Genomic DNA, 135,906 nt, shown 5'->3' with positions numbered 1-135,906 from the left:
AATTCTTTCCCATGAATGTCTTCTTCAAACGCGGCAAAGGGAACAAGAAACCTCAGATGGGTTCCTGCCTTCCCTCAGCCCCACTGCACATGCAGAAAGCAACTTATGTCAAGAGCACCTCTTGGCGGTGTGAGGACATCAAAGCAGCAACAGATCTTTATGTGCTCCGTTAGAGGTTCTGGGCCTATTTCCTGCAGTTTCCTTCTCTTTCCTGCAGCATGTATAAAGGAGAGGTTTTAATGTAGCAGGTGTCAGTTGTTCTCAGAGTGATTACAACGTGTGTTATTTGAAGATAATATTCCATTTTTATTAATTTAAATATGATGTAAAGAAACGCCCTAAAAGCCTTTATGTAGATCCCTCTCGTCCCTCTACAGAGGCACTGGTGGAAGAGGGAAGTTTATAGATTCACAGCACAGACCTCTGACTTGGACGAGAACTGACTATCCATAATCCACAGCAGTAGCAGGCAATTATCTTCCAAAAGTGATTTGCCCAGAGTAGGCTGAGATATACCTCCTTGTCAGGACTTCCACAGCACACACTGGCATTCAGCCTATCAGTGGTCCTTGTTTGACCCTGCCACCAGGTCCTACTGTGCCAGTGGCCAGTTTTCCATCCAGTCTCTCAGTCTGAATCCCATCCCCAGCCCCAGTTATCTTCACTTGACTGCTGCTCTGTCCCAGGTAAGACTCAATATATTCTCCAGCTCTCCCCAGCTCATTTCCCCTCAGTCCTCTCTGTTCTTCCCACCCTGCTTCTCCCCAGGCACATAAGGGTTCTTGGAAACCTTCAGAGAAAAGATCTGGTGAAAAGGGAAATGTTCCTTTGGAGAAGCTGATTTCAAACGTAGTTTCAACAATGCCCAGAAAGGGGTTAGTTTCCCGCTTGCCTATCCCAGGCTGCCTGCCCAACCTAGAGCTCCCCGAATCCCTAGGGACTCCACCAGCTCCAGCTCCCTGGGCCCCCACTTGTCACCTAGATGTCTTCCAAAGAGTCTTCCTCACTGTGTCCAGTTGTCCAGGGAACTGTAATGGTTTTTCTCCATCCACCAGTAGCATTCTCCAGGGCCAGATACACCTGCCTTCTGACTGAGTCCCTACCTCCTGGCCTACTATGTTCTGTGCTTGCCTGCCCTTTCCATCTCCTGCTGCTGCTTTCCCTGTAACAGCCTTTGTCATTCTCCCTTCTGACCCTCTCTGACCTGTATTCCTATGGTTTGTTCCTGCTCTCTCTTGCAGAAGAGTCAATGGGCTTCCTTCCTCCCCCTTCTCTCCCACCCACAGAGGGAACACCTAGTACAGCTGGTCGCTTTGTGCTTCTGAAACAGCCACAAGAATTGGAAACGTTCCACAGCGGAAGGTTTCTGGGTTGCGGCCAGCACTGATTGATGGATGGGAGAGCTCTCCTCCTGAGCAGGTCAGCTGCAAAAACCTCCCATGACTGCAGCAGCACAAAGGTCACCAACCCTTGGAGAAACAATTTCCCCTGGAGCTCCTTCCTTCAGGAACATCCCAGCTGAAAAACCACTGTTCTTGGTCTAACTGGCCTTCTGACAAAGCCTGGAAATTCTAATGAATTCTGTGTCACCACATCCCTTCTTCTATAAAACACATCTCCTGCCCATCCACTCTTCAGTTCAGAAAGGAGCACACAGATCTGCACACATATGCACTTTTCCAGGCTTAGTGTTGCACAAGAGGAGAAGAAAGGAAGAGGAGGCAGATCTTCATTTCGAGAAGGAAAAGTAGAGCATCCTGGGATCTTTCTGCTCCTTGTATCTTCTTTCTTACAGTGATTGCTTCCTTCTTATCCTTGCTGCTCAGCTCTAAAATTCTTTTCCGAGGACAATGAGGACAGGCTGAGAGAGTTGGGGTTGTTTAGCCTGGAGAAGAGAAGGATTGGAGGAGACCTTATTGGTGCCATTCATCACATAAAGGGAGCTTATAAGAAAAATGAGGACAGACTTTTTAGTAGGGCCTGTAGCAATAGGACAAGGGGTTATGGTTTTAAAGTAAGAGGTTAGACTCAGAATAGATATAAGGAAGAAATTTTTCACAATGAAGGTGGTGAAACACTGGAACAGGTTGTCCAGAGAGGTGGTAGATGCCCCATCCCTGGGAACATTCAAGGTCAGGTTGGACGGGGCTCTGAGCAACCTGGTCTAGTTGCAGATGTCCCTGTTTATTGCAGGGGGGTTGGACTAGATGACCTTTAAAGGTCCTTTGCAACTCAAACCATTCTGTGATTCTATGACAAGATGGAAGAGGTCTGGCAGCAGCCCCCACTGGCTGCTTTTGCAGAGAAGTAAGGGAGAAGGTGGATAGGGAGAAGCTGGTTTGCAGGGGTTCCTCTCATCCACCAGTCTTGGCTCTCATAGTACTGTCAGGGGAGCCAAAACAATTAATTGCATCCCTTGATGCATTTGCTCCACTTCACGGTGAACACACAGCTTCACACAATACTTCTTTGTACTAGTAATCTGGGAAGGTGGGGAAGTGAGGCAGGACCTTATCACCACAGGAAAGGAGGGATAGAGCAGCCATGGGGTGGCTGCTGCTTCCTAGAGGCTGCTTATCTTCCTTGTTCAGCCTTCACAGAAAACATTGTTCCTTGAGACGTTTCACCACTGACACCGAGGGGCATGGGGAAGACCTGAAATATCTTCATTGCCCCACATCACCCCACTACTCCCACTTCATATTCCCTTCCTCACCTACACCTCCTCCAAAGTCTGGGTGATAAAGGTGGGAGTAGGACATGCACCTCTCCACTTTTTCACCCTGCTTCTAACCCTTGTTCAGCTCCCCTGTAAAAGCCGTTTGGTGCCCCCAGCCATTTGCTGGGATGGTGTGGGAAGGGATTGGGTGAGACACGCAGGGAGAAAAAAAAAATTACAGCAGTCATCATCCCAACCATGAAGTCATGCATGCCCCGCCTTCAGCTAACGGCCTTGGCCGCAGAGCTGCTGCTGAGATGCGAGGGGAGGAGGGACCTGAGGGTGATCGTAGAGTAAAGTTCCCTCTTCCACTTCCTCCCTCCCTGCAACCTGCCGCTCTCTGCAGCACAAGGGCTGATACCCAAATTTGCCCGTCTCTCCCTGCTGTTTGCCTTGGCCTGACTTTCCTTTGCCCCGGGCGCTGTCCCCCGCCACGGGTCCGGAGACATGCAAGCCATCAAGTGTGTCGTGGTGGGAGATGGGTAGGTACCCCGCTGGTTTGCTGTGGATGCGGAGAGGGAGGGGTGGTGACAAGGGGCAAGAAAGAAGGTGACTGCTTGTTGGAACTTCCCCGGCTTTGCTTCTGACCTCCTGTATACTGCATTCCCTCTCTCACTTGCTCTTCCCACCCCAAGGCAAGGGACCTTCCTCTGGGGAGGGTGTGGAAGAGGGCAGTTTGAAGGCCATCTGCAAAAGGGGCATGGATAGTGGAGCAGGTCTGTCCCACGCACAGGAGGTGGTGGTGTGGCTGCCAGATTCAACCTGTAGGCAGGGTTCAGATTTAAAACCGGAGAGGTACAAACACTCTCCTGCAGGTGAATGGCTCCTTGAAAGCCATCTGCTCACTGGGACTGACTGGGAGAGGGCATGGCACTAAGGTCCCGATGAGATGTCTGCCAGTATCTCTGTGTTCAGCTTTTCTCAGCACGTTATCTCCGTATCGGGGTGTGGGGGAGACTGTTTGGCAAGGGGTTTCCGTGGGCACAGAGAGGAGGAATTCTTTCCACTGAGATAGGCACAAGTATATGCCACTTTGGGAGTGGGAGGCAACACAACCTTGCTTTTATAGCATGATGGCGTCACTGCTCATGTCCCCTGATCCCTGGAAATGGCCGGATCTAAGCCATCAGTAAGTGAACCGGTCAGTACTGCTGGGGGTGGGAGGGATGGGGTGGACAGGGCCTCTTCTTGCCCTGTGGGATGAGTAGTTGCAGGAGAGGGAGGGAAAGAGAGTCCACGTTTGGCACAGAGTAGGTTAATTCTTTTCCCAGCTAGGAGCTGGCCAGACTCTTATCTGGGGCAGCTATCAGGTAGCAGATGAAGAGACATTTGCAGCAGCCCTGCTCCCCACAGTCACTTCCTCCTTCAAAACTTGCCCGGGGAAGAAGACATCTGCAAACATAACAGTACATGTTAGACATATTCTCAGGGGCTGGGGCAAGGGGATATGGAGAAGGGACAAGGAAGGACAGAGCCCCAAATAAACACCACTACCTCTAAGAAAAGTCCTCTGAAGGCAGCAAGCTAGAGCTGGATGGACAACACCACCGAGCATTTATCTGTTGCCCTGTTAACCCCCCAGTTTCCCCCTCACACACTGCACCAACTCTGTAGCCATCCCTCAAGGCAGCATTCCTTTCATATCGTGGCTAACCCCACAACACGTCCTGCCCTCAACCCCTCCGACCGCAACTCCTCTTAAATGTCTTCTGTGATGACATTTTGCTTCTCGGTACACTGCACGTCCCCTCTCACCATCTTGCAACACAGCAGTCCAGTAATCTCCCCATTGCTCTAAGCTCTTAGTTCACCACCCTTCACCTCCCTCCCAGCCATACCAGCCATGTCACCCTCCCTTGGCACCACCTTACCAACCGCAGGACCTTCTGCCGTCACTCAGATAAGTCCCTCATGTTGCCCCATAGTAGTTCTGACCCCGCAGCCCCTTCCATCACACGTCACCAACCTGTTACCACTCCCTCAGTTCAGTCCGAGGAACCTGCAGATGCCACTAACCTTACCTCTTCTCTCAATAGCTTTGTTGTAACCTTCACCCCTTCACTGACTGTTTGTGCTTCTCTCTGTTCAACCACATTAAATCAAAACAGTCCCTCCTTCAACGACTGACGCACCCACAGTCCCATAGATCTCCTAAGCCATTACCTCTAGAGCTTCAAGAAGCCTCCTTGGCCCTCCCTCACTATCTCTATAAGAGGGAAGCAAGGGAGCTGGAAAAAGAGAAGGGACTGAGAGAGGAGGATCTAAGAAAGGGAGGGGGCAGAAGGAAGAAAGAAGTGTCGGAGCACACAGAAGAGCTCAATTTCCTCCTCAGCTGCCCCACAGTGCAGTGACTGAGGCAGGTGCCTCGTGATCAGGGTGAAGGTGCCAGCCGTGCCTGTCAAGGGCACACAAAAAGGCAGGGCTGCATCTCTGCAACAGGGGACTTTGCAGGTACAGCTGAGACGGTTGGAGCTTCCCCGGCAGTCGCACTCCCGCATTTTCTCCCAGGAAAGACATCTCCCTCATCCTGTGGCTGTGCTTGTAAGCTGAGGAGACAGGTTGCTCTCACCACCTCCATTTCATATGTGCTGTAAGTGAAACATGGCCAGGCTTTCCCAGGCCACACAGACCTGAGAAATAGCAGCCCAGCAGGAGAAGGATTCTCCTTCCCACACCTGTCCTAGCTGCTTTATCTTCTTCCAGTTTCTCTCCACATCTTTTCCTCACCACAGGCTTCACCTTGCCCGCAGCGCCTTCTCCTCCCCTTGATAGACTTACTGCCTCCTTTCCCACCACCTTCACACCACTGCTCTCGCCCAGTTTGGACTGTGCTCCTATCCCGGCTTATTTGCGCTCCACCCTGCTGCAACATGGGTGTGGGGGAGGCTGAGGAGAGAGGAAGCACCGTCTTCTCGCTCAGAAACACCCCCAGCAGCCTCCATCAGCCGCAGGCACCTTGCTGGGTGCTTACAGCTCTCTCTGCGGGTGATGCTGCAGCTTACCGCAGACAGGCAAGACTGGAAGGTGTTGTGGCTAAGTCAAGAAGAGGTGCCATCAAGCCCCTGGCCACAGCACCCGTAGAAGCAGGCAGGAGTGCTTGTGTCCAGGGTCTGTAACTGGCTGGGCAGCTTTGTCGTGGCGCTCCTGCACCAAAGCAATGCACCTGCCCGGGCTGTGAGCACACAGCACTGTGCACACCCTGGAAACGGGGCTCTCACCTCCATCTCAGAGTGGATGCGTTTTAGCTGAGTGATCTCTGTACCAGACGGTAAAAACAGGCCTTTGTGCTCAAAGACAACAAACAGTTCTGGGTGACATCCTGTCTTTCTTCCTGCCGGTTGTCTAACTTATGGTTATGCGCTCTCCGGGCCTGTGAATGTGTTTCTGCTTCCAGGGGTCTCCTGACAGGGCTAGCTTAGGGGTGTGGAAGGATTGATCCGTCCCCATCTCACCCTTGCAAGACTGCCTGCACTACCGTGACTTCCTGCTGTTTTTCTTTCTCTTCCAGAGCTGTGGGGAAAACCTGCCTCCTTATCAGCTACACCACCAATGCCTTCCCGGGAGAATACATCCCCACTGTGTGAGTAATGCATAAACATGTCCTGGGGTGGGTGGGAGGCATGAAAAGCAGGATGCAAAGAGGTGCAGAAACCCCTTGTTGTGCACTCTGAAGGCAGGGTTGCAATCTCTGTGCCAGCAGAGGAAAGGCTGCCAAACCAGTGAAGGTGCCTCTACACTTCAGATCTGTTAACATTCACCAGAAACACGAGTGACCTTATAAAACCCCGATATAAATTAGATATTTGGGAGACACAAACCAACTCAAGGGTCTATCTGCCAGCTACATTTACAAGTAGCAGATGGGGTCTTTCTAGGCAAAACAACCAGGCACCAGGCTATAAGATTTTAGCCAGACCCAAGAGAAAGCAGTTGGATAGGCAGGGGTACCCGCTTCCTTCTTGCAAACTGTTGGACTAAGGAGCAAGATTAGGGTTGCTTTAGTTTGGGCAGTCAGATGCATTTGTCTCCCCACAGTGCATGGGGATATGTCTGGGGATGCACGCCGCACATACTGATACCACACCACTGGGATGTGAAGTACGATTACATGATCCTTGAGGTAGGAAAAGGAGTGAGACACAGTGTGTCAGACTGACAGCTCAGGTTCAGATTCCTTGGGAAGGAAAGGTGCAGGAAAACCTCAGAGCCTCACATTTTTCTCCAGAATAATTTCCAACAGACATTGCAAAAAAACAGCCAGCAAGAACCCATCTTTTCTCAGACGCTGGTTTGTGGAAGGGCACGATCCCTTCCTAGCATGTATCCATGAAGTGGCTATGCATTTTGTGTGTCACACACCGTTTCTCCTCCTGTCTCAGGCTTGTGTCTGGGGACATGAAAGGAAGGCCATTTTCTGCTCCTGGACTGTATGCCTTGCCTTACAACGGTGGCATACGCCGTGAGCACATTCACAAAGTCTTTGTGTTGTTTCCTTCCTATCTCTGTTTTCCCTTACCTTAGCCTGAAAAAAAAAAAAAAAAAAAAAAAAAAGAAGTACCAAAAGGAACAAGAAATAAAATTTTCAAGGATGAAGGGGAGAATATCTCTATTGATTTAATATCCATTCTTTCCCCAGCATTTCTACCAAGCATGCAATCCTGATAGCTGTTCTCAAGTATTTCATGCTGGGTTGCCAAAGAGTAAGGGGACACACCTTGGCATATTGGCCTCAGTTCCAGCAGGGGTGTTGAGGACTGCAGGGCTCTGGGGGACCTACAGAGACATGGGTTCTTCTTCTTCACTTTTAAGAAGAAATCTGGGCTTTAGACCACAAAAGAAAGACAGGGGCTTGGCTAGAGCAGATACAATTGTGGGAAGAATGATGGGGAAAGAAGTGAGAAACTGAAGGGTTTATGGATCTGCAGGCGAGGTGGCAAAGGTGGAGCTGCAGCCAAGGCACCTGTCCAGGACATCTGGGTGGTGGGAAGGAGGTTGATGCTGAGTGGGAGGTCTGTAAGGTAGAGGTTCACAGGAAGCCAGCATCAGCCAGGTGAGCTGAGAAGAGGAATCACTACCCTTTGCTCCTGGGTGCACCTAGTGAATCCCACACTACTGGAAGGGCTCCCTCTTCTCCTGTTTGAGCCATGGCCTATGTCTCTGAATTTCAGGTTCGATAACTATTCTGCCAACGTGATGGTTGACAGCAAGCCTGTAAATCTGGGGCTATGGGATACTGCTGGACAAGAGGATTATGACAGGCTGAGGCCGCTCTCTTACCCGCAGACGGTGGGTCACACTCCATGCCCCTTCTCCCTTGTTCCTCCCTCAGATATGCCTCCATCCTCCACTGCAAAAACCAACGTTTGCCATTAAATGGTGACAGGACTGTTTCCGTCTCTCTCTGCCCTTTTCTGATAATACTTCTGTTGATATACAAATGCCTTGAAACCCTAAAGGTAAAATACATCTAAGTGTATTTTTGAGCCTTTATTTAAACTTCATTACTGGTATAACTTAGCAAGAAAACTGAGATCTTCAAAGATACTTATGAGCCTAACTGAAGATATTTATGAGACCGGCTGACACTGATTTCAGTGTGGGTCAGATGCCTTACACAGCCCTGGTAAAAAAACCCTCCTTTGCAAAGTTAAAGTGGCTCAGGGAATTTAGGAGCCAAGGCAGAATCTTCTCACATTTCTGTGAATCCCACTGTTCTGGCTTCTGCCTTTTAAAAGAGATCCCATGTGTGGATACATGTATTTGATCTGCTGATGCCTCAACTAAGCCCAAGCCTCTAGCAGAACAAATGGATGCCTCAGATACTGTGTTTACCAGTTTTTCAGCACGCTGAGAGAGTGATTTCAGGGTTTAAAGATCACCTTCCCTGGAGGATGTTGTTCTAAGCAGTATCTTGGCAAGCTCAGAAAGACCCTGTTGCCTCAGGCATCGCTCTGAAGGTTGCCATTGCAACCCAAAGGACTAGGAATTGAGGGCACTGTTTGTTTCAGCTAGACTGAGCCACCTAGAAGTCGGACACCTGGCACAAACTGTTTGCTTAGGCTCCTCCTGCAGTCAGCACAAGCAGGCATATTTCTCAACAACGTGCTTGCACCCACCCTGGGACACATCCCAAGGATAGGTGGGGGAACTGTTCTCCAAGGTTTTTGCCTCTGATGGTTGTGGAAGTATGGAAATGTATAGGGTGGGCCTGACACCCTTGTTTTAGCTAGGTGAAGTGGGATGAAATAAATATAAATAACCCTGAAGAACTGGTTTAGATTTTTTTTGTTTTGTTTTGTTTTTAACGGAAATCTAAATTCCGCCCTGCCCAGGAGAAGTGCTTACGTGGATAAGCAAAACTCTGCCTCATTTGGGTCCTGTGTGTGCACTTTTTGGGCTGAGCCTGGCTCTGTCTCAACAGCAGGCAAAATTATTCTGGCCTGGAAGCTCTCTGGTGTTCTGTGAGAAATGAGCAGGATGCTGTCAGGCTGTTTCCCATGAGGATGAGTGTGCCTACCACAAAAACCCCATCCTCATAGTTAAATGTTTGGCTCTTCTGATAATGGTGGCTATGGTTACGATGAGTCAGAGGAGGAAATATCCTTCTCTCCTCTAGAGGCAATTAGCAGCAGTCAGGACTGTGTTATGTTGTGAGAGACAGCTTTCCCTAGCATGACCCTCTGCTGCAGAAGGAGGATCCTTCCCACCCAGCTCTTCTCTTCCCTCCCTGCCTCCTGTCGTGCAATCCCATGTTCTCATCCTAACCCTTCACCATGGTTGTATGCCTACAGGATGTCTTCCTCATCTGCTTCTCTCTTGTCAGCCCAGCATCTTATGAAAACGTCCGTGCTAAGGTGAGACAGAGCACCCTGGTGCATCAGGGGTTGAGGAGGGTAAGATTGGTGGTGGTCCTGCAAAGAGTGACTGTGGGTGGAGACTGCTAATAGGACATCTAGCTTCAGGGAGGTAATACCTTTTCTGTGTCAGTCAAAAGGAAGTAAATATCAATCTCCTTCAGATGTCTTTTCTGGGTCGTCTCGGAGAAGGCAGCCAGCCCTATTAAGGAGCTAGAATTCATCTTGCTGGGCTATTGAGCTGTGAGACCACATGCTTATATTCTGATGGCATCTTTCAGCCAAGACTGTCCCAGCACAGACACACAGGATGAGTCCATAGGGTGTGAGAAGCAGGTACACACAGCCTTTGGATGGGAAGTGAGGGAAGAAGGGAGAGACTGATGGAGAGGAGAACAACATAGTATTTCCGTCCTACCACTTTCAGGGTTTTGCCTGAGGACCCAGTAACAAGGGCTGCTTGGGCCAGGCTATAGTGCCCAATGCTGGATGGAAGGGCTATGGGGAAGGACAAGGTGTTAGCTATCCTACTGACATTTTTTCAGGGTTGCCTCTTTGTTTCTCTTGTGCCTGTCCATATGTGTGACTTCTCACATCTTTGTCATTTTTCTCCCTTGCTAGTGGTACCCTGAGGTGCGACACCACTGCCCTAGCACTCCCATCATCCTTGTGGGCACAAAGCTGGATCTTCGTGATGACAAGGACACCCTTGAGAAGCTGAAGGAGAAGAAGCTATCCCCCATTACATATCCTCAGGGCCTTGCTCTGGCCAAGGAAATCGGTATGTGCTTGGGGCAAAATCTTGGACCTACTGAAAGGAGAGAGACAGAAGATGCCCAACCCTTCAACCTAATGAGGCTTTCATAGAGGTATCTCACAGTGCTATCTCTGAGGGACACAGGGAGACACATCGAGGACCATGGGACAAAATGCACTTCAGGAGACTCAGGAAGGAGATCTGCTCCTTGAGGAAGCCTCAACCCCTCAACCCTCTGTTTTCTGCCTCTCTAGACACCACCACCCCCACACACAAATAGACACTTGAAAATTCCCCTCCCCTTTTACTCTGCTATTTCTATCTGGGCCAATATTCTTCTGTGAAAGCTGCAGCTGCTGTGTGGGCAGAGGCCTCTACTCCACATCCGGAAAGAGGCGGAAGAGTGAGTTTTCTAACATCTCTCAGGAAGAGTTGCAACTGCAGCTTCCTGCCCCTGCCTCTGACTACCAGGGCTTATACATGCAACCCTGGGTATGCGTGTCTCACCCCACCATTCATGTCAGGGGCATCAGCTCTCTCCCATATTTCAGGACATGCACAAATGCCTGTTCCAGATAACCTCTCTTCTCGGATGCAGCACACAGAGGCAGGAGAGAGGTGGGAAACACAGCTTGAGGGAGAAGTTTTCAGGTGGAAGTTTGGAGAGGGTGCCACACCAAGATAACACAGCCAGCCTCACGCAATGGCTCTGCTCTGGCTACAAGGGTGGAGAATAGCCAAACTCTGGTCTTGTACAGCTGGCAAGCTTTGCTCTGAAGTCAAGACTGCCTGAGTGAGTGAGGGAGGTGTGTCCTGACGATGCTTAATAGCTTTGATCACCTGAGCTGTGTTTATTCAACTCACATAAGAGCCAGGTGCCTCGATTTCCAGAAGAAAGTCTCTAAGAATTTGAGGGTACAGAGTCCCAAAAGAGAGGTGCCATGTGATTTGAGATGCCACCAGAGATGGTTGAGGCCAGGCAGTCTGAATGACACTGGAGACTTGAGACCTTGTCTCAAGGCAAGACTCGTGGTGTTTAGGCGGTGTTTATGTGCCTCAGGACACTGTATAATGGGGACCGAGGGAGGAGGGTGTAGTGGCTGTGAAATGATGTGAGCCAGAAACACATTGGTGACACAGGCACGTGCGTTTCTTTCTGCTTGATGGGATCTGTGGTATTCCTCCTGTGTGTTTCTCTTCTGAGCACCCTTGGCAGCAGACTCCTGGGTACCCCCACTGCCTCCCCCCCAGTTCCCTTCCTCCCCATTACAGCAACTGCTTTCCTCCTGACAGACTCTGTGAAATACCTCGAATGCTCGGCTTTGACGCAGCGTGGCCTCAAGACGGTGTTTGATGAAGCCATCCGAGCAGTCCTCTGTCCTCAGCCCACCCGGACAAAGAAACGTGTATGCAGCCTCCTCTAAGCGAGTAAGTCTGAAAGGGATCCCTGGGAGTGGCACCAGTGGCATTTTCCTGCTCCTCAGCTCAGATGGTCAGGGCCACTGAGTTCTTATGACCTACTGTGCCTGGTGGGATGGGTCACCCTCAAAAAGAGAGAGGGAGACAGCAGTCCTGCTTGGGAAAAGGACAGGACATTGTAGGATGGAGCACACAGACCCCTGAGCCACTTCCCCCTCCTTGCTGCTTGCCCCTGGGCAGGTTTGCCCCTCTCTCCTTGTGCTGGGTGGCCCAGGATTTTCCACCTCTGTCCTCACAAAGAACTGTCTGTCACCTTCTGCCACAGAGGGAACTGCATCCAGGCTGCCTAAGGGTGACCTGCTGTGAGAGGTGTGAACATGCAGCCTTTGCCTATAGAACAAAACAACACAAAAAAAAAGGCTGTTCCCTATTCATGGCAGTTGCCCAATGGCCCTTCCTCTTACCAGGCCCTGCTGACCTTAAGGCAGGGTTTGTGTTGCTCTTCATTGGCAGGCAGCAGCTTCTCCCCTAGGGACTCCTTTACTCCTCATACTGTCCCTACCTGCCCTTCCCCTTCAGCCCAAGGCAGCAGAGGGAGGAGAGAGGCTTCAGGACAAGAGCCAAAGCTGGCCAGAGCCTGAGGAGAGAGAAGATAAAGATCTTTCTAGCTGGGACCTGGCCCCATCGTTCTACCACCGCCACCAGGGCAGAGGGAGGGAGAGCCAAAAAATAGCCAAGCTGGTTTCACAAGGTCTATCATGTTTTTGGCTACAGATCCCAGCCCCGTCCCGACGCCAGGCTCTGCCCAGCATGCAGGAGAGTGCGATGGCTCCAGCATCCCGGAGCTCAGTACCTTGTGGGGGTCACTGCGCTTTTGACTTCTGCTGGCTTGAAAGACTGTTGTGGGTCTGCAGCACTGGTTTGTCCATTTGCACAACTTCCCCACACTCACCCCACCCCAGCTGCCCCTTCCCTTCCTCACCGACCCCCGAGGTCACAACGTAGTGAATAAGACCCAATAAACAGACCGTATGTTCTTGCCACGTCCGTGATGTGTTGCACCTCGGGCGGAACGCAGCCCTGAAGAAGTGAGCGATGGGATGGCTGGGGTGGAGGCACCTGCAGTGAACACCCAGGCAGCACCGCGCTGAGTTTGGTGCTAGGGAGCCCCAGTCACTGTAAAATGAAGAGATGAGGCCTGCTTCATGCGCCGAGTTGCTAAGTTCTCAGCTGAGCCCCCTTCATTCCTCAGTAAAGTGCAGATACCGTGTGCCTGCCAAAGGCAGCAGGGTCGTTTCACCTCAGCTTTTGCCCTGCTTCTTCTCAGCCTCCATGCATTCAAAGGAAAAGTTGTCTCCCTTCCAAGACACACAGAGGATGAGATGCAGGCTTTGGGAGGGGACACCCGGGCCTCAACTCCTCTCTGTGGGGACTGCCACTGCAGGTTGCTGGGGCCACCCTTTCACTAAAACATATCTGCATTAACGCTCCCAAGCTCACGTCACAGGCGGTCGTATCGTTACTGGCACTCACTCATGCTGCCAGGCACAGGCAGAGTGAGAACACGAAGGAGGAGGGCAGGGGAAAAAAAAAAAAAAAAAAAAAAAAGAGCAAGGAATGAGTCACCAGTCCAGACAAATTGCCTCCAAGTCACTAAAATTAAGCTGAAGAGAGTGGTCCCAGCGGTACTATGGATCTGGCAGCTGTGAGCACCTGCCTTGCTGATGCATTGCAGGGACTTGAGAGCAAGAAGTGCTACAGGATGGCTGCTACTGCCACAGCTTGCGGGAGGGAGGAGGGCTCAGGGTGCAATGATTGGTGCTGCAAAATCCTGCAGTCCTAGGAGGGCAGAGACAAACTGTGGAGTTGAGCCAGCCTGCCGCTCCCCGATGCAGCACCTCTTCTGAGTGGCGGAGGCTGCTTCCTGCACACGGGTAGTGTCAGCAACAGCCCAGCCACAGTGAAGCCCCTGAGGTACCCTGCAGCCAGGGAAATTTTTGCAAATTCAGTTCCTGGTCAGATCTGAGGAAGGCAGTTAGTTCAGTGATGTGACACGTGAGCCACTGAAAATGTCCAGAGCAACCCTGGAGGACATCCTGTGGCAGCGAGTTCCACAAATGTCTGTATTGCACGTGGGCTGCTGGACGAATTGCCCAAGCCCCATCCAAAGGTAACGTAAATTGTGTCAACAGAAGTCGAGAAGAGCAGAAATTAAGTCTCTGGTGTGGGTATATACCTGTGGAAGGGCAGGAAACACAAAGCCCCTGAGACTGGGATCTAGCCTCTCTTAAACATCTTAAACATTACTCAAACCAATGAATTCTGAGTGGGTTATTACTTCCTCTCCAGCCTTGGCTCTTACCTTCTCAGTCTGCCCCATCCCTTATCACGTACAGCAATGCAGAGAGGAGAGCTTTACCACGTGCATGAAACAAAATTTATCTATCTGCCTTCCTGTGGAGGTGCACAGGCTGAGCTCTCCTTCCAACACAGTTCGAGTACTTTGCACAACCCTGCTGGGGCTGAGGCAGAGAACGGGGCAGGACTCCGAGCATTGAGGAAGCGAGCTGGAGACCTGGAAGTTGTGATCTTATGACTCCGCTTATGCTAACAAGCCCTGCAAGGAGTAGCTGTCCTGGGTAGAGCTCTGCTGTTGCATGGCTCTGTTTTCTCTAAGCCTGGCGGCTCCCTGCATGGTGCTGCAGATACCTGCTCTGCCATGACAAAGATAACCACTGGGTGCTGCCCATGCCATTCCTTCACCGGTGAGGCCTCATCTCTCTTGTGCATCTCCAAGATCTAGACTAAGGCACCCTGGCAGCTTTAAAGCCCTGTACTGCCTTCACCTGTTCACCCTTGAGCAGCACTGGCTGGACATAAAATTGCTCAAGCAGGTTTGGAAGGCCAGGTTTTAGACCCCGGCTATGTTCTGCTTTCAGAAATACTCCTTACTTCTGTAAGGCTGGAACTGGCCCTAGGAGCTCAAATTCTCATGCCAGCAGTGCCAAATGTCGACAGATGGGTGACTGCACAGCACGAGGAGTCACTGATGCTGTCTGCACGGTAGGCAAGGGGCTGAGGACTACAGGGAAGCACTTTGTGCAGGGAATGGGATGGGAAAATCCTAATTTCCTTCCTGGGAGAACTGCTTACACAGAGGAGTTTAATTTCTTGCCCTGCCCCTTTTCTTCCAGGTTCACTCCTTGCAGCAGAGATGAAATCTGGTAGGACAGTTTGGGGCTGTTGAACTGGAGCTTTTGCCCAAAGAAGGTGCAAAAGATGTGACACTGTGCATGGAGGCAGGGGAGGGAGAAAGATGAGACAGCCCCCCCCCCCCCCCGTTTGCCCAATCTGCCCTCAGCTCCATCCATTTGGAGGTGCCTGTAGGGCAGAACAGAAGGAAGAAGGGTTTGTGTGCTCAGCATCCACCCCGGTTTCTCAGCATCTTTCCAGCCAGAGGGCTTTGCCATGTCCCTGCAGCTCTGACCAGCACCGGTCCTGCCCGCAAGATCCTCGGAACACAGAATCCCCCCTCCCGTGCGCCCGTGGGCATCCACAGGGCACTTCGCTCTGCCACAACTCCCCCCCCCCCCCCCCCCCAGCCCAGGGGAGCCGAGCCGAGTCCCCCCGCTCCTGCCACGCCGCTCTCCCACCACGGAGCTGCTCCCTGCGTCCCTCCCTTCTCTCTCTCCCTATCCCTTCCACAGTCCACAGCTTCTTTCATCGCACCCCCCATACCTCCACCCTCCCCTCCCCTGCGCTCTCCCTCTCCCCTTGCCCCTCTCCCGCGCCTCCCTCTCCCCCCTTTTATCCTCCGTCCCGGTCTCTCCCCCCTCTCCCCTCCGTTCTCCTGCCCTCTCGTCCATCCCCTCCTTCTCCTGCCGGTGTTTCCGTGCGTGGCGCCCATTGGCTGCCGGTATCCGTGTCCCGGTAGCCGCCACTCCACTCCACGCCGTCTGCCCGAGCCCGGCAGACGAGCCCCCCCCACTCCCGCAGATGGAGAGGGCAGCGGGGGGGGGGGGGGGGGTGGGAAGAAAGACCCGCCGACGTGAGGGCGAGGGACGGCGCATCCCCGGGCGGCCACCAGCGGGCACGGGAGTGGGCCCCAGTCCCACACCGGTCACGGAGGGGGCGATGGGCAGGTCCAGGAGGAAGGACTTGCGTCTCCGGTAGTGCGTGGTGGGACTCGCTCCCTCCTGGGACCGCTTTGCTCAATTGCTTTTTAAGAAAGGGGAAGGGGGGAAAACATGACACGGCTTCTCCCGGTGAAGCAGAGGAAAATGTACCTCCCGACGACACGTAAGTACCAGGCGGCTCTGACCGCTCTTCCCAGATGTCTCCCGCGGGCATGAGTCCACGCAGAAGTTAACTCTGCTGCCACAGAGAAGGAAACCCGCGACACCCACCCCACCCACCCCCCCCTCCCCATCGCCCCGATCCCCCGACTCTGGCAGCTCAGCCTGGTCCCTACCAGAGAGCTCAGCCCCGAGGGGAGGCAGAGGGAGCCCTGAGCTGGCGTAGGGCCACGGGGAAACAAGGTGGACGGGAGGGGAGGGTGGCAAGAGGGGCTGCAGGTTATTGGACTCTGTGGTCCCTCCCAGCTTCTATTCCTGTTTTGTAACCAGGTCTAGGCTCAGCTTTTAGCATCCACCTCCTCCTCTCATTCAATGCAGAAATATGTTTTTTCTTTTTTTTTAATTATCTTTTTTTTTTTTTTTTTAATATGTATATATAGCACCAATTTACCATCTCTTCCTACCTCTCTGCCTTCCTCCTGCTCTCCAGATAAATGTATGGACCAGCTATGTTCTGGCAGCACCTGTTAGGGGATCCCAAGCCTCTTGCAACAGGTGCTATCCACATCCAGGGACAGACCCCAAGCAGATGCCATCACACTGTCAGTCTGAGGCCAAGGTTCCTCATCAATTCCTACCTATGTGGGTGCTGCCAAAATGGCCAGCAGAGTGGATCCAACCCAGATGAGGCACTGGTGTCCAGTGGTTGTTCTGCCAAGCCAGCCAGAATGGGTGATACAGCGTTTGAGCTGGTAGATGGTACGTGACAAAGTTAGAATGGCACAGACAGACCATGCCTGCTGAAAGACAAAGTTTCTCCACTGCAGCTGTCTGAGCAGGAAAATGAGTTTATAGTGAATCAGTGCTTTGTGTTGCATGCCTTAGTATTGTTGATAGGGCTCTTAGAGCCCTGGAGCTGAGTTTACTGTATTGCTAAACCACAGCCTGAGCAATCAGCTTTGAAGTCTGGACCCCAGACACTTCCCCAACTGCTCTCCAGCCCTAGCACAAGTGTTCCCATCCATATTTGATATTTGTAGGGCTCTGTCTCCAAATGCTTTTTTTTTTTTTTTTTTTTTTTTTGGAAATTCCTGTGCATGCAGGAGGAACATTCAGGAGGGATTCCTAACTACGCCCCCCACCTTTTAGAGGATCATCTTTTTATGAGCATACTGTTCTGGTTTCTGCCACACTTTGCAAGTATCTTTGTCCCCAGACCAGCCACTTCCATCCCCTTTCCTCCAGCAAGTGACTTGCATCCCTGGAACAGCAGTGGAAAAAAATATCAAAGGAAAGATCATCGAGCTGAGAAATACAGTTTCAAGTCACTTCCTACTCTGCCCACTCGTTGCAGCCACTCATGATGTGTGGGACAACCCAGTGCCACAGGAGCCCAGGAGACTGGCTTCCAGCAGGACAGTGTGTCACAGCCCAAGGCACCTGCAAATAAAGAAAGTCTAAACAATTCCAGTCCTTTAAATCTCATTTAAGTATAGCAGGAAACATTTATGCAATAGCCTGTAGAAACAGCCTTGAGACATAGTTGCCCAATTGTGTTTTTATGGGTCCTATCAGATGAGGTTTATTCAGCATAAGATTGGACACAACTGTAGAGTCTGTTGGGTTTGCCTATCTAATATCCAAGAAATCCATCTAAAGCTCAGGTCTCCCCTAAGGTTTCCAGAAGTTGGAATGACATCTACAAAAAAGAATAAAAGCTGTAATATGAAGACATTTGTGAAGGAAGTTGTAATGCTACAAAGAATCCCATCTGGGAGAAAAGTCTCTGGAGTGCTTCTGGCCAGCTGAAAGTAGTTAATATTGGGAGTCCTTTCCTTTGAGATCCCCAGTTTTTGTTTCAGGAAGAAAGGAGCTTCAGAGCCCCAAGAGATTTGTCAGGATTGGTAAAGGTGAGCCTCAGGGTCCCTCTTCTCTTCCACCAAGTCATCCTCCCTTCCAAGGAGCTAGTTCATCAAGAGGATGACCCTGCCAGTCCACACCTCTAGAAAATTTTGCCAGAGCTAGAGTGATCCCGAAAGCATCCCAGATTCCCTCTTCATAAGGTTTTCCAGGGTGTCTCTTATCTGGAGTATATGCTGGACAATGTATCTCACATATCTGGAGCCCCGAAAAAAGACAAAAGGCACGTCCTTCCCTTATCTGTGTCTTCTCTCCCTGCAGCTTCCCACCCAGTGTCAGCACAGAGCTGTGGGTGAATAGAGAGCTTGTTTGTTCAAGGCTCTCTCTGAGTGATCTGAGTGCTGTTTCCATGCCAAACCCTGATGTGACGGGCAATTGGGCACCTCAGATGAGGAAGGCTGGGACACTGCTTTGGTGTTGGCAGAGTCTCTTCAATTAGCAGTGTGCTGCAGGGTACGGGAGGAGAGAGAGAGTGAAAACAAGAGAGAAAGAGTCAAGAGGGATGTGGACTGATCCCTCTTGATGTACCCAAAATAATCTGGCTCTTCCTTTACTCTCAAACTGGCTTAACACAAAACCCAGCTACCCTCTAGCTCAGGTGCTGAGCTCAGCCCCTCAGCTTGGGTTGAGAGTGGAGGTGCTTTTGTTTCTGCTGGTGAGGTTAACAACCCCACAATAGCCTGGCCAGCCCCCAAAAAAAAAGCTTCAGCAAGTGGGAGATACTCAGTGAATGGGGGAACCAGTGTTGGAATGGTACTCTGTCACTGGATGCTCTTCCCCTCTTTTGACCGTAAGGCACCTGCCACTCATGAGAATCAGGCTCCTGGTGACTATGCTCACTACTGGAGCCATTAGCAGAAAATGAGAAATTTCCCTGTCTGTATCCTAGTCTGTGGTTCTTTCCCCAGATGATCTTTCCCTACATGAGAGGATCCACTGGACCGAACTGAGTCATGTCTCTGTTCCTCCATGCCCACTGTGCCTCCCAGGACTAGATAGAATCGATATTGTCCTACATCTTCCAGCAGCTGCCAACATCCACAAACTCACCTCGACTTCCCATGCCTGTCCATACCTACACACAGTTAATGTGGTGATTTTATCTGTGGCTTGTTCATCTGTCATGTCCCCAGTATCAATGGCTTTTTTCTCCTCCTCTCACCTCCAGATTGCTAACTGATCCTGCAAGGACACTGCCCCCCACCCTCTTCCCTGCCTCTGCTATGGACACTTCTGCTTTCAGCCTCCCCACGCCGGCAGTGTCGGAGGAGGGGAATGCCTCTGGCAGCTGGGCAGGCTTCACCACCCCCAACGGCTCCACCACCGCCAGCCCTGGTGTGGTTGTCAGCGGTGTCCTCATCCCCCTGGTCTACCTCATTGTCTGCGTGGTGGGGCTGGCTGGGAATTCTCTGGTCATTTACGTGGTCCTGCGGCACTCTGTGAGCGAGTCGGTGACCAATGTCTACATCTTGAACCTGGCCCTAGCTGATGAGCTCTTTATGCTGGGACTGCCATTCCTGGCTGCACAAAATGCCCTGTCCTACTGGCCATTTGGGTCTTTCATGTGCCGCCTGGTGATGGCCGTGGATGCCATCAACCAGTTCACCAGCATCTTCTGCCTGACGGTGATGAGCGTTGATCGCTACCTGGCCGTGGTCCACCCGGGGAAGTCCTCCAAATGGCGGACAGCACGGGTGGCCAAGGCTGTGAGCGCAACTGTGTGGGTGCTGTCTTCCGTGGTGGTACTGCCCGTGGTCGTCTTCTCTGACGTCCCTTTAGGGATGAGCACATGCCACATCCAGTGGCCAGAGCCTGCCTCGGTGTGGAGAGCTGGCTTCATCGTCTACACTGCCACCCTGGGCTTCTTTGGGCCACTGCTGGTGATTTGTCTCTGCTATCTTCTTATCGTTGTGAAGGTTCGTTCCTCTGGCAGGCGGGTGAGGGCTCTGTCCTCCAAGCACAAGCTTTCAGAGCGCAGAGTGACTCGCATGGTGGTGGCTGTTGTGGCTGTCTTCGTCCTTTGCTGGCTCCCCTTCTATGTCCTCAACATAATCAATGTCGTCTGCCCTCTGCCGGAGGAGCCATCCCTCTTTGGTGTCTACTTCCTCGTGGTGGTGCTTCCATACGCCAACAGCTGTGCCAATCCTATCATCTATGGCTTCCTCTCCTACCGCTTCAAGCAGGGCTTCCGGAGGGCCATCCTCAGGCCGTCCCGCCGAGTCCAGAGCCAGGAGGTGCCAGAATGCCCCCCAGACAAAACTGATGATGAAGGGGAAGAGGGTGAGATCAGCAAGATCACCCAGAATGGTAATGACAGGCAGGAGCATCCCCTAAGCGGTGGGGAAGGAGAAAGCAATGAGCAAAAACCGCTCCCTGAGGAGCCTGTGGGATGCGAAAAGAGCAACAAGTTGCATGTCAGTTATTTATGATGAAAAAGATGGTGCAGGGGAAAGAGACACTGAGACATGGGATCCCCTTCACCCTCTGTGTTTTTCCACCTCAGAGGCAATGGGTGATGTTGATACGAGGGAATGTTAAGGTCCAAGACTCTGACTGAAGATGAAGAGGGCTCCATGAACTTGTGGAAAAAAGCAAGGCATTGTTCTTGGCTTTGGAAGGGACACCTGGGGTTTGTGTGGTACCAGGTAAAGGAATGACTGCATCTGGAGAATGCTGAAGAGATGATGGGCACTGACAGTATGGAGAGAGCAAGGTCAGCTCTAGATTGCGTGACCTGTCCTTAGATGACCCAGCTATGAAGGGCATCAGCCGCCATCTGACTGTGGCACCTCAAGGAAGTCCTTAAATGGCATATACAAGTGGGCATCCCAATGCCTTGATTATCTTTCTTATAAATGTGAGAAGCAGTTCACCCTAAAAAAAAAAAACAGGAAGGAAAAATGTCCGCGATGAAGACATACCAGCCAGTTGCATGAATGGCTGACCTTTCTCTAGCTCTCCAACAAGTCTTGGGGACAACTTTCCTACCCATGCTGGTTGTGGTTGGAGAGCACTCTGACTGCTTAAAGCGTCCTCTTTCTTTCCAGGGCTCTCATGGACTCTGGGCAGGCTGATGAGACTTACCTGGGAGAGCAAATGGGACGTTTCTTTCCTGCACCTCTCATTCTTCAGGGTTTCCCTGGTGCCTCTGCACCCTGGTAGAAGGTGTAACAAGAGTAGAGAAGAAGAAAACAAGGCATGGGTTGGAGGAAGGATTTCTTACAAGCTGAAATGCCCTTTCCCTTTTCCTCTCCCTAAGCTGTATTGTAAATAAACACAAAGCCTTTGGACTTAAAAGGCCAACTGGGCAGAACCATTCTGTGTGTTTAGGGGTGGGGGGGTGCTATAGATTTGGGTCTCCTGAGAGCACACAATGTCTTTGAGATGAGTTGATCCCTGTATGGAGTAATGTTTGGCTGGTACGGGAGATCGAGGCGTGTATCAGTACAGGATGGGGGTAGGGAGCAGAGGGAGGTTGGGGGATCTCCAGCGTGTGAGAGCTATGGTTGCAGGAGTCTGGGCAATGCTAGGAACTGATTTGTCATGTGGGAAATGGTAGAGTATTTGGCTCAGGATGAAGAAGGAATGATGTGTCTGCATGTGTGCAAAGGTGGTTACGTGTGAAAGTTTGATCACCGGTCTGTACATGTATGAGAATGGCTGAACAGGATCAGAGATTGAGGAGTCAGGGTAGGTGGGAGATGTGCGTGGGTTGGGCACTGATGCTAATCTGTCTGTGGCTGTGGGGTGTGTATGAGTGTGTACAAAAGTACATAAAGGGGTATGCATGTGTATAAGTGTATACAAACACAGACAAGGAAGTATGTTTATGTCATTGTGGGATGTTTAAGTATAGATACGGTTGTGTAGGCATGCAAGTATGGAAATGTGTGCACATGTGAACGACTGGGTAAGAGTGTGAGAGCATGTGTGTTGCTTCTGTGCATCGGTTGTTGGAGGGAAGTTGTGGGTGGGCCTGTCTGAGTGTGCAGGCTAGAGGAGCAGCAACGTACGCGGGTGGGTGGGATGAAGGTCTTTCTCCCCTCTTTGGCTTCATTCCTGCAGTCTCTGTTAAATGTCTGTCTCCACACCTTGAACTTCTCCATGAATGCTGTTGCTAAGCTACAGCCACCAAGAAGACTCTCATACTAGAACCCTTGGTTATATCTGGGCACTTTTCTCCACAAATAATATTAAGAAATGTGAAGGAGAGACCCACCAGGAGGACGCATGCCTCCCAGAGGTCGGGAGATGTTGGAGAATGCAGCCCATGGAGGGTCAGTGCCAAGAGCTGGCTGGGTGATGGAAAGATGTCTCACAGGTCACTTGGGAGAAGGCATGAGATGTAAAGGGATGGCATGAGGTCAGATGTGCTGAGAAAGAAGACAAAAACCCTGGACTGGGAAGCAGAACAAGCTGCAGCAGCAGAGGATGATAGGAACAGAACCACTTTATGAGGAAGCAAGAGACAAGGTCACCCAAAGGCAATGTGAGAAGAAGCGAAGGCCTGGCAGGCATAAGGGGAACTGCAGTGCAGGGCACACAAGTTCAGGAAAGGACAGTCACAGGGCGTCAGGTGAGGAGATATTTCCTAGCCAGGCCAGAGAGCAGAGGAAGGGTGGGAAGGGACTACAAACACGACCAAGTAAAAGACATTCAGCTGTGCTCTCAGCCACCTTCCTGACAGAGAAAGATTGTCCCTGTAAATCCTTCATCCCTGCGTCTATTTGAGCCTGGGATGCTCGTGTCAAGCTGTCCATGCCTGTGGGCTCAGCCTCGGGAGCTGAGCTACCAGCGACACCACACACCTATTGCTTAGCTCCTCTTACAAAGCGCGCTTGCTCCCCTGAGCGTGGGCAGCCAGACACCCCGGAGTGCAGGCTCAACTCACAGGGAAAAGAAAATGCTTGGTAGCCAGTTTCTGTCCTCTGCTACTACTTCATATCTCCTCCTCCTCCCATCCATGCATCAGCTGCTCACACTGTGGGCCTCAGCGAGAAAAGCAGCCAAACTATTCATGCGTATGGGATACACAGTCTGTTGGACTAAAAAAGCCTCTTTTTTTTTTTTTTTTTTTTTTCCCACTTGGGGAGCTCCCACAGCATCCACTGGATGAAGCACAATCAAGAAATCCTAGCACGACGAAGATGAAGCGCCAAAGCTCCTGCCTCCATATGGAGCAACAAACAGTAGGAAGATTAAAAGCTCTGGCGACCAGGTGGTCAGGTAGATGGACAACACAGCACTTTAAATGGGGGTCTGTGTTGCTCCTTTTGCAGTGAGGAACAGGGCAAGGTGAGTGCTGGACACCACCAACTCAGCAATCACTGTAGGACAGAGGAGAAATGATCTCCTTCGCCACTGACTTAAGCTGAGACTTCATTTCTCACTCCTTTGCAGCTCCATCTGCTGCAAGTCACCACTCAAGAAACTCCACTAACTGGTTGGCTTCTTAAAATACCCACATCTCTGAAGAGCCCAAGTGCTGCAATGCCGGCACCAAGCAAGTGTGCCAAGGAGACATCATTTTGATACATGCAGTCTGAGCCCACTAGAGAGGCAGCTCTGCAGGGGAACCTGCTGGGGAAAACAACGTGTGTTCCAGGGAGGCCTGCAAAGCACCGGGGATCTTTAGTTTAAACAGGAGTTTAAAGGAAGAGGGTCACAAGCATCATGTTTTTCTGTCTTGTGTTTTCTTTTTCCCCCCTATGCTGCATCCAGTGTCATTTCACTGACAAAATGGGGAAAAAAAAAAAAAAAAAAAAAAAGGAGATGAACTGAAAATAAGTCTGGGGGAGGGAAAAGAAAAGGTGTTTTTGTCCAAAATTTGTAAGAAAATGAATGGTACAAAATTCTGCAAACTATCACCATTGATTAAAAGGCTGTTTTTCATAAGAACATGTTTGGAATGATAGATGGTACCTCGCTGTCTCCTGACCCCTGCCTCTCTCTTCTCAGCTCTGTCTCCCTCCTGGTGAATCCACAGCTTTTTCTGTGGTAATAACATTAATCCAACTGCCCTTATTATCCCTCTCCCTCTCCTAACGATGGTGCGGTTGACTCCGGGCAACCCAGAGGCCATGGGGACCATGTGCAGTGGCTAAGTGAAATTCTGGCCATGTTCAGGGGGATTTGTTCCAGTCAGATGTGGAAATGGATTTTTCTATTCTGGGTGCAGAGGCACGGAGATAAGGGCTCCATCAAGCCCTGTGCTGCACAAAAGGTTTTATTCTCATCACGTAGAGATCGGAGCTGCAAGACTAGAAAGGGCCGCAGTGATTTCAGCAGCATTGTGCAGTGCCTCTCCCCAGTAAACGTTTGATCATAGACGGGGTGTCAGGGACGCGGAGAGCCCGTTCTGCCAGCTGCTCACAGAGTTCATGTGCACACATCAGAGTGCACAAGAGCGGATACGGAGAGGAACATGTACGTGATGCGTATACACGCATACAAATGAGTTTTGATGTGATTGCATGCGTGGGGGGGGGGCACGTATGACTGTGTGAATGTGTATAAATACATATGCATATTCATGTTCTGTGGGTGCTTCGATTCAAGAATATCTACGTGTGCACGAGACCATATGTAGCCACCCACGCCAGTGCACACATACCCAGATACACACATACCTCTCGGCCCAAACATGAACACAAGAACGCAGTACACATCCACCTTCATATGCACAGCCTGGGCACGAGCTAAAACCGGGAGGTGACAACTGCGTGTTGCAAATGACCCTCCCCACACACCGACCCACCACCCGTGCACACCCAAGCACGTTTCTGCCAGCCCAACAGCGGCCTGGGGCGGCTTCGGACCCACTCAGCGTGACCCTTTTGCTCTGCAGTGGATCTTCAGGAGAGAAACTGGAAGGGCAGCGGATGGCAAGTGGGGAGGGGTTCCAATGTGGAGAGGCAAGGGTGCGTTTCCAGGCTGTTACTAACACAAGCCCACACTTAATGTCATTTGAAGCTGTTGTTAGGGAGCTGCTGTATTTGTCATCAGCAGGGAAACGCAGCAGCTCAGCTCAGGCAGCAGCAAAACTATCCAGGTCACGTTCTGCTTCAGGTATTGTACAGGGTGGGGGAACAAGGGGGTGTGGGGAGGGGGCAAGAAGCAGTTAATCAGTTGTTGAAGTAGGATAGCCAGTAGATAAAAGAGTCAGGGAGATCCAAGAAAGGGAAACACCCTCCTAAAGATGTTCCTGGCTCTCCTGGGGGTTTAACATTGAAATGCTTTATCTGCTCAAACAAGTGGAAAATATGCAAATATTTGCCCGTGAAAACTTGGTGTTCTTTGCCTTCCCAAGCATAAAATATGCAAACGCCACGCACGAGGCAGCCGGCTCACTCAGATCTCACACCTCCCACGTCACGCACAAACACACACCCCCCCCGATACCCCCGCACGTCAATGCAGCCACCCAAAGACACGTGCCTGGGCTGCCGCTCGTCCTTCTGGACGTGACAAACAGGGCCGCGTGGGGTGGAAACGTGTCCGCCTCGGCTGCGTCCACCGACCGCGCCCCACCACCGTTCCCTTCGGTGGTCTTCAACCGGAGCGGCCGTCGAGCTGCGGGCGGGAGTTTTGCAAGAGGGGGCGAAGAGGCGTGACCCTCCCCCAGTCCCCACTCCCCCCCCATCCACCCACCCACCCACCCACGGCCCCCGGTGCCACCCGTGGGCAGGACAGGCTGCCTGCCCGCCGCTCGCAGGCGGCCGGGCCCCGCCGGGGCGGGCGGGAGGCGGCGCGGGGCGCTGCGCGGCGCGGCCGGCAGGGGGCGGGAGGCAACCGCCGGGCGGGCGGGAACCGGGCGGGGGGGAGCTGGGGGGGGGGGGTGGAACCGGGCGGGGGGGAGCTGGGGGGGGCGGGAACCGGGCAGGGGGGAGCTGGGGGGGGACGGGAACCGGGCAGGGGGGAGCCGGGGAGGGGGGGTGGAACCGGGCGGGGGGGAGCCGGGGAGGGGGGTGGAACCGGGCGGGGGGGAGCTGGGGGGGGGCGGGAACCGGGCAGGGGGGAGCTGGGGGGGGAACCGGGCAGGGGGGAGCTGGGGGGGGACGGGAACCGGGCAGGGGGGAGCCGGGTACAGGGCAGGGAACCGGGCAGGGGGGAGCCGGGTACAGGGCAGGGAACCGGGAGGGGGGGAGCTGTGGTGGGGCGGGAACCGGGCGGGGGGGAGCCGGGCGGGGGGGGGGGTGGGAACCGGGTAGGGAACCGGGCGGGGGGGGGGGGGGGGAGGGAGCCGGGAACAGGGCAGGGAGGAGCTGGGGGGGGGGGGGGCGGGAGGGGGCGGGAACCGTGCAAGGGGGTGCTGGGGGCGGGGTGGGAACCGGGTAGGGGGGAGCCGGGAACCGGGCGGGGGGGGGGAGGGAGCCGGGAACCGGGCAGGGAGGAGCTGGGGGGGGGGGGGGGGCGGGAACCGTGCAAGGGGGTGCTGGGGGGGCGCGGGAGCTGGGGGGGGCGGGAACCGGGCAGGGAGGAGCTGGGGGCGGGTGGGAACCGGGCGGGGGGAGCCGGGAACCGGGCGGGGAGGAGCTGGAACCAGACAGGGGAAAGCCAGAAACCGGGCAGGGGGGTGCTGGGGGGTGTCGGGGACCGGGCAGGGGGGAGCCAGGAACCGGGCAAGGGGGTGCTGGGGGGTGTCGGGGACCGGGTGGGGGGAAGCTGGGCGCGGGGCGGCCGGGCCGTGCCCGCTTGTCCCACCGCAGCTCTTTTCTCACCTGGAAACGTCCCCAGTTTGGGGCAGGGCTGTGCCCGGTTTGGGGCAGGGCTGTGCCCGGTTTGGGGCAGGGCTGTCCCCGGTTTGGGGCAGGGCTGTCCCCGGTTTGGGGCAGGGCTGTGCCCGGTTTGGGGCAGGGCTGTCCCCGGTTTGGGGCAGGGCTGTGCCCGGTTTGGGGCAGGGCTGTGCCCGGTTTGGGGCAGGGCTGTGCCCGGCGGGGACGCTGCAGGAACGGCTGGTCCCTGCACACCCCGCGGCGCGCTGGCTGCAGGGACAAGGGGTGTCGTCGGGGCTTATTGTCGGGCCCCCTCTCTGATCCCACTCTCTTCTTGGAAGGTGCCACGTACGCGGGATGCGAGTTGTGGGCGTGGAGACCCATGCAGAGCCCTCTGTTAGACCCACGGAGGCTTTGTAGCGACTGCAGGGCATCACACAGTTTCAGCAGAGATGTGTTGCTGTGAAAAGCACCGAGTTTTGCTGCACGGGCATCGGACCGTGCCTGTGTCCCATGCCTTGAAGAGGGGGTGATGAACATGCTCGTGCTGGATCAAACGGCCAGAGAACATGGCAGGACTCTTGCCCTCCTCACTCTTTAGGACCAGTTACAGGACAGTGCAGCCAAGCGATGGTGGAATCTCCCCGTTTCAAACCCGGCTGGCGATCAGGGTGGTTCCCATGGTGGGAAGTACCTGTCACAGATCCAAGAGTTTCTGCGAGCTCTTAAATAGCAGCTTGCCCCCTCTTGCCACAAAGTGCTTGTTTCTTTGGTGAGAAAGCTCATGGGTACCTCTGAAGAAAATCTTCCCGCCTCAAGCACTGTCCACCTTTCTCAGCACTCCTTGTGAGAGTTGAGGTGCCCCCCAGTAGTAATCTGCTGTTGGTAACTACTCAGGGCAGGGCTGGGAGTGTGTGTAGGAGAGGACATCAGGGGTCTACACAGGAGTGGATGGGAGGAGGAGGCATGCAGATGCAGAGAAGCTGAAAGCAGCAGGCTCGGCTAAAGGTTATTTTTAAGAACTGGCTCAAACAGGCTGCGATGTCACCTGGTATCTCCCACCCAGCCAAGCTGCTGGGACCTAGACGCTCACAAGGCAGCGAAGCCTTGCTGGTTGCAGCAGGGTTAGCGCTTGTAGTCGCCTGCCAGAGCTTGAGGTGGATACTGGCACGGTGTCTTAGTGGTCTCAAGGTGGGGGTAAGGGATGGGGCACTTGAGCTGGAAAAGCTGCCTGTGGGGAGAGGGGCGGTCTGGGTGATGCGCCCTTAGCTGCAAGGCATCTCCAACTGACGCAGCTTGTCAGTCCGTCTCTGATGTGCCATTCAGCTGTGTCTGGCAGACGAGTGGTGTCTCAGGCCAGCTGTGGGGGCAGTGGGAAGTGGGAGACGAGCTCATGCTTTCATGCTCAGTGCCGGAGACCGCCAGGTGTAGCAACAGCTTTGCTCTAGCGATGAGTGCAGGTGAACTGCTCTTCCAGCTGCTCCTCAGCCACGTGGCGTTTCAGCAATGCACAGCAAAAAAAAATGTAGCGTCTTTGCCAGGCCTTGATCTCTGTGTGAGACAGTCCAGGCTGCCGAGCAGCCCGCAGCAGAAATCCCTGCTGGCAGAAGTGCCTTCAAACTCGGCAGCAGGCTGTGTAAAGCCAGGGAACGTGTCGTTCCTGGTTGGTCCAGGCCCCTCATGGGCAGAAGTTACGAAAGAAATGTGGCCACGCAGCTGACATCCAACAGGCCTGCCCATCCTCAGAGATGTACAAAATATCCTAAGCCAGTAATTTCATACCGTTTTGGTGCTCTTGGGTAACAAGAGCTGGCTGTTACACAAGACTCATGCACAGCCATGGAGTCCAGAGGCTGGAAAAGATTCGTCTTATCATAGAATAGTTTGGGTTGGAAAGGACTTTTAAAGGTCATCTGGTCCTCCCAACCCCCTCTGCAGCCCGGGCAGAGATGATCAATGATCCCAATACGGCAGAGGGCCAGCTGCTGTTACAGGGTAACCCAAGGGCACCCCAAAGTACTGAAGCATAAATGCACCCTGCCACCTTTCCACATCTCAGGTGTCCCCCTCCCCATTTTCAGGAGCCACAGAAGGGCAAGGCAAAGGTACTCGGCAGCGATCGGGCCGTGATGGAGAGGAGGTGAGCACAGAGCAGTGCTGCCCATTGCTTCCCGGCTCTTGAAACACACGAGCTCTCATTCCAAGGGTAGCAGCGGCAGTAGCCAAAAGCCTGAACTTTGCTTCCAGAAGGAATCAGCTGTTGAGCTGAGCAAATTGTGATGTTGCGCGGGGTGGGTGGAAGGAAGGAGGGAGGAAGGGAGAGCCAAGCCTGACACGGGCCAGCGCAGGGGGGGAAGGCACTCACAAAGGCCTCGGAGGCAGGATGAAAAAGGCTGTAATTACATAAGAGCACTTGGCGAGCATCTGGCTGGAGTCAGCTGGGCCCCGCCAGCCTTCTCTCCCCGTGCTGCTAACCAGGAGCAGCTGAGGATACGGACAGCCCAACGCCGGACCCCTCCGGAGGGGAGTGGAGGTAAGAGATCCTCCGCTTCCCCTCCGGGCTTACGATGCTCTTGGAGAATGGGGGCAGAGGGGTGGGGGAAAGGGGAAAGGGAAAGCAGCCGTGGTGGAGGAGAAGCAGCCCGGAGGGGGAAGAGAATGGGCTGTTCCTCCGCTTCTTGGTGCAGATGATACCTTTGCTCCGTAGGTTTTGGTGAGGGAGGAGCTGTGAGGGGTGAGCGTGTGGGTGTTTGTGGGTGGGTGTGAGTATGTGTGTGTGTGTGTGTGTAACAGGGCAGGCGATCCACATGTGCAGCAGGGGAGCTGAGCTGTACACAGGGGCTGGAAAGGGGAGAAAGCACGAAAGTAATTTCCTTCCTTCTGTACCTATGGTAAAGAGGGTTAATAGGATGGAGGCAGTCACTGGGGAGAGCCAGGATTTATCCCCCTAGTTTGCCCATGCTGGGGGATTGCAAGAGAAGGGAGGAAATGTAGAAGGAGGAGGAAGCAGCTGCTTTTGAGCAGGGATTGTTGCAGTCCAATCTGGCCAGAGCTTCCCTGGGCTGCCTCCAAGGCAAAGTGTGTGATGAGGCAGGGGGAAGATTGTTGAGCACACAAGGTGCCTTCAGGCTTGGGTTACACTTAAAAGTGTGGCTGGACAGGGTTATTGGACAGCATTCTTAAAACTTGTAGCTTTGAGCACTTGGCCATACAAGCCAAAACCTCCTGCAAATGTGGCTGCCCTGGCAAAATGTTCCTGGTACAGCCGGTTCCCTTCAGGGAGCAGGGTGATATTACCCTGGCAAAAGTGTCTTTACTGGCAAAAACTGCTGCACAGCTGGGCAATGCCACCAGTGCAAGTCTTTGCTGTCTCCCTGTGGTTCCCTTTTCAGCTCAGATGAGACATTAAATACAAAGTCCTGCTCACTGCCCACTGAGACCTGTTCTTGCAGTCAGATGAGACAAAGGCAAAGGCCCCAGCTGATGACATCCTCCATGAAGAACGTTTGCTTGGTTGGGAGCAACTTGGGAGTGCAGATGGAAATGTGGGATGGAAATGAGAACAGTGGCCTCCCTGCTACTGGTTTCCCTTGGAAAGGTAGAGGAGGCCAGATATAAGGCTGAGAGCTGCAAAAGAGGGTAATGGCATGTTTGGAAATAAGCCAGGCAGGAAAGCCTGAGGGAGTGAGGCACTGCAATATTTTTGATGGGACAGAGAGGAACTTTGCCTTCAGTGGCAGTCTCTAAGTTTTCATGCACCCTGGAACTGGCTTTCAATAGTACTGTCAGCTGCCGAAATGCCCACCAGCAGCAGGCAGGAGTTGACAACACAACTGATAACAAAAACCCACTTCTGTCAGCTGGTAAGATTCCGTTAGCAATAAGTGTTGCCCTAAACTTTCCCCCTCTCATTTTCCAAAAGGGGAAACGGAGGCACGGGTAGACATCAGAGACGTGCAGTGGGTCTCATTGCATGTCAGTGCTGGAGCCTTGGCTAGAGGAACTCACGAACACAGCAGCAAATTTCTTGGTTCTCTTCCCACCCCGGCTGGGAGGCATGTTCGTCACTCTATGTTCATTGAGCTTCAGGCTGACAGGCAGCCTGAGAATATCTCCAGGCCTCACAGTCCCCCTTCATCCCTTCCCCCCAGCTTGCAGCACATATTTTCCCAGAGTTTTCCGCTTGCTTCTCCAGTGGTGCTGGGGCTCTGCCAAACGCCAGCCACTCTCTGGAAAGCGGGGCCTCCCATTCCCGAACCATGCAAATGGGAGAAGAAAAAGAGGAAAAAAAAAAAAAAAGCCAAGCACACGTAGACATGCACAAAACCCTTTCACTCTCAGAAATCCTGGAACCTTTTCCAGCTTCTTTTGGAAATTGTAGGAATGCTGACTTGGCACTTCTGGTCCCTGCAGAAGAGAGCTATTGCCTGTCCTTCCTTCTGCCTCCCAAAGATACATATGTGCACCCCCCACGGTATAAATTCCCAAATCCAGTTTTCCTGCAGAATAGGATACCCCAAATCCTCTTCCCAACAAATTCTGCAATGTAAGAAAAGTCTCCCGTCCATCCTCCCCCCTGCACTCTTTCCCCCCAAAATGCCCTTCTTTCCCAGGTTCTGATGCAGCCGCGGTGTTCACCCCAACAGCACAAGCATGTCAGCTTGGCGCCAGGCTGGGGGCAAAGATCACGGCCAGGGTTTGCTCCACATCCTCAGCTTTGCTGGCAGGCAGCTCCCCGCTTCAGGCCAGGCACACCCCGCCCGTGCGAACTGCTCAGCCCAGGACCTAACTGGGGGACGTGACCGGGAGATGACACGCGCTGGAGTGCAAGGCTTGGGGCTCTGCCCAGGGAGAGGGGATGACCAGAGAGGGAAAAAAACTGATGCCTCTCCCAGTTGGCAGATGAGCCTGCTAGAAATACCATGCCTGGGGCGAGAGGCCACAGTGACGTTCAGAAGAAACAATGCAGGAGAGAATGAAAGATGAAGTTTGGGGACTGCGAGTGGGACAGGCACAGCTGGGGAGAGAGCGTGGCCAGCCAAGGGAAGGGCTAATTCATGGGACGAGGGATCAAGGCAAAGGAGTGAGGGCAGAGTCCTGCACCATCCCACCTGAAGGAAAGTCTGTCTCTTGTACCGATGCACCTCACCTCGTCCATCCTGAGATGCTCAGGGTGGGACACTGTCCTGTTGCCTGCCCACCCTTTGCACAGGCTGTCATCTGCGCTGCCTGCAGTTTGCTGACCACAGGGCTAGGCTGTTTGGATGCAAAAAGGCAGAAAATAACCCAAACAAAAACCATATGTAAGGAACAGTCACTACCTAGGAAAGAGTTAAAAGGCGCCGAGGGTTTTTTCGATGGAGAGCGCCCAAAGCCAGGGAGGGAAAGGGAGGGAGAGGAGAGGGGAGGGAGCAGGTCCAAGCCCAGCTTGAGCACCCAGCCAGCGCTGAGCAGTGCCTGTGCCAAGAGCCAGCTTTCTTAAAGTCATGGGCCCCGGGGGCCGGCTTTTCAGGCGGAGGGGAGCCCGGGAGCAGGGGCTGGGAAGCTCAGAGGGGAGCCCTCAGCCTCCGGGGTGAGCTGCCATGCTGCACTGGGGTGCAGGCAGAGGGAAAGGGGGGGGCAGAGGCTGGGAAAGGGGCTTTCTCAGCTTGTTTGCGTGTCTGTCTTTCGTAAGCATATTTCTCTCCGAGCTTTGCTTCCTTCGCCCTCTGCAGCGGAGCAGCTCCCCTCTGGCTTGTCTGCAAAGGCCTGGCACTGCCCGCTGCCCTCGGAGGAGCCAGTCATCCCTTTGGGAAGGTGCTGGGGTCTGGCTGAGAACACAGCTGAGCGTCGGTGGGAGGGGGCTGAAGCACAGAGAGGGATGGGATTTGGTGGGGGGAAGGAGGGGACTGAATTTAAGTTCCCAGCCCACAGGAGCACAGGGGACCTCTCTGCAGAGGGATGTGGGTCAGACTCCAGCTGGGACAGGGGGGCTGTTAGGTTAGACTCCCGTAAAGAGTTGATACCTAGTGACTGGAAGACTGGAGAAGGTTTTTACAGCCCTTCCCACAGTTTCAGCAGCCTACCAGAGTGTGCTTTTGCTAAAGGGGCTGTGTGGTTTGCCATGTATCTTTCCTTTATCCCAGTCTGGGGACTGAATCTAGTGGCTCTAGTGGTTTGCCTAGTGAGGGTCAAGCCTTCTTCCAGGGTTAGCACCTAGGTGCCGTTGTTCTGGGCAGAAGGGTATGGGGCATCCTCTTAGGCCATGTGATTGCTACTCAGATTGCAGCCTTGAACCTCCAGGGACTTCAGGCATGTAAACTACTTCCACAGGACAATACCATTTCACCCTGCCCCTGGCTCCAGCCACAGAAGTTTTGTGGTGATCTGTGCTCCATGCCACATGTCCTCTCCTTCTTATACCTCACTCCAGTGCTTCCTTATATCTTCCCAGGTCGCCATGGACATAATTTACCTGTGCACACCCCTGGCCTTCCTTCTTCTCCCTTTTGTTGTGCTTGGGGCACCCACTGATGAACCCAACCTCACAGAACCAGCCCCTGGTCCTTGCAAGCGCTGTTGTGACCCACTGGACTCTCCCACAGATGCCCCATCGCTCCCCCCCAGACACCACCACTTGCCCTACCCAATGCCGGAGGTCCGTCCCTATATCAACATCACTATACTGAAGGGTAAGTGCCCATCTTGGCCCCAGGACGCCAAGGCCTGCTCAGGGACTGGTGGGACTGTGGTGGAGGTGACAGCTGGGTCGCTGGCATGCTGGTTATGCTAACAGACTGCCAGATACCATCCCGAAGCGCGTGCGCTCACGCATACTGTGCCCAGGGTTTAGATGTTTTGCGCTGTGATCAAGAGCAGCCGGTGGGGAGGGAAATGAGGGCATATCCATGCTGTGACCTCTGTGTCTCAGGTTGCTGCCTGCTACCAGCTCTTTCTCCCTGCTGGCACAGGAGTGACTGGCAGCCTCTTGCCAAGCTAGAAGGACACCTTCCTTGCCTCAGACTTCCAGAGTCCTGTAGTGCCTGAGGGAAGGCGCAGTCTCTATCCAGCTGCAAAATAAGCATGTTAGAAGGGTAAGCATCAGCACCCGGGAAAGCTGTGGAGAAACCTTTTCCAGCTCCACGGGTCACATGCATTTTGGAGCTGGTGGAGGGCAAGGGGAGGCAGCGGCTATTTGCAAGCACCTCCAGGCTAACTGGCAGTGGCCCCCAGCTTGTTCCAGCCTGATGTGGCTGGCTTGGCTAATGGGAGAAGGCTCCCTATTTTAGATCATCTCCTCCCTTCGGGGCTCCCCATTTAGCCTTTGATGCGGACAAAAGCCTGTTCCCAGTTGGATTCTGCTCCACTTGCTTATTGTTGCTTTGTGGTTCCTCTGGGCTAGCTGGGCAGATGTTCTGCCTTCCCTGCCCAGCCTGGGAATAGCTGCAATCCATCAAAGCTCTGAATTGTGTCTGGGCAGATAGAGGCCTGGAATAGAGTGGGGTGTTGCAGGGAGACCTGCAATACTATGCACGGGGTGGAGAGGAGGGAAAGAACAAGGCACTAACTTGGGATGCTGTCGCTTGTGCTGAAGGCTGCTCCAACCCCCATCTCTCTTCTCTATACACAAAGTATGTTCTGGTGCTGCTTTCTCTCTGTATTGATGCCTACCCAAGTGTGTGACAGGCAACGCACAAACCCCGGGCTAGAACTGCAGCGTTAACTGTAAAGGATGCCCAAAGGATTTTGGTATTGTCAGGGTAGCAGCCCTCTAACTTCCACTGCACTGTCTGCCAAGTCAGGCTTGGATCTTTTCCTTCTGACCCACCTCACTGCCCCTCTCTAGTCATATTCTCCTACAGGCATTAGCACTTTTCCCTCTTTTCCAGCCTACAGCAAGAACGGGGTGCACACTATGTGGATAATTGGGTTATAGGTGTATCGGAGGGCAGGGGCTGTGGTGGAGGTAAAGGAGTGTGGAGGAAGAAGAAGAGGTCAAGAGCCCCAGTGGTACTTTGCACTGCTGGGCTCCCTCTCAGGCTGAAGTCTCCCAGGGACAGGTCCTGCTGCCTCCAGCAAGGCCATATCATGTGGTGAACGAGGATTTTGTAGGAGAAGAGACCCTAGTCCCACTCAGAGTTCTGCTAGTTCCTTTCCCGTGAAGCACAACGATACTGTGACCCTCAGAAGCATCCCTTCTTCTGGCATTACCCCATCCTTGAGCAATCCTCTGCCTCCTCATTATGCTTTCTCACTGCCGCTTCCACCTCTCCCTCTGGTATCACACAGGGATTGTGTCCTCTGCTTCCTCTTGTAGGAGAGAAGGGAGACCGGGGAGAGCCTGGGATGCCAGGGAAATGGGGCAAAGAAGGACCACGAGGCGAGCGAGGTGCCCAGGGCCAGAAAGGCAGTAAAGGACAGATGGGCACAGCGGGAGACCCCTGCAAGCATCAGTACGCTGCGTTCTCCGTTGGTCGCAAGAAAGCGCTGCACAGCAGCGAGGGCTTCCAGGTCTTGATCTTCGACACCGTCTTCGTCAACCTCTACAGCCACTTTGACATGTTCAACGGCAAATTCTACTGCTATGTAGGTGGACTTTACTATTTCAGCCTCAACGTCCATACCTGGAACTTCAAGGAGACCTACATGCACATCATGCACAATGAGGAAGAGGCAGTCATCTTGTATGCCCAACCCAGTGACCGCAGCATCATGCAGAGCCAGAGCCTTATGCTGGAGCTTCAGGAAAATGATGAGATCTGGGTGAGGCTCTACAAACGGGAGCGGGAGAATGCCATTTATAGTGATGATGTTGACGTGTACATTACCTTCAGTGGGTACCTGGTCAAGCCCAGCCTTGACTAACTGCCTCTCCTCCTCCTTGGGGGCCTCTTTGGCCTTTTCCTTCTTCCTCTCTCTCTCTCTCTTTACTGCCCGCAACCACTGCAAATCACTTGGAAATGGGCCTGTCAAGTCTCAGGCACTGAGTGTGAAACTTGCCGCACTGGCTCCCACCTCACGCTCTCTTGTAGCCAGGCCTGTATCTGTCCACATATAACGTGACACTACCATCTTTTGCCCCCTCACCTCATGACTCCAACTTAGGTTATTGGCTTCTTCTAAATATGCCAGTGAGCTGTATCTGGCATTTAGGGTCCTAGAACAGCAGGAAAGTTTTAATCCCGCTCCTGGGGATGTGTCCCTCTTGGGGCTTCATGTTCAAAAGACTCCTGTAGAAGGGGCTAGAAAGTCCCCACTGCCCAGGCGCATTCTGGCTCCTCTCTGTCCCAGCTAGACATGCCAGTTTTGCAGCCTGCAGCGTGGCCTTAATGTCACCTCTCATGCCTGTAGTCTGGAGAGCGGACTGGTGTCCAATGGCCTCCTGTAACACAAAGAAGATGTAGGAGCAGTGAGAGATGATACTGTCTTTCCAGAAAGGGGACTGTTGGCTTTCTGAGGTATGTAATTAGCTTCCCTTAGACACCCTTCTGGGTGGCAGGGTCCAGGCTGGTTGTAAAATCTAGGCCTGGTGGGATTATCCTCCGCTGTGCTAGCTCTAGCTCTTCAAAGAGATGGAGGGCCAGACAGTCAGCCAGACCCTTCAGGGACATCTGCCATTGAATCTGTAGAGCCCACCACTCTATTCCCACTAGGGATCATAAATACCAAATGAGGGAGACAGACAACCCTATGAAACCTCCCTCTCAAACCTCCTCTTTGGTGCTACTCAGTCTTGGTTCTTCAGCTGTGGAAAGCTCGTCCAGACAGCAAACCAAAATCTGCTCTCTTCTTTGGCAGAGGTGCACCCATGCCCTTCCATTGGTATCAGCAGTCATTCCTAACACTTGCTGATGTTAGGAGAGTCAGGCCCTGGCTGCTGCATGCCATTACGTTGTCCTCCTAAAGGTAGTTCTCCCACATTGATACCGAGGGACCTGAGTTGGAGGCTGTAAGGGAAACGGCACTTAAATCAGTCCCAAACCCGGGCAGCAGGTTGGCACCTCTTTGCTTTAATGATGGAAAAAAGATAGAGGTGAAACTACAGCACCTCACCCCAGGGTTACAAGCTTCCCTGCCACATGTTCTGTGCCCTTTTCTGGCAATCTCATCAGAGCAACTGAGAAAAGCATATGGCTAAACCAAACCCTCGCCCTTCTTGTCAGGTTGGAGATGTCGCAGTGGGAGAGGAATGCCAACAGTAGAGTTTTCTAGTACCATTTGTACTGGTCTCACACTGCTCTCGCTCGCATCGCTCTGGGATTGCTACGGCCCTGGGGGAGCAGATGAGATTGACTCGGCACTTTGGGAAACCTACTTCTGCATGTTGTGATGTTCCCGTAAACAGCAGTGTCAAGAGTTTTCTCTTTTTTGAGTCTCAGGACAAGACAAGCAGGAGGATATGTATTTCTCCTCTGCCCATCATTGATAATGAAGTCTTCTGACTTACCTAGCTTCTGCGGTCTGATGCTTAGCCGTGGTGTCTGCCTGTAGCACGTGGGACTACCAGAGGTCTCCCATAGGAGATACGCATCATTATACAGGACTAGATCTGGTACACTCAGCCCAGGATGGCAAAGGCACAGGGACCCAGGCTAATTATTAAAAATTAACTTGAGAGAAATGCAGGACATTTTCTCTCTTGCCCTGTTTACTTACCCTCCCTGCTTTGCTATGGAAGCGGTACAGACTGGAATGAGTTTCAGGCACTTTCTCCCCACCACTGTCACTGAGGCAATGGGTATAAGAAAAAAGGTTTCGCTGAAGCAAAGCTGTGTTTTTCCCAGGAAAACGTGATAATGGTAGCATGGGAACTAAAGGATACTGTGAGTTTCTTCCCCTCCCTTAGTAGGTCAAGCGTGTGGCATTGCTCAGAGACAGATTTTCAGGCAGCAGAGAGGAAGCAGCATGCTGGAGGTGATGCTCAGGACCGAATCCCTTTCTCCCTTCCTCAACAGGCTGCAAACCCAGGTAATGTCTGTTTGCAGTGTATAGTGCCCCTGTGTCCCCCTGAAGAGAAGCAAGCCTCTCCAACACTGAATATCTTCAGAAACAAGCTTCCTTCTTCCTCCTTTTCTATTTGGTGTTTGAATGCCAGTGATGGGTCTCATGTGCTACCCATGAGCAGCCAGGTGGTACCTGATGCATGTGAGAGAGGAGGGTAGGGGGACCAAAGGGTGTGTTTAACAGGCTTCTTGGTGCTAAACAAGATTGCAATCCCTTGGTGCTAAATCAGATTTCAGGAGTATTGGGTGCTTTCTGGAAGATGTAGTAGGCTGAGTTGTAATGTACTGTGGAATTAATGGTGCTTTATGTTACAAAACCAAACTCCAAGAACTTTTGTATATGTAATTTTTTTTTCAGTGGTATTAAACTTTTTTCCCTGGTTGTTTTGCACTTAGATCTGCTTTTCCCTCCCAACCTATTCCTTCTAGCTCTGGTTATCACTGAATAGTGTGATGGAAAAGACACTGATTTGAAAGAGACAGGTACAAAGCCTAACTCAGCTCTGAAACTTTCCTGGGCAACCCTTAGCAATCTTCTGTTTACTTTGAGGAGAACCGTTACCTTAAAGATATTCACTGCTTGAACACTTCTAATTATGACAACCATCTCCTTTTTGCTGGGAAAGCTTTAAGCAAATTCAAGAAAGGATTCTCTAGAAATTACCAAAAATCAGGGCAATACAATGGGTTGTAAGATTAGGCTTCAAGTTCTCTTAAGGGGAATCAAACCCTTTATCTTGTGAAATTTTTAGCACAGCTTTCTATCAAGTACTTAGTAAACATGTGTGTTTTATATTTTCCCTGTGGCGTTTCTCTTTTCTTTGCCAAGAGGTGAAAGCCAGGAAGTACAGATGTAAGAGAGACATTAAACTGTTGACTAGACACTTGTGCTTGTTAACGAAAGGATGAGTGGCAGCCCAGAGTTAAGCTCAACACACATTTTTAGAAGACCTGTGTGTGATGAGAAAGGCTCGAGGTTCAGGTCAGAGATGAAAAGACAAGTGGCCATTGTCCATGAAGTTGGAAAAACCAGGGAGACATGAGTGGAGACTTGGAGGCTGGAGTGGAAGATCTAGGAGAAGTAGAGTCCTAAACACAGGGAGATGCCTTTTGGAGGTCTCAGTACAAGTCAAAGAGGTAAGGGGGGTTTTGTTTAACCTCTTTGGAGTTTAGACTGAGAGAACTCCTGGTGAAATGGAGGAATGGACAAGAAAACAAGAGGAGATACCCATACAGGACCTTCTGTTTCGAGTTTAATTCATCTTTACATAACTTCTCCTGTGGTTTGACGTGTACCAGACACTTCGTTTGGCAAGGGGTGGAAAACATAATTATACGCATCCTTACAGGCCTCTTTGGTCCTGTGTCAGGCCCAGAGCCAGGGATATATATATATCCTAGTAAATACAATACTCTCTCAGGTCAGAGCCCAGTCTTCTTCGTGTTTTTTATTTACTTCTGAGGAAGCAGATAGAAATGTGTCATCAGGAAATGCATGCATTGCACTTATGCATGTTCCTGGCCCCTTGAGATGAGATGCTGGTAGATTGGAGATGACTTTGTCACACTTACAAAAGGTGAGGAGTGAGGGAGGAGGGAGGAGCGGAAATGTGTGGCTAGACCTTCTAGAAAAGTTTTCTATGATTCAATCCTTCAGCCTGTCCACTTGGAGAGGTAACTGCCACCTGGAGAGTCTCTTCAGCCAAATCCCTTGGGGCCAAGATGCATGGTGGCAGACAGGGTCTGTAACCAGTGCCACCCATCACACCACGGATGCTGAGCTGGGGAGTTGCTGTAGGTGAGGCTCAGCTCAGACAAGGTGGAACCTGCAATGCTGTTGAAGGAACGAGGGCTAGCCTGGGTCAGACCGGCCCCGCTGCCCTGCCCGTGGGTGCAGCCATGCCCTGAAGGCTACGAGACCTCCATTCACTTTGTTCACCCCAGGGAGGGGTCCTTTTCCATGCAGTGGGGTTGCCCTGTGATATGTGAGCCTGGGGTTGGTGGCAGCCAGTACCCCTCTCCTGGGGAAAGCAAGAAGCGTGCCCTGGGATGGGCAGCTACAGCGCTACCCCTGGGGCCGTGCCTCTCTTTTCTGTTGAAAGACAGGTCCCAAGCACTGCTGCAAAGGGCTCTGTGGCCACGTCTCAAGCTTGTTCAAGGTATCTGCCAAGGGATTGGCCCTTTAAACTGGCTTCCTGCGGGTTTGTGGTCTTGCAGGTATGAAAGTAGAAGGGGGAGTGGGAGAGAGGAGGTGAAGGGCAGATTATGGTGCTGTCTCTGGGGAAGAAAGCACATGTCAGGGCCAGCTCAGGAGAAGCTGAAGGCCCTGCAATAGCTGCTTGCCCTGTGATAGCTGTGGGAAAGGGGAAGAGAGATTCAGGGCAAGAAAAGGAATATAAAAGGAGGCCCTTGAGCCTACTGAGGGGACTCAGATGGACACAGGTGGACGTGGCTGCACCCAAAGCACCAGGGAGAGCAGGGGCACAGCATTGCAGGACCTGACTCTTCATCTCCCCTGACCCTTTGTGACAGGTGGGACAGACATGGGTAAGGCCTCTGGCAGCCCCTCAAGTCTCACCCCAGCTGCCAGCCACGGTGCAGGGCTTGCCCCACATCAGGGGTTTGTTCACCATTCAGGGGGATGCTGCACTGTACCACAGCAGGTTTCCCCTCTGCTCCAGCCTCCTGTCCCACCTCTCCTCCCAAACCGCCCAGACAACCTGCTTCACGCACGCCTCAGCCTTGTTTATCTCCCAGACTCCAGGGAGGGAGAGGAGGTGATGCAACACCCCCGGCCAGCATCACCCAGCACTGCAAGCAGAGCCCCGGCTTCCCTCCATCCAACACATCACATCCAGATGTCAGCAATGGGATGAACCTGCCCCAGACCTCCTTTTTCCCACTTTCCCTTTCCCACTGCTGCCTGGGAGCTGCCGCTGGGCCCAAAGGGCTGGATGTGGACCCTGCCCATGGCTGCATGGGTGATGGGGCACAGCTGCATTGCCAAGGGTGATCATGCCATCATCTCACATGGGTGGCATGGCCTTTCTCTGACCACAGTGGGAGAATGGGCATTTTCTGAGCCATGCTGGGCTTCAGATGCCAGCTCGGTGCGCGCTCTGCTATGACACCCACACACATATACACACGCATGTACCAGCCCCATATGGACATCTCTCACCTTCCTGCCAACGGAAACTGTTGCCCTTTGCAAACCTGGCTCTCTCTGAAGATGCTATCAGGAGGTGGGTAGAGGAGGGCTGAGGCTCCAGGCCTCTTCGGTACAAGCACAGCTCCCTCACCTCATGACATGCCACCCCTTTCTCTCACAAGCCCTCTGTGATCTCTCTCCCTGCAGTTATATCACAGTCAGCACCAGGGCAGAAAGTTTAAATCAAAGCCTTCTCGCAATTTCTCAACCCACAGACCACCCTGTCTCTTGAGTTGGTGTCACTTAACTCACAGATGACCGGGGAATTATTGCAAAATCGTACACCTTTCCCAGTCCCTCTTTGCAATGGCTAAAATGGGAGGGAGCAGGATGGAGAGCTCCAAGCTAAGGAGTAGGGGGCCCCCCATCCACCTGAGAAGGCTGGGAATCCAGCCCTGGGTGAGTGGGAGACAGGGGGGTTGGATTGTTTCTTGATTCACTCGAGCCTACTTGCATCCATGCCTTTGAGAAATGAGGCTGAGGTGCCTTGACTTCCAGGGAGTCCAGACAATGCAAACTGCAGTGGACCTCTGAGGTAGCAGATGTGTCTGAGCCTCACTGGTTGCTACTGAGGACTGTTGCAATGCTTCCAAGTAGCTAGGGGAAGAAAATGCCCAGGGAGAAAAAAAGGAGGACAACAAGCCTCCTGTCTAACTGCCCCCCATCCTGCAGGCATCATTTTCACTGTTCTGGTCCCCTGCTCTGAAGTCCTGACTATCCTCCAGGTGTTTGACACGACAATGTCCTAGAGCAAGACTTGGGCAAAGCATCTTCCATGGGGTGCCTGGGGCTCACTGCATTCTCCTGTTTGCCCCACACATGCTTTTCAGGGCTCATGGCATCCTCCCATTTTCCCCTACAGACACTTTTTTTTTTTTTTTTTTTTTCCCCCCCACATGTCCGTAGTTTTTCCCCTGAAGTAGTGGAATGGGGCAGATCACTACAAAAGACTTCCTTGTCCCCTGCAGCCATGGGCAGCAATTCAGCAGATCTTCTGGGCCAAGGGCCCACAGAACTAATGCTCCATACACAGTACAAAACACATCCCAAGCTCTTGCTTCACCCAGACTCCCGCTGGTCTCCATGTGGTGTGACAGTGGCAGTTTGACTCTTCAGAACACTTATGCGGGCTTTTACAGGTGTACCACATTTCAAGCTTGGTCCCGCAAGGCTTTGAAATGTTTTCTTGAAATTTCATTTGTTCATGATATGCCAGAGTCTGAAGCACTCCTCTCACCTTAGGGCAGGCTTGCTTCTCCTCCCTCATCCCCTACCCTGCCAGCTGTGGAAGCAGAACAGCTCTGCCTTCGCTGCAATGGCTAGAGCAGGCAGGGACAGTGGTGTGCTGGCTCAGCCTGAGACTCTCGTCCTACACGCTGGCAACCTGAGCTGTGGGGAAATGGAGAGAGGATCAATGCGTTGCCTTCTCTTTGCTGCAGGGTTGCTTTTTTTCCGCTCCCCCCCTCCTTTCCATTCCTGTGCCAGCCCTCCTCACCGTTGCGAAGCACTGCACAAAGAGCTCTCTGAGTGCAAAGTGCAGGGGAAGCGGTGGGAGGGTCAGGTGAGGACTGAGAAGGGCGAGAGGAAAAGGTCAGTGATGCAAGCCCGAAGCGATGGCTCTCAGCTGAGCCGCTCTGCTGTTTGTCCGTGGTGCGCTATTTCTGCTCGGCAACAATTCACACATCTGGGGACCACAACTCCTTCCACAGCCCACGCTCTTCCTCCCCCCTCACAGGGGCTGAGGCAGGGGAGGGGGGAAGGAGGGAGAGATACTGCACCAGGCTGCCAGCATAATTTCCAAGACCAAAAGGTAAAAAAAGCAAACGAACAAGCAGTGCCTTTCAACAGCTACCTTCCCTCCGGACAATAAGCATCTCCGATGAAGGAACCTGCTACCTGCCAAGGGGGTGGGGAGAATAGGAAGAAAGGGGGAACGCTTTCTCTTGGGGTGCAGGGAAAGTCAGCACTGGGGAAATGTACTGACACCCTCGTCCTTGAAACATAAAAGCAACGCTGAAAGTTTCCCCTTAGAATTAAGGTCTCACCTGTGTAGACCGTGGCTAAGGGAAGGGAACCTGGTGCCTGCAGACACGTGTTGTCCTTGGCCTGTTTCCAGGGTAAGCATTTGAGTGGAGCCAAGTGCTTGATCCCCTCTCTGTGTTTCCCCACTCGGCTGCAGCCGTGTGTGCGTGCGTGCGGGTGTGTGTTTGTGTGCCCGAATGTGTGCACAGGTGCAGGCAGAGGACGTGCCCCCCTCCTACACACCCCCTCCAGACCTTCTCCGCAGCCTGATCCCAACGGTGGAGCATGGCACCCTGCCTAAACAAGCTCTCCTAGGCCTGTGCTGGCTGTGAGGGCTGCAATTGCTCTTCTGAGCCGCAGGGAAAGGGAGAATGAAATTATCAACTGTTTCGATGCTCTGTGCCCTTTCCTGCTTCTTATGCGGGGGGTACTGGAGCAACAGGGAATGGTGATATTCAAAAGGACATTCCCCTTCTGTCTATGCATGCCACTCTTGGGAACAGAAGAGGAAGAAAGCGACACCCTGGTCTTGTCTTTCTTTCAAGGAACCAAGTCCCCGTTCCCCCCAGACTTCCACATCCTGTTCCCCAAATACAGGCACAATCAGTGGGGCAGATGCAGTGAGATGTGGCTTGGGCTTTGTGTTATAGCAACGAATCTATGATGTGTTGCATGTAAACGGCTCTGTCTCACATCTCTCCAGGAGCACCTTCAGGCTGCTCAGAGACCATAGTGGGGAAAATAGTAATTTCCACACTGCTTGTTTCTTCTCCAAGTGGTAGTCTTGCAGTGTTCACCAGGACCTGGTTAGCAGTCTCCAGCAACAAGCAGCCTTTCCTATGCCAGCCCCTATAGTCAGAAAATGGGCTATTCAGTTGCGTGCAGCCATACCCAAAAGCCTCCTCAAGTTCACCTCAGAAGAAGGCTCCCTCAAAGGAAAAGTGCTCAGGGGAACAAGCCCACAGCTGAAACCCTGACAGAGGTGGGCTCTCAAGGTGGATGAGGAGCCCTTTGGGCTGACCTATCTCACAAAGTGGTATATCACTTGGGGGAGTGAAGTGCCCTCAAGTCCTTGGGTCAGGTGGTGGACCTGGACTTCACCTTTCCCTTCCATTCCTTCCATCCAGGCATGCTGGTTGTGGTCATTGCCTTTCTCACCATATCTTTTGCCTCCCAAAGTGGGGAAGAAAGAGTAAAGTGCTCACGAGCAGAGATGTTAGAGGGGCAGACAAGGGGGGTGCTGAACCCAGGAAACCACAGAGCAGGGAAAAAATGGGTCTCCTGGCTGAGCCCAAGGGAGAGACAGGAATGCAACTCCTGAGCACTGAGCTGTGGGGAGACAGGCAGCTGCCTCCAAACAAGTAATTTCTGTACAGGCATTTTAATGACATGAAAGATAATAATTGCTGTAGTCACAAATCAGTAACCCCTGGAAGGGCTTAAGGGGGAGCAGGGGATTGGCCTTTGGATAGGCATGACATCATCAAGCATATTTTAAAACAAAATCAACAATCTAATTAACTGCCTTTCTAGAAACTGCTCAAGCACAGAGATGAAGAAAACGGAGGAGCAAGGAGATCTCTGAGCAGAATGGGAGTGGTTGTTGTAATGATTTTTTCCTCTAGAGAATGAAGGGAAATGTGATTAAATTGCAAGCAAGCCTCGCTAATCAAAGTACCTGAGAGTTTATTCTCAAGAATCTCCTTGCAGTATCATGTCTTGCCTTCAAGCAATTTTGAATATACAATAAATCTCCGAATTCTCCTCAGTTTATTAGGTCTAGAAGCCATCATTGCTTCATACTAGGCTTGTCAAGCATTTGCACACAAGTCCCTCTAACTTTAGAGAGAGATGTAACAAATTGGCAGGCTGAAAAACAGAGCAGGACTTTATCTTTCCAAGACCACCCAGGTAACAAGGTAATAATTTCCCTCGAGGATGAGAGCAGTTGCTGGTGCTGAATAGCAAATTGGCCAGCATTCAGCTCATTATCTTGCTCAGGCACAGATGTGGTTTAAGGCTGATCTCTGAATACAATGCTGCCCTCTCAAAGACCATATAACTTGCACAGGCTTTCCCTCTTCACTATAAATCTGTGAGCAAGTTCAGTAAGGTCTCTGGCCATGCATCTTCAACATTCAACACCAGGGGAACCCACAGGGACTTGCACAGGCACATTTTAATACTAGAACTTAATAATGTTCTTACAGACCTGGGCAGTGGACACCTGCGTGCAATGGTCTCTGAGTTCATAATGAAGGTGGGAAGATGTCCTTTGCGCCCCTTTCTCTGCTGTGGAAATTGAGATGCAGAAAGGATGTGAGAGCTGTACAAATACGTCAATAGTCCCATGGGTACGCCACCTTCCTTCCAGTTCACGCTGGTGAGTTTTCCATCGCAGGTGTGCCAGGCTAAGACTATCTGCATACACCGCCAGCATGATTCAGCTGACAGAGATCACTCGCCACACTGCTACGGCTCAGATGCCTGCTGTGCCTCACACACTATGTCTGCAGGCTCAGACAAGGCCATAGATACTGGCCTTCCTTCGTGTTGCTGAGCCCAAGGGTACTGAAGGACCCAAACTGCCAGGCCCAGGCTGAAAACCCAGGTCTTCCACGAGTGTCTCTCGGAAGGGACTCTGGGTCTGAGCAGCCCTTGTGGCACCACAAGCACCCATCAGGAAGGCAGGCATCCACACTTAGGAGCTCTCTTAAGCCTTGAGCCTGCTCCGTGGGCTCCAACCCTTCAGGCCAAAGTCCTGACACTCTCTAGTTCAGCCCAAACATAATGAGGAGCCAGGGCTCAGGTCCCGAATGGGGACATCTCGTGACTGTCCCGTGCTCACGCTCATGAATTCATAGCTGTGTGCTCACAGCCAGGCAGGCTAAGAGTGAAACTGCTTGAAAGTAGCATGCTTCCCCTCCCACCCTTGTTTCCCCACTTCTCTGGGCCTGTGACCATCACTATCGGGGAGTGAAAGTGAACACCTCCTCCATCACCTCCCACCTGTGGGCTCAGACTTGCCGTGGGTGAAAGTGCATGCAAATGCCTCAGCTTCCTACTGCTTTTATCCATGTTCTTCCATAGCCTGCAGGGCTAGGGAATCCTTACTTTCAAACATTTTTTGTATTCATGTGCATATTTGATGTGTTCTACTTATATCAGGCAGGTCTATTGGGACACCCTTGGTAAGACAGAAGTTGGAAGAGAAGAAACTCAGGAATATCATTTGTTGTGTAGGTGGGTTTAACACTTGCTGCCCAGCATGGTTGCTCCATTGTGGTACCTGATCCCAGAACTTAAACTCCAGTGCTTAAGTGCCTCTCTACTTAAATACAGTGATGGAGGTTAACCTGAGGGCAGCATTTAGCCTATAGCAGCAATATCCCTAGGGGTGATGGAGCAGGAGGAAAAAAACCTCTTTAATGTTGGCCCGAGGCTGCCATTTTGATACAAAGCAAAGGCTCTTTTAGTCTGGCAATGTGAACAAATTCAATAAAGAGCTCACTGATACACTGAACAGTGGTTCCCCGAAGGGCCATTTTTACAGACATTTTTCGGAGTAGAACCACAATTTAAGGGGAAAATAACGGCAGATGTAGAACAACGTTGTAGTTTTGAGAAGCGCATGTATATGAACGGCAGGAAATTCAACGTAAAGGTTATAGTTAAAACAACATTCTTTGGAAAGTACCAGAATTAACCTAGAGAGCGTCTAGAGATCTTCACAGTGTATCCTGTCAGGAAGCGAACTTTGGTGGCCATCTCTGCCCTTATCCCCTCACCTCCTGCTGGCTCTGCACCCTTCCCACTGCTCCACCCCACAGCAGTGGGGACAGGACACCGAGGTGGGTGTCCTTAGGACACTGAGCTCACCCTTTGTGAGCCGGGTGGTTTGTAAAGCAGAGGCAAGGCATCCCAGTTAGCCTGGGACTCCAGTCCCAGCGGAGAGCCAGCAAAGGGAAGGGATGTGCCTTGCCTAATGACAGCCAATGCATTGATCAATTGTGAGATAATTTGAGACGCCACCCAATACTTGTGCGCTTCACCCTGCTTCACTCTCTCTGTTCTCTTGTTCACCTCTGCCATTCTGTGGAGACTCTCAGTAGACATGCAACTGAAAATAAGAAGTTTCAGCAGCACTGCTCCTCTCTAATGAAAGCAGAGCGAGGGGGAAAAGACGAGCCTGTGCATAAGCACCTGCCCCAGACTTGAGGATTTTTAAAACTTACACTGCCCCTGAAACACTGATCTGCCCCAAACAATGCCTTTAACCAAACGTCCCACAGCACACTTTTACCTGCTGCTTTAACACCGAACAATGCTGACTAGTGAGTTCACCCATCCCAGTCACCATTGTGGGGACAGGAAAGTTATCACAAGAACACCTCGCATGTGTCGCTGACAATGTGGTTTTGTTTGGCTCGTCACATTACAAATGGCACCATTCCTAACAATGTCGGCGTAAAAGAGAGAAAAAAAAGCCAAATTCTCAGTAGCACAATCAAGTCTGAAAACTGCTAACAGCAAGTGTATTTATCTGTATTAGATCAGGTCTGGACACAATCATGGTATCATGCCTGTGTAGGAAACCCTTTCTTACTCATGTCACACAGTTTTTGCTTTAGTACATTTTAAACTGTGTTTCCAATTGAAATTGAACATGCTGAGGCAGTCTGTGGCTCCATGAATTGGTGTTTGGTTGCCAGTTAGCTGATCTGTCAGAAGATTCCCCCCTCCCTTAACAATTTTGGAAATGTCAATCAATTCCAGTCACACTTGACAAAGAGGTATATCACTTACTGCTGTCAGTAGCTGGATAGAAGAGAGCTGGCTCTCCCTTAGGACCTTCATTGGGAAGGTCTTCAATGTGACATCAGTCCTTACTAGATATAAAAAAATCTGCATGACAATCTATTGTAGATACCCAGATCTAGAAAAAAAAAAAAGCCTCCAGTGAATTGGATGAACAAATAAATCCTTGTTGTCAACTGTAACAGATGATCACATTCTCTAGGGACTAGCTACATGTTAAGTTTTCCTCTTCCATCACTTCAGGTACCACAGTTCACAAACAACCTCATCTGATTCTTACACATTTAAGAAAAAAGGAAAAAAAGGAAAAAAGGAAAAAAAAAAGGAAAAAAGGAAAAAAGAAAAAAAATACTGAATCAGTGGAGTTTTTTTCCTTAATAAGATGAACAATAAGAAATGAGTGCTTTGTGCTCTTGCTTTCCCAAAGTGATCTCTGGTCTGAGGGAAGATGAAGATTTCTCAGTCTGAAGAACAAATGGGAAGAGCAGTGGTTAACATGAATGCTCCATTGCAGCTGCAGAGTTGGTGATACCAAGAAGTTACTCAGAGAGCACTTCATTGCTTCAGCCGAGGACTTCCGCACCAGAGTAAGCTTAATTAATTTTAAGAGTTCCTGGGGAAGGCAGGCTGTGCCCTGATGATACGTGCCATTACAGCTCCACCAAGGTGCAATTACTGCAGTCAGTGATTACCAGAGCAGGAGAGCACGCAGCCCATGCTCTCTTCAGCAGAGGCTGGCTGGTCAGATTCCCCAGTTGCCCTCACAAAGGGTGGCTGTAACAGGAGCCTTCGGATGACTAGCAAGATCATCCAGATGGCACCTCTCAGACTCCTGGTCCATGTCATGCATGGTGAGGAGAGAGGTGCTGCACTCCAGACCACTAGCTAAATATGAGTGCCTGAGGCTGGATTAACAGCAATGCTCTCCCAGAAATGGCCCTGAGGATCCACTATTGCAACCTCCTTCAGAATGTCTCCGCCCATGCCTTCAAATCACTGCTTTGCTCCAAAACTATTTCTGTTTGAGATCTAGTATCTTCTGAGATCCAGCCTCCGGATTGGGCTGCCTGTGACTAAAAACACATTCTCCTCCCACACCCTCTTTCTGCTACCTGGAAACAAGATCCCTCTGCTGTTAAAGGAGGCCCCATCCTTCAGGTTTATATAGTCCTCAAAAAGGAACTGCCTGGAGACTTGATATTAGCCTCTGGCAACTTTTGCTCAACAAAACCTGCTTGCCAGACCTGAGCTTGGGCCTTGAGCTGCTCTAGGAGAAAAAGGTAAGGAGCACAGAGAGTAGTGACCACTGTGTGTGTAAAAGGATATTCTCATCAGCTGGCCCCACACCAGTGGCCATCTTTGTGCAGTCCAGACCAGACAGGAAACGTGATGTACTGCACTTCAGAGAACTGTATTTGTGTATGGAAAAAGAGAGGTGTGGGGGGACACGTATGCATGCACGTGCCTATCTGTGAACCAGGCAACCATCAATCGGTGGATTTGCATTCGTGCATCTGTCTTGGCTTGGGATATGAAGGCAAAGTGTGCTGGGGAAGATGTCTCCCTGTGGCGAAAGGATCTTCTAAAACTAAACGTGCCCTGCAGGGGCTGTGAGGGGTTATCTGTCTGCAAAGGTGAGGGTACATGAAGCTTTGGAAGAAGGTGGGCATGTTGTTTGCATCCCTGTCTGGCCTGTTGAATGGACAAGCCACACCAGTCACTGCAGATACTGCGGGGCAGTCTTGCCTGCCTGGACTAGCTACAAGGCTCAGGTTGGAGTGGGTGATTCATCTGTCTGTGGAGCAAGTGAGGTGCTCAGCCGGGTAGGGAGGCCATAGGGTGGGTGTTCCTGTGGTGTCACACCATCTGCAAGTGTGAGGGTTGTGCCTCAAGCTTGCTCACACTCAGCCCTGCCCTCGTTCCACTCCTGCTCTGACCCAGGATGGATCCTCTGAAACTGGGGCACTGATGTGGAGGCTGGTTTCATTCTGGTGTTGCTTAGGTCAACGACTCAAGTTATTTTTCACAAAGTAGTCCATGGTATTTCTGCTGCAGATTGACTCCTACCCCCAGTTGCAGTGACCTGTGCACATGTGCAAGCCCCAAGAGGAATATGAATGATACGTTTGGGTGTCTGAAAGAGAAAGCTATGGGTGCTTGCCAGTGTCCCAAGAGTACAGATCCTTCTCTCTCTCTCTTTTACTTCCCAGCAATAGTTACAAACTGGTCCCAGTATATCTGAGCACTGCAAGCTAACACCTGATCCCTCCACCCTTGTTTCTGCACCTATTGCTTTATCAGCAGGAAGTAGGACGTGGTTTGGGGCTTTTTATTCTCGGCCTCACTAGCCTTTTCGATACTTCGGGGCCTCGTCTCAGTCTGACAAGGCAAGCAAGCGGCAGCTTCCTGTGCAAAGGTGAGAGGGAGACGGCAGAGAGAGACCGCGCACGTACTGGAGGAACAGCTCCGCAGCAGAACTGCCAGGCTGGAGGCACCTCTCCTCTCATGCCAGCAGTGCTGGCTGACACCTGGACATGCACTGAGCTACTATATCCACCCCCATCAACCTCCCTCTCCTCCCTCCCCGTTCCCCTTACTGTTTGACGTCCGGCACCTGCTTCCATCCAGCCCCACGACTTAGTCCCCGGGGGACTCCCTTCGCCTGGACCACTCAGTGCCTGGAGCTGGAAGGTAAAGGGGGCGATGCCAGCTCTCTCCAAAATGGGGGTGGCTGATCTGAAAAGCGTCTTGGAAGGAGTTTCACTCTGACAAACTGAATCTCACTGTTGGGGAGGGCTGAGCATGTATTTATCTCTCTGTCTCTCCACAATCCTCTCAAATCATACCCCACATCTCACAACCACACCGCCTGCTTTCTTTCTCTCTCTTTCTCTTCCCTTTGTCTGTTAATGCATTGTCGTCATGTTTTTCTTCATCTGAACCTAATCTTTTATCACAACGGGAATTGATATTATGCTTCATGACAGCCTTTTTTAAACTTTCTCTTCTCGCTCCCCTGGCAGTCCCAGCAGAGTCCAGCAGGACTCTGTCTTGTTTTGCACAGCTCTGCCTGGGCTCCAGGCTTGCTGAGAGGTGAGGGTGGTCCTTTCTCCTGTGGGCAGAGGCAGACCTCAAGGTACAAGTGTCCAGGTGGATGGGGAGAGGAGGAGGCTTGGATGAGAAGTCTGTAAGCCCAGTCTGTCTAGTATGGAGCATCGCTTGTACGGGCTTTGTAAGACAAGGAGTCTCCCCGGGTGCCATGGGTGGATAAGGGGTGCTGCAGAGTTTCTAATTACAAAGTCCAAATCGTCTGCTACACCTAAAATCACATCTCCTTCCAAGGTAGTGCAGGGTCTACTTAGCGAGGATGGCGCATGGTTTGTTCATGACTGTGTAATATTTTGTGATATGGAGCCTTGACTTTCCAGAACCTGGTAAACTCCTTCCTCTCCCTGATTTCCCCCCCTATCCCAAACAAACCATTCAAAATCTAACTCCTAAACCATGAGCTCTGCAACTAACTTCTGCCAGTTGCAGCCGCAGACCCCTCTTACTCAGCAAGCACCTAGTTATTTCAGCCCTACGGCTTACCAAAAAAAGAAACTCTACAAAGCACAACCCGTGCGCAACCAAGGCAGCACTCTCTACCTGAGTCAGCAAGCAGCCTGAAACAACACATGCGGACTGCTGTGCACTCACACACACATTTCCAGAAGGCATTACTCCTGCAAACATCCTATTTGTGCTGCACTGTGAACGGTTTCAGTGCTGAGCAAAGCACCCGAGGCAGGAAAACAATGAGGTGCTGAGGGAAAAGCACAGACCCCAGAGTGGAAGGGGTGTGAGTTTCTGAGCCTGGAAGATTGGTGCTGGCTTTGAGCCCTGCCCTAGGACAGTGGATGCCTCCTGTGAGATGACATCTTCCTAATTTGCATTGCTAAGCTATGTTGGGGGGGCGTCTTCTCTCTTTCAGTGTGTCACCAGTACAGATGAAGCCCTCTTTGCTGTTTCTGTGTCACCTCTGCCTGTTCAGCCTCATGCCTCTCTTGTGGGCATCAGACTCGGCACAAGGTAAGAAGAGATTCCCTTTACCTATGCCAGCTGGGGGAGCTGGGAGGGAGGACAGCCGGTGGAGTGTGTGTACTACAGTGTGTTGCTGTGTAATGTTTGTGTTGTAACATACAGCCAGAGGAGGTTGCAATAGTTACAGGTCTCTTATGAGTACATCAACCTCCAAGGACATAGAAAAGTGAGTGGCTCTACCTATCCTACTTGGAGACAGTTATCCAGCAGAGGAGTCAGTCTGTGGTTTGGGATGGGGCAGAACTGTCTGGGGTGATGGTTAATGACAAACATCATGGCTAATTCAGCCACGTTGTTGTCCATATCTTCTCTGCTGGCAGGCGCCTCCAGCCTAACTTGTTGGTATGACTCACGGGCGGCTCTCTTCTGTGACTGGAACCCAGACAGGGACCTGCTTGAAGCACCGTGCCACCTGGAGATTTTATCAAAGTTAGCTTTTTGTGACAGGTGGGTGACTGGAGAGGCTGCGGAAAGCAAATGCTTTGAATGAAAAATATCCTGGAAAGTTTACCACTTAACAAAAATGTAGGCTCCCCTTCCCCAAGCCAGCTGTAGTGGAGTCATAGAGCTGAGGGGCTTTGTTTTGAACTCTGTCTCTAACCCCATGTGCGCTGAGATGTTGGGCACTGCTCAGTGTTTGTCATCTGGTGGTCCCAAACTGTCTAGCACAGCCCATCTGCAGCCATAGCTCTGTCTGTGCTTCGTTTTCCAAAACATCCCTCTTCCTTGGTAGCCACCTTCTGGAGTCAAAGACACTTTCAGCAGAAAAGGAGGATGTATAGAGATGGGGGCAGAGGAAGGTGGAATTAAAGTTATGCAGAGGCCATTTGCCCATTGCCAGGATGAGCTGGGATGTTGCACCCTGAGTAACAATAAATGGAGGAAAATATTGTTCCCCTTACCGCCACTGGCCTTTTCATCTCTCTTAATTCATGATGTTTCCCTCTCTCACACGTTTCCCATCAGAGGGGTGGGTGTGTGGCCAGTACCACATTGGGGGCTGGCTGAGTCTCTGTGGTCTCCAAGTATGACATCTCCAGCCAAGAGACTTACCAGCCTACCCAGTGCTTCCCTGGGTGCCTGGCATAAGGAGAGGCTCAGTGTGATTCCAGCAGTGGGTGGGTTGATCGTGACTGTCATAGAGACACCTCCAACAGGGTGAGATGGGTAAATACATTGTGGGACCTGGTGCCTACACCTAGAAAGCCAAAACATTTATGCTGCTCCATGGGTGTGAATCACAGATACCAGGGCTGGAATTTGGGTTGGATTTGGTACTGCGCCATTGGTTGACCAGGGCTCTAGGCCACCACCTCTCCCCACCATCAGCAAGTCCCAGGTGTGATCTGACCTTACAGCTGGAGCAGGCAGCTCAGTCTACCCTCTCAGCTGCAACCCCACGGATATTCTCCCACCCTGTCACCCCACCCTATGCCCAGCTTAGGCTCTTCAGCCACTCCTGTCAGAGCAGAAGCGAGGTCATGTCGTAGCGCTGCCAAGTGCGACGTATGGTCCTGGCTGACTGGGATGTGACCTGGTTCAGAAGATACATGTCACTCGATACCTGAGATCCTACGGACTGTTGGGGGCTCGAAGGAGACCTGTTAACCCCGGAGGGGCTGAAACAGGCACCTGTCTGCCAGGGCCACGCTGGCGCGGTTGTGGGCAGCAGGGGTGTTTGGGCTCTGCATGCCCTCTGATGTCAACAGGAAGCAGAGAAAGTAGCAAGAGAATTTTGTGGAGACTTGGAAACTGGACACCTGCTGTTATCTTTGGCTTGAAGTAACTGGGATGCATTGACTTTCCATGTGCCAGCACATAAAATTTGTCTGAATGCAGCAGGGAGAGAAAGCGGGATTACATCCGCGTTGTAACCTGCTGAGCAAATATGGTAGGATGCAAAATGTTTTGAATGGTTTTTAGTGTTACGTAAAGTTTGACTAAACACAAAACAGCCTCCCCAGCTCACTGGAGTTCTGTTTAAAACACAGGTTATTTCCTTTACCTGAAAAATTCAAGGAGCACTGTGAATTACCCAAGGCAGAACATATGACAGGACTGAGGAGATGCATCAAGACCTTCAGCAAAAACAGTAATGTGAGTAATTAATTTGGGATATCCTGGCTAATGACAGGGTAGAAAGGATTTGTATGTGGATTTGGGGCGTATAAACAGTGTGACACCCAGAAGAAGAAGCCCAATTCTAATCCCTGACTACAGTTCTGGATTTGGGCTCGATGTTGTGTGCTGTTGATATGCATCGCCCCTGTGGGTTCCCCTGCAGGAGGGATTGGCTTCATTGTGAGCTGGGCCATGCTGTCCTGACGCATGTAGAAGAGGTGCAGGACAGAGAGATCACATGCAGTGTCCCATGTCTCAATTACCTGGGTTTGGCCCTAATCCCTTCCTCTTAGGAGGGATGGACATCATCACCAGTTCTGAGGTCACCTCTTGACCTTATTTTCTTTGATGAGGTCAGTACCATTTTCCAGATCATTAAGTGCTGTGAAGTCTGGTTAGATGTGTCAAATGAAAGATGCAACAGCAACACATCACTGGAACTAATGGTGGTGCAAATCCTCTAGCTATTATTCTTTATTTAAATCAGTCTTTTTTAAAAAAAAAAGACTTCCTTCAGTCATATCCAGAGTTACTGTAGTCCTCATGTTTTCAGAAAAAAACCACACCCAAATATGAGCTAATTACCCTTATTGATAAAGCCAAAACCAGTCCTAACAACAGACAAGCTTTCTTACATTTGCACATCATGTGCAAAGACAAATTGAAGGGCTAGTAAACAGCTCCAAAATCTTTTATTTCTAATCACACTAATTTCCCTAATGCTTATTTAATACTGCATGATGTATGTGGATCTTTAGTGTTATTGCATTTCAAGAGTAATATTTAATAATAATGTCACCTCAATCCTACCAATGAAAACAAAATGCTTTAGTAAAAATAATTTTTCTCAATAAAGTAATGTTTTTCCTGCTTAACACATACAGCAATCCTAGCAAACTAGCGTATCACAATATTTTGTGCCCTTCTTGCCAAAGAACAAAAAAGTCCAGCCACATGAAGTATAAATCTTTGGTTCCTCACTCACCACTGGGACTTATGCCTTTCAGCCGCAAATATCACCCATATTTTTTGTCAGGTATTCCTAAACCTCTTATACGTAGGCAATGCTTAGAAATATGAATGCTTATTGATGAGGCTTCAGTATCACTAATGGTAAGTTTTTCCTTGCAGACTCAATGCTTCACCGTTGCAGACCGTCTTACCATGTCTGTCCATTGCCAGATTGGAGACAACAGGTCTATACCTGTGCGAATAGAAGATTTCAGTCCACTTGCAAATAGTGAGTACTCATCTGTCTTGCAGTCCCTGAAGCTTCCTCACAAAATGATGGCTAATTTCTCTTCCCCACTCACCCCTTCGCAACACCGATAGCTGATTTTAGACTCGTGTCTTTTCCTTGTCCCCTGATACAACTAGCACAGATGAACCACGTTGACTCCTGCCACTTGCACCTCTAACACGCAGCATCACGCCAGCCACTTCTTGTCCTGTCCTGTATCTGGGACGCTTAAATGAGAGTGCTTCACAGTAGGAATTCTGGCTTCAAACAGGCAATGACAGCTCAGCTGACCTCCTGAAAAATGCATGTTGCATGGAGGGAAATTCTTGCTGCTCTTCCCCTGCCCCTCCTACTAGATATGTTCTTCCACCCTCCTTTAAGCCAGCCTTGGGATGCATCAGTCTTTGCTGAAAGGATTCAACTCACTAATCCAGCAGAAAAACATCTGCTTGGGTAATTTCTTTGCTGGATGTGTGAGTTTACCTGGCTCAAGGAGACATCCAATAGAGCTGTTGCAAGGTAAGACATAAGAAGGCATGGCTGGAGTCAGGGATTGGGAAGGATCAGCCCAGACTATGTAACTCTGTCCCCTGTGGTTGTAGATCTCTGAAAAAGCAGCTGGGAAGCAGCTGTCTCCCCAGCCATGCTCCATTCCTGCCCATTCAATTGCCTTGTGGGTCACCCTACAAGATAGGATGCGTGGCCATGTGGGGGCATTGATTGCACTGGCTGCGGGGGCCACTCTCACCGGCTCACAGGAGGAGCTGCCTTTAACGTAGCCCAGAGACAACAGGCCTTTTACTGTCAATGACAGTGGGGAAGAAGGAGGAGGAGAGAGGGGGAACTCACTAGTGGTCTCACGTGTCTGTGGCTGGCCGGAGTTTGTGAGCACAGCCAAGACACCAAACCTGCTGCAGTGGGGTTTTGCGGTAGAGTCCTGTTATGGACAGACAGTGCCCTGCTCCTCCTCTCTTTCCAGTAAAGCTGAGGCCTCCAGGAAATCTTCGGCTGTATAGCAAAACTGAAAACACCTACAACTTAACATGGAGCCTGAATATTTCCTCTCACTATTTGGATGGGGAGCGGGAATACGAAGTGCGGTACCGAACCACAAGTCAGTCCTGGAAGGTGAGTAGAGAGATAGGTACTGGAATCTGTCACCATATGAATCCTGGTCTTCTTTACATCACCCAGGACTTGCTCCTGGACCTCCTTTCAGGATGAAACCAGTTTTGGTGAAGCTGGAGAACAGATAACACCCTTTCCTTTTGTCTTTGGCACCGGTTGCCAGTGTTTGGTGATGACATGGAGGCAGACGGGAATCCTATTTTACACAGTGCTGTCACAAAGAAATCCAGACAGCTTCAGGACACAGCTGAAAGGGATCAAAAAAGCAAAGCAAAGAATTTTCCTCCAGGGTGAACAAGCAGTGCATGAGGTGTAGGGATCTGAGACAGGTCCTCTCTGAGGGCCTTATAGGAGATGGGCACGTGAAGCTGTGAGCCAAGGTGTTGATGATCCTCTAATTTTGCCCTATTCCCAGGACGCTAAGAACTTCACCATTAATCAGGACCAGATGTGGTGGGTGTTTGAGAGCCTCTCACCTAACCTGAAATATGAGGCAGCTGTCCGTGCAAGACCAAGTGCCTCAAGTACCTACAAAGGTGTATGGAGCGACTGGAGCGAGACAATACTGTGGAGGACACATGCTGACCGTAAGGATCTGAGTCAGGCAGTCTGACTTGAAGGGGGAAACAGGGACTCAGGGAAAACAATGTAGGAGGGCCAAAGCAGGCTGAGAAGCTGGAGGAAGATGGATAGGGAGGATTGTGTTAATCAAAGAATAATAGAAAGGTTGGAAACAATCTGTCCCTTCTGATCTGTTAGGTCAGGCTGGGTCAACAGGGCTTAAGGGCAAAGACCCCCCCTGACTCCAACATAGCCCCTCTGACTTTCAGAAGCCAGGAAAAATTCACAGGGTGTAAATCAGGGGCTGCTTTCCCAGAGCAGTAAGGCCCTGAGCAAGTCTCTTCGGTGAGTCACTGTCTGTGGTCTTCGTCATTTCTTTTCCGAAAAATAAGCAGATAGAGGTTATTTCTTTGCATGTCGCCCCCTCTCTAACCCTGCTCAGCCCCTCCCCGTTGTGCCTGGTGCTGGTATAAACAGAGGAGCTATGTTTAGAAAGGGCACTGTGTTGCTGTGGCGATCAAATTTTGACAGTGTGTGATGTCAATGAATAGGATAGAGCCGCAACCAGTTGTCATAGCAACCAAGACCCAAAGATAACCAGGGTACCAGAGGCAGAGGAGACAAAGTGATCTGAGTAGCATCTCAAGGACAGGCACAGAAAGAATGTCCTAAAAATGCCTCCTCCTCCTTTTATTTTTCTCTGCTACCTCACAATTTCTCCAGAGATGCTCTGCAGGCTCAGACCAAGGGACACAAGCAGAAAGATGAGGGGACAGGCAGGGGAGACAGTCACCAGAATAGCAAGACCAAGCAAAGGTGCCCTGAGAAGATGTGTGTGAAAGAGACAGATTAAGAGTAGTTTGAGATGATGCCAGATAACCCTGAGGAGTGTTGGCAATGCTGGCACTGTGGGAACTCTTCTCCTAATCCTGTCTCTTTCTCCTAATCCTACAATCCAAGTACTAAAATATAGTGGAAAGCTGTAACCTCCCTAGCTTCCTAAAGCTTTCCTACACTTCTCCAAAGAAAGAAGTCAGCCTCTTGACCCCTAACTGTCTCCATCCTTGATCCTCCTGCCCTCTCAGACACCCATGAACCCCATGACTCTGCCTCCCCCACTGGCTCATAAAGCTGTTTCAAGTCTCCAATCCCATTTAAGATGATTTTAGGACTCCCTGCTTTCCTTTGAAATGAGACAGACAGGTTGATGGACACTTCAGCCAGTAGACTGTGGCAACTCATCTGTGGCAACCCCCATCTGTGGTGCTGTTATGAACAGGGAGTTCAAGCTGTTCAGCACAAATTATCTATTAAGCAATGTCAAGTGGACTCTGAAACCCATATAATCTCAAAAACACCCTACATAACACAACAGAACTCATTTATCTGACCTATATGTTATAATTTTATATAATGTATAATATTATTATATAAAATTACAGTAAAGGCCCTGAGTGTTATAATTTTTTATAATTATATAATATTATGCAAAATTATAATAAAAGCCCACTTTTTTCTCCTTTAACAGCCATGGAAAGGCTGCAGCTCCTACATCCACAATCCTGGCTAAATTTTCACAGCAACTCTCATTCTCTCTCATTGTGCAGAAACATCCCGGCCGGTCATGCCAGCTCTTATAGTAAGCAGTTGCATCTTTGTGATCATTGGGACTGCCTTCCTTGTTAACTTACGGACCCTGAAATGGTAAATGAGAATCAAGTTTTCCTCTCTGTTCCTCTCCTGTATCTTGTGTGTCTTCTCAAAACCTGGGTTATTTTTCACTTGGCGTTACTCAGGATAGAGAGTAACTTAAAAATATGGGTAATAGCCCAACCTTTTCAGGCTGACATTTGTCTAGGAAGATATATCACCACCCAAGATGATGTGGTTTCACCACCATCATTGTATCATGCCATGCTCCTGTGACCTGGTGTTGTGACCTGGTGCCGTGCCCTAGTTGAATTAACAACAGCCACCTCAGCACTTCTGTTGCCCAGGGGTTAGTGTTCCCTGGCAGGGATGCGCCAAATTTACCTCTTAAAAAACAGGCCACCGGGTCAAGCACTCCCTCAGTAGAGAGGACCAAGCAAACCTAGGTACTGTTACCTTCTCATTTAAACCCTCCAGTAAGAGCTCAGGCAGGACGTGGTGACATTTGAGCTACAGACAAAACTCCTGAGTGAGGAGTATAATTCTTCCTTTCCCTGGTCTGTGCAGTCCTGAAGTGTCTCATCATGTGCTGGTAAACCTCTACATGATGCTTTAAATATCTCTTTGACAGTGTTTCTACTTAGATACTGCTTTTATTCAGGATGGAAAGTGTCTCACAAGGTCACCCCATGCAAATAATATGGAGAGTGACCTGTCAGCATGGCGAGGTTAAAAATGGCCACAGGTTTTCTCATCTGAGTACAGGGGCAAAGAAGCGGGGTGCTGATGTTCATGTCAGGGAGGAGGGAGAAACATTCTTGGGGATGAGGCAGAGGAGGCTGAATGGCTTCTCTGTAAGGAAAGAAGGAGAAGTGTGTTGAAGGAAGATGGGTACTGAGAAAGTCACTGGTCACTGTGTTTTACCTTGAGTCATAACACAAAGGTGAGGAAGTGCTAGCTATATGGCACAGAGAGACATAAAATGGCCTCCTTTCTCCACAGAGCACAATTAACCTGGGGGAATTGGATGGAGGAAAATGCTGAGGTAAGATCCAAGGAAGGATTAGACATGCTTGAATAAAAATAGCATCTGCAGTGATGTAAGGTAGTTTATATGCAAGAACTAGCAAATTCTGATGCTTCAGAGGGTATACTGATTGTCTTCAGAGGTCAGAAGCATCTTTCCTCAGAGCATCCCACAGCAAAGCTTCAGCAAAGAGCTGACAGGATCAACCAGCTTCTCTGAGGGATGGAGGTGTAGATTAGATCATTGCATGCTGCCTCAGGTTGGCAACACACTGGTTCCAGTAAAATAGAGGCCTCTGGACTGATGCAAGGTGTACTCAGATGGCCTGCATGGCCAGTGTGTCCTGGCTATATAATGCAGCATCCTGCCAACAGAGCAGAGAGTTGTGGCACAGCTTTGCCAGTGACGGTCCCACTCAGGCCACATGGACCTCTGAGTCACTGAGGTGGCAGCAAAGCAACAAGGGGGCAGCTCACAGCAGATGGAGTTTGAAAACAAGGGAGACCTGCCCAGCTTGTCATCAGGACAGGGGCTTAAGGGTGCAGGTGGAGAGGTTAAGGTGACCAGCTAAGTCAGGGAAGAAACCAGTGAACCATTGGTTGTGCTTCCCTCAGCAAAAGGCTGAAGGCAGTGTACTTTCCAGTGTCAGGTTTAACTGCCTCATCTCTACACCACTCAACCCTCAGCTACTGTGTTTCAGGCCACACAAGAGCAAGGAGAGCCCTCAGGCTTGTTCTTATTTTACCTCTTTCCCACACCGGGGAAACACCCATGATCTTCGATGCGCTCTCCTACCCCCACCACAGTGCCAGATTGCTCAGGATCAGGCCCTGCTTCATTCCTCCTTCTCGTTTTCTTTTCTCAAGGTTTAAGAAGATCCTGAAGATTCACATCCCAGACCCCGAGAAGTTCTTTCCCCCACTCGTTTCGGTTCATGGAGGTGACATTCAGGTATGGGACGGGGGATGGAGCCGTGTGGTTATGAGGGAGGAATGAGGGAAAGGAGGGTCCAGCTGCACATGCCCAGGACAGACAGCCGGTTGTCAGACCTACATGTGCACACATGACACATATGCCTGTATCACTAACTGCTGGATTCTCAGCTCAAGTTTTATTTTCTGACTTTCTAAAACCTGACACTCAGATGAGGCATCTCTAATTACAGAACCAAGAAACGGCAAATCATGCAAACCTCAGCATCCTGCTTCCCTAACGGGGAGCCTGAGAGAAAACAAGAGACCTGTGGAAGGGTGCTTGGCCTCTCAGATCCCCTTCCACCCCACTTTGGTCCCTCCCTGCCTGCCCTAGTCTGCCCAGCTCTTCCCCAGATTTCCTGCTGCGATCCTCTCCTCTTGGCTGTGAGCCTTTCCTCTGCTCCTAATGTGAATTCCCATCACGCTGGATGGCACTTAGCTCTTTTCTGCATTCTTGTTGTCTCTTTCCTTCTTTCTCCACTCCCACTTTGTCCCTTCCCCTAATTTCCCCATGAGTACAGGCAGCTGCAAGGAGACAATTACCATTCTGTGCAGTATTAAAGGGAGTGTCAGATGCAAGACGTGGGAGGTGATCCCAAGGGGCATCTCACTTTAAGGCAGATGGAAACAAACTGCAGAAGATCCAGAGGACAGCAAAGCTTTGGAAAAGCCTAAGTGCAAAACGTCTTAGAAAGCTTAAACTACAGGGTAAGAGTGCAGAGCAGGGGGACAAGAGTGTGCAGCAGGCACTGAAGACACTTTCTCAGTGCAGAAAGAACTAGAAAAATTGGGTTTTCTGGCCATAAAGACAATGAAGTTGGATGTTATAAAACCCAGTTTATTTCTAAAGATAATCATGCACTGCAGGATGTCACTCGTGGTGGGTGTGGAAATCTAGGCACAAAGGACCTGGAAGAGCACCTTAGACAAGAAATCTTCATAGGGCCATGTAGATGTATCAGAAACTTGTTCTGCAACTCAGTACTACCTTTCATGTTTCCACCTTCACTTCATTTCATGGCCTTGTAATTTTTTTTCTTCCTTTCACTTTAATCTTCTATCTTCCATTCCCCCCCTCCAGAAATCTCAAATCACAAGATCTGCTCTTGATTTCAAAGTGACAGAAAGATAAACTGTCTCTGAAAATCCTGCAGATAAGACATCATGAATATGAATTTCTCTCCCCACCAACTCTGGCAACTCTTGCTTGGACAGAGAAAAGGTCACTTGATTGCTGTGTCACTCAGGAGAATAAACTTTTGCTTCCTTACTGAGTGTTATACTTTGGCATAACAATTTTTCTCCTGTGTTTCTTCTCCATCAGAAATGGCTCTCCTCCCCATTCTCCACATCTTCCTGTTGTGTGAACAGCACAACCCCAGAGATCTCCATGCTCGAGGTGATGCAGAAGAACGACCAAGAATCCCAGTTTCTACTTTCCAAGGGAACCCTGACTCCTGATCCTCCCTTAGAAACCAGTGGGCACTCTGTATCTAGCTGCTTCACCAACCAAGGCTACTTCTTCTTCCACCTTTCCAACTCCTTTGAGATTGAGCCCTGTCAGGTCTACTTCACCTACGAGCCTTTCACCCAGGAGGGCAGTGGTAGTGAGGATGGGGAGTCTTATCATGCTCTGCCCTCCCCAGGCCTCTGCCCATTGGGAGAGGAGATGCCCATGTTGTCCCACAACTTCCTTCACTGCATCAAGGTGACCCGGGGCTTCCAAAACAGTTCGTTTGTGGAAGAGACAGAAGGTAAAGCCCAGCAGGCCATGGCTATTTCTGGGGATTTCCAGTCCAGTGAAGGCACCTCGCCAACACCTGAAACAGTTGTAAAACAAGATGAGAAGGTGACGGATAAAGCAGCTTTACAACCTGCTGAGGCTCTGTGCCAGCTGGACACTGACTCTCCTGACCCACTGGACCTGCATGATAGCGATACTGTCAGTGTAATGGAGGGGAGTGGGAATTCAGGCCCTCCAACTGACCCCTGTACACCAGCAGCACATGCTATCTCTTCTTTCTCTCAGCCTCCACCTCTAAGGCAAAGCCAAGATGAGGGTCCATACAGAACAGCCTTCTCCAGCCAGGTCCCAAACACTGGTGCCTACCTTTCTCTGAGGGACCTCCAAAGTCAGTACAACCATCGCTCTGTTTAGGATCTGCCTGGAGGAAACCCACAGGTGTGGAAGGCCTTTTCTGCTGGGAAGGCTAATTTTTCTGTTCGGGACATGAATGTAACTTCAGAATCAAACCCATTGGGATTGTTTTTTAATGAGGCTGGAGAACAGTTACTCTAGAGGGCTACAAAACCTGGTATAAATTCATGGATGTCTACATAGGTAGCACTAGTTTGCAAGGTAAAGCGTTAGTGAAACAAACCACTGGAAATGAGAGGACTTTTTGTATGGAGAACTGGGCTAGTGAGCAGTAAAACAACATATGGAGAATGCTAAAGGCACATTAAAGCTGTTCAGTGGCTACACGGCTAATGGAGATGTAGTTGCCTGATTCTTAGGTGTACGGGCCAACAAGGACTAACCTTCAGCCTGAACTTGTTTCTGTGCTATTACTGCATCCAATGGCATAGAAATCCCTTTCCACACTGCTCAAGTGCCATTCCAAACCTCATCAGCTTGTTTTTTCCTTCCTAGCTCCCAGCAGGAGACTGTGACAACACTTCCATGCTCTCCATCTTGGTGTAAAGTAGCACTCAGCTTTGAGGCTGACCAGGCACGTGGTCCATTTGCCTCATCCCAGCCTAAAAACCTCAAATGGGAGGGAGATATTTCTGAAGAGATGGTTATGAGATTTTGTACAAGGGACAGTAGCACTGCTGGTCAGTGCTGGGGCCAGTGATGAAATGGATGAAGACATCTCCTCCTGACTGACCAAGGGTGTCATTTTTTCTGTGATGTCCCCACTTCATGTTTTAATCAGAAATTACTTTCTGAGCTGTTTGGTCCAGCTTTAGACTTGAGTTTCTAAGGTCATCTCACAGCCACAACTGTGTCAGCTGTCTAAGCAGTGCAGTGTAAAAAGAAATCCCCATTATTGAATTAAAAATACTGGGGAAATCCCCTCCCCCCCCCCCCTTCTCTCCCCCAGGTCTGATGATGGTAGTAAAAAGAATGCACATAATTTCCCATTCTTGCTGCAATATTTTTCATGAAATCGAAAACCTCTCTGCCCTGCTGTCAAAATACTGTTATTTGACTACGATAAGCTGATTGCAGAATAGCTCATTCCACATCCTGTATTAGTGGAAAACATCGCAACGGTGCTGCCCATTCCTTCCATTGCTCAAGAGAAACCATTGCCTAAGTAGCAGCAAAGATGTGGTGAATGAGCCCAGAAAACTAACCCACGAATCAGCACATTTGCTGAAAAGAAAACCTCATTCCACTTACAGAGAATGGGGATAGCAAAGACTACTTTTTTTTTTTTTTTTCCCCCCCTTTTTCTTCTGTATTTGCTGATCTGGGTTGAGAAAACGCAACACACAGAAGAAAAGTGGCAAGGGAAGACAAGCTATTCTGGCTACATCCATCCCTGCATTCAACATCTCTACTGTCTGTCTGCTTTCTTGCTGTATTTCTGGACTATGCAGCTGTGGGAAAATACAAGCCCTGTGCTAAAGATCTTTCTTCTAAGAATTGTTATATCAAAAAAAAATCAAGGATATTGATCTTGTTGATACTTCTGTCACACCTGTGAGCACCACCCAAAACTAATTCTTCCCTACCTCTGTTTGTACAACCGTTGAGCTTCCTCTTTGTTCTGGTCCCACACTGTTACCCAACTTTGCATTATGCAGCCGGAATGTTGTTATGATTCCCAACTATGGGGTCACCCACTGGATTGGATTTCACCTCAAAAGAGCTGCTCAAGGGAGCTGAGCCTGTCTGCAGCTGGGAGGGTTTGGGGAGCTATCCCTCTCCTCTCATTAGCTTCTTCACCACCTGCACCAAGATGTGGACTGTTCCATTGTCTCCAGGAGACAGCAGGTGGAGAACACCCCACAGCTTCCCAGATAAGGAAACACAAGGCTTGCCCGGCTGTTTCCTGTACATTGAGATTTTTCTCAGGTGGACTTCAAAAAGAGACACTGAATCCCTCGACCCTGATGGGCAATTTGCTGTCTTACATGGGCCGAGGATACTAGTTGTACTGACGGTTATCCTCTCCTAATGTAGGTCTTCATAAGCTTTTCAATTATTCTTGCTGCTAAGATAAGCACAAAAGAAAAACTTTGCTTCTTTGTAAATAAAACAAATATTAAAAAATTTACAGTGTTTTTCTGTCTTTTGGGGCAGGGGAATGGATTAATTAAGATCTTTTCTAGATAGGGCACTAGGAAAAGCTATGCTTGGACCAATATACCTTTAGCCCTCCTTCCTACACCCTTTCCCAAGGGACTCGGCCCAGAAAATGGAGTTGGAGGTGATCCTGCTGCAAGCCCCTGAGGACCATCCTGGTGTGCTCAGTATTTTTCCCCCCTACTTGTGAAAATGCTGACGGCTTTCCGAGCTGGCAAGCTGTTAGCACTTCATTCGCAGCCACACTGGGTGTGAATGTGTGACACACTGCGGCAGGAAGTGCTCAACATCAGATCTGGCGATAACTGGACCTTTCTTCCAGGAAGACACGATCATGTGGCCTCCTATGTGAGTAACCCAGGTTGTGAATACCAAAGGCATAACACTCTCAGTGATACGGTGCCCTTTCTCTGCAGGGTCACCAGGAGCTCTTTGGAAATGTCGTATGGGGAGCAGCCCCCTCGCAAGCCAATGTGAACGCAGAGTGCGTGGTTCACAAAACCACAGAAAGGTGCTACAATAGTGCCCATCAGTACCAACGGCAAACCAAAGCTGAACGCCAGCACTGTGTGGAAAATATTGAGCTAACAGCCACAGACATGAGTCCTCTCTTTATCTTAAGCCCAGAGACAGCAAAGATAGCTATCACATCTCTCATCTCCCTCTTTCCAATATACTTTGTTCGTAAGTAGGCAACATCACTCTCAGCCCCTCCCACATCCCTTCCTTCTTTTTACTGTGAAGAAGCAGAAAGTAAAGGGTACTTGCAGTAAAGGAATTCCTCTGAAGTAGATCTGATCAAGATTTTGGGTCCTTGGTTTATTCAAAAACCTGTGGTGATAGATGTGGTATGTTTGTTTAGATAGATCAGATCAAGATTCTGTATTTTTTGTGCTGCTGAAAACACCAGAGAAGGAGGATACTTCTTTCCAGGAAAGTTGAATACAAAAACGTATGGTCTCTGGCACTGAGAAATACCCTTAGCTGGGTTCTGACCCACTGTGGCAAGCCCTTATAGTGTAAGCTAGGGAAAGCCATATATGAATACATATATGCCTAAAGATACAGCTAGTCTCCAGTTATCTGGGGAAATTTTGGCTCAAAGTAATTTTTAAAAGTAAAATCTGATCTCTTAAATCTCTCGAGCAGTTCTGAAAGCATTTCTTATTGTCACTGGATGCCTCAGTTTCCCATAGGTACAGCAATGAGTTAGCTGGGATAACCACACTGACACATTCCCAGAAAAACACTATAGTTTTTCATCCACGTTTAATGTTTATCTGCTAGAATCCACCATGAGGAAACTACAACAATGGCTTTTGGTCTTCATGCAGTTCCAGACTAATCCCAAACTGGTGACAGAGCTGAAAACAGCCATCCCTGCCCAGCTGCCAAAATGAGCCTAAATGAGCCTCAGCCCAAATGAGCTCAGCCCCATGTCAATGCCACTGGCTGGAGCTCAGTCCCAGGTCAAGAGTTGTCCATGTCCCCATCCCCTCCACCCATTTATTGACAGAATAACTCTATTTACTCTGCTCTAACTGGAGTGTGGTTGCTATTTGTGAAAAACAAAGGGGCACGTCCGGAGCTGCGGGGCTCTAAGCAGAAGGTGTTGCAGGCAAGGTAGGGGAGGAGGACCTGGGGCTAGAAGAAAAGCAGACACTGCAGGGAGGAGTGAGTAACAGAGTATGGGGAGCCCAGTGTCAGGAGACTGGGCAGCGAGAAGTGCAAGACGACCAGAGGGAGCCTTGCAGGTCAGGACTGAGAGGCACCGTGCTTTGCTTTCATCTGCATGACCACTGTAGTAACTGGACCCACTGCCTACTGTCACCTTCCCTCCTTCAAGCGATCTTCACCTGCCAGCCAGCGCCTGCTCCATCCCTGTGCTGGGGAGCACAAACCCTACGTTTTGCCTCTCCTTCCAATGGGACCAAGGAGGGTAGCTAAGAAATACAGCAGTTGCTTGGCTACTACCTGTCCCCCGAGGAGGACAACGTAAACTATCTGCACCAGCCCCTGGGTTGTTCTCTGCACAGCTGGAGGTGCTCCTGCTCTGACTTTTTCCAGGCTCTCCCTGCTCGGCCTGCGAATCTTCTCCCCCTGCAAGCCTCCGGAACCTCCACCTCAGAAAAGAAAAAAGCCATTGTACGGGGTGCGCTGACCCATCGCGGCAGGACGGTGCAGGACAAAGGCCGAGCTGAAGGGACATGGCATCAGGTTATTGATCGCTGAGGAGACCTTGAGCTTGGGTAAACAGATGTCCACCTCTCTCCCCCCTTCCATGCGTGTGTGAGCTGGCTTGCGTGGGGTGTGTGGGCCAGGCCTTGCAGGCAGAGCAGGCTCCCAAGGTAGGTCTGCAGCTCTGGGGGAAACCCCGGTGCCTGCCATTAAATCTTCTAACAAAGAGGCTCTTCTGCTGCTGCTTCCTGCCCTCCTCTCCCCACCCCTCTGTCTGCGGTTCTTTGCTTGTGTCTGCTGTTTCTGAAGGGATGATGTGATAGCGGAGAATTGCCCTTGCTCTCCTGGCCCGCCCAACCCGGTTCACTGGGGAGGAGATCCTCCCCATGGGCTGCGCCGAAAAGTGACCCACGGAGAAGCAAGGAAGTGCAGTCCGTGCTGGGCCTGTTTGTACCGCATGCCTCTCTGGAAGGGCACATTAGAGCAAGCAGGTGTGCTGCTGACTGTCCGAGGGCTGATGTTCACCAAGATGGGTTTAAAGTTCCGGAGTGAGTTACCTGGTGCTTACGTTCTGCAAGTGTGTTTCCAGGTTGCGAGGCAGCCTGGAGGGCTTGGGGCTCAGTAAGTGGGGGAAAGCAAGGAGACTGAGAAACCCACTCTTCCCTACCATGTGAACACTCCATGGCATCCACGCAGGCTAAAATATGCATGAGGCCAAGCATCTCTTTACACACCTGCAGCAAGGCCCTCCCATGCACTCATGCCCCCACGCTCACACGCACCACTGGGCATGAAGAAAACTCACGGATGTGTAGACAGGGCACAGGCATTCCCCAAGACCTCTGTGCCCTCCCACACAGACGTATTCACATCCCTTTCCTCTCCAGCCACAGAAACACAGAAAGCCTTTGGGGGCAGCTGTGCACTGGGTGATGGCAGAGGAAAGGAGAAGGAAGGTGGGTGAGATGAGCAAGATTGTGGCTCTTTTGGACAACAGCATTTCTTACCCTCAGAGTCTGAGGCTGACAGAAGGAGAGTGATCAAGAGGAAGTGAACGAAGCAGCCTGGGGGAGACGTGGGGCAAAGGAGGATGGAAGGTGTGCCCTGGCACAAGCAGAGCTTGATAGCAAGCTGAATGTTATTCAGGTGTTCTCTCCCCACTAGCTCTGTTAGTGAGTCAGTGCCAGCACGGGCTTAGCCCTGGGACACACAATCTGGCGGGAATGGCAAGGTCTGCTTATTCCTAGGGACTGACTGCAAAATGGCATAGCTCGCAAAGTGCAACTATGGGCTCCCAGAGTGTGGCTGTTTTGTGCAACTTATGTGTGCATTTGAGGTCGTGGATTTTCTTTTGCATTGATTTCTAGATCAATTAAATACCAGTTTTAAAATAATTCCTAGCCTGGGAGGACAACACCTTTGTCTCCAGAGAAATTCATTATAGTACTCACTTGTGGTTTTGGCAGAAGCAAACCCAGGGAATGCCTTTGAAAGTTGAGGGAATACCAAGAGGTATAGACAGGACAGTGTCCTGGAAGCCTGTCTTCCCCTGCATTAGGAGTTTTACTCACATTTGCACTGAGCAAAGTCTTAGCACACAGATCTCTTGAGGCTGTAGATCTTGGGAGAGGAGCACAGAGATGGCAGATCACCTCCAGAGATGAATGTGAAAGGATGCAGAAAACCTGGCCTGACCATGGTGTCCTGTGTCCCTAGATGCCCCTGATGGAGGCCGAGGAACAGGAGGAAGATGCCAACTCCCTCTCAAAGGATGAATCGGAGACTAGCTCACGGGACTGGATCCGCTATGTGCCCCTTGGCATAGCCTTTCTTTTCCTGGCTGGAGCTGCTGCAGTAACCTGGTATTTCCTAGGTAAAAATTCAGCATGTTTTGTCCCCACGCAGGAGGTGAATGGGGTATAGCCAAGGCAATTCCCAGCCCAAAGCGTGTTAATGACTCTGGGTGATCTTTACAGACTCGTATATAGGGGTAAACCCCTCCCTCCTACGTATCAGCAAGGTAATCCACTGATGTCTTCTGTTGGCAGACTACAGACCGTGGCACCTGGAACCGGCCGTCCTGCAGTTTTACTGTGGCAGCCTCCAGGTCCTCAACCGCCAGTACTCCCCGGACCTCGGGCAGGTGGAATCCAGAGCCTTCTGGTTGGAATCAGCTAAGCTTCAGAAGATGGTGAGGGCAATTTCATGACCAGACCTGACCCTGAGGCAGTTCAGTGAGTAGAAGGAGGAAGGGGTCAGGTACCCCCCATCCAAGTGACACACTTGGTGGGCCTGTACAGCAAGAGGGATGAAACATAGGGTTGGCCACAGGTCCTTTGCCACTGTAACATTGCACAATAGTTATCAGACGACATTCTCGTTGCAGCTGAAGGAACTGATTCGTGCCACAGAGCTGGATCGATATTACAACTCGAGCACAGTGTATGCCTTTGGGTGAGTGGCACCCACAGCATATTTGTCTGTTCATGTGTGAAAGCTTCCAGTCAACTGCACTCTGGTTTCACTGAAATCTGGTCATGACAAACTGCTGCAGTCCCCACCATGAGCTCTAGGCTAAATTGGGCAGTCCAGATCCAGAATGGTTCCAGCATGACAGAGCTGGGGATATTTTCATGTTCATGTTCATCCAAGGTCATGGTGAAAAGTCAAACTGAGAAATCCATCAGAGAGGCAAAAGTTCAAGAGAGGAAAAAAATTCACTGGGAAGAATTGAAAAAAACCCAAGGGCTTGGCATTCTGTAGAAACTAAGCAGCTGGAAATTAATCTGCCTAATTCAAGAAAGCCATTTTATGGCCCGATTCTAGGCACCAGAAGGGAGAGGCTAGAATGAACCATGGAAAAGGTATTCCAGCCAAGAAGCATGGCCCACCTGGGAATAGAGTAACAGTGGAATGGGACAGATGTGGAACTACAGCTTTGCAGGTCATCACACTAAATCAAGAAAGCGGGAATAACTTCCAAACTGAAGTATACATTTGCTTCTGATTTTTTTCCATGGAAAACAACAACCTCTAAATTTGTCCTTCAGCTACAAAAAAAATCCAATTCTGACATAACTCCATTTTCAACTGAGGAAAGAAAAGTTTCACTTGCATTTCTTCCTCTAGCCTTTTACTGAACAAAGGTTTATTTCAACATCTCTTCCCCCTCCCCCAGCCAATTTTCTCTGCCAGCTGGTTGAACAGAGTTTTCCCAGTCACAGTCTCCTGCAGCTTGAGCCTGCCCAGCATTAATGGCTTGTGGTAAGGTACTGAGTCATTAATCATCCACTTGTCACCACTGGGAGGTGAGACAATGAAGTCTTGAGTGTTTCTTTTCAACCCCTGGTCAGTAGTAACCAAAGGTCATTTCTACCTGAAATGAGACTACTCATTAGACTAGTCTTGATTAATTATCACATTAATTTGACCACGTATGGTCATCCCTAAAGCCAGATGGCATAAAATGGCTTCCTTCCCCAAAGGACTGAACATTAACTAGCGCCATGGACATAGCAGCTCTCCTGCCCCACTCAGAATGGTTTCTCTGGGTCACAGCAGTGAGCTGGAAAGTCCACACAGATATGTCTGTTTTGTGGGAAAATGGTGAGGGGTTAATCTCTGGGGTTTGCCTCTCCAATGATTCTGGAGAGGAAGAGAGAGGTTATTTAACATGCTATTTCTCTATTAGGGAGGGGGCTCTGACCTTCTTCTTCTGGTTCGCCCTCCAAATCCCTGAGAGTCAGCAGAAGGAAGTGACTGCTGAGAGGGTAAACACAATGCTCCACCAAGAGCTCTCCGCCAACTTCAACAGCTCCGGCAGCCTGTCCTACCAGACGGAGTACAGGGTCAACCCAGACTCACTGGTTCTGCTGGGTAAGTAGCTCAGCTGTGACCTGAGCAGTCAGAAATGCTCCAAGATTTGTAAGGTGCTGAAGGGAGGTTAGGAGAAAAGGCCAGAAGTTGCTACTGAAGGGGGCACGTGAAACCTGAAGAGGATAGGGAAAAGTGAAGATCAGAAGATACAATTACACTTATTTCTCCCTGATAGGGGAGAACTTAAATTTGATTTTAAAAAGCATCCTTCCTTTGAAAGATTAAAGATTACTGACCATGACCAGCTAGGTAGCCTTTTTTTTTTTTTTTTTTTTTCCTCCTTCTCCCATCAGCTTTGGCTTCTGTGGCGTAGGATCTTACACAGGTCATGACTTTGGTCAGCTCAGCTCAAAAATAGCAAGCAATTATATTTCCTGCTTTCCTTTGGGATATTATTACAGGCTACTTGATTGAGAGAAAAACAAAGACAACACACCTGAGTCACCACTAGTCTTCCTCTGAGACAAAGCATTGTTGCAACTTCAGTTCTTGGCATATGATATTAAAGATTATTTATTTTTGTTCACAGAGAAGATCACAGCCTATTTAAAAAGCCACCCCTACAGAACTGTTCTAAAATAGGTGTTAGGTAAAGGACTAGGGATGTGTCTATATTCTATACGCCCAAGTCCAATAGAATTTGTATTTGGTCTTTATAACAAGACTTAACTTCTCAGCCTGATCTGATCCCTTTCACAGATCCCAAATCTCACAGGTTTTAAAATACATTGTGATTCTTCTCTCCCCTCAGGAGTCTCATTTCCAAATTTCTTCTTCCCATGAAATGTTACATCGCCAAGTTTTTTTCCCCAGACATGTTATCTTGCATTTTTCAAAGGTGAATCTTATTTTAATATATCCCACCCATATTTTCTTTACTTTTCCTTCCACATCTCAATTGTTCTATTTTGGGGGGTCATTTTTTTTGACATCCCCAAAGAAAATTTGATTTCCTCAAAATTATTTTCACTCCCTCAATCCAGACCATAACGTTAAGATCTTATTCTGAAACTGCATTGGTGTCTCACGAAGACATCTCCTCCTGCAGTTACCATTAGTCACCTTTCAGCGTACCGGACCTTATGTTCTGCCAATTTAAGTTAACTTTCTTAAGAAAGATATCATAATATGCTTAATAGATCCAAGACAGCCCACCTAACATTTTCCCTTTATTTACTCACTTCATAATGTAACTCATAAAGAATTAAAAATGATGGTGCCATTCTATTAGCTGTTCCCAGTTCCCTCTTACTCCCTTCACATCTGTTTCAATGTTTTATTCATTTCAGCAGACCACACTTCTTTCTATTTTGGAACTAACACACCAGTTGTGGTTTATCCAGCTCCTTCTTCTTTCCCTAGTCCTTCCACCTCCCTCTCCAGTCAGAAGCACAGTCTAGCAACTAAGGCAAAAGCCAGAAACCACTTATGCTGCTGGGCCAGGCTGATCTCAAGCCAGTGACTTAACCTCTGGCTTCATTTGCTCTGTAAAATTGGAGTGAAAAAATAGCTAGCTAATAGCAAGTCATTAGCACTTCATCGCTTTCTGACAGACTCATTTGCTGACCTGCTTAGCTCTAAACATTAAGTCTCGCTGCAGCCTGCCTTGAGACACAGAGCTGCAAGCCACTGACTAGCGCAGGCCCTCTCCAGCCTCTCCAATGCTTTATTTTTACTAACAGCTACACTCACCCCAGGACACTGGCTTCCCCTTTCCCCAGTGAGTTTCAGGACCTCCTTCTCCTTACAGTAACTCAGTTTTATTACTTTCAGAAAAAAGAGTACTTAATATCAGCTCAGCATATGTCCTTCCCTACAGCACACGAGCTTCTCCAGGAGCCTGCCTTATGCCTGCAGGATCATCTTCTCCACATCTGTTTTTGCCATGACAAAACCACTCAGCTCTCCCCACAGAATTGCAGGCTCCTCTTAGGAGCTACACAGGACCAAAGCCCTGACCTAGGCAAGCCCCCAACAGCAATTATCACACCCAAGTGACCTCATGTTTCTTTTTATTTTGGCAATTGTTCCTAGTAGCACCTGATCTCTGGCTGCTTCCAGTTCAGCTGGGAGGCTGGAGCAAAGCCCAGCTCTCCTAAAAGCGTTGTTCACCCCATGGTTCTGTTTTGCTCGGATTTGTAGTCCCTGCTGGTGGCTTTCTCTGCAGCCCTTTTGTCCAGAGGTGAACTCTATAAGGATGTTGAGTAGCTCTGGTCATCAGAAAAGACCTTCTTCCCCACCCTCAGTAACTCTCATAATTTTCATTTAAACTGGGAGATCAGGAGAGGGGTGAGCAGATGGTAAAGGCTCTGGGAAGTGGGGTTGTGCCCTGTGATGTGGCTGACAGAGGGGGATGGCTGCCTGAAGCAATGCCCAGCCCTCTTGGAAAGGGGAGGAGGTCCTGGAATAGCACACAAAACCAGACAAGATAAAATGGCAGAGAAGCCTGTGGTGGGCTGGAAAGCATGAATCGGGGCTGCTGGGTTTGGGACAGAGGCCAGAGAGATTTCCCAAAGAGATGAGGTGGGACAGAAGTGACTGAAACAGGACCTTAGGAGCAAAGAAGTACCTGGAGGATGTACCATGACAAAGTTAAGTGAGCCATTTACATAGGAAGGAAGTTATCACCTGCCGTGCTAGCATTCAGATACTACCAGTTTATATTTTTGTTTATCTTACTTTATATATATTCTTTCTAACAGAATCCAGTGTGAAAGACATAGTAGTGCTGAAATCCACTCTGGGTAGGCTATCTTTTCCTTTCCTTTTGAGTTTGTGATTTTATGGGAGGGATTTTTATAGAATACAGAAATCTTGCTGTCTTCCTGGAGTTGGAAATTCTGGGAAGGGGAAACGAGAACAGTAGTGAGGAAGCACAGTGCTGCTGCTTGTCCAGATCCAAGCTACATGACACAGCTACGTGCTGGACTGCTCTGAGCATCCCGACACCTCTGCCCCAGTAGCACACCGCTGTGCAGAGATACCAGCTCCCAGGGTCAGTGCAGCCACCTTAGTCTTGTCCCCGTCCTAATGAGTCCTATCAAAAAGCTTGGTGTACTAGTACAATGGTGCTAATTCCAGGCCTCATTAAATTCTAACGAGTGGGGTAGGGGGTTTCTTTGCCTGGCTCTGCACTGGATGTGCTGTCAGTCATTTAGGAGTCTGTTGTCTTAGTGACGTTTGAAGATGTTTTTAGTAATTTCAGGCAGTGTTGTAAGTGCTGTGGCTGGCAGATTGCATTAGATATGCTATTAGAAATTCACCTTTAAGCTGACTTTTACTCAAAAATCCTGGCCTGGGAGCCTGCTGAAATCAGACGAGGAGGATGTAAAGCTGGGAAGAATATGGGGGTAAGAGAAGAAAAAGGTGAAAAAGAAAATAAAGCCAGTGGAAGATAACTTAGCTGTACTGATATTCTAAGTCTGAGGTAGTATTAGCTTAACCAAGGAAGAGGAGACAGTTCTTATAGAGAGAAACTGGGACAATGATATGAGGGGACCAGTGCCACCACAACCTATGTGGAAGTAAACTGAGATCACTGGGATGTGGAGTCAGCCTTATCCTGAAATAGGTTTCACTGATATCCCAAGTGAGAATCCCATATCCTAATTTCCCTCACAGCCAGCCCTTAGCCCCCCTTTGCCTCCATTTACATCACCTCGAGGTTTAAATCCCTCAATCTTTCCCCTTGATTCAGGTTGCTACAGGTACAGCTATGTCCAGGAGGATGACGTCCTAAGGCTGGAGGGCCCTGACTACCTGGCCTCCAGTTGTCTTTGGCACCTCCACGGCCTCAAGGGCTACATGATCAAGCTACGCCTGGAGTGGACTCTCCCAGACTGCCGGGACCGCCTGGCCATGTACGATGCAGCTGGGCCTCTGGAGAAACACCTCATCACCTCGTAGGTAGCTCCTGAGCAGGGTGAGCACGGCAGGGAAGCTGGGCAGGATGGCACGGCACACCACAGGCAGGGGAAGGTGTTAGACTGCATCAGAGGAAATTCTCTTTGATGCAGAACCTGCCTCTTGCTGATCAGCTGAAGTCACTGATGTGGGATATCACACAGCCAGCCGTGCAGTCTGAGAGATTACAGCAGCACGAGCTCTCTCTCAGATGGTCCTTTGACTCAGCTGGTGCCTCACAGCAGGCGTGTGCTGTGGATAACACAGACACCCACTGTCTCTCTTTCTCCTTCTTCTCTTTCATTTGTTTGTTGCTTGCTTCGCTCCCATCCTTTTATCTCTTTCCCCTGAGGATCTACGGCTGCAGCCGGCAGGAGCCTGTTGTGGAAGTCCTCTCATCTGGCCCTGTCATGTCCATTGTGTGGAAGAAAGCCATGTACAGCTACTATGACCCCTTCATCCTCTCAGCGCAGGTGGTGCCCCTCAAAGGTGAGGAAGGCTGGAGGAGAGGGGTCACATATACAGGAAGGAGGCAGGTTATCTCCTACAACATCACAGTTCCTAGAGGTACTCCATCCCCATTAGAGGCAGAATTCTCTCTACATTGCAAGGGTAGAGGTGGTCAGTAAAAAGCAGATTAGATGTTGCTCCCTCGCCTGGATTCATACATTAGCATCTGGCTTGAGTCTTTACAGCCCAGGCTCTGGCAAGCAGAGCCTGAGTGATCATTATACTTTAAGAGAAGGCCAAGCTCTCATGCATGGGCAAACCAGATGTGGCCTGAACATCATGTCTAGACACACTTGCAGATAAACATCAATTCAATAAAAGAGTCTAAAACAGCAATAAACATTATCATTGCCCTTCTCTGGACAAGAGGAAGAAGCTAAAAGACTTACCAGGTAGAAATGGCCCCTTGAAGGGGGATGGTGGGACAACCCAGCCACCCTTAGGATCAGCCCTTAGAGCCCCTTTTTTCCCCTTCTACAACAGGATGAGTACATGGCATCCCCAGGCTGAGGTTGAGCTGACAGGTAGCAGGGCTTTGAATGTCTGTATTTACAGCCTGCAAAGTGAATATAACTCTGCGGGAGGGCCTGGAGCTGCAGGGGAAGATCGGCACCCCACACTACCCCAGTTACTACTCGCCCAACACACAGTGCACCTGGCACATGACGGTAAGATCCAGCTCCCACAAGAGCATCCACCCCATACCTGAAACCCATGCGGGACTCCCCATATCATGGAGGGGTACAGCCAGTGCTCTCAGATCATTATGAGAAGCAAGCAGAGGGTGGCAACTTCCCCAGCCTCCACATACTGTGTGTTTCTGAAGGGAAGGAGTCTAACATTCCATGCCAGCGCAGAAATGTCATAGCTGAAGAGGAATGTGAGATCTGGTCTCCAGAGGAGTTCTTGAAGACAGAACCAGATTGTTAGAAATTGCTAGGAATGACCATGCTTTGAGACCAGCAGCAGAGCTACCTTGGGCTGTGGCATGGCCCCAGTTTAGAGGGTGCTTCCTTCTGGCTTGCAATGTGTGAATTGACAGCTCTTCACACCTGCCCTGCTCATTTCTGTCACATGAAGTAGGCTGCAGCACTCATAGGAGCCCTCTACACTCTGCTCTGGACCCCCTTGCCTGCAGGTCCCATCCCTCGACTTTGGGGTCACCCTGTGGTTTGATGCCTACGCGCTCAGCAGACAGAAGCATGACCTGCCCTGCACCCAAGGCCAGTGGATAATTCAGAACAGAAGGTGTGTGCTGGGGTCCTGGTTTCTGTCTCACTTCCCACCTGGGGTTAAACTGGGATTAAACCTCTGCAATTCCCTGATCACTTTGGCAACCAAGTCTGAGGAAGGAGAGCCTATCACCGCACTCAGCGGTTGCTGTTTGTGCCGATGCCCTTTTCTTTTCTACTTCTTTTTCACTGTCTCTTGTTCACAGGCTCCCCAGTGAGCACATTTCTTACAGATTTGCTTCGAGCTACCAGCCTGCCTTCTCCGTCTTGCTGTTTGCATCAGGTTTCCTAGTTTTCTCTTGTGTGTGTAACCTTGGTGTCCTCCCACATCTCCTGTGTTTGCAAATCTGCCTGTCACCACCTCTGCAATAATATCTGTGTGTGCCACTGCCTTGTATCCACCTCCGTACAGATCTTCCACCTATCTCCATATCCTCCTGCTTTGACTACAGCCACTTCCTCCTGTGGGACTTCCCAAAATTACCATCCATACATAGCTGAGGCTGCTGCCCACCACTGCTCAGGTACAAAGGACAGAGAGCTGCTGTGCTCCCATCTCCTCAAAGCAGGCTCTGAGATGGATGGACCTATGGCTTTAGTTTTTCCTCCCACTTACTGCAGAATTGTCCCTTTCCCTCCAAAACCTCCCCCAGCCCATCTCATTAACCTCCTCTCCACTGCTCCTGTAGGGGTAACCTCTTTTCCTCTAAAGGGTCTGATCGAGAAGCTATGTTCCCTTGGCTTAGGATTTCCTCTTTTTCTCTCCCTGCCTTCCTCTCTTAAACTGTTAGTGGCACAGTTTCTACAACATGGCTTCTTCAGGAGGATGGAAGCTTTGTATGCCTGAATTCAGTGCTTGCCCAGAAAGTGGGAAATGTCCAAAGATAGTAGGGTCACTCTGGATTCTGGATCTCATGCCATATTGAAGGCATTTTGCTTTCCTGGCTTCCCCCTCATACCCTGTCTGTGTGGCTCCCTTCCCACCCCAGCCCCACCAAGCCCCCTTAACCTGCTTTGTTGTCTTTTCCTCCCTCCCTGCCCAAGACATCCCACCTGTGTTTGCTCCTCAGGTTGTGTGGCCTGCGGACCCTGCAAGCCTACGCTGAACGGATCCCAGTCACGTCCTCTGCTGACATCACCATCACCTTCACTTCACAGGTCTCTTTAACTGGCCCCGGCGTACAGGCGGCTTATAGCCTGTACAACCAATCTGACCGTAAGTTCAGGCTCTTCCCTGCTCCTTAGTGGGGTGGTGGCTACCAGCAGACCCTCTGCACTTGGCCTGTGTTGAGAGAAACACGAGACACATCGCACGAGTCCTAGGTACTCATCTGCCCTTCAGGCACACGCTCACAAATTGGTGACGCACACACCACTGATCTCCCCAAAAGAAGAGGCATTTATGTACAAAGCTGCTTCTGCACATGTGGCCCTGCCTCATGTTGCCAGAGCATCCACGCACCAAAACCCAAGATCAGAGAGTTGTCTAAAGTCTCACACCCATGCCCACATCATGGACTGGCCTTGGGAATGCAATGAGAGGCCATCTCCGGCTCGAAGTGACTTTTATTTCGATTTATAAGAGCTCTTAGAGAGAGCTGTTTCCTGCTCACCTTGGAATCCGTGCAAGTGAGAGACAAATAAAACCACACGCAAATACACATATGCACATATGCAAATGCACACCCACAGACTGTCTTCCCAAGGTTTCTCCATCTCCCTCCTAAAGGGTGCCCGTAACGGGTATCAGTCCCTGAGTACGTGCACCTGCCAACGCATGTTTAACACCAACCCCTTCAAGACCCCAACGGAATTTTAATAACAACTCCAAAGAACGTGCTTCAGCTTTCCCGCAGCATTTAGGAGTCGTGAAATAGCTCTAAAGCAGAGGTCTAGCACACCGGGCTGCTAGTTGCCTAGGCTCTTGACCATTGGTACATCGGGAAGCAGGGAAAGAGCCTTCCTCCCCCTGGAGCACAGCCTGCCACCACTGGCCCTTGTTCAGAGCAGGTGACATGGCAGATTTTGGGGAGCTCGGCGAGTGCCACCAGCACGCTGCTGCAGCCCGCGTGTGGTCAGGAAGGTGTGCAGCTCCATGCTCCACTTTCAAGCCACTGTGCTCTGCTGCAAGGAAGTTTCCAGTCACTGGGGACTAACTACTCTCTTGGTGGTTTCACAGCCTGTCCCGGGGAGTTCCTGTGTTTGGTGAACGGCTTGTGCGTCCCAGCCTGTGACGGGATCAAAGATTGCCCCAACGGGCTGGATGAGAGAAATTGTGGTGAGTGATTTCTTCTCCCCGCTGGCCCCTGGACTCAGCAGGACACAGCCCCTTGCTCTTCCAAAGGTAGGAAGAGATGGGGAGGATTCAGTTGGCCTAGGTACAGCCTTGTGCCTCTTCTCCTGGAGCTTAAACCCCTGCACCCTTAAAAGCTTCATCACAATGCAGTATGGCTTCAGCCTACTCGGGGAAGAGCAGCAACACTTCTTGCTCCTGTGAACAGCACAGTCTTGCTGGGAGAAGCCCCTAGTACCCACGCACCAAGAGCTCCAGGCAGCCTGAAAGAAGGCCCCTGCTCAGGCTGTCCCGCACCTTGTCCTGCTTCCCCCTCCCGACCCAGGCTCGACAATAAACCTCAGCCCTGGCCTACAGCCCCCTCTGCTGTCATTCCACTCAAGCACCCCTCTCCCAACCTTCCCGCTCTGCCCACACCTCCCCAAGCCCACCGCTGCCCTGCTCTCTCCCCTTTCCCAGCATTTGCGACTCTTGATCTGTACAGATCCTCACCCATATATTGCGTCCCATTTTGGGAGCATCTAAGTCCTTGATCAGCCTCCACTTCTTCATGCCAACAGCAGTTAGTGCTGACACAGACACCACCCCTGGCACCCCAGGACTGCAAAGCCCCATTCTCACAGGAACAACTATTCAGGCTCAGGCATAATGCCTAGTTCATCTACTGTCCCATTCCTGGTGTGAGTGAGAGGGCTCATCACATTGCTGCCACCACTAACTTTTCGTTAGTTGTCCCCTACAGCTGTTTTTTCACAGACAGAAAGATCCCTGAGCCACTGGAAACAGTGACCAATTGTGAAAGATTCAGAGGAAGGTATAGAAAAGTCTAAAGTAAAAGGCAGGAGAAATCTTTCTCAAGGAAGCTTTCAGTGCTGGAAATATGAGACCTCTCATGGGATTTCTGAGGTTGGGTTTTGTATTGTCTGCAGCCTTGCTGATGGTGAACTCTGTCCCATCATCCAGCTGTCTGGCATCAGGGCTTGCTTGCTTCTCTCATGCAGACATGGATACATGTACATCCTTATGAATATCTAATCATATCTTGAATCCTGTTAGCTTCTTGGCCCCAGGGATACCTTGTGTTATTCAGTTCCACAGGTTAACAAAGACCAAAACTGAACAAAAAAAAAAGTATTTGCTTCTCAGTGTTTTCAATCATCCCTTTATATTTGAAAAAGAAAATGGAAACACTGTAATTTCCTTCCATTCTTATACTCTTGCCACTGTTGCATCTCTGCTTATTCGCTCCATGTCTGTATGGAACAGTCCTCATCTTTAAAAGCAATGTTCACATTACCTCAGAGTTTCACGTGCCTTTAGTCATCTGGAAGCCTAAGGCTAATTATTGAAGAAATTGTAGTTATTACAGTAAGAAAATGCCCGGGAGGTACTGGCCCATCGTATTTTGTGTTGCACATAGATACACACAAACACAAGACAAGTTCCTGCTATGCAAATGTACAATCAGAAGTCAAACTGTGATGGGTAGGCACCTTAGACCCATCCCCATCCTGAGCAGCTGTCAGAGCTCATGGACATTAAGGAATCCGTTGTTGTTCAGGATGATAAGGAATCCATTGCTGTTCAGATCTCACCTATCAGAGAGCAAGGGGAGCAGCTGCTCTGTAGGGGAAGGTGACCCGTGAACCAAGGGTGACAGCAAGGCAGGAGGAACAGTGACCTCACCAAACAGGGTTGCAGTCCTACAGAACCTGAACAAGGCAAGTGGACCAGGTCTGGTGATGGTAACCCAGGGTCAGCCAAGAGGCCAGTGACCTCAAGACAAGTCCATAGAGATGAGGCAGGTCTGAGGCCAAGCCAAGTCAAGAAAAGTTGTCAGCATCAGCAAAGTGTGAGACGGGATGCAAGCATGCCTACACAGCTACACCATACCAGAACTGGTTTTAAGCACATCTTGTGAGGTGGGGGAAGAGGTTGCACAGAGCCTACCGGTGCATTTAGGACCCTGACTTCACACCTGACCCCTTCTCTTGCGTGCCTGATTCCCGGGTTCTTCCCTCCCGTGCAGTGTGCCCTGCAAAGTTCCAGTGCCGTGAGGACAGCACTTGCATCGAGTTCAGCAAGGTCTGCGATCAGCAGCTGGACTGCGTCAACGGGAGCGATGAGGAGCAGTGCAGTGAAGGTAGGGAGGGACAAATACCTTCCCCTACGCTCGAGCCAAGGCTGTCGGTAGCGTACTTCCCTCTTGCGAGGCAAGGGCACCAGCTGGGGCTTAATGTGCCCGATCTGCTCACAACGTCTGCTCTGTTTGTAGCTGGCCATGTCTGCTCAGGAAATTCCGCCGTCATTTATGGAGTACCCCAAAACCCTCTGTTGTCTTTTCCCCCATCACTCAAAGGACTTCAGGCTGAAGCTACAGCCTCCCTCAGCCTCTGCTCCCCTTCCTCTTTGCAGGGGTCCCCTGCAGCCCTTTCACCTACCGCTGTGAAGATGGGACCTGTGTGAAGAAACCCAACCCCCTGTGCGACACCACTGCAGACTGCAAGGACCTGTCTGACGAGAAGCGCTGTGGTGAGGAAAAAGCTCAGTCGCAAATCATCCAGGCAGGTTCAGGATGCCACGCAGCTGCAAGTCACCCCTTTTTTCCCCCCACCACCCCAGCATGAGCACCCACCATCCTTCGTTCCACCACCCCAGCCCCACAGCAGCAGTGCCACTGCTCCATCCTGCAGCGGCAGCGGCAGCAGCAACGAGCCAGCTCTCTGCGCTGAGCTGTGAGCAGGAATTTGCTCTTTGGACAGCTGCTCCTCATCTCCTTCAGGCAGAGGCATCAGGCCAGATAGACATGTTTCACAGGCCAGGTCCTGCCCACAGGCTGCCTGTTGGACTGTTATGCTGGTTTATGTGAAGTAATGCCATCCTACAAGGCTCCAGCCAGGGCAATCACCCGTGACTGCATGGTCACTGGCAGGCACAGAGCTTGTGTTTTGATTTCCCTGCTTGTTTTTTCTGGAGCCTCGGTGGGCAGCGAAAGGGAATGACTGTGAGGGTTCCCCGGCAGGACAGCAGGTAGCACAGACAGCGTGCTGCCCCAAAGGCATCCCCAGGCTGCAGCTGGAGGTGGGGTAAGGCTGTGCAGGCATCAGCAGGGACACGTGCTGGGAGGGAGTGCTCGCTAGACCTGTCCTCGACAGTGCATAAAGCGTCAGCTGGCTGGGTAAGGCAAAGGATTAGATGTCAAACTTTTCAGTCAATTAAGTAGGAAAGGAAGGGCAGGTGCAGTATATCATGTTCTCTTCCCCCGCTGAAGTACCTGCTGTGTTTCCTCCTCCTCAGACTGTGGGCTGCAAGCCCCTCTGAGCAGGATCGTGGGTGGTGCAAATTCTGTGGAAGGGGAATGGCCGTGGCAGGCCAGCTTGCAAGTTCGAGGACGCCACATTTGCGGGGGAACACTCATTGCTGACCGCTGGGTGGTCTCAGCTGCACACTGCTTCCAGGATGAGAGGTAAATGGAGGCGAGGGGTGCTGGACAGGAGGCTTTGCATTGCCTTCCATGTCGTGCGTGATGGGAGTACCGTCTAACTTGTGAAAATGTCATGGGGCAGCCACATCCCTCTTCTGGCACCCGTGCCATGCTTTGAAGCTGCAGAAAGGGATATGGATACACACTCTAGTATTTGGGTGTGCGTGCAGGGAAAAAGGGGGCAGTGCTGAGATTCACAGAGAATTTTGGGGAGGGCAATGGTAGTGGAAGACAATTCACAGCTCCACCTTTGCTTTGGGTCTGGCTTGTCCCCGTGCTGTCACAACCACGGAGGTGTCAGTGTGTGCTAGGCTGGGGCTGGGATAGCATTACCTGCAGAGGATGGTGTTTGGGCACACTCCCAGGGCCTGCCCTTTCAGGAGGAAGCACGGTCTCTCCCCCAGCTCTTTCCACGCAGTGTACATATCACAACAGTGGCAGTAACATACAGATCGGGCGGGGGGGGAGTGTGTGTTTCACTCATTCTTTCAAACTGGGAAGAAGTGAGGAGGAGGAAGGTCCACAGCTGTGCTGTGTGACTGGGCTGAGTAGAGGGAAACACTCAGGCCCAGTTTCCATCTTCTCCAAACTCCCCTTTTCCTCTACCAGTGAGACCGTGGGGATCCCCCAACCTCCCTAACTACTATTGCTGAACTTCCCTGGCTGCCCTTCCCTCCTGATGCTATGTGAGGGCAGGGAGCAGGAGCTGATGGTCATCCTTGGTACGGTGACATCAGCCTTGGTGACATCAGGCCCCTCTGAGGGAGATGATCACCCATATCAGAGACTCCTCAAAAGACTGCGCCAGAAGCAGCCAGGCTCTGCCCATCCTCTGTTCATGTGATGAATTATCTTCTCTGCTGCGTCCTACAGACTGGCCTCTGCCTCCATCTGGACCGTTTACTTGGGCAAATACTTGCAAAACGTCACCAGCCACACAGAGGTGTCCTTCAAGGTGATCCGCCTCTTCCTCCACCCTTATTATGAGGAGGACAGCCATGATTATGATGTGGCCCTGCTCCAGCTGGACCATCCTGTGATCATCTCACCCTTAATCCAGCCCATCTGCTTGCCTGCTCCATCTCACGTCTTTGAGCCTGGCCTTCATTGCTGGATCACTGGCTGGGGAGCCCTCAAGGAAGGGGGTAGGTGCAAGGTCTTTGCTGGTGGCCTATTGTAGCAGAGCCAAGGTGGAAACATAGGTTCAGATGTGGGGTAGGCAGAATAGGCTTCTGTTCACCCCAGAGCATTATGCCCCCTTCAGTCCCTTTGATTCTGGGTCACAGGTTGGCCAAAGTTACCTGCTGAGTGCCTTGAAACCTCATTCAGAGAGGCAGGAATGAGGGTCTGTTAATCTTACGTGGAGACACCATGTGTTCCTTTACCCAAAGTCTAGAATTGCCCTTCAGGAATTAGGGGGTCTGTCTAGTGGCTGTTCAGCCATGGTCTCAGCGTGGAGCAGCCCCGGTTCCAAAGTCCAACCCTGTGCTCACATAGACATTTGGAATCCTGTTGGGTCGTTCCCCAGGGCCAGCACCTGACTGGAAAGACTTGAGATAAAAAACCTGCTCTTCATCCCACTGGTTCCGGGTCTCCTGGGGACATCTGGTTGCAGTCCCTGAAGCAACATTTTCCCCATGTCAAAGACCCTAGGACCTGGGTCCCCCCAGAAACACCTGTACTAGTAAATTCAGTGGGAGCAGTGCAGAGTCCCCTGGGGATCACACTGTGTAACTGTTAGCATGTGCCCTGGTACCATTTGACCATTTTGACCATATAGCACCCACACACTGCTGGGGGACAGCATGGGCCAAGACCTGTTCCCCTGGGGTGGTGTGGCTGAGTCCGTTCTGTTTTGTGAGGAAAAGTTTAGCTGCATGGGTATGGACCCTTCATGTTCCCTCCCCATAGGGCCAACAAAGCAGGTCCAAGCTGTTCTCTAGCAGTGCATGGCACAGGAATAAAGACGTGCTCACCCAGGTCAGCTTAGGCCTTCACTGACACACACACTTGCTCCAGCTGCTTCCTGAATGGAAACACTCAGTGGTCTATCCAGAACTGAACATTCTTGATTTGCATACTTAGCTGGAAAAACTTGACAACCATTTCAATGAGAAGCAAACCCAAATCTCTTGACGCCCCAGAGGCTTCCCCAAAACCAGAATCCCCCTTGCCTCAACAGTTGGAGTGCCTACAACATATCCCTGTAGGGAAAGGGTCTGAAGGGGAATGCTACTCCTTCCATGCAGGTGAAGTGCTCTGCTGAAAATCAGAGACCGTGATGCCAGTGGAGAGCAAAATAGAAATTCAGATGGCAGCTTTCAGCATGCAGCGAGATGGGCATAGGCTGGGGGACCACAGTAAATGGTGTGAAGCTCCACCTTTGCTCACCTGCACTCCTTTTGGTGCTCTACCCCTCAGGGCACATCAGCAATGTTCTGCAGAAGGTGGACGTGCAGCTCATCCAGCAGGACATCTGCAGCGAGGCCTATCACTACGTGGTTTCTCCTAGGATGCTGTGTGCTGGGTACCACGAGGGCAAGAAAGATGCCTGCCAGGTGACAGAGGAGTTGTGAGATCAGGGTTGACTACTGAAAGTGGGGTGTGTCCCGAGTCTCCCAAATGCACTCTATAGCTTGAAATGAGGGCGAAAAGATCATAAAATGCCTGACTTTTCCAACACGTCCTCTGATCTAAGTGGCCAACAATAGCTCTCAGACCACTTCTTCGCAAAATCTTTGCCTTAGACAAGATCCAAATACACTTAAACTCCTTTTCTGGTTTCAATCCATTCTCCACTCTTTACCTCCCACTTTCAAGTCACATATCAGTCTCATACCCCCTCAGCCTCTTTAGCATCTGTCACACATAGTAACCTGTCCCTTCATTAATATCGATCTCAAGGAATTCCTCTATCTCCCATCCCTCTGGGTATCCAGTTAAATTCCACCAGCCTCCTTGCTCTCTGCATATAAGGAAATGCCACATGGAGTAAAAGGAAATAATAGAGCTGTCAGCTTCTTGGGACCTGGCTAAGGGGGAGGAATTTGCATGACGAAGGAATGCAGCAATGGGTCAGATGCTTGCACTGGAGACTGCTTTTGGCATCTCCCTAAGGTACAAGAAATGTTGCAGATGTCCCAGGCATGAGTTGAGGGGTTACAGGAATCTGCATACAGAGGGACTCAAAGCCAGTGTCATCATCCAGCAGAAGCTGGTGGATCACCATCACACTGTTTTTCTTTCCCTTTCTCTAGGGTGATTCTGGAGGTCCTCTAGCCTGCAAGGAACCCAGTGGCAGATGGTTTCTGGCTGGTTTGGTCAGCTGGGGAATGGGATGCGCACGTCCAAATCACTATGGAGTATACACCAGGATCACTCAAGTGCTGGGCTGGATGAACCAAACCATGAGCTGAGAAAAGTGCATCTCTGCCTTCTCCCCATCAGACCTACACTCACATGGCACTTATTCCCAATCTTTCTCACTTGCCTCTCAGAGAAAGAGAGTTTCTGTGTGGGATGTTGTCAGGCCCAGGATGCTCTTCTGAGGAGGGTAAAAAAAGCCTGTCATGGGGATTGTAGAGAAAAGCAGGCAGACCCTCCTCCCCCTCGGTGCTTCCCAGGGAGCATCCCAAGGTGTTTTTAGACCATCCATCCAAAAGAGTTGGGGGGGAACGATGACAACACGACACACAGCAACGGTCCCAAGTTGATGGTTTCTGAGAAAAGGAATAAGGGGAGTTGAACTTTCCATGAACCATGTGATTCATCCACAGTCTTATGCTGGAACATTTGCTGAAAGAAAATGTGACTGATGTAGTTAGAGATTCCAGTAACTGTGAAATCAATCTGCTTCCCTCTTCCTTCCTGCTGCTTGTCCTTCTTCCCCCTTCCCCTCCCATCACTCCTCCTCTTCCATCTCCCTAATTGCTTCTTTTCTTAGCTGGCGTGTGCTGCTCAGTGGTGCTGTTCAGCTCAGCCAGGCATCTCCTCACATCTCACTGGCTCCCAGGCACGAGTCCAGCATCACACCCCCAAGTGCGCATCTTGCCTCCCTGCCGGGGCAGCACCCGGCCTCTGCTGCTGCTCTTTCTTCAGGGCAAGGCCCCAGCCCTCAGTAAAAACATTGGAGCAGCCTCCCATCCCCTTCCTTCAGCCCTCCTATATACCTTCAACATGAGGGCATCTCAACTGCTTCCATCTCCTAACTCAGATAATCCAGCAGGTGAAAGAGAAGGCTTCAGGGCACAGTGCTTAAACAGCAACTGCTAGGGGTTTGGGTTTTTATTACTAAAGAGATACATATGTGTGTGTGTGTGTGTGTGTGTATGTGTGTGTGTGTGTATATACAATGGGCCACTCTCTGGAATTAGAAATATAATTAATTTGAGCGTTTTTTTGGCTCTAGTTTGCCTTACTCTGTTAAAAATTATCTTGTGGTTTGAACCTTTTTGACCAAACTCCAATCCTGGCACTGGCAACTGCCCTCCCGACGCAGTGGGGTCAGTACGCTAGCTACATGGGTGGTCCTCACTTATTGTTATGATTTAGGGGTGCTGATAGCAATAAGCAAACCTGCTCTGCAGCCCAGCTGCCTGCAGTGGGGATGCAGCACAGATGCGGTGGGAAGTCCCTCCAGCCCCCAGAAGACAGGCACAGCACAAGCAGCTTCTGGTGGCTCCAGGTGATGAATCCAAGTTCCTCATCTCCAGCTCCCACCCCCTTCTGCCAGCACCAAATTTCTGCCACTTGAAATGAGAGGCAGCAAGGGGGAATGGACTGTGAATTTTATTCAGGAGTTACAACCTTATGTCCTCAGACACAGCAGCGAAGCCAGTCGCACTGCTCTCCAAAAACAGTGATCTCCTGGTGCTAGCTGACACGACCTCAGGTGCCAGCGTGTTCCCAGGACCCAGGCAGCACGCCTGTCTCCTTCTCACCCTGCCGACACAGGGCTGATTTTGGGGGGGACAGGGAGGGAGGCACTAAGGAGCGTGATACCCAGCACAGGGGCACCCCACGAGCAGTGCAGGTGGCCCAGAAAAGGGCAGTGACTCTGCATTTGCCCTCTGGCCACAAGCCCAGACCAGCTGCCTGGAACAGCGAAAGGGTGAGGGCTGGTCCCTCCACAGCTGCCACCACCTCAGGGCCCCACTCGCACCCAGGGTGCTCAGGCAGAGATCGCAGGCTGCAGTGGCTGATCACAGATGTCCCCAGCAGGGGCCACTGTGACATTAAGGAAAGCCAGCCTGCGAGGCATGAGAGGGGACCGTGGGCTCCAGCCCCTACAGCAGCCCAGGGGCTCTGTGGAGCATCTGCTCTCCTCCAGGGCTGGAGGCTCAGGCCTCCGAGGTGAAGTTTGTGAAAAAGAGTGGCTGCATGTGAAGGGTGAAAGGGGCCGGGGGATGTCAGTGTGGGACACAGGGCTGCCATACGCTGCAGTACAAAAATAAAGATATAAGCAAGAAATGAAAAGGCTGGGGTGGAGTGTCGGGATCACATCCTCAGACCTCTGGCTTGTAACAGCTGGAGAAGGAGAAAGAGAGAAACAAAATCAACAGCAGGAAAAAAAAAAAAAAAGCGATTGAGCATGGAGGGGATAGTGAGAAACAGGAAAAGGGAAATGACAGAGGAAATGGGAACAGAAGAAAAAGAAAAAAGATGAGGAGTGAAGGTGGGAGGACAGACGAAAGGAAAAGTCCATGTGATTAACATACACTGATTTCAAGAGAATAACAATCAGGTCCCACAGCCTTGGACAAGGAGGCTCTCAAACAGAGGGAGAGAGAAATGTCAGCCAGCTAACAAGTGTCCCCTTGTTTTTTTCAGCACCACTGAGCATCTCTGGTTTAACAAGAGCCCCACAGTCTTCCAGTCTGAGAGAGGAATCCTCCTTCTAAAGCTTTCTGTACTCAGCCCCACTCATGCCAGCCAGGCAGCCTCCCTGAGCAGGAGGCAGAGCACAGAGGCTCATTTTGCACACAACTGCGAGAACATCTGGAGTGAGGACTGGCCTCTTCCACTCTGCCTTCACCACCCTGCCAGAGGCGGTGGGGAAAAGCCCAGGGAAGTGAGAGTGGGGAGGGGAAAATAACAGGCTGCCTTCTGCAAACCACTCGTGGGCTGGCAGGCAAAGGAGCTGCGGACGGCAGTCTGGAGAAGTGTTCCAGCATGCGTGTCAGGCAGGCACGTGGCAGAATTTCCCCCCCTTCCCCATGCCACCCCTGCCTGCTTTGTATTCATTTCCACCCCTCTTCATTTCTCCCAGCTGTCCTCTCCTTTCTGCTACCAGAGCATCTGATCCGGAGCTGTAGGGCCTGCTTGGCAGGTAAAGGAACACACAGGATGAGAATCCAAAAGGCCACCTTGGGGATGAGTGAAACTTCCCTCCCTCCTTCCCCTCCCCAAGCTCTACAAACCAGGGCCATACCCACAAGAGGGAAGTGAGTCACTCATGCAGAGCTCAGGCTGGTGGGAGCTGAGAGTGCAGACAGGTAACATACCTGCAGAGGAGGAAAAGTGAGGAGCAGAGACAGACAGGCCCCCAGGCAGGGACGACTCTGAGCCCTGGGGGGCAAAGAGAGCAGAGGGAGGGATGCTGGAGGCTGGGGAGTGGAGCAAGGTGGGAGGTAAGTGACAGTGCTGGGATGGACACAGAGGGGAGCAGGAGGGAGGGTCCAGAGGAAGAAAGAGTTTAGTGCAATCCCAAATAGATGGACAGTCTGCAAATAAAAATATAACACTAAATAAACCAAACAGTTTAAAATACAAAGCAGCAGCCACAGTAACAGCTCTTCCCTGTCAGCTTTATCTCCAGTGAGACTCCTGCTCCTGGAGAGGAGAGGACTGCCCCCACACCCCACACCTGCCCTAGTCCTTCCCTGCTGCTAGCTGTGAGTTCTCACCAGAAAGGTGGACGGGTCTACGCTTGGGGGGTTATTTTTATCATTTTCCTCAAGGATTTGCTGCACCTTTCTCCTGTGCTTCTGCTTCTGCCTCTGTCTCCTCCTCCACCTCCTGCTCTTCCTCCTCCAGGTCCTCCTCTGTGCTCTGTGGCCCAGCATGCAGGACAAAGGGAAGAAAGAGTGGAGATACTTGCAAGATGAGCCATGGCAGTTCTTTCTGACACACAAGGGAATGAATCAATGGTCACAACATTGGAATAAAAAGGGACCCTTCCCCATGGACAAGGCAGCTCTGGGTCAGAGAGCAGAGACTTGTCTTCCTCTGGAGCATCACATCAGGGCTATCTAAACCCACTTACAAGTGCTGTGATCCAACTGCCCAACAACTGCCACCAGTCACTAGTGCTCCTTCCTCTATCCTAGGTGTCTACAGGGTGTCATGCACTGCCACACATTTCTGTCCTTCCCTCCTAAGGGGAACAGGTGACCTGCCTCTTAGGCTGGGACTCAGCAAAAGGAAGAGAACACTGCAAAACTTTCAGGGAAATCACACCCTAGAGTCAGTGACACACACAGCATGGTCATGAGGAGGCATGATGGGGATGTTAGAATAGCATGAGAAGTGCCAAGGTCACTTGCTAAAGCCATTTGCCACACATAGCTGGACACCACCACTCTAAACACATGCACTTCTCATTTTGGGCAATGGGTGCAATTCCACGGTGCTGAACACCAGGACAAGCCCCTGTACTTCACCACTGAGGTACCCCACAGTCACAGTAGGGAGAGGAAAGAAAGAGGGAGAAAACAAGAGTGAAGGATCTCTTAGGCAACGGGATCAGGGCCATAACAAAGTTGGACTCACCTTGGCTTTGTGGCTGGGCTCAGAGCTCAGGCCACTGGGGGAGTTGTACAGCTCTTTGGAGACCACACACAGGAACTCTGTCTGATCCTCATTTCCATAGCTATAGGATGAGCCAATGTTCACAAGCTAGAAAAGACAAGAACAAGCAACACAAGTACACGTTACCGCAAACATCCACTCCACCTGGGGAGTAAGGCAGAAAGCCCACCATGCAGCATGGAGTCCGGTCCATACCCCCCAGTAGAAAGGCCCCATAACTGAGCTGAAGAGGCAACACAGAGAACCAGGAAAGGAGTCAGCCAGGATGCAAAATGGATTAACCTCACACAGTATCCTCTAAACCTCTAGAGAAGGGGCAAGAGAGAGCCAGTGTGATAGCATCATCAATGACTGACACAGTATTCTCAGAGAGGGAAGGTGCCTTGCCTGGGGACTGTATGGTATTCGTGATCTTTTCCCCAAAAGACAACTTCTTCCCACTCTCCTCTGCCTTCTCCTTACCTGATCAAAGCGCCATCCATCTGACATAGTGGAAACCATCTGAGTGAGCTCCTCTTCCTGGCACTGTAGCACACGGTAGACATGCTTAGGAGGCACCTGGCAACAAAATTGCAGAGCATGTTGACAACGGTCAGATGCTAAAGGCTGTTGCCCTCCTGCAGAATTAAGTTGTAGTAGCCCTCCTTGACAGACCTGTCCACTTCCCCATATCCCACGTTAAATTTAGTATGCTGGCATGGGGAGCAAGAACAACAGTATCTCTTCTGGAGAGCTGGGACTGAGCTGAGTGCTTTCTGCATTGTCCCCAGAAGATACTGGGCTCTTTTCATGGGGAGTTTGCATTTGTCATTACAAAGTCATTTTTGCAAATACCACAAATGCTGATGAGATTTTGTGAGCACAAAGTGACTGTGTTGCTGGAGGCTTACAACCTGAGACAGACATGATGAAAAGTGAGATGTCAGCCAACTCACCTGGAAGACAGATTTAAAAAGTTTCTTGGCCAATACAAGGTGCGATTGTGCCACAGGACTGATTCTTTGTATCTCACTGTCTGCATTTAACTCTTCCACAGACATCTCTTCACCTGTTCCCTCCAGGTTTCTCTACAGGTACACCCATGCTCTTCACTGTGATTACACTCCCAGGACTCCCCACCCCAGAGTCCTCCTTCTCATGATACCTTTGCTCACCTCACAAACATTCTTCCATATCCCACAGCAACAGCTGCCTTCTTCCAAAAGCTAGAGGACCTGATTTCATTTCAGGGGCTACATTCAGCATTACTTTTGGGGATGTAAAACAAGCCTGTAACTTGTTTATTGTAACTGAAACAGCAGTAGCCTGTTCCCTTATCATGGTTTAACCCCAGCTGGCAACTGAGCACCACATTGCTCCTCGCTCACTCCCAGCAGGATGGGTGAGAGAACCAGAAAAGTAAGAAAACTCATGGGTTGAAATAAAGACAGCTTAATAAATAAAGCAAAAGCTATGCACGCAAGCAAAGCAAAACAAGGAATTCAATCACTACCTCCCATTGGCAGGCCAATTTCCATCACACGTAATGGTTGCTTGGGAAGACAAACTTCTTAACTCCAAATGTACCCCTCTTCCTTCTTCTTTCCCCAGCTTTATATGCTGAGCATGATGTCATATGCTATGGAATATCCCTTTGGTCAGCTGGGGTCAGCTGTCCCGGCTGTGTCCTCCTCACAACTTCTTGTGCACCCCCAGCCTCCTCGCTGGTGGGGTGGGGTGAGGGGCAGAAAAGGCCTTGGCTCTGTGTAAGCGCTGCTCAGCAGTAACTAAAACATCCCTGAATTATCCACACTGTTTCCAGCACAAATCCAATACATAGCCCCATACTAGCTATTATGAAGAAAATTAACTCTACCCTGGTCAAAACCAGCAAATCCCTGCAAAATTTTATTATATAGACATTAGCACATAAACTCTAATTAGTTGCTTCTTTCCATTCCTTGCTGCTTCTCCCAAGTCTGCTCTCCCTCTAGACTCACCACTTCCTTTCCATATTCCCTCCTTTGCCTACCCCACTCTATCTTCCCTTGCCATTTCTCTCCATACCTGAGTTACTGTGTAGTCCTTCTCTTCCAGTCGATCCTTGATTATTCGGATTAAAGGACCAATGTTATAGAACTCGGCTTCTTCTAGGACCCCTGAGAGACAGAAGGACCACAAAGACAGAAAGTTAGCTGCCTGACTTTGTTTTCTGGCTTGCAAAAGATCAATTCTGAGCTTTCCAAGGTCCATAGGGGGAAATGACACTGCAGCCTCACTTTTCAACAGGTTTCTGCTGCCTGAAAATCTTAGTGCAGAGAATTGAACCCTGGTTCTCTGTGTTACGTTTCAAACGCTCACCCCGACTTCCTTATGCTGCCTGCTACTACAGAAACAGGCACTGCCAGGGAAGGCTTGTGCTGAGGACTAATAATATCTTTCCCAGATAACTGGCCAAGAAGAATAAATATAGGTTTCAGTCTCTCCCAATGACCATAAGTTATCACCTTGTTCAGGCCCTCTTCTTAAGACAGAGAATCATCACAGAATCATCAAACGGTTTGGGTTGGAAGGGACCTTAAAGATCATCTAGTTCCAACCACCCTGCCATGGGCAGGGACAGCAGAGAGCCACAACTTGTTCTGATCTTGCCACCAAAAGACCCTAGAAAATCCCAGCTTTCCTTCTGGGCCAGTTGGACTTGCACCCACCTTGCAGCCCCATATGACTTCAGATGATCTTTGGTTCTCTCCCCTGTGCTTTACCTCAAAGCAAGTCCACAGAGAAGTGTTTTGGGTTTTTTCTCTACGGTGTCTGCACCCATCACGTATCCTGAGCCTCACCTCTTTGCTAACAGGCCTTCAAGGAAAGGGAGGTGGGTTCCCAGAGGGTGGGTGAGGGAAAGGCAGCTTGGAGCCAACACTCACATGTCCCCAGGGCAGTACAAAGACAATGCAGGTGGGAGGATTGATCCTTCACTACCTGACACACTCAAACCTCTTCTGAGTCCCTCATTCAGCTGTGAATCATCTAATGGGTTAGTTTTATGCCAGCCTGAGTGTCTGCAGCAGGAACAAAAGGCAATGTTAAACTACAAACTGGACTCCCGTTTATGCTTCAGATTTTATGTTAAAACCTGCAAATGAACTCGTCTGACCTCAGGATTATAAGAAATGTCAACAAGGAAACACCTCAGAATTGTGTTTATTACAATTCTGTACTACTGCTTAGATATATTTCTGGAATTAAAACTCATAGGATTATTCTGAATAAACCTCTCCTTGCATTAGGTAAAAATATGTAAGAGAGAGAGGCAAGAAGACTAATGAACATGCAGAAACTGTTCTTGGCGAGGACTGGACAGCACAGCCTGTCTTTGGAATTGGCTCCTTGTTAGGCTCTAGCATCCAAAAAATAACGAGGCCTTGGGGACTGCTGGCTGGTAACACTGTAATGTTATTGAGTTATCCTATTGGACTCCCTGTCAGCCTCAAATGAGGGATTGGTTTGTCTGGCTTGTTCCACTGGAATTGCTGCAGTCCACAACCCATCAGAGCACTAGTAGCATACACTGCATATCACTGATTAATGATGGTCTTTATTACAGTCAGTAGAAGAGATGAGCTTGCTTTTGTTTGGTCTTTTGGGTTTTCATTCCTAATTAGAAACACTCAGTCATTAACAGAAAAGTCAGTCACAGAGCCTGATTAAAAGTGGATGAGGAACAAGTAAAAAATAGTTTATTGAGGCTGAGAGATCTTGCCTACTTCCGTCTTGGTGACATCTCTGCTGAACAAACAGTCGTGAAGCCACAACGCCTGTAAAATGCCTTCCTCACCTCCTCCAAAACGCTTTAGTAAAGGAAGCATCGGTATGCTTTCCAAGAGCTGCTGGGATAACCCTCTCAAATCCCCCCACATCAACCTCCAGAAGGAGAATGAGACACAACAAGGTTGGCAACAAGTCCTACAGTGTCCTGGCTGCAGCAGCGATGTGAAGTGGGAAGTTTCTGAGCTCCAAGACTCACCCTCTTCAGCCATATCTTTATCCAGGACAAGCTTCCCATGACGAAGGAAATTCAGGATGGGTCCAAAGTAAGTGGGGTCCCGGTCTATTAGGTATGCACCAGTCTCATCCTATCAACAGAGATAGACCACGAGGAGAAAAACCCCATGGGAAACTTGTGACCAACCCTAAAATGCTCCAGACTATAAGAAAATACAAAGCTACACAAAAGTTTCCACTATTTCTAAGACTCCTTGGAAACCACAGGCCCCTGAGAGTCCCTAGCCAAGTCATCCCAGCTTGGATTTTAACTCCTGTACTGGTGTGCTCAGCACGCCCACTTCAGCATGGACCAACCCAGCTGAGAAGGCCAAAAAAATAGGCCTGTCTCCTCATGCAACTGTGCGTATGGGCCTGGTGTGAGAGAGCAAAGAACCCCCTTACAGGGTACAAGGCTGAGTCAGGCAGATACAGCTGGGAGACAGACCCAGGTGATGTGGGGTGGTAGAGAGGCGGGAGAGCAGGGGTGGGGGGGAGACGGCCCCTCTTTTCCCCAGCTCGGGAAGACAGGTGCCACGCTACAACACAGCGATGTGAAATCCTGGCAAGGGGAAATCCTTCCCAGGAGAGCAGGCATTTTTCACTCAGTTACTCCTGCAGCTGTCGGGGTCTGGCTCCAACCCTGCACCCCTCCAGCCCTCCCCATGCTCGGCGGGGGGCACGGTGCGGGAGGCAACCCAGCTGCCTTACCCGGTCCGACTGCAGCTCCTCGCCCTGGCACAAGCGACACAGGAAAGATTTCTGCTCCCGACACAGGGTCTGCCTGGTGGTGAGGAAGACGGTGCCCCCCACATTGAGCCTCACCCACTTGGCCTGGGTGCCAGCGGGTGGTGAGATGTCCCAGGTGCAGCGGAGCCCCACGGCGCCCTGCATCTCCTCCCCGCCCTCCATCCTCATCCTCATCCCCCCCCCCCCCCCCCCCCCCCCCGCCTCCTGCGGCGTGCAGGGACTGCCGCAGGTGCTGCCTGCCGGAGAATGCCGGGATCTGTAGTTTATCTGCCTCTCCCTCTGCAGCAGCCACGTTTCCTGGAAGCCAAGGTCCTCCCTGTGACCACCAAGGGAGTCCAGAGCAGGGGAAGGATGCTCTGTGCTGGATATCCCTGCGGCTATCAGAGGAGGGCAAAACCACAGCTCCACAACACTGACGCTGCCTGGCTTTCCCCCTGTTCCCGTTTTCACTAACCAAGGGCCAGCCAGCACTTCAGTGGTGCAGGGTGTTATGCAAAAATGGTCAGCATTTATTTCCATAGACATCCTCTCTGGCTCCTTAAAAGGTTCTGGGAACTGTAGTTTGCAGGGATGTGCATAAAAGGGTGCTGGGAACTGTAGTTTTCCCAGCTCACTGTCCCCGTAATGAGGATGCTGTAATGAAAGGGGCTGCACTATACTACACGAACCCAGCCCTGTGGCTGGTAGTCTGCCTGCTTCCAGTCCTGGGTCTTGCCTGCAAGCTTCCATGGAGCCAGGAAGAACAACCAGCTCCCTGGCAGTCAGCAGATCAAGTCCGTCAGCACTGTACCCCACAGCTTTTCCTTCAGGAGACGCATTGCCCCAGGCTCACAGCTCAGTGTTGCCTCAGTTCCCACGCTGTTCTTGCTGCAAAATGTGCAGACAGTTGCCTCCTTGTTAACGTACATAGGGACGCTTCTGGGAACCGTGTCCTGGATCTGCATGAAGTGCTGGCAGGGGGCAGGAATCATATTTCTTCCAACCTGGGAGAATCGCTGAGTTAGCAAACTGTGTCCCCCCCCCTCCCCCTCCCCGTGCTGCCCAACCAGCACAAACCGTGCCAGACAGAGACCCCCTGCATCCTGCCCCTGTGCTCCTGCCATCCCTGTCTGTGTCCAGGCAACAGAGTGCTAAGATTTTAACTTAGCTTTGTGTAGAGTTTTACCTCTGCCCCAGGCACGTATCGCCCACTGAGGCCGATGTGCCAATCCCACCGTACGGCATCGAGCCCTGCCTCTGCCACTCGCTCCTGCCAGGCCAAGCCTGGAGCTCAGCAACTCATGCCCCAGGGGGACTCTGTTCAAATGCACTTCTTGGCACAGGCACAACCCGAACGAACTCCCTCTCCAGCAGCTCTGCTTTTCCCACTCCCACCTAAGCACCATCGTGCTTGCCAGCAGCTTGAGCATATTAGGAATGGAACGGCTGATGTTTCACCTGAACGTGGCCCAAAGCCTTCCTTCATCTAAGCAACTTTCTGGCTCTTCCTTGCCAGGGCAATGCAGCACTGCAGAGACACCGTGGTGCTTTGCAGACACGTTATTGTTCTTGCAATTAAATATTTGTGTCTTTTGAGGTGGGGCTTTATTGGGGGAAGAGGGTAGATAAAGAGAAACATGTTTTACTCTTATATTCCTTTCCTTCTTGTTCTTCTCCTTCTCTCTTTTACTTACAAATCACTCCCTTTTGTGTCACCCTTCCCCCAAATCACCCAGGACTTCCTTCACAAAGACAGTATAAGTATGTACTTTGCTCCTTCTGTGTAGAAGTGAAAAGGGGAGGAAGGGAAGAGAGGGTAACACAGAAAAGGTTTCAGGATTGTTGACCTCCGGCTAATTTAAGCACAGGAAAAATTCAGCTGCTGCAGGGTGTAAATTCAAGTCCCTCTGGATCTCCTTGAAATCTATGCCAGGAACTGGCCAGCACTAGAGTGACCAATAACAGTGAAAGGATGAAAAATTAATTTTGCCTATCTATACAGAGCAGTCTTTGGCCCAAATTAGTGCTCAGTTCTTGGACCAGTCCCCACTGAGCAGTGGTGTGCATCAAAGAGGCTCAGACTAACAGTGACCTGAGCTGAGGCATCACACTGTGCAACACAGCTCTGGGCTGTGGGACTGCTGACCTCCTGATTCTGACTCTGAGTCAAACCATGGCAGATCTGAGAGTTCTCCCCTACATTCTGGTGTGCAAGGGGTGCAGGACCCTCTCTGTGCTGGCTGCAGCTCCAGCACAGAATTAGGGTGAAGTCTGTGGCTCTCTGATATGGATGCAGTAGTTGGGTGGCAGCCTATTGCCCCTTATCTCCCCTTCCAAGAAGTCTGCCCTGCCTTAGTTTTCTTCCTTCTTCTATCAAGGGTCCACTCTGTCTCCCTTTCCTCCACTCACAGCCCCTCAGCCTCTTGCTCCTTTTTAGGTCTATCTCTTGTTCTTGACACCTTCTTCCCCAACCTCTCCCATGACAATGCTGCTCAGGGATCAAGGATGGTCTGTATTCAGAGCACGCCTTCCATCAACACCAGCCTCCACCTGTGGCCAGCACTTCAGGTCTTGCTCATGCCAGGGCCATGGTGTGAAAGGTTAGTTGATACATCTAAAGAGGTATACTGTGAGTAAGGAAAGAGGTCAAGCTACACCACTCCCATCTCCAGAGCCTTCTCTTCTGCAACATACAGCACAAAGTTTATTGGAAAACCCCCAGGCCAGGACGTTCTCCACAGTATGTGAAAATCCTTTTTAGGAAGAAGTCAGTCTGGGGTGAGTTACAAACTGAAATGCTATGATGAGTCGGTGGTGTGGACTAAATACAGGCCTGATTTGCACACCATGACCAGATATAGTTCCGAGATGCAACTAACATGCCCCTGTTAAGGTCCATTAAAATCAAGCAATAGAACAGCGGAGAAATAAATTTAAATAATCCAGTGGCTATTCTTCCTGTTTTGATGATAACTATATATAAAACACGGGCACAGAAACAGAGACACAGAAGCAAGCAAGAGCTTACATGGGACAGCGTGATTGTGCAATGCTGTACAGCCCCACTGAGTACCCACTTAAATCACGGGGTTAATTGCACAGGCTGGTGGCAGGAGAAACTGGACAGCCACTGGGTAGACAGTTTATGGGGCTGAACAAGAGTTCAGGAGAACAGCAGAGGGTAAACTGAGAGTTTCTTGGTTCAGCAGCCAGCAGGCCTGCAGTGCAAACCTGCAGAAAGCTACGCACACTGCAGCGCTCCGTACATACTTTGCAGCCTGACAAGTCAGCAAGGCACAGGGCGTACAACGCATCGCTGGCATTGCAGAGCTGCTCTTCAGGAATTGTTGCATTAGGGAGGGGCAGCGGGAGCAGGGATCACGGCACGTTGGCCCAGACAGTGTCACCACTGGCAGGCTGGAAACACACGTCTGGGATTAAACCTGTGCCATCATTTAGTTAACGAACACACTGTGGCATGAGGCACTGGAGAAGAAACCATCTCCTCTCCTCTATAGGAAGTGGGGAGGGGAGGACGAGTAATGCTCTGACATTTTATCATTAAAGCCAGGAGTGAACTGGGCGAAGAAAACTCCCTACACTGGACTCAGGGGTGGGAGGAGGGCAGTTTACTTGGAGCAAACAGAGCCCAGTTTGTCTGCCCGCTGAGCCAGGCATATTGGAACAGGAAGAGAAAGACCCCATGGCACACTGGTGGGATAATCTTTCTTCATCTCCTTGTGCTTTGTGCAGTCTGTGAGCAATGTAGTTGCATTCAAAATAGCGCGTGAAGTCCGTGTGTATGTGCATCACTCAGCACCTCTGCTGGAAGAGTGCTGGGAGGAAGAGAACAGCCACGTAGCACCTGGCTGTGAGCTGGGACCAGGAGATGGGAGGAACAAGAAAAGCCCCAGCAGGTAATAGTGACTACCATTTGCTCGTGCAGTGGTCATTAATGTGAAGGGACAACGGTGCTGGGAGAAGAAGGACTGCTTTGGAATTTGGGAAAGTTTGCAGGGGAAGGTTCACTGGGAAGTCAAGTGTGAAATAGTGCAACCTGACTGCTAGGCAGCAGTAGGGAAGGAAGAGGAAGGCAGGGGATGAAGACAACATGTGAGAAACAATGGACTGTGGGATTACTTTTGGAGAATCATTGACCAGACTGTTCTCATGGGATCCAAAACTGCTTCGGGACAGAAGTATTGCAGATAGTAAAACATCAAATCAACAAATAAAGAGCTTACACGCTGGCTTTGGATTCTCAAATTTATATAGAGAGCTGTAAAAGCTCCAGTCTCAAGTCAGCCATGGGTCAGTGTGACCCTCTTCCCACTTCAGGGCTGTTCTTTAGGCTACTTTTTGGCTACCATGAGCCCTATCTCACCAAAGATATGTTATTCCCCTTTCCCTGTGGCAAATTTTCCATGGGAGAGTCATCAACATTAGTGATTTGCATTCATATCCACTTGTCCCATTCCCAGTTTACAGTTCCCATAGGAAAGCCACCCACCGAGTCATGGACATAAAGATCTGCAGAACATTTATAGTCCTGGTGCAAGTCCCCTCAGCTGTTCCATATGTTCAGTAGCGTCTGTTATGAATCAAAATAGGTTTTTGCAGTCTCCAGGCTTTGAAAACATTGTCTCATTCTGCACAATGTTCCCAGTGCTTTGCCTGCAGCATGAGAACAGATCTCAACTAAAAGGAGGGAAGTATCAGAAGACACTCTTGGACAGATTTCTGATACATGATGTAACAGGGCATACCCCAGAAAGACAAAGTATCTTGTCATGAGGAGAAGTTCTCAATCTCTGTGGCATAATCAAGGTAAAGCTAAGCATCTGGTAAAAGATTTGTCAAAAGCTGGGAAACTGAGTAACTGCTGAGGTTTTTTGTGGTTCAAAACCCAGCTGGGAGAAGGGCAGTCGAGTACTGCCAACCTTGGCACACATACCAGAGAGGAGGAGAGGCCCTGCTAGATGTCAGAGCCATACAGTCAAAATGGAGAACAAGGAGAGAGGGAAGCCTTTCACTTAGTTTGCAATGTCCAGGTGCATGGCTGGGCTGCACCAGCCACCTCCCCACAACACACAGGACAGAGAAAAGCAGCTCAATCTCAAGAGGAAGCAAAAAGATTCCCACTGACCCCAGGGACTGATTGGGTCATTGGGAAAAAAGAAACACAGCATCTAAGGTGCATTGCCAAATGTTCTGGAAGGACAAGAGCAAAAGCCAGCCCCCTGCATCCATTGGAAATGATTAACAAAGTCTGAAAGAATACGTCAGTTTTCTCTAATAACTAAACTTTCCTGGAGAAACACAGCAGGCACAGCACCCCGGTTTGTCTCTCTGTACATAGGGGCCTGGCCACATATTCATAAAATCAACCTCACCTCCCAGCCCCACCCAGGGTGTTAACCCTTAATGACCTACCATGTGAAAGCCTCTTAGCTTGGCTGATGGTGGGAGAGGCTAGAAATCTTGAACTAAAAAGATGTCACAAGCCAGATCCTGTTATAAATCCCATACCAGACAGCACTGTCTGTACAAGTATCTTTAACTTAAGGTGTCTTAAAAAGCAACACCCATGTTGCTTAGATTGGGAGGCCCCTCTACAGCGAGTTTAGCACCACTTGCTGTTCCCAGACAGTGTTTATCCTTTTGTTTTCACATCAACACCACACTTCAGCTTAAAAAGTTTTGGTTTTAAGTGCTCTCAGTTACAGACTGCAATCAGATGTCCTACACGACATGCTGACTAGTTCTTCCCTTTCCCCTGCAGGAAACAGTTGCTAGAAAATTACCCCACTTGGGATGAAGCAAGGTGTTGCTACCGGCCTTTAAAAACACAGTGATTACCTGGATGGGGAAATTCATAAAGCATTCTCCTAGCAGGAAGGAGAAGAAAATTAATTAAACTGTCAATTAGATCCAGAACTGAAAGTCTTAACAATTTGCAGGGCATGCTGTAACCTGCAAAGGAAGCACCTTTGGGTAGTCTAAGCCCAAAGAACTAAATGGAAGCTGGCAAATATAAAGGTTTAGTATTTTATCCAGATCTGTGTCTTGCACTGCGTACTAAAAGGTCACTCATTTCAGACGCCTGCACACTCTAGATACTCAGCACTAGCAGTAAAGCCAGCCCCAAATCCCTCAAGAGCTACCTTGTTAGAACTGATGTAAATAGGGAAATTGATTGCTTTCAGTCACTGGAAATGCATGGAAAGAGGGGTCAGGCTGTATGTGTGGGTGGGGGAGGAGAGAGGAAGAAATCATCTGAACAGTGAAACTAGCTCCGCAGGAGGTGAGCAGAAACAGAGCTTGTGTGCATGCAAGCCAAGCCCAGCAAGAAGTCAGGGCTGCAGCCAGCAAAGGCCAAAGGAAATGTGAATAAACACCCTCCAATATGAAAGGATCCAGCCCTCGTATTCAGTGCCTATGAGGGGACCCTACAAATCTGTGATCATAAGCATTCATAGCACTCCCTAAAAAGGACAACCCCATCATCCTCAGACATCTACAGGTAACTGTTGCTGCAAGCCCACGAGCAGAACTTGTCTCATTAACTTTCTAAGTCACCAGTGGGCCAGAATAGGTGCAGGCTTTTATTTTAAGAGAAAATCACAGAGAGAACAAATTCTTGAACATTGTCAGGACTATCTGGGGGGATTTCAACTCTCAGATATAAGACAACAGTCTCAGGAAAAAACATGCCACTGGGCTATTCCTCTAAATTTTTTACGGTTACATCGTAAGTCACTTCAGGTCAAAAGGCAAATGAACAAGGACTGAAAGGAGAAAGATGGTGAAAAGTTCCAAGAGAGAGGCATGCCATTGTCTTTCCTGGGCCAAAGAGCTTGTTGAGCATAAGAGACATAGTTCTACTCATGGAGAGAGAGAAACATCTCATTTGAATCATCAAGACAAAGTGAACCCATAGACTTCCTGAAAAGGAATCACCCAAGCAACACTCACATAATTTCCATTCAACAGAAAGACCTTGAAACACATGTTTATTTACCCTTTTTTAATCCCAGGATCTTTTCTTTTTCCCAAGGGGGATTTTGGACCATGGGGGTACAAAACTGGCTAAGCACACATTGCAGTTAGAGTCGAAGTGCAAGAACTACATACCAAGTCTCTAACCTAACAGCCAACTGGAAGCCCTATTTGCTCTTTAACAGCTGTGTCTTTGCCAAAGTTTTGCACTCAAAATGGCCATAAAGTGCGTGGATGGCTTCTAGGACAGAGGCAGAGAGCAGGATCATGGGGCACAGTTATGTAAGTTTGACCATTCTGTGAGTGAACATGGTGGAATGTCCTGAATCATGAGCTTGTCTTGACTTAATTACTTCCCCATGCTGCCACCAGCATTCTCTCCCTTCCATCTGATATGGTAAAAAGGTCATAGAATCACAGAAGAACTAAGGCTGAAAGTGACCTTGGGAGGACACCTGGTTCACCTCACCTGTTCAAGCAGGGTCACCTAAAGCTGTCTGCCCAGGTCATCTTTATGCTCCTAAGCAGCAGCAATAGGGTAAGGAGAAAGTGCCAAAGCACCATGTGCCCATACTTGTTACCCAACACCTTCATGTCAAGACACTTAACCAGGTACGCTAAACCTATCTTTTCCAAATCCTGTTTCAAGGCAAATTATCTGCACAGCTGGGAGATGAAGCAGCTCATTACACCGTCTTGCCCTTTCCCTCAGAAATAATATTTTCAGGCTGTGCTCGCATGTACCATTCCACCCAGGCCCCATCGTACACAGCAACATCTGGTTTGCCACAGAGGTATGCCCCCAGAGCCACGTGGCAGGCAGTGACCCCAGAGCCACATGTGGCTACCACCGGCTTTAAGAGGTCCACCTTCTTCTCCTGGAACAGACTGCGGATCTGCTCAGGTGTCTTCTCTAAGCCAGACTCTCTGAGGAACTCGGTGAAGGGGATGTTCGTCGACCCAGGCACATGACCAGGCTCAATTCCTGGAGGAAAAGCAATACAGGCAGGAATTAACCTCTACTGTCTGGGACAAATCCATTGCAAAACCCATTCGCAGTTTCACTGGGAGGAATATTTATAATTTAGTGTATTTTGTTACGACAAATACATTTATTTGTTTATTTTGCTTTACTACATTACTGATTGTTCAGGAAGGATGGCTCCAGCCTTCAAGTTACCACATGGACACAATCCTGTCAAGTTCTGTTCTTCCTCCCTGTTCCCTCCACATCTTCCTCACATAAGAGCAACCCACTCTGATGAGGTACTGACTGAAGCACCTCCACAGGCCCTTCTGAGGGGAAGAGTAGCACCAATACATGAAGAGACCAATTAGTATCTTTGAGGTGTATGAAAGCTATGTTCCTCACCCGAGCCCCTTGAGAAAAAAAATACATGGCTTCCCCACTCCTGAATTTTCAAAGAGCAGCACTTGCTACTCAAAAGGAGAGGAAGACAGGTAGATACACTGCCTCAAGTCCCATCCCATAAAGAATAACCATATTTCCCTTCATTACCTCTACAGGAGTCAAACTAATGGGCACCTTAAATGAAGCCCCTTTTTATTATGCCAGTGTCTCAGGAGGCACATTACCATCTCGGGGCTCTGGCTCTACTCCCTGGAACCGTCCTGCAGCACGTGCATCCACTAGTTGGAAGCGGTGGGAATCCAAGTTATCTAAGACATCCTCGTACGTTTTCACCAGGGACTTGTCCAAGGAAGCGTGGAACTCTGTGGGAGCTACCTGGCTTTTCCCAGAGCTCAGTGCATTCCCCTCTCGCTGCCAGTTCTTCAGGCCACCGTCCAGAAGGGAGACAGCTTCATGTCCAAAGGCCCGAAACATCCACCACACCCGGGGTGCTGAGAAGAGACCTTGGTCGCTGCCATCGTACACCACAACGTGGGAATCATTCCCCACACCCAGCTTTCCCACATACTCAGCAAAGTCATCAGCCTTGGGCAGCATGTGGTCGTAAGGTGAAGTACGGTCACTGCACTGGTCAATGTCGAAGAAAACTGCACCAGGGATATGGCGCTCCTCAAATTCCCGCTTCGGGTCACGCTTCATTTTTGGCAAATACCAGGATGCATCCACGATCCTCAAGGCCAGACCAGCTTGCTGCGACTTGATCGCTTCTGAAAGCCATTTTGCAGACACCAGAGCACGGTAGAGAAGTTGTTGGGACATTGCTCCCAAATCCTGGCTGAGATTACCCGATTCCTGGGGTCTGCCTGAATCTACCTGACCGCAAAAGGAAGAAAATCGCTAATTAGGTACCAGCCTTACAAAAAGCAGCGGAAGAAAGACGCGTTTGGGGACCAAAGACCTGTGTCTACGCTGAGATGCTGGCTAAGCCTACAGTGAGGGTTTGAAGTGCTCCATCCCTGAAAATGAAGTACTCGCTGAGCTCAGCCCAAACCCTGCCCCAGCAGGACGGCCACGGCACAGGCCTGGGCCCAGGGCCCCTTAGCCCACTTGGCCCCTCCACCTCCAGCGACCCCCAGCCGGCGCGGACAGCAGCCAGAGGGGAGCAGGGCAGCCCCGGGGACGCTGAGCTGAGGGGACCGAGCGCCGCGGTGCGAGGCACGGCCCCGCGGGTGGGGAGGCTCTGCCCCACCGCTCTCACCGCCCCGGAGCACACCTGCAGCCGAGGCCTCACCGGAGCCCTGGCGCCCCTCACGCAGGCTGGACCCCCGCCGCCTCCCGTTGCGATCCCTCCCGCTCCGGATACCCCCAGCCCCCGGCAGGGCCGCCGTTCCCTCAGCGCAGCCGATCCGCCGTGCCTCCCCGTACCTCCGCGACGGGCCTCAGCCGAGCAGCACCCACCCTCAGTCCCCGCCAGCCATGGCTGCCGCCGGGGGGGGGGCGGGAGCCAGGGCCGTCCCAGCGGGCCGGTCCCGGGCGGTGCCGCCCGTCCCCGCTCCTCCCGCTCGGGCCGCGCCTCCCGGCCCGTGTCCCCCCGCCGCCATTTTGTGTGCGTGTGTCTCGCCGCTGGCGGCGCCCTCTCCCGGCCTCGGCCCTCCGAGATGGCGCCGCAGCTGCTCGGCCGGGCGCTCGTCACCGCCAAATGGCTGTCGGAGGCCGTGCGGGCCGGGCGGGTGGGGACGAGCCTGCGGGTCCTGGACGCCTCCTGGTACCCGCCGCAGGAGCGAAATGCCCGGCAGGAGTTCAAGGAGAGGCACATCCCCGGGGCGTCCTTCTTCGACATCGAGGAGTGCCGGGACCAGTCCTCCCCTTACGACTTCATGCTGCCCAGCGAGTCCCACTTCGCTGACTATGTGGGGCGCCTGGGGGTCAGCAACGACACCCATGTGGTGGTGTACGATGGGGACGAGCTGGGCACCTTCTACGCTCCCCGTGCCTGGTGGATGTTCCGGGCCTTCGGGCACAAGGAGGTCTCCGTGCTGAACGGCGGCTTCAAGAACTGGGTGAAGGAGGGCCACCCCGTCACAGCAGAGGTCACCCAACCCACCCCGGCCGTCTTTAAGGCCAAGCTGAACACGGTCCTGCTGAAGACCTTCGAGGAGATGATGCAGAACGTGGGGTCCCTGCGGTTCCAGGTGGTGGATTCCCGCCCTGAGGGCAGGTTCCGGGGGACCGAGCTGGACCAAGGTAATGGAGGTGGGGAAAAACCTGCCCCCCGCACCAGAGCGGGATGAGTGTCAATATTAGTCTGGGTGTAACAACTCCTCCCAGCCAGCAGACAGATTTTCCTGTTGCACAGGCACGCCTCAGCCTAATTCCTTGATTTACCTTAAGGGTTTCACAGTTGAGTATTCAGATCCAAGTGCCCTCACAGAGTGCTCTTCCTGTAGTTGGTTATAAAGCTGCAGGAGGAAATAACAGGAAAGGTCTGCAGTCATTTGGCTCTAGGATCCTCAGTCCCACACCTTGCAGAAGTTAGTCAGCCAGAATGCAGACACAGGAGGCGAGAGCTTCCAGGGGTTTGTTCAGGGTCCTATCTAACACTAGCAGACATGCACAAACTATCAGTATTTGTACAGGCACCTCTCACCATAATGAATGCACCAGCAAAAGGCCAGGTTTTAGGAAATAGAGTAACCCAAGGGACATTTTCCTTCTTGCTTTGGTTCCCAGCAAATAGGGAACTTGCTTGAGCTGATCTTTGTCCTTTTGCTCTCCGCCATTAAATCTAACAAGCTTAAGTAAGAAAAACTCCAAACCCATCTTTAATGTGTGGACTGTCAATCTCTCACTTCTGGATACCCCAAGTAACAGGAACAAAAACTGATTTTGTTACCTCAGTCAAACACTGGGCATGCAAGCAGCAGGGGTGGGAGAAGTCCTGTGCGATGGGGACAGCTGGTACAGCAGTGTGCTGTATGCTGAATGAAATTCAAGTTGGTTGGTAAAAGAGACCCTTATTGTGTAATTTAAGCCTTGATACAACCCAGAATAACCTGTCCTCCAGAAGGGAATCACAGGAATGGTTTAAAAAGAAATGCAGTTTCAAAAACAAAGCACAGAAAAGCTCAGCAACAGTTGTTGGGGTCGAGCTCCACGTTGCAGGAGCGGGTGTGTTTGTCAGGCTTCTGTGGTCCCAAGGCAGTGCTACGCTGCTGGCTTGCAGGTCGGTTGTCATTCTGTACTGGTTGTTTTTTTATGTGTGTGCTGCTGTACAGCCACTGAGTGTGATACCATGCCCTGAAATAAATTACCACATCCAAACCTCAGGAGCACTTGGCTGTAAGTGGCTCTCTACACATGCTATGCATAAGTGTCTACAGTGAGCTCCTCCAAGACAATGCAGAAGGTGAGAGAGGTAACTGGAGTGGCAGAGGAGACTGTTGTAGGGAAAGAGGGGGAATTAGGCCTATCACTCATTCTCTTTCTTTGCCTAATGCAGCCCATCAAAGTAAAGGTTGAATTTAACCTCAAGACATGAATAAAGTGCTCCTTGATGGGAGCAGGTAGATTTCGCACTCTCTTTCACAAAGTGGGAGTTGTCACCAGGTGACGAACACTGCAGCCCCTGACAGCATCTTGAAAACAAATTTTTCCTTTGAAATGAGTCAGCACGGAACAGTTTATTTGTGGTGGTCCAGTTTTGCTTCCCACAGCAGATCCAGCAGGATAAGCACTCCAGCTGCAGCTGCTTGTTCCACAGGAGCTTGACAGCCTTCTGAACCAGGCTAGCCAGTAGTTGTGTTACAGCCAGCAGTGGGCAAATGCAGCGCTTATACCTAAAAGAGCAGTTTGAAATCAGTGCTGATTAATTACAGGGGTCATCAAATCAGGGAGGAGGAATGTTGCCTGCAATTTAAAGAATAATGGTCTTGAGGTGATTTAAGTTTAATTATTGCCTCAGCTCTTGACTTCCTAATTAAGTCAATTAATCTCTCCAGTTCCATGAACTCCATCTCTAGAAGAGGCTAATTTCAGATGACTCTTTTGCCTCTTTAGTCTTTCAGTTCCTTCTGGTAAGAATTAGTTGTTCGTTTTATTTTTACGCAGCAGCTACCTTGCTGGGATTTAGACCTCTACAGCATTTAAGATTAACCATAATATGTGGCTAATTTTTAGTTACTGGGAGAGGTTTACCCAGGTTACCAGGGTGGAGAAGAATAGATGGCATTTCTATAAGTCAGGTCTCGTAGCTCTTAAATGCAGGTATTGCTTTGGATGAAAAAGCTTGGATGTTCGTGCATGGTATGCAGCACAAGCCCATCAGATGTGCAGCCCTGCCCTATGCACTGAGTGGTTAAAAGTGTCCCTGCACGGTGCTGTGTTTCTGGAGGAACTAACGGACTCAGGCCTGCTCACGAGCTGTCATGCAGCAGTGGTTCTGCAAGGGCCTGCTTACTCAAGCGCTGTAGGAGGCAGGTCTCTGGAGCCAGCCTGAACTGAGACAATCCCAGGCAATCTAGGGGCATATGATAGAAATAATTACATGATGGTAACTAGTGCTGACTCTCTCTGAGTATTGGGCACTGAAAACTAAGGAACAAGAAATGTAGCTGGACAAATGCATACAGAAAAGTTGTGAATTTCTGAACTGTTTTGCAGACACCTGAGAGAAGACAGGAAAGTTACCAGATAAGAATTCCATCATCTAAAAAAGAAAGCAAATCCAAAGCCATTTCATGAGCTTCCGACTTTTTTTTCTTCTCATTCTCAGCTCTTGGGTAGTCCTTGTCTCCCTTACGCATACACAACTATTAAGGTTTTGCCCATTTTCCTGACTCTCAGTCCTCCCTGCCTCAAACATAAAGCTTTTGCTCATATTGAACGTTCCGTGGCGGTGGGAGTGAGAATGAAATGTTGCTGCTGCTTCCCTCTCTTCTCCAAGTGGAGTCGGCAGCTGGGAGTGGACTGGTTCTACTTTGACCGTGAATACTCAAGGCACAACATGGAGAGTGAGAGACTTTATTAAAGCCTGTTTCAACCCACATGAACCTACAATCCAAAGCTGTCTGTTCATGTGATGAGGCTGAAAAACATCAGCTGCCAGAATTAGCACCATGGCCCTGCTGGTTCTTCGAGTTGACTCCTCTGGCTGTATATGCACAATATTTTGACACTGGTGGCAAAGGCCTATTGATCTGTCTGTGAGGACTCTAAGGGAGCCGGTCAAGACCAAGCTTAAAGCGTTCCTTCCAATGAGTAGGTTAGGTGAGATCACTAATGGTTCCTTCTGAGGCATACAATTCGAATGGAAGAGAGATAAAAAAGGAGGCAACAGAGGACACGCTTGGAAAGGAACAGCTATCTGCAGCCAGCCAACCCCAAGACCATGGGGAGTTAAATGTGGACAAAGCACGTATTTTTATCTTTTTGATGTTAAGAAATTCCATCTGGAGTTTTTATCACAAAGGCTAGAGAGAAGGGGCTGTAGTCTTAGCTAGATAAATAGCCAACAAAAAAAATATATATTTAAGCAGAGAATCTTAACAGATGTGGAAAAGGGGATTAAGCAGTAAAGAAGATAACATATTACAGGTTACAAATTGTGAGGGAGGATTGCCAGAAGCCAAGCTGAGTGAGACTTGGCAAAAGGAATTAAATAACAAAAACTGCTGGAGCAAAGTGAATAAAAAGAGAATAAGGAGAGAAAGAGTAAATAGGGTTTCTATGCAGTTAGCAGGGGTTCCAGGTGAAAGATGCCAGAATTATACTGAGTCTGTGATACTGTTTTTTTTTTTTTCTCCTGAGGATAAATCTGCAGAGTAGGGGAAGGGGTAGCAAGAAGAAGGGGAAAGAAGCAGAAATTATAATTTCTAAAGGGGGAGTATAACCAGAAGATACCCATGTGCTCAGATCTGTGAGGCAGACAGTTTCCATCCCGAATATGTGTCAGAAATCAGTCATGTGACACTGCAACTCCACGAGGCAAGATTTTAATAAATTTAATCAGAGTGTGGTTCTGTAGAACAGAGACACTGGCAAAGTTTGTATTTGTATTTAAGGTAGGAGGTACAGCACAACCTGGGGAGCTGTTGATCTGTTATCGTAACATGGATAGAATGGAAGGCTTTCAAAAAACTCTTCAAGAAAAATTATTTGAAATGAAGGCAAAATTGAGTAAGATACCTTAGTAAACTTGCATTGGAGCGAAGGGCTCTATTTCCTTGCAAACAGAATTGATTCTCCAGATAAGAGAAATGAGAATATGCATGCCTGGAGGTTAAGTCTGATCTTGTAGCCATTGAAGGCACCTGCAAGGTAAACTTGTTCCATTTGAACTTCATTAATACTTTGGAAATAATATTAGAGGGGCAGTGACTAGTTCAATGTGAGAAGAGGGCAAATAGCTCAAGTACTGTTAGATTCCCAAAAAACTGACTGAAGGGAAAATAAAGGTGATAAGAATAGCTTGTGCTGAAAGCAGATCCGTTGGGCTGGAAGTTGCCAGCATGGTGCCATCGTTATGCTTCTGTGCTTTATTTCATATTTTTCTGAATCATCAAGGCACTGAAAATAGGGAATTGCTACTGAAATGTGCTGCTGGCACAGCCTTGGGAAGGTTTAAATGATCCCGTTGGGAGCGTTATCTGAGGTACCACCTGCAGTGATAGAACTGACAGGAAGTATAACGCTACAGAGAGCAAGGCTGGATGCTTAGTAGCCCGAAACACTTAATTGCTTGTGTTTTTCTTACAAGCTGAAGGCGCACATTTGGAAGCAATAGAAGAGGGTAAGACTTGGATGAATTAGTTTGCTGCAGGAACCTCAGATGTGATTTGGCCTCAACAACAGCAATTACTAACTTCCTGTCTACCAACTGAGAAATACCACTTCCTTATCCAGAAGCCTGGTGGTCACCTAGAGCTGTTTCTGGAGTGGTTGAGGCAGTGAAAAGTGTATCTGATGTGTTCTTACTGGGTTTAGGGTGAGGGCATGAGGCTGTTGGGAGTGCTGAGTGCTCGCTGTCAGTATGTTGGAGCAATAGCAGAAAGAGAGAAAAAGTATTTCAGCTACAGGGCAATGTTAGCTCAAGGATAAATGGTATATGGACTGACTGTGATGACCTTAACGTTGGAAATTAATATTCCTCCTCACGTGAGCAAGGTGGTGTCTCAGCGGGAAGTTTCATGGCAAGAATCCAAACAGTTTCTGAGATGGATGCTTTTATGAGAGGGAGCCTATAAAGTGATCACTAGAGTAGCTGGGAGCCAGGATCTGTAACCTTAGGGTTCCTTCCTGGTGCTTCTAAGGGTGACTGCATGAATCTGGCGTGGAGTATGCTCTGTGTCATGTGAGGCAGTAGCAGATGTATCCTCTCCCCTGTTCAGATCCCAGCTGCATCCAGCCTTGCCTTCCAGTCCTGTAGTTTCTTTGTTCTTGTCCTAGCAGAGAGTGAGCTGATAAAACTTCCTCAGCTACTCAAGAGCACTTCTTAGGCAGTCCAAGGGATTGTGGTTGTGCAGTGTCAGCTCTTTCATTCAGCTGAACACCCACATACATGAGTAAATGCAGTTTTTACAGAATTCCCCATCTTTCACTCACAGAATGCAAGCACTGGTCTTTGGACTTTTGAATCTCTGGAGCAAGGAAATCTCCCTATAGATCAAAGTCCAAAATGCTCTAAAATAAGACTGTTCTTTTCAGATCTGCTCAGCTCCTAACTGAAGAGTTGTTCAAAGGTGATGAGTGTACGTCACGGCAGTCTCCAATAAAAGAGGGGTACAAACCTACCTATTTTAAGATGTATGAACAGTCTAGAAAAGCGATCATGACTATGGGGTCTGGGATACCTGAGAACTGAATTGGTGGCCCAGGAGGCTTCTTTGAGCAAGAGCTGGCCCTTTTAGTTCAGCCCGCAGGACTTCTTGATCTCGGTACACTTCCCAGTGCTCTAGGATGGTGTGAGAGCATTGTTCTGCAGCCACAGACTTCTCGGTATTGGGGTGCTCACCAGTACTGTGGCAGAGCCTTGCAGGAATCCCTTGCCAAATGACAGGGTCAGGACCATTCACTCTGTGGGAAAGCAGTAGCATAACCCAGACATGTTGCTCTTCAGTAAGAAGCTCTGCAGTCTGAGAACTACAAGCAAGGTTTTTTCACACTCTTTTTTGTATTATTTTTATTTTTATTTCCCCTCTGTCATACAGACACTATATTAATGAGCATGGGTTGCAGTTCTCTGTCCTGAAGTGATGAACTGTTGTTTTCTGGAACTGGAGAAAATGTGGTGAAAGCATCAGTCTAAAACAGTCTTTTTTTTTTTTTTTTTTTAATGTTAGTCCCTCCAGAAGTCAGCAGTTTTTCTCCCGACTTCTCCCTGTAATGCTAAACACTTCTGAAGGATGCATGAGGCGACTAGTAGACAACAGTGTCACTCAGGAAGGATAAATCAAGAGACAAAGAGGGTCCATCTGGAACAGGGAGAGATCTTGTGAAGCTGACTCAGGGCAGCTTTGGTTGTCTTTAGGCTCTCACACTTTGTCTAGCAGAGCAAAAATCCCCTTCTCAATACCCTGCCAGAACCCTGTTTTGCCCTTATGACACATCTCATCATGTCATCATATCACTCTGCATGAGCAATGAAACTGCAGCGTCACTGTGATATGTGATGTCAATCTCTGACTAGGTATACTTTAATCATTTGACTGTGATAAAGGTTCCCTGCCCCAGTCTCTCCCATCTCCTGAGATCACTTACCCTGATGACTTAGGCAAGTGAAAAGCTGTCAGTGAAACATTACTATGTATGTGACTTTCCCAGGGCTGTCTCATTTTAAGTTCAAACCCAGCAAGGAAACATTCCTTGAAATGTAATATATAATGTTTCCTGTTCCAGTGAGGTTTGATCCAAAGCCTCTCAAATTCAGTGGATGAGGTTTCGTTGGGTGTAATGGACTTTGATTAAGCCTATAGTGATAGAGTTTGAACATCAAAGCCGTGATGAAAATCTTATCCATCATATTTTTATATCTGCTTTTCTCTGAAGACCTTGTTCTTGAGATGCAACTTTCAACTTGCCTGAAGTGCAACTTATACCAGTAGGAAAACAGAACCCATGCTGATTTCATCCCTGGAGTGGGTAAAAAGTGATACAAAATCTCAATTCTCACTTCTCTGACCCCATTGCCCCAGGGTAGCTTCCGCAGCCGTAATGTGGCTGACTTTAAGGTTGATTTATTTTTCTGAAATACAATTTGAAGGTGACAGAGGAATAAACTGTGAACAGATAATTACTTTCACAAATTCCACATACAAGCCACACTTCTTGCTTCTGAAGGCTGTGTCACTGCACACTGCTGGCATACTTGGGGAAAGTCAGAAATGCACTACTGCATTTCTCGTTATACAGATCCCCTTCATGCCCTTGTTAGGGTCTTTTCTGTAGTGGTACTTTGATTCTTGCCACATCTAGGCTTCTTCAGATTCCTACTTCTTATTGCTTTCAGGGGGGAAATAGTTGGCTAAATATTCCAGAAGTTGTGACTTCAGCAAAGTTGGATAAACTTTGTCCTCTTTTTAGCCCCATACTGCTTTGTGTCTTCATCATCACCTGAAACGAATTAGTATCTTGGATAGAGTGGGGAGTATCTGCAGTAATATCTCTTTAATGTCTCTTTTGTAGGTGTGTTTCATCACCTACATTAATGTCTCCTTGCTCATGTTTCCTTTTCTTGTTCACTCCTGCAGGGCTGGAATCTGGTCACATCCCTGGCGCTGTGAACATACCCTTCCGCTCATTCCTGACAGAAACTGGCCATGAGAAGAGTATTGAGGAGATCCAACAAATATTCCGTGAGAATAAAGTGGATCTCTCAAAGCCACTGGCGGCCACGTGCCGCAAAGGTGTCACGGCATGTCACATTGCCTTGGCAGCCTACCTGTGTGGCAAGCGTGATGTGGCTATTTATGATGGTTCCTGGTCAGAGTGGTTCCACCGTGCCCCACCTCGCTACAAGGTCTCTGAGTTGAAGCGCAGCAAGGCCTAGAGGGAGAACTGTTCCCTGGGCAGTGAGATCTAGCAGTTGTCTCCAGCCCAGGGTACAGGGAAGGGGAGAAGGTGGAAGTAAGGAAAAAACATGCTGATTTATATTTTGCCAGTTTTTCTAAGAATGATGAATAGACTTTTATCAATCTTTCAGTTTCTCACAATGAATAAAATCTACTTCTGAGATGATGCATCTGTGAATATTTCTAATTCTTCTCTGTTGCCTGTGACCTGCTTGTGCTGGGTAGGAAAAGCAGCTTTGCAACTTGAAGGAGAGTTGCACTCTTCCCTAGAGACTTGCAAAAATTCTGGTGGCCTGGCAAGAGCTCAGGTCCATGGTGCAGCAGAACAGATTAGAAGTCCAGGGCTAAAATACAGCACAGGGTGCCGGACACATGAGGGCCAAGCTGTGGTTCTGTCACTGATTCAATGTAAGACCTTTTGCCAGGCCACCATCTCCCTTTTCTAATGTGGAAAATGGGGGCACCTTCCCCTTCCTCTGATGGAGGTCAGTGAGCTCATGTGAAGCATTTGGAAATGCTAGAAGGTCCAGTGCTGCTGAAATTCAGTCTGGTTGATTATTGTAACTGTTACAAAAGTCTCCAAGAAGTCCTGTGTATGTGGTGAGAACTTCTGGGCACAGGTGTTTCATGAGACATGAGCCTTTTACCCTCCTCCTTGTTTGTTTTTTTCAATCAGCAAGGATGACCTTGATCTCTGCCGTGTTTCTTCTGGTTCCCATGGAGACCACAGCTCATAGATAGAGGGAGGGTTGTTCCCTAGCAACCATTACTGCACTTCAGCCTTCGTCCCACCTCCATACCTGGACTTCAGCAGGACCTACCTGCTTGTATGAATCACTGTGGCATCACATCAGGGATCGTGGACCAGGTGAAAGAGGTAGTTATGGAAGAGGCTTTCCCTCTTGTTAAATCCTGGATCTTTTCTCCCCTTTTTTTTTTTTTTTTTTTTTTAAACGATATAAAAAAATCCAATTTCATGGTGACACCCATGGGACTTCTCAGGTCTGGGAAGACACTGAAATCTCATATTTTGGAGGCCCAACAAGATGTGGAAGGCATATGAGACCTTTCTTGACCACATCTCATGGCTGGTGAGAATGGCATACCAGTTTCTACACCTGTCTGAGGAGGTTAATTTTCTGCCTGGGAAAGCCAGCTCCCTCTTTCCTCCATGGCTGTACGTCAGGAAAGTCGGAGTGCTAGGCTATGCTAAACATACTTTTTGGGTGGTTTTACATCCAGAACGAAAGATCAAGTTTAATAATTTTTAGCTCTTTGATCAAGACGTATCTTTTCTGGTATGTCATCTGTTGTCCCTCACAGAATTGGCTTAGCAAAGGAGTAAGGAGACATAGTTCTGTGGCCTCTGTTATCCAGGGCAATAGTCAAATGGCCTTAAAGTCCTTCTTGGCATCAAGATGTAGGAGCCTCCGAGTGGTGCTTTGACTTTGGACCTTCAGACTCAGAAGTAAAATGAACAATAAGCAATAACATCATATACATTAACAAACTAGAAAGCAGGAACAGTTGCAGGCTTCATCGTCGTTTTGCCCAAGAGGAACTGGAGAAATGAAAGTTATCAATGAATGGGATTTGGGAAATGAGCACATTGCCTCATTACACAGAAATTCTGCTTTGTGGGAAGAAATGGGAGAGGAGAAATTTCTACAACAGCAGACTGGGAAGTTGTTTCCACTGAATATAGTACTAATAGCAAACATACATGTTTTTGTTTTAAGTAGGAGGTGGGAGTTAACAACACAGGAGTTTATTTAGCAACGCAGATTCCTGCACTTTGATCATGTGTAAATGTTTGGCTCTTCTTTAAAAAGAATGAAAAATGGAATGGTATGGAAAAGCAGCAGATTGTGCCCTGTGAGTCAGGACTGGCTTCCACTCTTCATCTCTTGTGGCCCTGTTCTTTTTGTGGGAGAGGTTCTGTCTCTTAATACATTTGCAGAGCTGACTCCTGGAGTCTGACTGATACAGTTACTTCAGCCTCAGGATCCCATTATTGTACCAAGCATGCTGCTGCAAAGTGCTGACACAGTGTAAAACACAAGCTGCTGGTTCAAGTCAGCCCTGGTGAGTTCACTTTGAAGCAGTAGGTTTCCTGCCCCATCAGCTGGTGTCTTCATTCTAATAACTAACCTCAAGAGCCAAAGGTAAGCATATATGTCATGTCATGAGCTAATTTGACAAATGCAAACGTACATCCCTATCCAGATCCCATTTGTACTGCTGCTGGTGCCAGCAGTTTCACAATTACCATATTCACCACCGTGGGCCGCGGCTTCAGTTGAAACCTGTCACGGGTTTCTCACGGGCTAAGCCTGTTGGGTCCCGCTGGGATGAGGAGCACAGACAGTCAGCAGGACGTGACTGAGGGTTACACAGCCACATCCCTTCTGCAGGAAAGACATGAGCTTCCTCCTGGTGCAGGAGGCAGTTTGCAAAGGCTGGGTGTTGGATCAATCACATCAGCAGGACTAGCAGAGCAACACAGGGGATAGTCTGTGCTGAGATTGGCACCTGTCTCCAGCCTGTCTCTCTACCTTTGCACAGCCAGCACTGCAAAGGTATTTTAGGTTTACCACCTCCTCTCCCCATTTTTTCTGGCCTTACACCAAGGAATGGAACTGTTGTAATTGTATGGCACACAACAAGTCTGGTATCTCTATGTGTTTCAGAATAAAAAATGACGTTTTCAATGAGGTTTTTTCAATTTTGGCTTGTCTGCACCATTGCCTGTGAAAACTCTTGCAGCTCAGTATTCCCCAGAGGTACCAGCTGGCCATCTCCTAGGTGGGCTGTCCCATGTAAGCTGTTAATGTGAAATCCTGCAGAACTTCTGTGCTTTCTTAATCTGAGCGGATCATGGGTTATAGGACCAACCAGGGAGGCAGGCAGGGTCATCTCTGTCTTGATCTGGAAAGGTGTATAATACATTTGTGTGAGATTAATCTAAAGATGAGTAGGGCCGCTGTCCCTTTCCTTGCCATCTGAGCCTGACACAGCCTTTGTTTCTCTTCCAAGGGGTTGCTAAAGGTTCTGATTTCCCCTATACCTGACATGGGAGAAGGTGACTCTGTGCTGACCAACAGTACTTCAGGTAAGTAAGATGGCAGAGAAGCTGCCCCTCCTTCAGAGCTTGTTTTGCATTACAGCTTGTGAGGCTGTCTGTCATTCCATCCCTCCCCTCGTGCTGTCCAGATTTGCATGTACCTCTGTGGGTGAATATTACTGGGACAGGGATCTCATGTGCCATGGGCTGATGGGTTAAAATCCCCCCCACCCTAGGCGTGTCTTCCTCCACTGGTGGACTTGTCTCACTACCTCTCTGCACAGGCACAGTAAGCCACTGATGTGCTGTAGACTCATCAGCAAATACCGATGAGCCACAGAGACTGTAAGTGCACGTTCAGGAGGGTGAGAGTCATCGTGGGTTGGAGAGGCACATAAGGGAACACAGACCTTTGTGTGCATGTCTGGCCATAAGATTTTTGCTTCCACACTTCTGTACATGTTCATCTCTCAAGAGCATTTAAGACTCCTCAGGAGCCTTCACCTGGTTCAGGAGGAAGATTGGTATAATGCTGCTAGGTTGTTGATTTCTTCTCTTTTCTTTCCATCTTTGAGACCTTTAATGTTTTTCTTTGTTGTCTGACAATGGCACAATGACATGTCCAGTTGTTTCCAGCTCCATTTACAGTAGCACCTGTCATCAGAACAGTATGAGATTCATTGAGCTATTATTTTTGTCTTTAAGTGGAACCCGAGGAAGGGAAAAAGGAGCATCTTCCGGAAGACTTATGTCTCAGCATGCAGACAACACCCCAAAGGAGCTCCAGCAGAGCCTCCTGGGAGATCTCTGAGGACCCAGTGGCTCAGGGGACAACAAATAATTCCACACCTATTAAATCCCAAGCATCTCCTTCCCCAAAGTGTGTTCAGACTAAAAAACCGAACAAACAGAGTCTCCAGGCCAAAACTACGCCCACGCAGAGTCTTCATTCAAGGAGACCTGAAAAGGAAAAAAAAGATACTTCTGCTGGCAAAGACCCAATAGTGGGGCATGAGCCAAGAGGGAAGAACAGCACTTACCACCTGTCTGCAATATCCAGGCAGAAGGAAGCAGAAGACACCAAATTTGTCTCAAATGCCAAAGAACGAGTAGCAGGCCAGCACCAGACACTGCGGTCTGGAGGGTCTGGATCTACCCGGAAGACCATCAAAACCAGCTACAAAAAAGCTGCGGAGACCTGCAGCAGATTAAGTGGCAAGGAGTCTTTGTCCTCATTAGGGACAGATAGGAAAGCAGAATGGAAGCTTCTGGAGAAGAGAAACAGCTTGATCCATGCTAACAAGAAATACAAATTTGCTAGTGGAGGTGAACTTAGCAGCAATGAAGAGGTATTGGAGGAAGCTGTTTTCATGTATCCTTTGTGGCAGGTTGAAGGCTGTTTTTAGGGTGTAGCAGGGGGCTGAGTGGGTAGGATATTAGCAGTATATTAGCAGTTTCTAGAAGACATGTAGAGGGATGGATTTGGGCTTCACACTATGGTTCAGTGACACATTCCACAGACAGCCTTTCCCATGTCTTTTTTAATTTTGTTTTTCCATTCTCTTTTCATTTATAAGGTTCCTGTAGCCAGGCAGAGTCCCAACTCAGCAAGGCAAAATGTTGTGGTACCAGGACCCAGTCCAGGTCCCAACACCATCATTGCTTTCTAATTCTACCCCTTGTTACCAGTCCCAGTCATCCCATGCAATTGCAATGCCTACAGAAGCCACTGAGGGAGACTCGAGGACAGACCCAGGCCTCCGGGATTAGTCATAGCTCCAACACTTATGCAGGGGTGGAAATATCAGGAGTTTGCTGCTCTTAGGGAGCATGGACTGACAGTGGTTCCTTGTTATTCATGTTTTCAGGAACGGCGAGCTCAGTGCAGGGCAGCATTAATCATGGGCCAGAAGAGACTCGGAGACCGTACTGAAATGCTGAAAAACTCCTTGAACTCTACATCTTTTGCTGATAGCCGTGAGCTGGGTTTTAACCTGAGATCAAGTATCTTCCAAGGTGAGAGGACACACATATCTATGCCTGACCTTCAAAGCTGGTTCCATCTACACTTTGCCTGGGTTCAGGGCAGCCACACAGCTTTGGGTAGAGATCTGACTGTAGGTGACCTTTAATTTCCCCTCTTACTCCCTCTGTCCACCATCACTGCTTTTCTAGGCTGTGGTGACTGAGACAATGAAAGCTAGAGCCTCCCTTTCTATGTATTCTATCCCTTTCTTTTCTCCCACTCTTTTTTTTTTTTTCCAGGGTGTGAAAAGTGAAGGTGTATCATGACCCCTCTCCTCCATGTTCTGATCTGTCCAAATTGACACCATTTGTAATTCAGCATCCCTTATCATTACCAATCCCAAGTTACCTGCAGTTCCAATACTGATGTTATTTCTTTTGAAGACCTTTGGAGATGTGGAACTCTGATGTGTCTTCCCCAAACCTCTGTTTCTAAGGTGCCCAGGGATCCCTCCATCTAAACAAATATTGGGAACTAAGCATTCATCCGTTCTTGTTACCATCATATGCCAGAAACTCTGAAATAATTGTCTCTGATTCCAGTTTCTCAGGTACCAGCATGAGACAGATTCCTTTTCCTTATACAGTACATTCCATGACAGGAGCTTGCTGGGTATTAAAGACTGCTTTGTCCTGGGTTTGTGGAGTCACACCGAAAGGAAGGACATCTTTCCCCAGGGAGCTCAAAATCATTATTATCAAGGAACGGGTACAATAAAAAGGAAGGTGAAGAGGAAAGGATGAGAGAGTAAAACAAAGCCCCCTCAAATGCCTAGAAGTCAAGAGGGGATAAAAAGTCATAGTTGGGAACTATTTGTTAAATATCATGGCAGAAAAAGAGTTCAAGAATGCCTGGAGTGGTAAGATGATGCTTTCTGTGGAGCTGTGCTTCTGAATAGGAAGTTACATGAATGAGGAGATTCAACAGGAGATAAGTGGCCACTTGACTAAAACAAGGGCACTGGGATACAAATAAAAACGACAGCTTGCAGTACCCTCTGTGTGTGCCTCATACTTGAGGTTGAAAAGCAGATAAATTGGCAAACATAAGCTCCCTCCTGGGTGATGATGAAGCCATTATTCAGCACCTAGCCACACACCTGATCAACGCTATTGCAGTCAACACATGCCTTTTCTTGAGCCCTCAAAACTGCTGCTGTTGCTCCTTTGCTCAATTCCAGGACTGCAGCAGTGTGATTTCTGTGCACAGTTCCTTATTTTCTGTTCCTTGCAGGTGGACCACTAGAATGCCGAAGCTTGATGAAAGATTCCTACACCCCTGATATAATTCAGAAGGCAGTCAGGGATCCCAATAATTGGCATGGAAGAAGGACTGATGAGCTAGGTATGGCTTCTGCCAGGAAAAGTACACTGCTGAATTCCTGAGATGGCCGGCTGCTTCTGCCAAGGACAATGAATGGGTTTGGGCAAAGTTGTGGAGGGACTAGAAATTGGCATTTTCACAGGAGAGGAGCTCTACAGCTAGAAAAATCCTTGAGAGGTAATAGCATTAGAAGGGAGGCTGTAACTGAACTATGATTTTCCTCCTTTACAGGGAAATGGCATGAGAAAAATGCCCTAAATCTTAATCTGCAGAAAGCATTGGAGGAAAAATATGGGAAGAAAAAGGGCAAGCCTTAGAAGATAAAGTTTGAAGACTGGAGTATATTCAACTAAGAATCTTCTTCCTCAGTCATTTAATAAACATCCATATAAAGTACAAACCCATTGCTTGCTAGTTGTCAACAGCAGATTCGTTGCTGGTACTCTCTGCCCCTCTTCATTTGGGTGTCTTTGGGGAGAGCAACGAAAGAGAAATCTGAAGGTGAATGCAAAAATGGCTTTGTTGGTCACTGGTAGGGTGGGCCTGAGCAGTGCGTGAGGCGCACACCCTTGCAGAGGGGTGTGGTGGTGAGAGGAGGCCAGAAATTCCTCCAGTCAGCACGTAAGGCAGAGACCTGTGAGCGGTGTAAGAGGAGGGGGAGCGCATGTGTGTGCACGCGTGTGTGCGCGCATGTGTGCACGCGTGTTTGCCAGAAGATTTGATACGTCGACCGCTGCCCCAGCAGTCCAGAGAGAAGCACAGAGGGTGTGCGGGCAACGAACCAAGGCTGCCCGAGGACCTGAGTGCTGCCTACCTCTCTCCCCACACAGAAGGCTGTAAAACTCCCACAGAGGGGAGCTCCAGTGCTCTGTGTGCATAGCAGCTGGACACATCAAGCGAAGAACCAGCTCCCTGTTGACGCTTCTGAGGTGAATTCAGGCTCTCTTGTCAGAAAGGCACCAAATAACACAGGCGCAACTCCGTCTGATAGGCACCAGATGCCTACATGGTGTAGGAAAGGAGGGTTCTCTGCTCACCACTCTACTGCTGCTGCTGTATCTGTCACATGGAGGATTTCAGGGAACACTCTTACCCTGGCAGGGAGCAACAGCAATGTGCGAAAACAAACAAAAGCTCATCTGAGAAGAGGAGGCATCAGGGCATTGACTAAAGCCCACACTATTTGCAGGCCATGCCAATGCAAAAAATTCTGAGTTTATCCCACCTAAAACAGGAAATCTTCAGGAAGCCCCAGGAGTTCTTCAATCTGCAGATCACCCCACAGTGTGAATGGACCCTTACTGAAGCTCTCATAAACCCTACTCCCCCCTCTCAGGCCTTTCCCTAACTCAAATATAAACGTCTCAGAGAGAAGCACATGCATCCACCGTACAGTCTGCACAATCTGAAGTGCAGAGAGTGTAACTGGACAGTACCCAAGGAACCCCCAAGGGTTTGAATGATGCAGGAGATGCAGTGTCTTTAGGACTTCCTGATGTGTTTTTCTCACTGTATTTAATGGCTCTTACTGCAGGATCCTGCCTTCCAGCTCCAAAGTGTAGCAGTTTGGTGCAGCAGTCACGAAGTAGGTGTCTGGGAATAGCCATGACCTGATGTTTCCCATCTGGTCCCAGGCTTTCAACATTTTAAAAGACTGATGCTTTGCTCCGGGATACGAACTGTTTTGGGGCAGAATTGTTACTTCACCCTCCATCATCTGGGGATTAGCTAACAATATGCTGACTTCATAAAAGTAGTGAGGGAAGTTAAAATGTAACTAGTGATAATCAAGTGATAATAATTTTTCACCACCAATAATTAACCATTTGGAATTCTGATGTTTCCAGGCACATGTCCAAGCCTTTCAGATTAAGGAGACTGGCCAAATGGCAGCTTGTAGAAACATCCCTGTGGGTTTTCCTTGTACATCAGAACCAAGTGGCTCCTGTCCGAGCACACATCACTCCAGCTTCAGCTGAACAGCCCAGCTCTGTAGGAACACCCTACAGAGTGTCACATCCAGCACTGATGACCGGCATGACCAGGTACATAATAAATGCTGTCTTCTGAGGCCGCAGCAGGTCCTAATCCAGAAAACATGGAGCTGAACAGAAATCTACAGGCATCGTTTGGCATACTGGAGGCAGGCCATTCAGGGCAGAGTTAACTAACAAAACACAACATGGGCTGGATCAGCACACAGATTTACAGAGCTGTCTCTAATAGACATGAGAAATAGGCACGAGGGCAGGCAGACTGCAGGGTTATGGTACAGCTTGGAGCAAATGCCCTTTGCTACCCATGAAAGGCTCATGAAGAGACTAGGTCAGAAGAGAAACAGACTGAAAGGTCTCGGTGCACCAATACACTCGGCCACAAGCTGTGGTGTTTGCCTCCTGCAGTGGAGTAAAGTCACTTTGTGCAGTTTTCCAAAATAAAATATTTTTATAAGCACTTAAAGAGTACAAAGTAGTTGGCATTGTGTGATGTACTCAAAGGGGTGACAGCTGATACCGAGTAAACATACATGTGGCAATATCCTTTCATCTTCTTTGCTTTGCCAAATGTTACAGCTCAGCCAGGGGCAAACACTTTCTGATGGGTGACACACGGAAAGCTGCAGAGATTGACAGCTTTCAGTGAGACAGAGCAGACACCGGGAGCAATCAATACCTGAAGCCTCTGAGTGCTGAACAGATTAGTTTAGCCAGAACCTTGGCAAGGAGCATTACCCTGTGTGGCACTATGTGTTGACTAGAGTGCTCTGGGTACCCAAACATCATACTTAAAGCCGGCTTTGGTATCTCCAAGTAGCATGTCAGCTTCAGTTAGGCAAGAACAGGGCTGAAATAAGTGCTCACTGCAGCTGAAATCTACCTTTTACCCATTCCTCTGCTCTCAGCAGTTCATTGCTTTTTGCTTGTTTTGTGCTGGTGCTGACACTTCCCTGCCCACACTCTGAACTGATTCAACTTGATAAACCAGCAGAAGATCAATACAGAAGAAAAAAAGCAAAGTTAACAGGTTAACAAATTAAATTTTCTAAGCAAAGGACCTTGTTGCAGGCAAGGCAATGAGTGATGGGGTATGCAGATGTTGGGGTTGAAGAGTGCCTTTTTTATGCAATGAGAAATTAGTTGGCCTCTGCTATGTTGTCTCCCTGAAGTGAGTATGTTACAACATAGCTAGCCTGTATTTATGTGATGTTACAAGGTCTGATCATTGGGTGGCAGCTCTGAGCTGTTTTTATCTGACAGGGCAGAACTGGGGAGGTGGGGAGGGGGGGAAATGAAAAGGATTCTTCTCTAAGCCGTTCACCAAAATAGCTATTTAAGAACTGTTTCAATCATCTATAAACAGTCAGTACATTTGAAATAGAGATAATCATACTACAGCAATTTGAAATAGAAGACACCAAGTGCATCCAAGCTTCTGCAGCACTCTCCTCATATCTTCTAGTTTTCCTTGCAGTAATGGGTATTTCCCAGTTTAGGCTTATGCATCCCTCTAGTTGAGGCACAGATCATTTTGCAGAATATCAGTTTTAATAAAAATTTCCTGTTCTTCAGCCAACCTTTATTTTTCTTTTCATTTAACCCTCTGACTTCTGTCTATCTCATGTTATCCTGAAAGATTCCAACCTTCGGTATCTCCACTGCAAATTATTTTGAATGACTTATTAGAGAAATTGTAACACCTGTAAGAATGGGAGATAGTGACTGCAAGAACTCTTATCAAAGTCTTCAGCCTGCTATTAAATTAAATCCTTTATGCTGTAAAGCTTACACTGAAATAAAACTTAAATTCAGAGCCTCATTTATCCTGAGATAAGTCCAGTATTCCTAAAAGAATGGAGTACTTGCTGCTGATCCTGCCTATAATGGGATCAAAGAGAAATCCAGCACTGCCTGAAGTGGCTAGAGATCACAACAACAATGGAGCAAGTGAATTGACTTCAGTGGATTTCACTCTCAAACGTTGATGTTGAAATACAATTGTTTCTTAAGTTTAAAGGTATTTAAAACACTTATCCATCGAGAAAGAATGGTGTTTTGAGGATAGGAATTACCTGTGGTGTTTGTCTTGATAGTGGTAGAGCAAAGAAGCAATGGAGCAAGAAAATGAATAGATAGATAGATAGATAGATAGATAGATAGATAGATAGATAGATAGATAGATAGATAGATAGATAGATAGATAGATAGATAGATAGATAGATAGATAGATAGATAAACCAACCAAAAAACAACCTCCAAATGGTGTGTTCCTCAGGGATCTTTTTGGGTTTTGCTTGCTACAGACTCCTCTCTGAGGATCTGAAATGTTGAGGGGACAGTGTGGGGCTGTGGACAGGGCTTCGTGGGCTGAAGCTGCCAAAAGTAGCAACCCAGTATCAGAGGTGGGATCACTCCACTTGGAAGTGGTAAGAGAGGTTTAAGAGCAACATCTTACAGATGGACGATGGAGTCTCCCAGCTCTGGGCAAAACAGGGGAGTGGACTACATTACCAAGAAGCTTTCAGGTTCTATTGCTAATTTTAGTAAACAGGCCTGCAAGTGTTTATACTGAGTTGCCATTTTATGCTTTTTAATAAAATTCCTTTTCTTTTAAGCCATTGGATTCTTTGCTGTTGAGCAGGAAAACTGATTATCCAAGCTCATTATGTGCCCAAGCAAAATTATTTTCTTTTCCTATAACCCGAGAGGCTTGAACTGAAATTGATTTACCTATTTTTAGGAAGGAGCCCTAGCTAAATCTGGCTTCTTCCCCTGCCAATCACAACTATCAGGGGAAAGAGAAGCAAGCCTATCTCAATGCAGGTACAGGGGAATTATGGCCTGTCCCTTTTACCAAATACATTAATATAACTAAGAAAGGGGTAGGGTTGCTTGAGATCTTTAACCATGTTGGACTAGAAGCTGGACAGGAGAGGTAGCTTTTGTAGAAAGAAAATGGGGTTATAATGGTGTAATTTTTCCGATTTTTTTCTTGGTTATCTAAGACCTCTACAACTTCAGCAGGCTTTTCTGAAGCTCAAAGCTGGCTACTTTCCTTTCCACAGCAGCTTTCCTTAGTATTCTGAACATCTGAATGACCTTGATATTCTGCGCATCGTCTTCCTTGCCACTGATGGACCCACCATCATGTGCAGGCTATCTGAACATTTTAATGGCTTTCCAAAACTTATTTACTTAGTGTGGTGGGTTAACCTTGGCTGGCTGCCAGATGCCACCAAGGCACTCTATCACTCGTCCTCCTCAACTGAACAGGGGAAGTAAAATATGATGAAAGGCTCATGGGTCAAGACAAGAACAGGGAGATCACTCAGCAATTACTGCCATGGGCAAAAAAACCTCAGCTTGGGGAAATGAATTGAATTTATTGCCAATTAAATCAGAGTAGGATAATGAGACATGAAAAACAAATCTTAAAACACCTTCTCTCCGCCCCTCCCTTCTTCCTGGGCACAACTTCACTCTCATTTTCTCTACCTCCTCCCCCTGAGCAGTGCAGGAGGACAGGGACTGGGGATTGCAGTCAATTCATCACACATTGTCTCTGCTGCTCCTTCCTCCTCACTCTCTTCCCCTCTTCCAGCATGGGATCCCACCCATGGGAGACAGTTCTCCATGAACTTCCCCAACGTGGGTCCTTCCCACAGGCTGCAGTTCTTCACGAACTGCTCCGGCGTGGGTCCTTTCCATGGGGCACAGTCCTTCAGGAACAGACTGCTCCAGTGTGGGTTCCCCGAGGGGCCACAGGTCCTGAGAGAAGACCTGCTCCACTGTAGGCTCCTCTCCATGGGGCCACAGGTCCTGCCAGGAGCCTGCTCCAGTGTGGGCTCTCCACAGGGTCACAGCCTCCTTTGGGGCACATCCACCTGCTCCGGCCTGGGGTCCCTCCACGGGCTGCAGGGGAATCTCTGCTCCAACACCTGAATAACCCCCTCCCACTCCTTCTTTACTGACCTTGGTGTCTGTATAGTTGTTTCTCTCTCATATTCTCACTCCTTTCTCCCAGATGCTGTTGCGCAGCAGTTTTTACTTTTTTCTTAAATACGTTATCACAGAGGTGCTACCGATGTTGCTGATTGGCTCAGCTTTGATCAGCAGTGGGTCCGTCTTGGAGCTAGCTGGAACTGGTTCTGTCAAATATGGGGGAAGCTTCTGGCATCTCCTCACAGAAGCCACTTCTGTAGACTTCCCACTACCAAAACCTTGCCATGCAAACTCAATAAACTTGGAGATCTTTCTGATTCATTTGCACCTTCTTACTGCGTTTTAGGTTGAGGACAGGGTAGCAATTGCCCATAACGGAGGAAAAATGTTATTGTGCTGCCAGGACTAAATATGACTATGTAGTTCTCCAACACAGAGTCTTTGGGGAATAAAAAATAATACATCACTTTAAAAAATGTGTAAGGACATTTTTGTGGGTTCTGAATGTCCGTGGAGATCTGAAGGGACAGTAAGATAGTCTCCAAATGTATCCAGGTGCAATTCAGGAGAAGAGGTTGGTGCTTGACCTGCAACTGGGACCATGACACCAGCTTTCCCAGGAGAAGACTCACGGCAAGAGTGGTCGCTGGGGGGCTGGGGCTCCTGTGGGTGACAAGGGAACTCCCCACTGGTGACAAGGGGCGGATGGGTGGAGTCGCTGGCTGATGGCAGTGACAGGCTGTCTGTGGTGATGTACTCCAAGGGGCACTGCTGAGGAGATGTGATGCAGCTAAGAGCCTTTGGAGATTTCTGCTCTTCTGTTCTCATGTTCGTGCCTTTCCCACAGGCTGGTGGGTCTGGTGAGACTTCTTTCTCGTCGTCAAGGTGCTGCATGGATTCCTTCTGAGCTGGGAGCAGGAAGGGCTGTGGAGGACCTGCTCCTGGCTGCTCTTGCCTCCGTGGTGCCTGGGGACAGTCTTCCTTTGGGAGGGTCACATACTGAAGGGAAACTGATTTCTCATGGGCTCCCACTGGGTCTGCTTTCAGGCTCTGGTGCATATCAGGCTGGGAGGACATCACTGGGCTGTACAAGTATGGACCGTTGAAAGCCAAGCAGGTCTGGAAGGCAATATTTGCATGAACAGCACTCTTGCACGGAAACCTGGTGAACAGGCAGGATGGATGTTTTATGTGGCACTCCAGAAGTCTGACAGGAGTTTTGAGGAACTGGTGTAGCATGGGAAACCCGCACTGTCTTTGCCTGAGCTTCATGGAACTCTCCATGGAACTTGGTGGACTGCTCTTCATCACCCTCTTCAGGTGAAAAAACAGAGGATTTAGCTGCTATTGCCAGCTCTCTGACAGCTCTCTAAAGTGGTAACTGCATACAAACAGAAGATGCTCTAAGGGGGAACACTGTCTCCCAGGAAGCTAGAAGGAACCTTTGGCCAAACCTCTTGTACCTTCCTCAGAAGATGCAGGCCTCAGCATTTTCTGTGCCACTGCAAGAGTTCAGCTGTTTACTGCCAACTCCAACTTTGCTGAATGCCAAGATATGCAAGCACAAATCAGCTTTTGAGAAAAGCTATGGCTTTGCTGTAAACAAAACAGAGCTGGGAAACACTCTTTGGCCTTCTGGTAAAATGGCATAGACTGACTGTGTCCACACTGTATAACCATGGCAGTCTTCTGGATCTCCCACAGTGTCTCTGCAGTCTAAAACACAGCTAAGGTTTAGTGTCTTTTTTTTTTCAGTTCAAAGTTGCCGACATAACATGACCACTGTGTTAATGATCTATTCCTAGTGTGAAACAGGATGTGTGTTGCACAGCCTAGGTGCAAAGCCTGCTAGAACACTGTTGAAGGACACTGGACACAGCCTAACCTGGCACAGCCTTGTCCGTGTTGCCCATTGGGAATGGTTGCTACCCTGTACTGTCTCCCAAACTGTGCCAGGGTGTTATTTTGGAGAGCACTAGTTGGCACAGGCCAAACTGGCAGGGAGAGTGCTGACAACAAAGCAGTGCAAGCAGTTACAAGGCAGTGCTTGATACTACATCTTGGCCCAGATTTATTTAGCAGTATAGACTCAGGCAATGTGGCTGTTAGCATCATCATTTATGCAGCTCTCGAGATTTCAGTGATACTTTGCAGTTAGTTCTTCAAAATAAAGGGCCCCTGTCTCTTACAAGCACTGAATGTGAAACTAGAAAAAGGGAGAAGACAAAGATTTCAAAGAAGTAACAAACATAACCCATCTTTCCTTTGCATGACTTAGAAAAGTCTATATTAAAAAGAGCTGACCCTCTCTCCTAAGAGGCAGATAATTACCACGAAACCCAAGAGTCAATTTAATTTGTGCCATCCTCCCCAGCTGCTTTGCAACCTAGGATAGTTTCCTGAACAGAGCACCATGGTCACCTCCCCACTCTGTCTTTGAAGACTTGACACAAATTTGAGGCAGTATGGACAATTTGGAGCTATTTCTGGTCAGCAGCACACTGGCCAGGACCACTGCAGCAATTCTTTGTTCACATTCCACTTTCAAAGTCAGATTTTGCTTCAAGGAGCAGAAAGTATGTCATTTCTAGAGGATGAAGAGGTAAGGGAATATGTGTATTTTTGTGAGAGGGACGTTGTGTTCAGGCAGGTTGGGAAGAATTCAGCCAAAAACATTTCCACTCTGTTAGATCATTGCCTTTTATTCAAACCTATTTCCAAAGGAAATGCAGAGAAGGAAAAGAAGCAGGTTTCTATCCTCAGACTTCCAGCCACGGATGTCAAGGTCTGCAACTGCTGGAATTCATTGCAATTTCCATAGATGTTTGGAATGTGTACACAGATTTAGGAGATAGACAAGTGAAAATGCTTTGTCCTCCCCATTGCAATGGGTGATATCCATGAGCAGCCTGCTCTTAACCCATGGTTAGTAAGAACCTTTCAAGAAAGGAGTATGGAGTGGGCTGCTTACTTACCCATCCAGCACTTGAAGGCAGTTAATCTGCTCTACCTCCTCAGAAGTCTTCTGCCCATTGAAGCCCACCTGTCTGGCTGACCATTAGCTGACAGCTTCAAGAGAGAAAATAAACACTTCTGAGAAAAGAGAGGTCACATTAAGGCCAGGAAGAGCCAGAAGTCATGGGCTCAAGAATGCTAGTAGCACATTTGTGATAGACATTTAGGACAAGAATGAGCTTCCAGGTATTCACATTGTATAATTAGTTTTACCAGTTTATCGATGTATGCTTTAGAAGTAATCTTTTCTAAATATCTTTTGTCCCAACAACCTTGCTGTTCTCATTTTTACGGCCATGCTGTTTCCCCACCTAAACACAGTAGAAACATTGCTACAGGCAATCTTTAATAGATTGATGCAGGTTAAAAAACTGCCAATCTGAAAGTATTTCTGGCACATTCATTCCCCTTTGATTTGCTCTAACAACTTCTATCAGCTTTTCCTTCCTTTGACCTTGCTCCAATCTACAGGTCCTCTTCACATTTCAACCTTCATTCTCTAGTCAGAAAAAGCTGAGATTTGTTTCTCTTCAATCTTCAGTAGCATTGCTGCTGTACTGCGAGGATGCAGACAGGACAGCTACCTTGTTAAGCAACCCCAGCTAGCTCATGGCTGGACCTAACTTCAACCCTGACTGAGAGAATGTATTTTTCTAGAGGGGCATTTCAGTCATTAACAGTCCACAAAACCTTACAGAAGTAGCCTGCATGAAAAGTACCGTTCTTAGTCTTCCAGGTGAACTCCTTACTCCATTCACTCCAAGGCCCCTCATAATCCAGAGGCATATTCACCCGTGCACGCATTTTCCCCCTATATTCTGTAGAAGATGCCAGCATCTGCAGGGTGAAGATGAAAGGAGGTTCATCGTTGCTGATATCTAATTTCTGGAGAGTCTGGGGAGGAGAGAGAAGCACAAGTAACGGAGGTGAGAGGAACTGTTCTTCTCCTTTGACCAGCAAAGAGACATCCAAGACTCCTACACTTTCTAAGACTTACTTTTTCATACTGGTTGTTTTTCCAGTACTCAACTTGGTACCTCTGTTTTATGAAGCTATATCCCAAAGCATGTTTTGTCCTACCTTCACGGGTCTCCCACGATGCCTCTGTGCTCCACTCACTGTACTGCCCAGAGAAAGCACTGACCCACCCTGATCTGGCTCACACACGGGCAATGTAGCTGCTCCCTGGGACAAGGTCCTAACGGCTGACATAGCAATGTGTGGTGGAGAGCAAGAGCAAGGCAGCTTTCTGTTGTAGGGGAAAAGGAGGGAGGAAACTGCAGATTTGGGAATATGCACACTTTAAAATTACCAAAAAAAAAAAAAAAAAAAAAAAAATTCATCCTCCTAGAAAGGAAAGCAGCTTCAAATGTATTTCGCCATTTTCCCACAGGAACCCATGGATTCCTCTTGGAATATGCTTTAATTCCTTTTGGGAGTCTTTCATGGCAAAATCAATTCCAACTGAAAACCCAATCACAGTGCTTTTTTCAGCGAAAAACAGACCTTTGCATTCAATTCAGGACAAATGGCATTTCACTGGGCAAGTCACTTGCAAACAGAAAGAGAGACCCTTCTGCCTGACCTGAAACAACATTTGTTGCATCTCCTCATCATCCCTGAGAACGGAAAAGCCATTCAATTGCACAACTTTTACCACAGGCTCTCAAGCACCCAAAAGCCTGCAGCCCAAACCAGGACAGCCCAGCTCCTCTGCTCTTACCTCCCAGGACTCCCAGTCCCACTTGTAAGTAACTTCATACTCCAGTGCGTTGCCCAGCCCTTGGCTTCCATCAGCTGCTTTCCAGGTCAGCAAGAAGTCTCCTGATCCCATCAAGCTGACCGAGGGGTTTTGAGGGGCTGAACTGCAAGGTGAAGGTATAACCCATGAGATTGAGATGAGATGATGAGATGAGATGAGATGAGATGAGATGAGATGAGATGAGATGAGATGAGATGAGATGAGATGAGATGAGATGAGATGAGATGAGATGAGATGAGATGAGATGATGAGGAGGACAGGAACAAAAAGAGGCAAAAAAAATGCCTAGCCAATGTTTTCTGAATGACAAAAACTAGATTTTCAACAATTTCCCTGAATAATTACAAATAATTCATGATTCTTTTTCATTGCGAAGTGCAAACTCTACAAGACTTAGGAAATATATTCATGAACAGAAGAGGAAAGTAGGGAGAGTGTTGTTGTGCAGCTTTATAGCAATGTCATGAAGGAATATGCTGTAATGCATGTAGAGCATTTGTGTTATCTTCCCCTGATCCCAATCAAGACACTGGTTAGCTGGCAGGTCTACCCCCATTTTTTCCGTTGCAGTCACTGAAGGTAGACTAATTTTTTTCTATCCTGAACACACTGAATTCAGAGGTGGTACTATGGCATTATAAGCCATCTAACTTCATTCTTGCTTAAATTTCAGGTTAAGGGCTGACCTAAGTACCTTTTTAGGATTAGATATCCAATACACTAATCTGAAAATCTAAATACACAAGAATAGAGGCAGGACTCAGTGGTTCATCTTTACCATTCTGAAAAAAAGTAGACATTTAGCTCTGCCTGCAGTGTCAGGTCAAATTTGAAGTTGTAGTTTTCTAGGTTATAACCATGGATGTGACACACGCAGTGCATTGTGAAGTTCTGGCAGTCAGAGTGGTTTTCACCTTTGTGGTACTTGCAGGTCATTTCTTTGTTCCTGGTTACACATTAAAAAGCATGACTATCTGAATAGGATGCTGATAGGGGGCCCAAAGTGTCATTTCTGAAACCTTCCCCACATGCTCTTTTATTCCGTTTCTAAATCAATGTTAATCAGTGCATTATGTTGTCATACTCCTGTAGTTCATCACATGACATGAATAAATTCTCTAATGTCAAGCACATCAGCTTTATTCTCTCTTCCTCTCCTCAAAGGAAGATGCTCTCACAATAACTACCTTGGGTTGGTAGGTGTCTGGGTTCTGAGCACAACCTCTTTCACCACCCCCTCAACTACCACCCGCCCACAAGGGTTTTGTCTACCCATGCTCAGGGCTGTCTAAGCTGGAATCAGCTCCCCACCTTCACTCAGATGCTGCTTTTCATTTCAGGCCCTTGTTTTTGATCCTTGCCTGAGCTATAACACAGCCATATCTGTGCCTGGTGATACACGTTGCTGACTGTGATTCATTGTGACGGATGCACTTGAACCCCCTTTAACCAAACCAACAGTAGTTTGATACAGGCTCCAAAAGAGGTAAAAGCCTGAGCCGTAGCCAGGCCAAGAACTCCTCTAAGAAACTCACAAGGAGCAGAGCACGGTGAAGACCAATCACATGATTAACACATGAACAGCAGTTGTTTTTTCCAAGACTCATTTGTTAAGGAACAGAGAAAGTTGTGGGTACAAGGACTCTTGTGCATACCCCTCCCATTTTATGCAATTTGTCTACAAGCCAACCCCTTTATCCCATAAACATGACAGCCTAAGTGAACCTTCTCCGAACTCTCCCTGCTAGGCAGTGTGACTGCCTGCTGGTAATCTCCCCTTCAGCTGAGGCACCTCGCAAGGTTGCTTCTCAAAGCAACAAGACCTTCTACCAACAACAGATCATTGGATGAACCCAATCTGAGTTCTGCTTGGATGGCAACCAGACTGCAGACCAGACAACTCTCCCCTTGTGCAGGGATGCCTCTCAGTGGTAAAAACTATTAGTCATTTAGCTTAAATAAGCAAGTTTTAAATAGAATAAATCACTTAGAGTTATTAAGTTGTGTGATTTAGTATGCTGTTTGCTTAGCTTTACTTACTTAGCATAAGTAGCTAGATTTGCTGAAGCCTTAGGCACCAAGCTGTAAACTTTCCCCTAGATTTACTGAACATGTACCTACTTAAGCAAAACAGGACCTTCAGAGACAATGCAAACCAGAAGAGAAGGAAACTTCTAGGCTACAAGCAGCTGCAACTAGACAAGATAATGGCCTGCCTGGACACAGTGAAGGAATCCAATAAGGAGTCGGAAGATCACAGACCAGAATCACTATTGGACCAAAGGGCATGTGGAAGGTGCATGAAGAGAGTGTAAAGACTCTGTGAAGGGTGGGTGAATAGTCTGTAAGGGTGTAATTGCCCAGGGATTTCTTTGGGGTCCCTCTCCAGAGGCACCCAGCTCAAGCTGACCCTGCTGCTGTAACATTCTATTAAATTATTTATTCTTATAAGATTCAATGCCTGAGACTCTGCTTTGAGAAACCTAGGATTTGAACTACAGAGCGAACTAAGACCAGACACCTGGATGAAAGGTGCTTCTTTAACATAAAATTTTGAGATTCTTTACCTGAGACTAAGAGATCCTTCCTTACCCAAGGTGGAGAAATCTCTTATTTGCAACAAATCCTTGGTAAATGACTGATAGCATGCTGAATGAAAGTCTAATGAAATCCATGTATCTAATTCCATTAGCCATAAACCATTGACCGAGTCAGAGACTAAATCTGGATCCAGCTGCCTCTAGACTCCTCTCTGAGAAGGAGTTTGGAAAGCAAGGGGGTTCACTCTGAACTTTGTGACTCAATGGGAGGGTCTTCCTTACCTTTTTGCATCTCCAATATCTGTGTAAATCATTCTAAATCAATTTTAACTCGATTTGCTTTTATATGTTTCTTCCATGTACTAAGTAATAGAGTGAAGCTTGCTATTGAACTCTGTTAAATCACACTTTTAAAAATTCATATGATAATCATTTTTGCTAATACCATTGATGGTGATTCTTTAAGTGATCTAAAACACTCATCCACATCAAATTGGTGTAGTTGGCAGGATCCTAAATCAGGATTCACACCATCTGTGTAATTGACTTCCTAGCTTGACCTTAAGCCTGGCTACTGGATAGGAACTTCCCTGGGGATCTGTACTGATGGCTGATCCTAGACACTCTCACTGTTCTGCTTCTCTTGTTACTGTGGGATTATGTCATTGTCAATGAGGTCAAATGCCTTCCCGTCACCCTCAGCTCCCAGCTCACCTTCCCTCAGCAAGCAAAGCTTGTTTCTTCCGTAACAGTAGGGTTCACAGTTGACATGTATACATATGTATCTTATGCTATGCTTACAACAGAGAAGTCAAAGAAAGTAGACCAAAGAAATGCAGCTAGCAGCTGGGACAGAAGTTCTGTGAGGACTACAGGACTGCAGTCCCCCTACAAAAAAAAAAAAAAAAAAAAAAAAAAGAAAAGAAAAAAAAAAAAAGAAAGAAAGAAAAGAAAAGAAAATTATTTCCATTGAGACTGTGGAGTCCTTTGTGCCACAAGAGCAATTCTGTGGTTTGTAGACTTCAATCCACAGCGAACTGCTAACATCTGGAATGTGATTAAATACTCTAAGGACTGTAAGGGGCATCTTCTCCACTGATTTCAATAGCTGTCAGGTCAACTCATGAATGAATCCTACAGCTCTTTCTCAGAAATAAATTATAGAATAGAATAGAGTAATAGAATCATAGAACAGGTTAAAAGGGACCTCTAGTTCCAACACTCCTGCCCCGGGCAGGGCCCCCTTCCCCCAGCCCAGGGGGCTCCCAGCCCCGTCCAACCTGGCCTTGAACCCTTCCAAGGAGGGGGCAGCCACAGCTGCTCTGGGCACCCTGGGCCAGTGTCTCACCATCCTCACAGTAAAGAATTTCTTCCTTACGTCTAATCTAAAACTACCTTCTTCCAGTTTAAAACCATTAGCCTTCATCCTACACTTACACCCCCTGATAAAAAGTCCAACCCCACCTTCCCTGTAGCCCCCTTTGAGTACTAGAAGGCTGCTATAAGGTCTCCCTGGAGCCTTCTCCAGGTTCAACAACCCCACCTCTCTCAGCCTGTCCTCATAAGGAAGGTACTCCAGCCCCATGATCATCTTTGTGGCCTCCTCTGGACTCACTCCAACAGGTCCATGTCCTTCTTATGCTGGGGAGACCAAAGCTGGACACGGTACTGCAGGTGGGGTCTCACGAGAGTGGAGTAGAGGGGAAGAATCACCTCCCTGAATCTGCTGGTCATGCTTCTTTTGATGCAGCCCAGGATACAGTTGGATTTCTGGGCTGTGAGTACACATTGCCAGGCCATGCTGAGCTTCTTATCAACCAACATCTCCAGGTCCTTCTCTGCAGGGCTGCTCTCAATCAATTAATCAGTTCAGAGTTAATAAATACATAGAAATTCATGTGACAAAAAATAATTCTAACTATACAACAAGATCAAAGAACTTGTGAGAGCAGACAATAATAGAAATGAGTGTCCAGTTAAACGAAGATAACTTCTTCCTGTTCTTATTTCACATATTTTCTTCCCATCCTCCAATCTCTCTGCTGTTTACCCCTTCATCTCCTGCTTCTACTATTATTCTTTTTCTCCTTCCACTATCTCTTCCTTCTCTGTCCCTTCCTCTCCCTCACACTCTTCAGTATGAGTTCTGTTGAACTTGTTCTGTTTTCTTCTTGAAAAGAAATAGGAAATGATAGTGCAAGACATAGCCTAGTATCTCTGAGAGGAAACTCAATGAGTCAAACACATACAACTTCTGTTTTTCTCACAGTTTGTTTTGCAGAAATTATTTCAACACAGATATGCTCTATTCTGATTAGTTATTATCAGCACTGTATCTAGTGTAACACATCCTGCACCACTCGGGTGCAATAATTAACTTGTCCTGCCATATTTTATGTGTCTGATTTCACAGCAAAAGCAGGTGAGAGTGATTGAAAAGATAATGAAAACAACTTGATTAGCATGCTCTGCTTCCTGTTCTTCCTCATCCTGTACAGAACCAACTTTCCCACTAGCCTGGACATAACAGTGGTGTCTGCAAGCTGGATATTATGCTGGTTGCAAGCCCAGCCCACTGTCTTCTTGCCCAGCTCCATCTCTTAGGTTCAGCAGACAAGCCACCTTAGACCCTTCACAGAACACCAGATAGGCACTTACTTTTCACTGAAGTTGTTAAAGTTCAGAGTCACATTCACATTCACACATCGATGAGCCTCTGAACGTTCCATCCGTGTGCAAGTTGTAAGAGATAGATACGTAGTCATTATAACGCTGTAGGGTCTTCATTGGGATGCTCTCTGAAAAGATGAAACAATCCGAAAATGGATGGGGCTAAAGGTAGTAGTGGGAAATGGTGAAATGAACACAAGCTCTGCTATTGTACTGGAGAAGGCAGAGATAGAGAAGTGAGGAGCTGGGTAATCAGATCTGCTGGGAATATCCCCGATGTTG

The 135,906-nt window shown here is 49.3% G+C and overlaps 9 protein-coding genes across 19 annotated transcripts; 7 read left to right on the top strand and 2 right to left on the bottom strand.

Moving 5' to 3' along the window:
- Nucleotides 1–2,987: 2,987 nt before the first annotated feature.
- On the top strand, nt 2,988–12,792 carry RAC2 (Rac family small GTPase 2). Its single transcript, XM_009974706.3, has 7 exons — nt 2,988–3,201; nt 6,228–6,299; nt 7,888–8,005; nt 9,511–9,573; nt 10,195–10,354; nt 11,624–11,758; nt 12,524–12,792. The coding sequence occupies exons 1-6, from the start codon at nt 3,167–3,169 to the stop codon at nt 11,752–11,754; spliced, it is 579 nt and encodes a 192-aa protein (XP_009973008.1). The 5' UTR covers nt 2,988–3,166; the 3' UTR covers nt 11,755–11,758; nt 12,524–12,792.
- A 2,779-nt stretch (nt 12,793–15,571) lies between these two features.
- On the top strand, nt 15,572–21,267 carry SSTR3 (somatostatin receptor 3). Of its 2 annotated transcripts, XM_032996873.2 has the most exons (3): nt 15,572–16,048; nt 16,535–16,803; nt 19,133–21,267. In XM_032996873.2, exon 3 carries the CDS (start codon nt 19,188–19,190, stop codon nt 20,391–20,393), a length of 1,206 nt encoding a protein of 401 aa, XP_032852764.1. In that variant the 5' UTR covers nt 15,572–16,048; nt 16,535–16,803; nt 19,133–19,187; the 3' UTR covers nt 20,394–21,267. The 2 variants fall into 2 exon arrangements, with proteins under 2 accessions (XP_032852764.1, XP_032852763.1); XM_032996872.2 differs by lacking the exon at nt 16,535–16,803.
- Nucleotides 21,268–29,048: 7,781 nt separating this feature from the next.
- C1QTNF6 (C1q and TNF related 6) lies at nt 29,049–38,394 on the top strand. Of its 2 annotated transcripts, none has more exons than XM_032996892.2 (3): nt 29,049–29,211; nt 33,112–33,349; nt 34,975–38,393. In XM_032996892.2, exons 2-3 carry the CDS (start codon nt 33,118–33,120, stop codon nt 35,520–35,522), a joined length of 780 nt encoding a protein of 259 aa, XP_032852783.1. In that variant the 5' UTR covers nt 29,049–29,211; nt 33,112–33,117; the 3' UTR covers nt 35,523–38,393. The 2 variants fall into 2 exon arrangements, with proteins under 2 accessions (XP_032852783.1, XP_009974984.1); XM_009976682.3 differs by lacking the exon at nt 29,049–29,211 and adding an exon at nt 32,070–32,250 and having other exon boundaries at nt 34,975–38,394.
- A 13,305-nt stretch (nt 38,395–51,699) lies between these two features.
- IL2RB (interleukin 2 receptor subunit beta) lies at nt 51,700–63,319 on the top strand. The gene is made up of 9 exons (XM_032996852.2): nt 51,700–51,782; nt 52,115–52,241; nt 53,786–53,891; nt 55,047–55,155; nt 56,135–56,283; nt 56,699–56,870; nt 58,452–58,548; nt 60,388–60,472; nt 61,820–63,319. Exons 1-9 carry the CDS (start codon nt 51,701–51,703, stop codon nt 62,651–62,653), a joined length of 1,761 nt encoding a protein of 586 aa, XP_032852743.2. The 5' UTR covers nt 51,700; the 3' UTR covers nt 62,654–63,319.
- A 5,388-nt stretch (nt 63,320–68,707) lies between these two features.
- Nucleotides 68,708–85,705, top strand: TMPRSS6 (transmembrane serine protease 6). Its single transcript, XM_009968411.3, has 17 exons — nt 68,708–68,864; nt 69,040–69,182; nt 69,378–69,445; nt 70,683–70,867; nt 73,570–73,611; nt 74,565–74,769; nt 75,123–75,259; nt 75,836–75,948; nt 76,419–76,528; nt 77,583–77,728; nt 78,692–78,790; nt 80,835–80,948; nt 81,221–81,337; nt 82,103–82,271; nt 83,163–83,434; nt 84,711–84,847; nt 85,547–85,705. Exons 1-17 carry the CDS (start codon nt 68,708–68,710, stop codon nt 85,703–85,705), a joined length of 2,373 nt encoding a protein of 790 aa, XP_009966713.3.
- A 1,353-nt stretch (nt 85,706–87,058) lies between these two features.
- On the bottom strand, nt 87,059–95,045 carry KCTD17 (potassium channel tetramerization domain containing 17). Of its 5 annotated transcripts, none has more exons than XM_042793357.1 (7): nt 94,833–95,039; nt 94,105–94,213; nt 92,145–92,236; nt 90,561–90,656; nt 90,060–90,185; nt 88,793–88,856; nt 87,059–87,815 (listed from the first exon to the last, which is right to left on the bottom strand). In XM_042793357.1, exons 1-7 carry the CDS (start codon nt 95,037–95,039, stop codon nt 87,460–87,462), a joined length of 1,050 nt encoding a protein of 349 aa, XP_042649291.1. In that variant the 3' UTR covers nt 87,059–87,459. The 5 variants fall into 5 exon arrangements, with proteins under 5 accessions (XP_042649291.1, XP_042649294.1, XP_042649292.1 ...); XM_042793358.1 differs by lacking the exon at nt 88,793–88,856 and adding an exon at nt 89,195–89,411 and having other exon boundaries at nt 87,705–87,815; nt 94,833–95,045; XM_032996743.2 differs by lacking the exon at nt 88,793–88,856 and adding an exon at nt 89,195–89,339 and having other exon boundaries at nt 87,705–87,815.
- A 6,801-nt stretch (nt 95,046–101,846) lies between these two features.
- Nucleotides 101,847–104,798, bottom strand: LOC104362147 (3-mercaptopyruvate sulfurtransferase). Of its 2 annotated transcripts, none has more exons than XM_042791898.1 (3): nt 104,647–104,798; nt 103,446–104,094; nt 101,847–102,834 (listed from the first exon to the last, which is right to left on the bottom strand). In XM_042791898.1, the coding sequence occupies exons 2-3, from the start codon at nt 104,038–104,040 to the stop codon at nt 102,536–102,538; spliced, it is 894 nt and encodes a 297-aa protein (XP_042647832.1). In that variant the 5' UTR covers nt 104,041–104,094; nt 104,647–104,798; the 3' UTR covers nt 101,847–102,535. The 2 variants fall into 2 exon arrangements, with proteins under 2 accessions (XP_042647832.1, XP_042647831.1); XM_042791897.1 differs by having other exon boundaries at nt 104,680–104,781.
- Nucleotides 104,799–104,813: 15 nt separating this feature from the next.
- On the top strand, nt 104,814–113,451 carry TST (thiosulfate sulfurtransferase). The gene is made up of 2 exons (XM_009968020.3): nt 104,814–105,465; nt 112,965–113,451. Exons 1-2 carry the CDS (start codon nt 104,880–104,882, stop codon nt 113,261–113,263), a joined length of 885 nt encoding a protein of 294 aa, XP_009966322.3. The 5' UTR covers nt 104,814–104,879; the 3' UTR covers nt 113,264–113,451.
- Nucleotides 113,452–113,538: 87 nt separating this feature from the next.
- On the top strand, nt 113,539–122,947 carry TEX33 (testis expressed 33). 4 transcript variants are annotated; one of them, XM_032996898.2, is made up of 6 exons: nt 113,539–114,162; nt 116,322–116,397; nt 117,055–117,698; nt 118,218–118,365; nt 119,609–119,719; nt 119,930–122,947. In XM_032996898.2, the coding sequence occupies exons 1-6, from the start codon at nt 114,115–114,117 to the stop codon at nt 120,013–120,015; spliced, it is 1,113 nt and encodes a 370-aa protein (XP_032852789.1). In that variant the 5' UTR covers nt 113,539–114,114; the 3' UTR covers nt 120,016–122,947. The 4 variants fall into 4 exon arrangements, with proteins under 4 accessions (XP_032852789.1, XP_032852790.1, XP_032852791.1 ...); XM_032996899.2 differs by having other exon boundaries at nt 113,539–115,450; XM_032996900.2 differs by lacking the exon at nt 119,609–119,719.
- The last annotated feature ends 12,959 nt before the right edge of the window (nt 122,948–135,906 follow it).

The sequence above is a fragment of the Tyto alba genome, unplaced genomic scaffold, assembly GCF_018691265.1.
Source record: "Tyto alba isolate M040663 unplaced genomic scaffold, T.alba_DEE_v4.0 Super-Scaffold_2, whole genome shotgun sequence".
Taxonomy (NCBI): domain Eukaryota; kingdom Metazoa; phylum Chordata; class Aves; order Strigiformes; family Tytonidae; genus Tyto; species Tyto alba.
Note: the sequence above shows the minus strand (reverse complement) of the source record. Positions and strands in the feature narration are given on the sequence as shown.

Coding starts and splice junctions, on each gene's coding strand:
- RAC2 (XM_009974706.3), top strand. CDS start 3,167: ATGCAAGCCATCAAGTGTGTCGTGGTGGGAGATGG. Junction 3,202..6,227: donor TGTGTCGTGGTGGGAGATGG/GTAGGTACCCCG, acceptor TTTCTCTTCCAG/AGCTGTGGGGAAAACCTGCC. Junction 6,300..7,887: donor GGAGAATACATCCCCACTGT/GTGAGTAATGCA, acceptor TCTGAATTTCAG/GTTCGATAACTATTCTGCCA.
- SSTR3 (XM_032996872.2), top strand. CDS start 19,188: ATGGACACTTCTGCTTTCAGCCTCCCCACGCCGGCAGTGTCGGAGGAG.
- C1QTNF6 (XM_009976682.3), top strand. CDS start 33,118: ATGGACATAATTTACCTGTGCACACCCCTGGCCTTCCTTCTTCTCCCT. Junction 33,350..34,974: donor CAACATCACTATACTGAAGG/GTAAGTGCCCAT, acceptor TTCCTCTTGTAG/GAGAGAAGGGAGACCGGGGA.
- IL2RB (XM_032996852.2), top strand. CDS start 51,701: ATGAAGCCCTCTTTGCTGTTTCTGTGTCACCTCTGCCTGTTCAGCCTC. Junction 55,156..56,134: donor TTTCAGTCCACTTGCAAATA/GTGAGTACTCAT, acceptor CTCTCTTTCCAG/TAAAGCTGAGGCCTCCAGGA. Junction 58,549..60,387: donor AACTTACGGACCCTGAAATG/GTAAATGAGAAT, acceptor TCTTTTCTCAAG/GTTTAAGAAGATCCTGAAGA.
- TMPRSS6 (XM_009968411.3), top strand. CDS start 68,708: ATGCCCCTGATGGAGGCCGAGGAACAGGAGGAAGATGCCAACTCCCTC. Junction 73,612..74,564: donor AGTGCTGAAATCCACTCTGG/GTAGGCTATCTT, acceptor CCCTTGATTCAG/GTTGCTACAGGTACAGCTAT. Junction 82,272..83,162: donor CACTGCTTCCAGGATGAGAG/GTAAATGGAGGC, acceptor TGCGTCCTACAG/ACTGGCCTCTGCCTCCATCT.
- KCTD17 (XM_042793357.1), bottom strand. CDS start 95,039: ATGAGGATGGAGGGCGGGGAGGAGATGCAGGGCGCCGTGGGGCTCCGC. Junction 94,214..94,832: donor AGGAGCTGCAGTCGGACCGG/GTAAGGCAGCTG, acceptor CTCTGTTGATAG/GATGAGACTGGTGCATACCT. Junction 90,657..92,144: donor AGGACTACACAGTAACTCAG/GTATGGAGAGAA, acceptor TTTTGTTGCCAG/GTGCCTCCTAAGCATGTCTA.
- LOC104362147 (XM_042791898.1), bottom strand. CDS start 104,040: ATGTCCCAACAACTTCTCTACCGTGCTCTGGTGTCTGCAAAATGGCTT. Junction 102,835..103,445: donor AGAGCCAGAGCCCCGAGATG/GTAATGTGCCTC, acceptor CTTTTCCTCCAG/GAATTGAGCCTGGTCATGTG.
- TST (XM_009968020.3), top strand. CDS start 104,880: ATGGCGCCGCAGCTGCTCGGCCGGGCGCTCGTCACCGCCAAATGGCTG. Junction 105,466..112,964: donor GGGGACCGAGCTGGACCAAG/GTAATGGAGGTG, acceptor TCACTCCTGCAG/GGCTGGAATCTGGTCACATC.
- TEX33 (XM_032996898.2), top strand. CDS start 114,115: ATGAATCACTGTGGCATCACATCAGGGATCGTGGACCAGGTGAAAGAG. Junction 116,398..117,054: donor GCTGACCAACAGTACTTCAG/GTAAGTAAGATG, acceptor TTTGTCTTTAAG/TGGAACCCGAGGAAGGGAAA. Junction 119,720..119,929: donor AAGAAGGACTGATGAGCTAG/GTATGGCTTCTG, acceptor CCTCCTTTACAG/GGAAATGGCATGAGAAAAAT.